This window comes from Cupressus sempervirens, chromosome 10 (assembly GCF_028749045.1).
Source record: "Cupressus sempervirens isolate cs-2001-9-10 chromosome 10, ASM2874904v1, whole genome shotgun sequence".
Taxonomy (NCBI): Eukaryota; Viridiplantae; Streptophyta; class Pinopsida; order Cupressales; family Cupressaceae; genus Cupressus; species Cupressus sempervirens.
This window is the reverse complement of record NC_143127.1, coordinates 181,677,625-181,821,803: the sequence shown is the minus strand read 5'-3', so window position 1 is coordinate 181,821,803 and position 144,179 is coordinate 181,677,625.

Sequence of the window (144,179 nt, the reverse complement as noted above, 5' to 3'; positions counted from 1 at the left end):
AAGGAAAGAATAATGGAAGTCAACACCTATCATTCAGCAAGTAGACTTCATTAATCAGCTCACCAATGCAAATGAGCAAATCATGAACTTGGGATCAGAGAATGAAAGATTGTAGAATGATCTAAACATTGAAAGGCAAACCAATGAAAGAATGATGAAATCACAAGTAGACATGAATTAGTTGAATGAGAAAAGTCACTTTAGAAAAAAGGAAAAGCAAAAATTGGATATATAGGAGAAGGTGAAACATCCAAGCAAGGAGCTCAAAATAATAAACCTACTTACAATCACAGTGGTAAGATAGGTCATACTTCAAACAAATGTTGGAGCAATGGGAAAGAAAAATTCAATGGAAAATGCTTCAATTGTAATCAACATGATCATAGAGAAAATGAGTGCAAAGAGAAACCAAAGTTTGAAGGAAAATGTCACAAATGTAAGAAGCATGGGCACAAATCATCAGAATGCAAAACCAAGATATTGAATCCAATAGAACAAATCCTGAAAGCTATATTTGGTTGGGACTATAACACTTGGTGCAGATGTCATTACTGTGGATAATTTGGACACATTAGAATGAATTGTGTAAAGCATCACATGAGGAAAATAGATACTAGCAAAAGATGTTTTATCTGTACAAAACTTGGTCATGTAGCCAAGAACTGTATGAATACTGGAAGAATAGAAGATAAAAAGAAGGAAAAATCTGATAACATTAGAAAACAAATGAGACAACAATGGGTTCCAAAGTGTACCAAGAATGCAAGTCTGAGTAATGATGATCAAGTCACTCAAGAATTGGGTGACTCCACCATTTCCACTCGATTTATCAAAGGTGAACTGGAGCCAGGCTACCAAAGAAGTCATCTAAATAATTTCCAGTTGATAGGACAAAATATCCATATCAGCATTCAAGATCCAAAGGGATCACCGAGTAAGAGGTACTACTTACTATCGAGTTACCTTCCTTATCGAGTGAGGTCATGTCATAGAATCTACTGAGGGAGGTCAGGAGTAACTAAGTTTTATATGGTTATTGAATGATGGAAGACTCTACTGAGTAGTCAATGCAAGCAAAGTGGATGATAGTTTGTCAAATTGATATAACATTCATACCAGGCATTTATGGAAAAACTTGATAAAAGGAATGAAATCGAACTCATTTTTTCATTGTGAATTTTTGAGCAAATTGTGTAGAGAAATCTTCAAGAGCATTCACGCATTTTAAGAGAATTATTACCAGAAGTTTTTGAATTCTCTTAAACCCTACTAAGTGATTTTCTAGTTAGTATAAGTGACAAGGATGATGATGATCAAGAAAAAGATGAAGAAAATGATGATGAAGAAGTAACTCATTTCGATAATATTGATGATGAAGAGGAACAAAAGAAAGAGGCTATTGAGGAAAGTACATAAGATAATAAGGAAGTCGACCTAGTCAAGATTGTTGCAGTAGTTATTGGATCACTTTCTCACTCTCCAAGAAAAACACTAACAATGCCAAACATGAAGATAGTCTCAGTAGGATTGATTGTGTCTAGCACTACAAGCATAAGAATTCAATCAATCTTTGCACCAATTTAACTTAGCACTTCATTGACTGAAGTACCAAACACTTCATCTACTGAGTTGAAAGTTCTACCCTCTACATTAATTTTTGCTACAATAGTTATTATTTCTATTAGTATTTCTACAACTAATGCAGTATCAATTTTTGTAGTGATTCCTACTATTTCTACTATTGTTTCCATTCGAAGTACACATGAAATAAGTGCAAGGACAGTTGAGACCAAGCCTCAACTAAGCACAAAATTTTTGGGTAAAGGTAAAGAAAAGGAGGAGAACATAAATCTTGATGAAGAGACTATCATTCTAAATTGGGACATCTCCAATCTTACTCCAGATTATATGCAAACCTTTGGTGAACTTCTACAAAAGAAAGCCAAGCAACAAAGATTAAGAGAAGAATGGAATAAGGAGTTCAAGATCATTGAAGATGCCAATAACATTCTAGCAAAGGATACAAGTATAGAGGTTGATACTTCTCAACCAATTTTGTATCAGTTGGAAGAGGTAGTCCAGAAATACAATGAAGATATGAATAGATAGGATAAATTATTATAGAGAGTAGAGAAAAAGTTTGAGAATAAGGTCTTAGAACTTATTGCTCAACAGATTGCCATTCACCAAGTAGAGTTATCTACTATTTTGAGTTCTCTAGAAACCTCTTGTTTTAATGTATCATTACTTTTTGGTAAATTATGTGTCACATCAATTTTCACAAAAGAAATAAAAGACAAATTGTCTAAAATTGATGAAGATCTGGATGCAAGTGCACAATAGTTGCAGCTTGACCTGAGTTCTAGCTCTACTCACTTCAATATAATCAAATTTCTAACAAACATGTAGGTAGAACTACTCAAAGAAGAGGCAAAAATCAGATCAACTTTGATAGATATCTAGAATATGATTCTCCCTAACATGGATGCACTGCAGAAGCATATTGCATATTCAAAAACCCTCATCCATGACAATAGTTTCTCTATTACAAACCATATGGTTGAACTATTAATAGAAGGGTAAGTTGCATTGCACACATGTAGGGTCTTGCAAGAGAACTGGGACAAGACCTTGGCACTCATACTGAAGGTACATTTAGACTTCTTGTCTCATTTTGACATTACTATGTAAATACATATAGTATAAATCTTTGGCATTGATGTCAAAAGGGGGGAGAAAATATAGAAGTTATAAGGAGACGCTTTAAAGAAAATGGGGGAGAAATATGTAAAAAAATAGGGGGAGAAGATTGTAAGAAGAATGTAAAGAAAATGTATATTGTATGTATAGTATACTCTATATTATCTGTGGAGGAGCATTACCATGTATAGAAATGTATCCTTTACAAAACCAATTTTGAAAAAATTGAAAAAAAGTATACTCTAACGAGTTGGAGATATAAGGTGATGGATAATTAAGTTTTGATTGATAAGTGTTTTTGTCACTAATGCCAAAGGGGGAGATTGTTGACATTCTAGTCATGTTTGTTATTAGTGACATACACTTATTTAGATTGTGAGTTCATACTAAGCATATTGTATAGTTAATAATGTTAACCAAGCATTTTAGTTGTTACTAAGTCCTATAGTTGCTACCAAGTCCTATGGATAGGTTTGAGTTTGAACTGAGCAGTTAATATAGAATTGATGAACAACACTGTAAATCGAGCATCTTAGTGTATGCCGAGTTTACTAGTGCAAACTGAGTTGCATAGTGTTTATCGAGTTCACAGTTGATGTTATGTGAGTCTAATGTTAACCACACTACTTAGTGTTAACCACGACACTTAGTTTATACCAAGCTCAAGGTGACATTTTTTACCAAGCTATGCTGTGTGAATCAAGTGATTCACTTTATATGTTGAGTTTCATAGTATTTGCTAAGTCACTAGTGTAGACCAAGTTCAAGACTACTTGGAAGTGATTAGTATGGATTGAGCTTCTATGTCTACCAAGTGCATGACAATGTTGAGCATTGATAGTGGATGCTGAGTATTAGAACCTCACCAAATTAGTCTATAGAGCCCAAGTTTCTACACTTTGGCTAACTTTGTAATATTTGTGTAAACTTGTATTGTGGCCAACTTTGTAATTTTGTAATTGGATTGATATTTATGTAATGTATTATATCACATACAAATGTAAGTAAGGAAGTAATGTAATCATAAAAGAAGAGTAGAAGAGTGAATTACAAAGGCTAAAGTAGTATAAGGAGCAACAAAGATTCACCTTTCATAGCAAGGTGATTTGTACACTCAGAGCAATCTCATTTAGCAAACCAAGTTGTAGATTAGAGATCAGCTACTGTTTCATCCAATAAGGTGGATCAATCAAATCCTTTAACAAGGTAGACCTAATAGTCTTATGTAAATCTCTTTACTGAGTGCATACTTCATTGTATGTTTGTAAATCACTTTGCAAGGTGGACCTAGTAGTCCTTATTGTTTCTAACATGGTAGATCATCAGAAGTGATCATTGTAAGCCTTAACATGCCAACTTTATATTGTAGTACTAAAGCATGTGGGTATGATCCCTGCCTTAGTTTTACTTTCTATTTGGAAGGTTTCTAGCTCACCAAATCTTGTGTTAAACTATTGTGTATGCTTTCATGTTTTCCATTTCTCATGCATGAAGTTAGATCAAAATTCATCTAATTGGGATAAAAGTTTTAGGAGCTACTAAGTCACCCTTCCCCTCTTCATAACTTAGCCTATCTTAATATTTCCAAAAAAAGGCTTACAAGATTGTTAGATCTTACCTTGTTAAAGGGTTTAGAACACCCTACTAAAAGTGTGCCTAGTAAGAGGACTTTAACTTACAATGAAGTAAGGACCTTGTTAAAGGATTTAAAAAATCCTCTTAGGACTACTCTATTAAGAGATTTGACTGATTCACCTATTAAAATGTATCATTAATGATCTTTTAGTTAGTACTATGTTACTTGATGTTATCTCACCTCTAAACTGGTGTGTGCTTGATCCTTTCTGACTAGTACCTTTGTTTCCTTTCCTATGTTCTCCTTCTAATTGATTATGGAATGTAACTCAATTCATAACACCTTGATCACCATGAATGTTTTGTTTGCACATGCAAATTCTCTTCAATTCAACTTAGCACTCCTTTCTCCCTCCTATAAAGTTTAGGGTTCATCTTCCTTAAGAAGTCCTTAGTGATTTAGGGTTAGGTATGAATCAATGGTAGTGATTCACCCATGTTGCCAGTTAAACTTTCCTTTTTTCTAATTGGATGCATGTCATTCATTGGGATTCATAAGTAAGATTTGTCCTTATCAAAAAAGATCATAAAATAATACTTAAGTCAACCCAAAAATAGTTTACATAGAAGTTTGTGCCAATACAAACAACTATGTCAAAACTGTATTGCTTGGTATGTCCTTGGTGCTCGGCTCTACCTATAACTTTAATACTATCACTCAGTGTCTAAGCGACTTAACATGCACTACTTGCTTGTCACTTGAATTACTCAGCACATAATATCTACTTAGCATTTGAGTGATTTGTCACTTCAGTGGCTCAACACTCACTATTTACTTAGCATTCATAACTTATATATTATACTCGACACATATTACTTATTTGGTATGCACTAAGTAGATGACTTAAGTGTATAGACACTCAATAGTCAAAACCAATTTGAGATCAACACTTACTCTTTCTCACATGCACACTCTTCTCCTTTCCTATCATCGCTACATCTCACACACATATACAAACATACATGATCTTAGGTCAAGATCTTCTCTATATAAAGAGTTTTCTAGATACTTTCATATTTTGCCTCTTCATCTGAATCATTGATCACAAGACATAGGGATTTTTGATACATGTCATAAATGCATAAAAATCTCTATAAAAACCTCTACATATATTAAATGTTCCTTCCATGTTAGCTTGATAATGGTTTACCTCAAAATCTATTCACTTACTAGCTTTTATGTATACTCTACATTGCTCGTCCTTTAATATTTTTTGATACTCAACTTTGTTGTTGCTCGATTTGTATAGTGCTCAACACATACTATGTAACTTAACACTTGTATGATTGAAACTACTTAGTCTCTATTGAGCTCGACTTGTATAGAAAATACTTTGTGACCATATACTTACTTGGCTCCTATAGAAGTCAATACATACTTGCTTATGTACATGACTTAGCCTAAATAGAGTTGCTCGATTAAAGTGATGACCATCTGACTCTTCCTTGTAAATGACTAATTGTTTAACACTAATAAACCACAATAGTTAGAGATACCAACAAGACTAACATAGATTTGCTAAATGACATACAGATTGTGAAATAGAGAGAAGAACCAAGGAGTGGACCTAGAGATGAAGTCAGAGTTGAGATAGTTACACCTAATAAGAATTTGATAAATAATAATCCTACTGACTAGATTATTGGCAGCCAAGACAAAAGGATTGATGACAAGGAATAAGGTATAAAGAGAAGAACTATGTTTTATTTCACAAGTAAAACCTAAAAGTGTTGATGAAGCTAGTAAAGATGACTTTTGGATTAAAGCTATGAGAGAATAATTAGATAAGATTTAAAAGAATGATACATGAGAATTGATTCTTAGACCTAAGGATAATAACTTTATTGGAACTATATTGGTTTTCTTAAATAAGATGAATGAAAAAGGTGAGGTTGTGAGAAACAAAGCAAGACTAGTATGTAAAGGTTATTTATAGAAAGAAGGTATAGATTATGAGGAAACATTTGCACCCATTATTAGCATAAAAGCAATTAGAATATTTTTGGGCTATATGGCTAACAAGAAATTTAAAGTGTATCAGATGTATGTCAAATCATAATTTCTAAATGAAGAACTTGAGGAACAAGTTTATATTGAGCAACCTAAAGTATTTCCTTTGATAGAAGAAGGATATATGGTTTTCAAGTTGAAGAAAGTATTTTATGAATTGAAACAAGAACCTAGAGCATGGTATGTAGTATTAGACAATTATTTAGTGAAAGTCATATTTGTTAAAGCTATTGAAGATGGTATTTTTTATTTGAAGGAGATTGAGAATGGTTTACTAATTGTTGAAGTGTTTGTGGATGATATAATATTTAGAGGTAATGATGAAGCAAGTGAAGCATTTTTTGGTGAAATGAAGGAGTTTGAGATGAGCATGATTGGTGGAATGAAGTATTTCTTGGGATTGTGTACAATAATGATGGAATTTTTTTATCACCGGCTAAGTACTTGAAAGACTTTTGAAAATATTTGGTTTGGAAAGTTGTAAACATGTTGGTACACCTATGGTAGCTAGTCACAAGTTATCTAGAAATGATGAGACACCTATTGTTGAATAGAAGAAGTATACATCTATGATTGGAGGTTTACAACATTTAACTCACGCAAGATCAAATATAGCTAATTTAGTTAGCATTGTGGAAAGATTTCAAGCTGACCCTAAAGAATCACATTATGTAGTTGTAATAAGATTTATATATATTTGAAGGGTACATCTAATTTTAGGTTATAGTATTATAGATCAAATGAATTAATCTTATGTGCATATATTGATGCAAATTGGGTAGGTAGTATGTATGAAATAAATAGTACAAGTGGTGGAGTAATTTTCTTAGGAGGAAGATTGGTTTCTTGGCTAAGAAATAAATATGATTGAATTTCATAGAGCACAATAGAAGTAGAGTATGTAGTAGCACCAAAAACTTGTAATCAAATCATGTGGATGAAGAAAATATTGAAGGGCATTGGAGTTGAGTTGATAGAGCCTATCATCATATATTGTGATAACACAAGTAAAAATAGAATGTCTAAGAATCATGTTTTACATTACAAAACAAAGAACATATCCATTAAGTATCATGTTTTGAGAGATAAAGTTGTAGAGAAATAGATCAAACTAGAGTATATCAATATAAAGGAGCAGATAGAAAACATATTTAAAAAGTATTTACTGAAGGATACATTTGAGTACATGAGAGGTATACTTGGGGTCATGCTCTTGCCTATGTCTAAGTAGTTGATGTAAAGATTTCTTCAGTGTAGCTTTACAAAACACTATTCTTTATCTAGACTAGATACTTGATGCTTCTTCTATGGGGGAGTATATGTGATAGAGTTGAGTCACGAAGGACTCTTGGTAAATTTTATTTAATAGTGTCTTTGGAAACTTGAGATTATTGAAGATCTTATGTAGTAGAAATGACATAATCATGACATTGTCATTGATGTCAATGGGGGAGAAGATGTATATGAAAAAAAATTATGGTTCAAAAGTGTAAATGAAGTGAGAAGATAATCAATGGGGGAATAACACATTGATGGAAAGGTATTCCTAAAATTCAATTTTTATTAATGAAGAGGATTTGAAAAGAAAATAGTTGAACAGTTGAATAAGATTATTTGGTATTCATGGAACTTAGATACTTTTCATCTATGTTGCCATTAATGCCAAGGGGGAGATTGTTAGCATGAATGTTGATGGTATTTCTATGGGGGAGTATCATAGAAATGCCAGAGCATCAGAAATATTTTAGCATGATTGTGTTTTGCATTTGTGATTGTGTTTATCATTGATGACTAATAGAGTAGTAGGCATAGATTGAGATTGTGTAGTTCAAGAATTGAAGATGAGGATATGCCCAATTGAGGATGTGTTCTATAGAGTTTCTTGATGATGTGGTTAAGTGCACATACATAAATATGAAGATAGATGATATTTATTCAAGATTTACTGAAGACAATGTTCTTATAGAGTTCCTGAGAAGCGGTTACTATTTTTTTGATTATATCTCCTAAAAAAGATAGAATCTAGTTAAGAACAATTGTAAAGAGGTAGAAGACATGACAAAGATGGTGTGGTTAATCACACTAAGTTAGATGTTGCATGAATGAAGGATTATGAAGACTATGAGATGACATTATTATGAAATTGTGAAATAATATAATTAATGTGTATTGTTGTATCTTAATGTGGTCCTATATTAATTATAAATTGAGAAAGCCTCAAGGCTGACTAAAGAATTACTTTAAGGAATTAGTATAAAGGACATATGTTTTCCTTTGGTGTAAGTGTGATCAAGTGTGGTTTAAGTGTATGTATGTGTAATTTGGGTATGTGAACTTAGATGTGAGATCCAATGAACCGAATATTGAATATCTTGAGATAAGAGAAGTGTTTGGTGTGGTTAAGGAAGAATAAGCTAACAGAGATACTATATTTGGCAAAGAGGTTTTTGTGGATAGTTTTTTATTTGTATTATTTTGTGAAGGATATTACTAAGCCTAGTTAGACAATGAGTTCAATGGTCTTTCCCCTGAAGCTATTGGGACATTGGGTACTTCTTCCTTCCATGACTCCTATCAAGGTTGGCACAACTCCTAACAAGGTTGGAATCTCCTCATAAGGATTCAAATTCTCTTGATAGGGACTCATATGTACTGAATATATTTCATTAAATCCTAGTAGGGTCCATCCTCTTGCAAGAAACTTATATATTAGTACATAATTTTGTGGGTACAATCCCCAGTGAGGTTTTCCCTCTAATTAAGGGTTACCCTAGTTAACAAATCTAGTGTTATTGTGCATGGTGATATTTCTATGGTAATTGCATTTATTGATTACATGTTTAAGATTTAATAAGGTTGATAAAAGTTGTTTTAATTAGATAACTGATTCACCCCTACCCACGTCTTAGTTATCTTGGTGGACTTTACTTTCTAATACGAACTTATTTTCCCCCAAGTGTAGAAATTTGATAAGCACTACAGCAAAATGCAATAGTGACTATATAAGGATCCAACAAAATAGGTTTGAACTTGCCCTTATGTTCTCTATATTTCCAATTCTATGGATTTTCACTAAGCAAAAGGTCACCAAATTGAAATTCTCTAGGATGAACTTTCTTGTTGTAGCTAGAAGACATTCATTTATGATATTATCTCATATAGTCAAAAGAATCCTTGTGGTGTTCATCTAGGAGTCCAAGTTCTTGTATCCTCATAGCTCTATAATCTTTATTAGTAATTAGCCCTTTCAAGGAGACTCACAATTAAGGAATCTCAATCTCTAATAGTAGAACAACCTTAGAACCATAGACTAGAGAAAAATATGTAGCTCTAGTAGACATGAATATGCTATTCCTAGAAGCGCATAATGTTGGATTAGTCTATAGATGCCAATCCTTGCCAAACTTATGTATAGTTCTATGCAATATTTTGAGAAGAGTCTTATGAGAAGCTTTAGGTTAACCATTCCCTTAGGGATAGTAATAGAGGAAAAATGTTCTTTACTATTAAATTTCTTACAAAGATTCTTAAGGTCCTTATTCTTTAATTGTCCTCCACTATTAGTGACTATAGAGGAGGGAATACCATAGTGACAAATGGTATGATTCGGTATGAAGAAAGAAACATGTTTCCTAGTGGCAACATAGAGAGGTACAACTTATACCCATTTAGTGAAATGCTTAGTAGTCATAATGATAAACTTGTGTCCATTGGAAGAACTAGGATGTATCTTTCCAACCAAATCAAAGACCCATTGCTAAAAATCCCAATGTGTGATAGAGGAAACCAACTCAAATCCAGGAGCATGAATTAGGTTTCCATAAAGTTGACACTTTTTTTAGTACTTTGTATAGTGCACAACATCAACTTGCATAGTTGGCCAATAGTAACTATCCCTATAGAGTTTCTGACCAAACACAAGGCCATTAGAGTGAAACCCATAAATGCCATTCTAAATTTTGGCTAATGCTCTTTTAGACTCATCCTTCTCTAAGAACCTAAGAAGCAATCTATATAGACCTTTCCTATATAAATAACCAAAGATGAGGTTATAGTGAAAGGCATTGCAAATGAGTTGGCCATTTTCATTGCAAGTTAGGTTATTATGAATGATTTGGTCATGGAGGTAAAAGTAGATAGTGGCATAGAGAGAACAATCATAACCAACATTAGTAAAAATGGCTTCGTTATGAGGGGAATCGTAAGTAGGGTAATGTATCTCTTCCACCAGGAATTCAAGTTGAGACTCATGTTATTATAAATATGAGATGGATGCCAAGGTAGCCATAACATTAACAACCTTATTTTCTATCTAATTAATTTATTGAAAGGTAAGAAAGGTGAAGTAATTCCTCAAGGCATCAACTAACTTTTTTTAGGGAATCAACTTGTCATCCTTAGTTTTATAGTCATTGTTAATTTGGTTTATGACAAGTTAGGGGTCTCCAAAGATGTGTAGCCTAGTGATTATCCATTCAATAGGAAATTTGATACCATTTGCGAGAGACACATATTTTACTATGTTATTTGTGCAAGGGAACAACAACTTGTAGGACTTAGGAATAGTGTAGCTATGAGTTATAGTGAACAAAATGTTAGCATGAATGATAATGATATTCCTATAGGGGAGTATCCTATCATTTCTAGAGAACTTGAGATATTTTTATAGTGGTGAAATCTTGCATTCATTAATGTGTTTGTCATTAATGTCAACATACTATTTATTCTGTAAAAATTGACAGTGCAGAAGAGAAAGATAGAGATTGTATGATTTGAGAATTGAAGATGAGATCAAGAGAAGTTGAGGGCATGTTCTACAGAGTATCCTAATGACATAGCTAAGTGCACATGCATAACATAAAATAATGGTAACAATTATTCAATATTTACTAAAGATAGTTTACAAAAAGAGTTCCTAAGAAGTGGTTTATGGTAATTAGGTTATATCTCCTAATAGGGATAGAATATGGTTGAGTGTAGTTAGACAAAGTTATAAGACATTTCAATGATGATGTTAGTGAGTGCACAAAGTGAAAGGTCACACATGTGAAATATTGTGAGCTGTGAATATTATATAATTATGAAAATCTATAATGTAGCGTGTATTGTTTTAACTTAACGAGGTCCTATTGTAAGTGTAAATTGTTAAAATCCTTAAGGCCAACTCAATGAATTATTTTGAGAACTTGGTATAAAGGAAAGTTATTTTCCTTGAGATGATAGAGAGATGTGTGTATGATATTCTTTTGGAATAGAAAGTGAACAATAATTATGAGTTACATGTGAGTAAGAGATCTAAGGGATTATTGTGATGTGAGTTTGTAGATCTAATATTGAGATCTAAGAAGTGTTTTGTGTAGTCAATGAATTGTGAATGAGCATAGTGATTATATTTGATAGAGAGTGCTAGTGTAAAGTTGATCAATTTATATTATTCTAAAAGGAATAATACATAGGCTAGTTGGACAATGAGTACAATGGTCTTTCCCTTGAAGTTGTTTGGACAGTGGGTCCTTGTTCCGTCTACAACTCCTAAGAGGGTTGACAAAAATCCTAAAAAGCTTGGAATCTCCTCACAAGGATCCAAAAGTGTCCTAATAGGGACTTATAGGTATTGAATGCATTTCATTGGCTCCCAATAGAGTTCATCCTCTTATAAGGAACTTATATATTAGTACATACCATCCCCAACAGGGTCTTCCCTCTGATCAAGGGTTTCCCTAGTTTACATATCTAGTTTTATTTTGTATGATTATCTTCTTATGGATTTTGTTTATATTGATCACATGTTTGAGATTTAATAAGGTTAGTTAAAGTTGTATTAATTAGATAATTGATTCACCTCCCCCCTCTTAGCTATCTAGGTGGACTTTACGTTCTAACAATTGGTATCAAAGCATCAAGTTCTTGAAGGAAAAGCTTAAAAAATTAGGGAGATCAATAGTGTATCATTTTAGAAAATAAAGTCCTAAGTTTGATGGAGTTAACTATGAAAGTTGGAAAGAGAAGATGAAGACACATCAACTATGCCTAGGTCTAGGATAATGACTAGTGACTAAGAATGGGAAGACCATAGTTGAAGAAAAAAATCTTGAAGAATGTATTGAAGCCAAAAGATATTTGTTCATGTGTAACATGCTTTCTAAAGAAGCAATTTCTTTATCCCTTCCTAGAAATGAGTACATTTAGGTAAAATATTTGAGGGATTTTAGTGAAATTTGGAAAGCTTTGGAATCTACTTTTGAAGGTGATAAACATGCATCTAAGACTAGACTAAAAATTTGGATATGTCTATTTCAAGAAGCTAAAATGATGGATGATGAATATGTAAGAAGTTATATTTGCATAATATCAAAAATTGTTGCAAGAATCAGGACTTGTGAAGGAAGTAAAGAAGAAGATGAGATCATATGGAAAATCTTGAAAACTTTGACAGCACCATTCAAGCAGATATTGTAGATAATTGAGTAAGTGATATCTTTTACAGAGAATTTTTGTACAAAGATTCTTCTTGGAAGATTAAAAGTAGAAAAATAAAGTTTAAAATAGTCTTGAAATTTTCCAAGATTGGAGTACGTCTTTGGTGCACTGAGTGTTCAACCTACTTTATCTAGGAGTGTAAGCACCGGTGGAGATTATGATAGTAGAAATAGATCAAGGACTAAGGAAGACATAAAGATTGAAGAAGGAATCTCCCTACTTGTGTGAAGAGAAACAGATGGTAAGAAAATCTTAAAATGTTGGACTTGTGATGAAATTTGTCATTATGCTTCTAAATGTCCTAAAAGAGTAAAGAAGTACAAAAAGAATTTCAAGTCTAGAAATCCTAAAGAATTTTTGTATACAAATGATGATGATGAACTATATGAAAGAGCTCTAAGAAAAAGTGATGATGTGCTAGTATTTGTTGCTATAAAAGATGAAATTCTTGAAAAATAAGTTAGAGAAGAAAGAGCACTAGTGTCACAATTAGAGAAGAAAGATGATTGGAACATAGAAAATGTTTATTCACATCATATGGCTAGTGATATGAATAAATTTGTTGATGCATATAGTTGTGAAGAAGGAATTGCTAGAGTTAGGAACAATGTGGCTTGTCATATTAAGGGAATATGATATATTACTCTTTATGATAAAATTAACTTAGATGATGTTTATTTTTTTGATGGACTAAAACACAATCTTCTAAGTGTTGAACAATTGGTTGACAAGGAATATCAATTACAATTCATAAAGTAGACATGTATCATCAAGGATAAGAATGGTAGGATGAATGGTACTAGAAAAAGATTAATAGGTAATATTTTCAAATAAATCCTATAGAGATGACATATTTTGGTGCTAAATTTGATAACAAGTGGTTGTGGCATATAAGGTTTTGTCATATAAATTTTGATAATATTGTGAAAGTGAGAAGCACACTTTCTGTTAGGGATTTGCCCAAAATTGTGAAGCCTACTAGCATTGTAGGCAAGGAATGTATTTATGGGTAAAAAAAAGAATCTCTTTTCCTAGCAAGAAGTTCACTACAAAAAAAAAGTTGGAGATTGTTCACAAAAATTTGAGTGGTTCTAAAAAACCAAGAGGATTTTACGGTGAAAGGTACTTTATGATTCTTGCTAATAATTTTACTAGGATGATATGGGTAGCATTTCTTAAAGAAAATTCTAAAGCACTTGAGAAGTTTAAGGTGTTTAAGAATAGAGTTGAAAATGAGTTAAGATTAAAGATTAAGTGTTTAAGATATGATAGAGGTGGAGATTTTACCTCAAATGAGTGTAATAGATTTTGTGAAGTGAATGGTATTAAGAGACATCTTTCAACCCCTAAAACACCTAAGTTAAATATATAGATGACAAAAAAAAAATAGGCCTGTAATAGAAGAAATAAGAAATATGATGTTTGAAAATGATTTATGAAAGACATTCTAGAGAGAAAGGGTTAATACAATAGTGTATAAAATGAAACTGGTACAGATCAGAATAGGTACAAATAAGACTCCTTATAAATTATGGTTACAACATGCACCATTAGCGAAGTGTTTTAGAATGTTTGGAAGAAAATGTTACATTAAGAGAGATGATGATATTGGTAGGTTTTATTCAAGAAACAATGAAGGTATATTCCTTGGTTATTCATTGAAATGAAAATCTTATGGATGTTTTAATCAAAGGACTAAGACTATTGTTGAAAGCACAAACGTGAAAGTGGATGAGAAGTTTGGAGTTTAAGAAAGGATACTTAATTATGATTCTTGTGAAGAAGCCAGTCCTAGGGCTAACAAATAAAATATTGAATTGTTTTATGAACTAATAATGATTTGTAGAATGATATCCAAGTTGTGGAATAGAGACAAGAACTAAGATTTGAACCTAGAGAAGAAGAAAGAGTTGAATTAGTAACACCAAAAATGAATTTGACAAAGAGTCCCCCTGTTGATCAAATTATTAGAAGCAAAGATAAAGGAGTTATGATAAGAAATATGGTACATGAAGAGTTATGTTTGATTTCTCAAGTAGATCCTAAAAGTATAGATGAAGCTAGAAAGTATGATTCAAGCTATGAGAGAGGAGTTAGATCAAATTGAGAAGAATGATACATGGGAGTTCCTAGACTTAAGGACAAGAACATTATAGGAAGTAAATAGTTTTTTATAAATAAAATTAATGAAGAAGGTGAGGTTGTGAGAAACAAAGCAAGACTATTATGCAAAGGATATTAATAGCAAGAAGGTATAGATTATAAGGAGAAATGACACATGTTGCCAGAATTGAAGTAGTAAGAATATTTTTGGTTTATGCGGCTAATAGGAAATTCAAAGTGTATTAAATGGATGTGAAGTTATCATTTCTCAATGGAGAACTTGAAGAATAAGTTTATATTGAGAAGCCTCAAGGATTTCCTTTGACAAAAGTAGGAGATATGGTCTGTAAGTTGAAGAAAAAATTGTATGGTTTGAAGCAAGCACCTAGAGCTTGGTATGCAAGGCTGGATAAATATTTAGAGAAATTGGGATTTGCTAAAGGTACAATAGATAGTAACATGTATATGAAATAAATTGAGAATGGTTTGCTGATTATTAAAGAATTTGTAGATGGTAAAATGTTAGGAGGAAATGCTGAAGCAAGTGAAACATTTTTCTAATAAAATGAAGAAGGAATTGAGATGAGCATTATAGACACCTAAATCTGATTACACTACTAAGTAATCTTATTTAGTCATCTCCTATGATATTATTGATTAAATATTTTATATTTAATTAATTGGTTGCCATCTCCTAGTTAATTAATTAATTAAATTAACTATAGTCCAATTTGATAAAATCAAATGATAACCCAAAGTTAATTTATCAATTAAATCCCCATTCCTCTATTAAATTAAATAAATGCAAAAATCTATTTAATTTAATCCCACATCCCCATTTATTAAATAAAGCTTTTAATAAATCCTTCCAAAACCCCTAAACCATCTCTAAACCCTATCATTACCCTAAGACAACCCATTCACCCATATTAACCCATCCCATCAGAGGTGAGCCACTTACCTCCTAACCCCCCTCGTAAGCTAAGCCTAATCCCCCTCCTAAAAATGTGCACAACTTTAACCAAGGGTTAAAATTTTCTAACCCAAGCCAAAGTCAATAGTCTCTCCTATCCCCTTCCATTCCTATCCAAGAGAATTAATGGCTCTTACATGCCCTAAATTCCCTTAAATGCCTCTTAAATTCCTCTTCCACACTCCTCCTCCCTCATAACTCCCTTTGACCCTCCACTTTGACTACCCAATCCCCTTGTGACACTTGTCACAAGGCTAGAGCTTTGAAGAAGAACAATCCATGTGCTCCCCCTTCCTTCTATCCTAGCCCTTCCTCACCCTTTCTCCATCTTCACATACCGATCCTCCATCTCATCACCCCTTAGCGTATAAATAAAATCCTCTCCCTTCACAATTCATATCAACTTTCATGAAAACTTATAATGCCTCATTAACCACCATAGCACAACCATTTTACATCATCACCATGCCAAAATCCATACAAAACTCCATTGTTGAATCCTTCATCGATCTCCTCACTTGATCACCTACCACTTGAAGTGTGAAGCACACTTGAGCATACATCCATCCACATTTGGACACATCAAAGTTACCAATGTTACACTCAAGGAGCTTACCATCCTTGATCTGCTTTCCTCCATAGTGTTCCCTTCATCTTATCATACATATTGTGAATTTACTTGGTTTTTAAATGTTAGTTTAATTATTAATATTCTTTGTACACTAGTTTAATAGCTCTACATTTTGGAACACTTGGTGGGACCCACATTCGGGTCATTTTTAAAAAATCAATTTTGCACATATTTTGTTAACTAACTGAAACTAACATATTGTGCTTGTTTTTGTATTTGTTTGATTTTTTAAAATTTTTTGTAGGTACCTAAATTTTAATCTAGGAAACATGCTCCCAACCATATCAACAGCCTTCAACCTGCTCACTCTAAGAAACTAAATCTTGGTGAACCCGGAGCTGTGAGTTTGCGAGTAACAAACCTGTGAGATTGTGAACCCATGAAGACGGGAACATGTTAATCATGAAGTATAAGTACCAAATGGTAGTTCAAATCTCCCCCATCATTTTTGTTGCTCTATCTTCCCATGGGAACATGAGTTTTGGTGAGCGAGTTTGCTGAAAAAACCTACGAGAATGCTTAGCCAAAATAACCAACCCTAGAAATCTAGTTTATAAATTTTACCCTCAAACCCGTAGATAGATTGGTTAGTGGGAATGCCTCCCTAAAGCAAAGGGATCACACTTCTGTGAGATTTATCTGTAAGTAAATTTCCCATAGCTCACTTTTTCTATGTATTTCACCAATTTTTGTACCATGATCCCATGTTATTTGACTGCATTCTCATGATGTGGGATCATAGGTTGACTCCCATGGGTTCACTAGTTTTACTAAACCAATTTTTTTTGCTACTTTTTTCTATAGGGGAATAGGTCACAAGTATCTTGATGAGATTCTGACTATTGATTGGTTTTGTAGGAATAATTAGTTTAGTTCTCTAAAATCAATCTTGAATGCATAAGGACAAAATTTACATGTTTTAATGAAATGGATGATTGAATAATTTACCATGCTTTTCATTGGAATTAATGCTAAAGTAATTAGAAAATGATATCTTGAATGTGAATTACTAAAAAGAATGATTGCGATAAAAATTCAGTTTTCAATGTAATGAACATTGTGGGTAAACACCTCAACTTTTGGGCTTAAAATGATCACTCAATATTGAATTCCTTAAAGTAAATTTTCTCTTATTCTCATCTTTCTCAACACTTTCACTCACTTGATTTCTTTTGTTGATGAAATTTCTTATGTTGACCATTATTGTAAGTTGGAAATGAACCTTTTATCTTAATCACATGTATTTTCAAAATAGTCATTAGGATACACTAAAGCTTCTAAGCTAAAACAAATTAAGTGCCTTTTGTGTCTTGAGATTGTGCATTTTAGCACATCTTTGACTTCTCTATTTTTTGAAAATTAGGACCATTAAATATGTGATGCAATTACCAAAATTTATTAGCAAGATCATTTGCAACAACCTAGGAGTGCTTCTAGTGAGTTCGTCGACCTCTAGAAAGCACATCCCCTTTGGTGAGAAGCTAAAACCAGTAAATAATCTGGCTAGTATATAAATGAGGGGATGGGAAAACCTTCTTGCTCCATCATGAAAGTTTGGGTAGTGTGCTTCTGTGGGTAGCCTGATGTGGGAAAAATTTCCCATGATTTAATCATGTCTGGAATAGATTCTTAAGTGGATCACATATGTAACAACCGAGCGGTTGACTCTATAAACCTAGTTACAAACCAACTTAGTAGCTACCCTTTTATCCTTGGTATGTTATTTTTGGTGTAGGGGAAAAAAAATCCCTCAAGATTACTCACCATTGTGCTCCCCTAGTAGAGGCATAAGGCTACTTGGGTTTCATCTCCAAGAGTCATTTTCCTTGCAAAAAGGGGCCTTCTATTTTCCATGCCTTGAAGATTATTTGATGTGTATCATTTGTCAATTGACTCTTGTATCGACTCACCTTTTTAATTAGAGGGACATAATGCATTAGAATTAGGAAACATCAAGTTGCGGGAAATGGAATAAAATATTGAAGCCAAATAGACCTTAGGGATAAAAAGTGTGTTTGAATTGTCTTATTTGCACAAAAGACCTATGAAAAAAATTTGTTGAACATACACATTCTTATGGTTACTATCAAAATGTTTTTTCTAAAGAGATCATTTGTTTGTCTCTCTCAAAGTTTCTTTGACCTTTGAAAGACTATTTTCTCACAATATGCCATATCTTATCCTTTTTGTTTCAAAGAAGTTGTTAGCAAGTATATTCACAACAAATTTATTCTAGTTGGTTCTACTTTCCCCTCTTCAAAAATGAGCAATCCTTGTTGTTTCAAAGCATTTGTTAGGAAGTCTATTCACAACACCTTTATTCTATTTGGTTCCACTTTACCCTTTTCAAAAATGAATGGTTCTTGTTGCTTCAAAATAGTTGTTAGCAAGTCCATTTGCAACAACTTTAGGATAGTCAGGTTTACTTAACCAATTTCAAAGCAAATGTCATTACACTATCATTTAATAAAAATCCATTTAAGTACACTAAAAAACATCCATCTTTAAACCAAGTTTACCATTAATATCTCAAAAGGATTGTTATAAATTCTATTCACAACAATATTAGGCCTAGTTTTTTGCACTTTACTCCTTATAGCTAAACTCAAACCACTTTGACCTCTTTATAAAATACTATTTTCTTAGACCTATTTCATATCTAGAAGAGCTATGTTGTCTAGCCTAAAGTAAAAGGTATACTTAGCATAGTCACTACCTCAACCCATGATTGTGATAAACTTAGTAGAGATATCTTATGTAAGATCCACCAAAGCCTAAGTTTAAAAAGGTTAAGCTTCCACAAATAGCAGTTTATAGAGAGATAGAAGAAGAACACAAAAAGTATACACCTGATCTAAGACTTTCCAAACTAGATCATATCAAGAGAGAAGATACTAAAGTTTCTCTACAAACTGAGTGGGCTTATAAAATTTGAAACCCTAAGACATGGAGTTAACACAAGCCTTATCGAGTACACTAGCTATGCCCACTTTGATTAGGTTCTTCTTCTTCTTCCAAACACACTTTGCACTTACCATCTCATAGAGTGAGGTCTTCATATAGATTCTCATCCTACCTAAGCATTTAAAATTTTCATGATCTTTAGGTCATATACTGTAGGAATCTGAATCCACCCAAACCAACATAGATAAAAACATCCTCCATCATCTCCATTCTACTTAGGCATTTGGTGTCACTTTGTTGAGAATTGTCTACCCTACATCCTACATCCATCACACTATCTCAATTATCCCTTAAACTAAGCATTGTTTAGGGTAATTTGTATTTGTCATTTGTGTCCCTCATCACCTTGAGAAAAAGGTTGGGCCCTGCACTTGAACATAACTTGTCTTCCAAAAGGTCACAAGTTTAGCTTAGGGTTGATATCACCACCATATCTTGAGCTTAGACATAGGATAACATCCTCTCTTTTACATTGACACCACATCACTAAGCTTTAGTTTTCCTAGATTTCTTATCACTCTTAAGTCACTTCTTCTCATCTATCATATGACATTTTTCATCTTAGAACATCCTTCAATCATAGTTGTTGTCCTTAAGAGCATTTAGAAACAACATCCATCAACATATACTTGCACTCATTTCCCCAAGCATCTTTCAATTCATCCTTAGGAACATTATTCTTTCATGACACCTATCACACATCTTGCTAAGAACCAAAGGAAGAAGAAAGACATGGATTCTAATATTAGTGGTAGTTTATCTAGTGCACAACCATACCATCCCATGTCTTTAGTCACACATGATCTAGCACCACAAAATATGGAAGAATAAAAACCTTCACTAGATATAGATGCATTTATGAACCAACCAGGGCATGCAACTATCATTAGTGCCATCATAGATTGGAATAGAGAAATCATTATGGAAAATTTCCTAAGGGATAATTTTGGTGTTTTTGATATTGGGAGACCACCATCTCTAGATATATCTAATCCCATTCATCCCTTATTTGGTAGATTGCAACCACCCATTCATCCATCTGATCTAAATGGTCATTTTCTCATCCCATAAGGGGCACATCAAACAACACAACTAGAACCTATGGACCCTAATATCCCATCAACCCAAATTGGTGCTCCTATCCGACTAAATAATCAATCCATCATCACTCAAATATTAGTCCACAAAACACCTCAACAACCTACCATCTCCAGTACTATTTCTGTCACTACTTCACCATTCACATCCATCACCTTCAATATCATATTATCTTCCACCTCCCAAAATTTTACTTCTAGTTAAAACATACCCACTAGTAGTGCATCTGACACACATCAACCAAACATCCAATGAGCATTGCAATCCACTATGGGAATGTTCTCTGTCAGACCTAGTAATCCACCTTTCATTTCTTCCAATCTATTTGCATCTATGCCAAATACCACCACTCTATTTCCACTTGGTCCTTGGGGTTTTGGACAAACACAAGGGGTTACCACAAACTTTCCATTTAGTACTTCTTTCATGCCAACTTTCCAAGCACATCAACCCATACCACCACCCATCGATCCATTACCACCCATCACTAACTACTTCTCCATGCCACCCTTAGGAAGTAGCCAAACAATCATAAAACAACAACAACTCCTAGCAATAGGGATGATTCCCTCCACTAATTATTTGGCACCCATTACCACTTAGTTTCCTTCCCAAGTTGGAGTGCAACCACCATATGTTGGGCCTAATGTACCATCTCACAATAAAGCCTCAATATTTCCACCACCACCTCTCTAGCAACAATCACCCCAAAAACCATATGTCTAAGAACCAACACATAATTATCTATCTAGGTAGCAATCCTATATCTACCCACTTTAGCAATAGTTCTCTTAGTAGATGCAACAATACCTCCAACCACTACCCATAAAAAAATTAACCCTATTCAAAATTCCATTCAATCCACACTTAATCCACCACAATACACCCATAAAAACTATCCATATTCACCTGCACAATTTGAGACATACCCTACACTAGGGGCACTAGGGTTGGGGGCACCAATATCAATGCCTATTAAATATGAATGGGAAGAGATGTAAAATGCTCTAAAGGCACTCAAGGATGGAATAGAGTCCAAAACTTTCAAATTTGAAATAGTTTTCCCATATCCATTTGATAGAGCAATAACAATGATGTCATTTCCTAAACACTTCGAGGTTCCTAAGTTTGATAAAATTACAGGGAAGGGAGATCCAATTACACATGTTAAGGAATTTTATATGCACTACCAAGAAGTGGCTTAAAATGATGTGTTTCTCATGTGCCTCTTTCCTAAGAGCTTAGGAGGGCCTGCTCTTGAGTGGTTATGTCAGATCCCTCATGGAACCATAAAAAATTTCACTAAACTATTAGAGGCCTTTCTAGCCCAATATGCTCATCTAGTTGAGATTAAATTATCCCTTGATGACTTAGTTCACACTAAAAAAAAGGGAGGAGAAATCCTTGTAGATTACTTGCAAAGATGGAAAACTCTCACAACATAGATTTCTTATACAATCCCATAGCATCATCTTGTTAAAATGTTCATCAATAATGCCCATCCTAATCTTCCACATCACATGGTCATGAATTATCTCCATAAATACAAAAAAATCAAGGAAAATGGTATGGGCCTTGAACAAGGACTTATTAAAGGTGGTCTCAATAAAATCTACAAGGAAAACACCCAAGATTGAGGTCAATATAATGACAAACCACAGTAGTGGAACAAGAATAAAAATAGAGTTATCAATGGAGCCATAGACACTTGATATGTTCATGTAGTTGGAGTAGCATTTGACACACCCAACACATTTTATCAATAAAAATCCTATCAACACCTGACTATAAAAAATAGTCAACACAATATCCAAGTTCCCAATCCTCAAAATTAGACCAATTCTATCACACTCTCAACTAGACCAAGACCACACATTCAATGGAAACCTCAAGTATACACCCCTTTGGGTGAACCTCTTGATGTTATTTTTGAGAAATTGGCTAAGGATAACCTTATTTGGCATCAAGGGCATCCTAGTAGAAAGAAAATGAGTTTTGCAAATTCCATCCCGTTAAGGGTCATACCACCCTCAAATGAAGGCAACTCAAAGATTATGATCAAGATCTTATTGACCAAAAGGAGATCATAGTAGGGGCACAAGCCTTACCAAATGAAATATTATTAATCTATAAAAATACTTTTAAACCACACAATAAAAATATAGGCAAAGTCCCTGCAAACAATCCTATCACCAAAAAATTGAACAATACAAAAAACAAATAGGGTGATAACAAAGACAAGTCTTAGAACTATATGTCAGCCTACTTGAACTATGGAAACTTGATTGGATGTATATCTTAGGTTGAACCTTATATAAATGTGATAAATATCTACCACTAGAAGAGCTCAACTAAACATAGCTAGACCATCTATATCTACCCCATCAAGACCACCTCCATTAGGACCACCCCCATCAGGACCATAGTATAACATCTTAGAGCACCTTGGAAATATGCCAGCTCAAATCTCCATTTTAGATCTCTTATGTACAAGCCCACTTTATCAAGAGATCTTTGATAGTGCTCTTTATAAGTCATGCATCCCTACTAACATCAATGCCACCAAATTTTGCAACCTAGTACACCATCTATCTACATCATGTACATTATATTTCAAAACTTCAGACATCCCAACTATTGAGCCTGATCATATACTTCAACTTTGCATAGTTGTCATAATTTTTGGCTTTTCTATCAAAATGGTCATGATAGATTATGGATTGGTCTTGAATCTATGTACTTTGAAATTCATCAAAAAAGTGGGATATACTAAGGCAGGTATTCTAAATGAGATCATCACTATCAAAGCATATGACAATTTTGAAAGGACCACTTTAGGAACCATCCTGGTACCTATTAGAGTTGGCCTATTCACTCAAGAAATAATTTGTCATGTAGTTGACATTAACCTTCCATAAAACATCCTCATTGGTCAATCATGGATTCATGCCATGAAGGCCATTTTATCCACATATCATTAGTGCATCAAATTTACACATAATGGCACTGAAATAACCATCCACATAGATCATGAACCATTTTCTTATTGCAATGTGGTAGAAGCTTCATACACCAACCATTACCCTAGACTCAAGATCGACAACACCATGGCTAGCTCCTTTGGCACTTGCCATGATCCAAACACCATTTTAGCCTCTGCTCTTTACATAGTCAAGATCAACTACCAAGGTTATGGGGAATACACTCTTTTAGATGCTTTTTCTATTAGTGCTTTATCACTTGATCTACATACTTGAGGGCACCAAATCTATTAGGGGCCAATGCTAGACACAAACCCTTAGGTCAAAAAACTTGGGAACACCACATTTTTTGCTAATGAGATCCTCAATGTAGAGGAAATAGTTACTGATATTAGCACATGGTTATACAAAGATCCATCTCCAAAAAAAGAAGAAATACTTGATTTTTTCAAACAGAAATATCAACAGTCACATCACCTTGCTACTGAGTAATGGGATTATGAAGGAGGTAGTCTAGGCCATGAAGAGTCAGGCATTAGACAACCTATAGAAGCTTACAAAGAAGAGACAAAGAAAGGCCTAGGTTATGGACTCCCCATAAATGGGGGCATCAGAGAAGATGGTCATGCTTTTATAAACATCCAAAATAATCCTGTTGAGGTTGAAGATATTCCTGAGGAAGTCAAAAAGAAATCCTATGAAGATATATTCCTTGATGAACTTATCTTAGGAGCCTCTATGCTCTACAAACTATCCATTAATCTCATTGACTTACCACTCATTCACCGCAAACTCATTGATTAGGACCAACCAACTGTTATCCATGTCGATGAATTCTCCACAAAGCATGTGCTCCTTAGATTCATGGGAGCTGAAATGCCACACAAGAAAAAACATCCACAATCAAGTTATGTCTACAAGTTGGATCCAAAAGGTTACTTTGGGGAGGAGGAAATCTCTAGTCACAAAAATGAACAAAGAAAAGAAAACAAAAAGAAAAAGAAAAAAAGAAAAGCAAATGTATTGTCTGGTGAAAACTCTTCTAGAGTAGCATTTAATCACTCAAAAAATGAAAAGAAAATAAAGGACATATCCAATGGTGAAAGAACTTATGAGGTACTTGAGGATGGAGATTTCATCCTTCAATATCATCAGTCCTAATAAAGGAAAATAGGCTAGTAAATATTAGTCTAACAGAGATACCCAAGATCACATACATTATTACATCTCTACCAATTGAACATGCAAAACTTCTCATCAAGGTCCTTCAAGAAAATATTGCTCAATTTTCATGGTCCTATCAAGACATTTTAGGGCTAGATCCTAAGTTGGTGATACACAATTTGGTTGTAGATCCAAAGGTCAAGCTCATCAAACAAAAACTCTGAAAGATGCACCCCAAAGTAGCTTTATTGGTCAAAGCAGAGTTAGAAAAACTATTAGATGTGGAGATCATTCACCCCATTGACTATTTGGACTAGATCTCTAACATGGTACCTATCACAAAGCCTTCTAGTGATATTAGGATTTGCATAGATTTTAAGGATCTTAATGAGGCTTGTCCAAAAGATGATTTCCCATTGCTAAATATAGACATTAATGTTGATCTCACTACAGGCCATGAGCTCTTATCAGTTAAAGATGATTTCTCTAAGTATAATCAGATTCAGATAGAAAAATTAGATCAACATAAGACAATATTTACCACCCCTTGGAGAACCTTTTACTACATGATGTAGTTTGGGTTGAAAATCATTAGGGCAACCTATTAGGGAGTCATGACAGTCACCTTCCATGACCTCATCCAAAAAAATCTTGAGGATTATTATTGGAAATATAAGAGGAGTAACTGAGACGGGAGGGGTGAATCAATTACTACTAAAATATATCCTAGATCCCTTAGATGTCAAATAAAATTTAGACTAATAAAATTGATTACTACTGATACTCAGTAAGCATACAAAAATTGTCGTAGCTCAATAAATGTAGTATGTGTTTAACTTAGTAGATCTTAAGATATTGTTAGTAATTTACTTACAAGCATGAAAGAAATAACATGAAAACTGTTGGAAATATAAATAGAGTAACTGAGAGGGGGGGGGGGGGGGGGGGGGGGGGTGGTGGGGGTGAATCAGTTACTACAAAAACAAATCCATAGATCTCTTAGATGTCTTAAATAACTTGTTACTACTATCACTCGGTAGCCACACAGAGAAATATTGCAACTCAGTAGATTTAACTTGTTGCTGATCTTTAAGCATTCACAATTATGAACATGCATGAAAAAGTAAATAACATGAACACAAGAGACACCAGATTTAACATGGAAACCCAATATGGGAAAAAACACCAAGTAACTAGCTTCCAATTTTCACTCTTCTAAAGTGAGCCCTATTAGGGGCCAACCCTATTAAAGGTTACAAAACACACTATTAGGTGTGACTTTGTTAGAGGATTTTATCACCTTACGAGGAGTGGCCTTACTAGAGGACTTTAGAACGATTCAGTAGAACTATCCACCTTGTTAGAGGATTTACAAAATGGTTGTTAGACCAAATCTATTAAGAGATTTAGGAATTACTATTACAATGGTGAGAAAGTAACAATAAGTGACCTAAATGAGATGCAACTAAATTTTTCTGATATAGATCTCTACTCTACTTCAATAGGTCCTCACTAATCAAATACAACTCTATTACTCCTCAAGGATATCTAATCCTTCTTCAAAATTCGCTTACACTTCTTCACACAATCAACTCATTTGCATGCTCATTCAATACAATTAGAATTCACAATTTGACCTTTTATTTATACATTTCAAATTGTCAATTTGGCTCATTTACAAGTTACATTTACCAATAAACCATACATCAGCCGGCTACAATCATTACATTATACAGATAAAATTTATTTCCCAAAACAATGAAATTCTTCATTAGCCGATCCTGCTCGGTAAACACTGCTCCAAAAATGATTTCCAGTGTTAACCAAGTGAAGCTTAGTAAACATTACAAACTCTATAAAATCCTTTGGAGACCGAGTGAACTTGGTAAGAACTAACTTCCTTTGCTGACCTTGCTAGCTCGGTAGAAACTGATCTCTGCCACAGAAACCTTTAGTGACCGAGTGAGATTAGTAGAAACTATCTTCTGTCTTCATAGTGTAACCTCCAGAATGCTCGGTAGACTCTATAATTCACTTTGCTAACCTTCTAAGCTTGGTAAAATCTATCTTTTCCCTTGCTGACCAACTGATCTCAGTAGACTCTGTTTGATGACTAATATGACATTTGTGTAATATCAAAGACAACACATAATTGAATAATTGTATCCAACAATCTCCCTCTTTGACATTGATGGCGACACAACATGTCATAGTAAAATGAAATTTGAAAACAAGTCTTTTTATGACATAATGCTTCTTCCTCTTGCATTTCATTCCCCAAACTCCTCAAATATAGTAATCTCCCTTTGTGAAGAAATTACATAGCTTCTATACAAACATCAAACTCTTCATAAATAGATTCAAATTTTAGAAAGATATGACAGTATACTCTCACTCTTTCACAACACCTACCAAAGAAAACACAAACCAAATGAATAGAAATGTACCTTATGTATTGATTCATATGCAATATTTTCATGATTATTCTGCATCAACTGAAAAGATCTTCAACTTGATACTTGTTGATGCATCACTGAAACTTCATTTTAGTGAGCTTCAGATAGGGGAATGACCCCTAATTTACCTCTTAGATACAAAAATTCATCCTTAGGTAAAGGCTTTGTAAATATGTCAGCAATTTGTTCCTTTGTATGGACATATTCCAATTTGATCTCCTTATCTTGCACCAATTCTCCGACAAAGTGATACTTTAAGCAATGTGTTTGGTTTTTGAATGCATCATTGGATTTTTGGATATGTTAATTGCACTTGTATTGTTACAAAACAAAACAATAGCTTGTTTGATTTCTTCCTTCATACCTTCCAATAAATGTTTCAACCAAACAATATTAGAATAGTTTACTGCTACTATAACATACTCTACTTTTGCTGTGGATTGGGATGTACAAATTTTCTTTTTACTTGTCCAAGAAACCAACCTCTTTCTAAGAAAGAAAGCTCCTCCACTTATACTCTTTCTGTCATCAACATTTGCTACCCAATTTGCATCAATAAACACTTTCAAATCTAGATTACCTCCAAATTTGTACCATAATCCATAATCTTTAGTGCCTTTCAAATATCTCATAATTTTTTTGATTGCCATCATGTGATTTTCTCTTGGTTTTGCTGAAAATCTTGCTACAATACCAACTACAAGGGTAATATCTGGCCTTCTATGCACTACATACTGAAACTTTCCAATCATAGATCTATATAATGTTTGATCTACCTCCTTTGATTCGCCATCCTTGGTAAGTTTCAATCCAGTACAGATACGAGTCCCAACTGGTTTGTAGTCTTCCATACCAAACTTTTTTGGTATCTCCTTGATGTATTTTGATTGAGTGATGTAGATGCCATTCTTACTCTGCTGAATTTGAAGACCAACAAAGAATTTGATCTCACCAAACATTGACATTTCAAATTCTTTATTCATTTGCTCTGAAAATTCTTTGCAAAGATCATCATTTCATGTGAACAAAGTATCATGCACAAATATTTCTGTCAAAACAATCTTATTATCTGGTCTTTCCTTGATATACAAACTATTGTTATCATTAGTGTATATGCTACTTTAGTATGTTAGAAACACTAAATTAAAACAATCAAAAGCATTTGCATACTAATTTAACATAACTTCATGAGAGACAAAGTGAAGTCCTCAAATGAGAATATGAGCTATGGATATGCTCTCTCAATGAGGATGATCACTTGATGTAGAGGTGTGTCTAATAGCTAAGATGGCTTGATTATGCATGTATGCTCAAATGCTCAAATGGGCTTCAATGGAGGATTTTTGATAGATTTTGGTGAATGGATTTGATGTAAAAATGGCTTCTCAAAATGGAATTATGGCTTTACTTTATAGATTGTGTTAAAATGGCTTGGAAGAGGATTCCTTAAATAGACAAAGGGCTTGAGGGATTGAGGGCTAAGGTGCAAGGATGGGGAAAAGCTTATAGAGGGCTCAGATTGCATGAGAGGAGAGCACATGGATTGTGCTTCCTTACAGCCAATCAGGGAGTGACACATGTCATAGGGTGAGAGGATGGAGGAAAGGGGAAGGATGAGTCAACAAAGGAGGCTCAAGGGATAAAATCTTCATAAAGACCCTCATAATGGCTTGTAAGAGCAATGAAAGGGATTGGAAGAGTCATTTTTGGCCTAGTGGACTTCATAAAGTTTTATGGTTGGGATATTTTGAGGGAGATGAGAGGAATTTTGACTTGGGCTTGATTAGGAAGATTTTAAGCTTGCTTGGGATTGTGCAAATAATTAGAGGATCAATTAGGATGGTTTAGGATTAGCTTAGGGATAGGCAAGTGGATGGCATTTAATGAGGGTGGGTGAAGGAGGAGATATTTGTTAACTTTGGCTTGAGTTAGTAATTCTTAACCCATGTTTAGGGAATGTGACAAGGTTAGGAGGGGATTAGGATTAGGTTTAAAGACATCTTCTAGAAGAGTCTAGACTTTGGATGAGGATAAAGATTGTCTAGAATAGTCTAGAACTTCCTAGGATGAGGATGAAGACTTTCTAGAAGAGTCTAGAACTTCTTAGGATGAGGATAAATTAGATTTTTAGAAAATAAATAAAGTTTTATTTATTTCAAGGGTTTGGGTTGAGGAGATATTTATTAAATTTTTTTTAATAAACATGAGGATTAATATTTAATCTTAATTAAATATTTTGAGCTGGGATTAGGGGTAAGAAATGATGGGATTAGCCTTTAATCAAAATAAAAGAAGGATTAGAAGATTTTGGAAGAGGTTAGTGGTCTTAAGGAAATTGGCCAAGTTTTGGGAAAAAAATAAATTTTTAATTTATTTTGGGTTTTTTGGTCAATTTATTGATTAAATAATTAATAAATAAGGAAATGATGTTTAAATAAGATTTAAACATTTTTGGGAGGGATTCCTTAATTAAATATTTTTAATTAAGATAAAGGGATTTAATGGCATAAAAATAAATAAATTAATTAAATAAATAAATAATTAATTAATGATGATGTCATCAGGAATTTTTTCAGAAAATAAAAATACTTTATTTTTTAAAGGATTTAGGTGTCTACAATTAGTTCTTTGAAAACCAATCTGAATAAGATAGTTATGTAGTCTTTCATACCATGCTCTAGGGGCTTGTTTTAGACCATACAATGCTTTATGTAATTTGCAGACCATGTCCTTCTTGTTTGGATCAACAAAACCTTTAGGCTGGTCAATGTAAACTTCTTCATCTAGTATACCATTGAGAAATGCTGACTTGACATCCATCTGATAAACCTTAAATCTTTTGTATGCAACATATGCAAGTAGGGTCTTAACACCTTCCAATCCTGCAACAAGAGAAAAAGTCTCTCCATAGTCTATTCCTTCTTCTTAAGAGTATCCTTTGCATACTAGTCTAGCTTTGTTCCTTGATACCTTACCATCTTCATTCAGCTTATTTCTAAATACCCACTTTGTTCCAATCACATTTTGTCTTTAGGCCTGGGTACAAGAGTTCATGTTTTATTTTTCTCTATTTCTTCATTCATCGCCTCAATCCAACTTTCATTTTCTCATGCATCTGTGACACTTCTAGGTTCAAAATCAGAAAGTAACCAAGTACCTTTCAACTTACTTCTTGTCATAATTCCTTCAGATTTATCTCCAATGATCTGATCAGGTGCATGATATCTCCTAACATACTTAGCTAATACAGGTTCCTTGCCCTTTGAACACTTTGCATTCTCATCCTCTTGCACTTCAACTTTAGGTTCAGGCTATTCTATTTGTTGCTTGGGTCCTTTAGACTTGATAGGCATTGGCTCAATAGCATCAGAATGTGACTCAAGTTCTTGTAACTCAGTTTGAACTTCCTACAACTTGATTACTGAGGACTCGAGAGTAGAAGATTCCTGATTGATAGGTGTATCTGGCACTATATTAGGTTCAATGAAAACAAATCTCCTGTAGTCTTCTAGGTCCCTTTTGCTTTCTTCTTTAGTTCTTTCTACAAACTCATCAACTTTCACATGTGCTTTTTCTATGACTTTGTGAGTAGACAAATTCAAACATCTATATGCTTTACTCTTGCAAGAATATCCCAAAAATATTCCTTCATCACCCTTCATATCAAATTTACCTTTTCTAGATTCTTTCAAAATGTAACATTTGCTTCCAAATACTTTTAGGTAACTTACATTGGGTGTATAGCCATACCATAACTCATAGGGGTTTTGAATGAATCCTTCTTCTGTTGTACTCAATTCAAGGTATGAACTGCAGTGCTGATAGATTCCTTCTAGTATTTAATAGCAATGCTCTTTTCAATCATTAGGGTTCTTGCACAGTCCATGATAGATCTATTCTTTCTTTCAGCTATTCCATTTTGCTCCAGAGTTCCAGGGGTTGATACTTGTCTTTTGATTCCCCTTTCAATGCAAAAGTTATTGAATTCATGGGAGATGAATTCACCACCTTTGTCTAATCTCAAATTTTTAGTCTTTTGCCTATTTTCTTCTCAACTCTAGCCAAATACCATTTGAACTTCTCAAATGCTTCTGATTTCTCTCTCAAGTACATGGTAGCCATCATTCTTGAATAATCATCAACAAAAACAATGAAGAACTTTTCACTAGTATAGCTTTCAATTCCAATAGGTCCACACAAATGAGTATACACAATTTCTAAAATTTCTTCAGATTGATAGTTCTTACTTTTAAAGCTAGTCTTTCCCATCTTGCCAATTTGACAATTCTTGCATAGACCAACCTTAGGATTCTTTATGTTAGGAATGCCTCTTACTTTCCTGAATTCATTTATTTTTACCAAGTTATCAAAGTTCACATGACACAACCTCCTATGCCATAACCAATTTTCTTCAACCTAAGCAATAAAGCATGAACATTCACCAAGTTCAAGATAAAACAAGTTACCTTTTGTTTGAGTGCTTGATCTAATCAGTTTTCTTTTGTCATCCAACAGTCTTGCTTTTTCATGCATGAATTCCACTTTGAATCCATATTTTAGTAGTTGTGCCACACTCAACAAATTGTGTTTTAGTCCTTCTACCCAATATGCATTATCACATACAAGCTCTTTGCTTAGTGAGATTCTTCATCTTCCTTTTATGCAACAAGGTTCATTATTACCAAACCTTACACTGCCACCATCATAGTCTTCAAAATGTTCAAACTTAGTTTAATCACTAGTCATATGATGAGAGCAACCACTATCTATGATCCATGTATCATTTTTGCTTACATGAGAAATAAGTGCCATTTCCTCATCATTATCAGACTCATCTTTTACAACAATGTAAATAATTTCATCTTCTTCTTCATCATCAGAGTCATTAGAATTCTTAGCCATAAAAAAAGGTTTTCTCACCTTTGTCCTTGAATGATTTGAAGTCTTTCTTGCCATTGCACTTGTGACCTTTCTTTTCATCCTTGTTTTGCTTATTTGGGCACCTAGCAGCAATATGTCCAATTTTTTCACAAGAAAAATAGATTAGAGGAACCTTACCTTTGTATTTCCCTTTGCCTCTTGAATATTTCCTTGCTAGTAGAGCTTCAACCACCTCAAGATCATTGTTAGAAATCTGTTCTGATTCTTCTTCACTTTCTGACTAAGAATCCTTTATCTTCTTGCCTTTCTCCTTGAGTGAAAGCTTGGCTTAAAATGCTGACTTAATGTTCTTGTTAGCTGGAACATAGTTATCATAATTATCTAGCTAAAATGTAGTCAATCTTCCAACTATGGCCTCTAGATTTATCTTATGATTTGCTTCACATTTTCTTTCTTGAATTGCAAAAACTCTAATTGCATAAATAGGAAGTAATGTTCTAAGAACTTTACTTATAATTGTTTCCTCTTTGATATCTTCTTCAGAAGCTTTGATTGCACTAACACTTGCTTTGACTCTTTCAACATATTTAGCAATGTTTTCATCCTCTCTCATCCTCATTTGATCAAATTGACCTCTTAAAATTTCTACTTTGGCTCTTCTCACATTATCATCACCTCCATAGATATCTTTTAGCTTGTTCCATATTTCAAAGGCAATTTTGCAGTCCTTGATATCATCAAATTATTCATAGCTTAGGGATGATGGAATGTATATCATCATGGTGTTATGAGTCTTCTTCTCAGCATTGTCATTTGCAGATAATGTGCTAGTAGGAGTTACATATGCTTCATCTAGATGTTTTAGTCATGTATCTCCAATGGAAGCTAGATGGAGTCTTGTGAGACCTTGCCATGTTGAAAAGTTATCACTATTGAGCCTTGGAATTTCTCTCTAGTAAGACATCCTGATTTTTAGCTTAGATCCTTGAAATCCTTCCTACAAGCACCAAATGCTTTGATACCAATTGTTGGAAATATAAATGGAGTAACTGAGAGGAGGGGGGGTGGGCGTGAATCAATTACTACAAAAAAATTCCACAGATCCCTCAAATGTCTTAAATAACTTCTTACTGCTATCACTCAGTAGCCACACAGAGAAATGTTGTAACTCGATAGATTTAACTTGTTACTAATCTTTAAGCATTCAAAATTATGAACATGCATCAAAAGTAAATAACATGAACACAAGAGACAACATATTTAACGTGCAAACCCAATATGGAAAAAACCACCAAGTAACTAGCTACCAATTTTTACTCTTCTGAAGTGAGCCCTATTAGGGGCCAACCCTGTTAAAGGTTACAAAACACACTATTAGGTGTGACCTTGTTAGAGGATTTAATCACCCTACTAGGAGTGACCTTGCTAAAGGATTTTAGAACAATTTAGTAGAACTATCCACCTTGTTAAAGGATTTACAAAATGGTTGTTAGACCAACTCTATTAAGAGATTTAGGAATTATTGTTACAATGGTGAGAAAGTAACAATAAGTGACCTGAATGAGATGCAACTAAATTTTGCTGATACAAATCTCTACTCTAATTCAATAGATCCTCACTGATCGAATACAACTCTGCTATTCCTCAAGGATATTTGATCCTTCTTCAAAATTTTTTTACACTTCTTCTTTACACAATCAACTCATTTACATGCTTGTTCAATACAATTAGAATTCACAACTTGACCTTTTATTTATACATTTCAAATTGTCAAGTCAGCTCATTTACAAGTTACATTTACCAATAAACCATACATCAGTCAGCTACAATCATTACATTATACAAATAAGCTTTATTTCCCAAAATAATGAAATCCTTCATTGGCTGACCCTGCTGGGTAAATACTAATCCAAAAATGATTTCTAGTGTTAACCAAGTGAAGCTCGGTAAACACTACAAACTTTGTAAAATCCTTTAAAGACTGAGTGAACTTAGTAAGAACTAACTTTTCTTTGCTAACCTTGCTAGCTCGGTACAAATTGATTTCTACCACAGAAGGCTTCAATAATCAAGTGAGCTCGGTAGAAACTGTCTTCACAGTGTAATCTCCAGAAATGCTCGGTAGACTCTGTAATTCACTTTGCTAACCTTCTGAGCTCAGTAGAATCTATCTTTTTCCTTGCTAACCAATTAAGCTTGGTAGACTCTATCTAATGACTGATATGACATTTGTGTAACATCAAAAACAACACTCAATTGAATAATTGTATCCAATAGAACACATATGACACCATGATTTAATGTAGAAACCCAATTTGGGAAAAACCACCAAATGTAACTAGTTACTATTTTTCACTCTTTTTAAGTGAGCCCTATTAGGAGTCAACCTTGTTAAAGGTTATAAAACACACTGTTAGGTGTGACCCTGTTAAAGGATTTGATCATCTTGTTAAGAGTGGCCTTGAAAAAATTTAATGTAATCGTCACCTTGTTAGAGGATTTACAAATGACTATTAAACCAACTCTATTAAGAGATTTTAGATCAGCTCTATAATGGTTAAAGAGTAACAATGAAATGACTTAATTGTGATGCAATTGAATTGCTGATTACATATCTCTATTTTGGGTTATACTTGATCCTTCCTAATCAAATAACACTTTTCTACTTCACAAGGATACATACTTATCCTTCAAGTTCGCTTCCTCTCTTAGTATCTCTTTCAATTCACTCAACTTGCATACTTTGAAATCATAAATTGACCTTTTACTTATACCATCCAAATTGTCAAGTCAACTCAAATACAAATTAGAATAACCAATATTCATTACCATAGTTGGCTAGAATCAATAGGTAAAATAATTAATCTTTACATGCCAAAATAAGAAAATTCTTTGGTAGCCAACCCAGCTCGGTAGAAGCTAATTCTAAAGTGATTTCCTATGTTAACCAAAAGGAACTTCATTAACACTGTGAACTAATAAAATGCCTTTGGTAATTGAGTGAACTCAGTTAATACTAGCTCTGTTTAATTTTCCCTTTGTTAACTGAGTGAGCTTGGTTAACAAACTTTTCTACATAAATTCCTTTGCCAACTGAGTGAGCTTAGTAGATACTACATTCTATACAGAGTAGACTCAAGAACACTTGGTAGAGAAGGAAAACTATCTTCATTGACCAAGTGAGCTTAGAATGCATTGACTATCAATTGATATGACATTTGTGTAACATCAAAGACAACACACAATTAATCAGTTGTATCCAACAACCTCCCTCTTTGCCATTGATGACAACATAATATATCATAGCAAAATGAAAATTTGAGAACAAGAAATGAAAATTTGAGAACAAGACTCCCTCTATTAGAAAGTTTCTCCCTCTTTGATTTTACATAGAAAGCTTCTCCTATAGTATTCTCCCTCCGTGAAGGAACTACTTAAATTCTCCTTCTTGGAACTACAAAATCTCTGAAAGATGATATGACATTGAACTTCTCCCTCTTTGACAACACATGCGAAAGATAATAACTCTGATTAGTGTCAATGTACCTTGAGTACAAATTCATCTATAATATGTCCTTGTCAATACTACATCAACTGATTGATCTTCAACTTAGTTCCTATTGATGCATCAATAAACTTTATTTAGTGAGCTTCAGATAGGGGAATGACCCCTAGCTTACCTCTTAGATACAAAAATGCATCCTTAGGTAATGGTTTGGTGAATATATCTACAATTTGTTCTTTCATATGCACATATTCCAATCTGATTTCCTTGTCCTATACTAATTCTCTTACAAAGTGATATCTTATAACAATGTTCTTTTTTTTGGAATGCATCACTAGATTCTTTGATATGTTGATTGCACTGGTGTTATTACAATACATGACTATTGGCTATTTGATTTCAACTTTCATTTCTTCCAACAATTGTTTGAACCAAACAATGTTAGAGAAATTTACTGCTATTGCCACATATTCTACTTCTACTGTGGATTGAGATGTGTAGTTTTTCTTATTGCTTGTCCAAGATATGAGCCTTTTAACAAGAAAGAATGCTCCACAAGTAGTGTTTTTTTTTTCATCAAGATTTCTTGCCCAATCAGCATTAGTAAATACTTTTAAGTCAAGATTTCCTCCAGGTTTGTACCGTAAGCCATAGTCTTTAGTACCTTTCATATATCTCAAGATTCTTTTTATTGCCATCATGTGGTTTTCTATGAGTTTTCCTAAGACTCTGGTCACTATCCAAACTGCTAAGGCAATATCAAGCCTTGTAGGTACTACATACCGTAATTTCCCAATCATTGATCTATATAAGGTATGATCTACTTCATTGGAGTCATCGTCTTTGGTAAGCTTAAGTCTAGTACACATTGGGGTTCCAACTAATTTTGAATCTTCCATTCTAAATTTTTTGAGTATCCCTTTGATATACTTAGATTGAGTGATATAGATACCATTTTTGTTTTGTTGTATCTGTAATCCAACAAAAAAAATTATTTCACAAAACATGGACATCTCAAATTATTTATTCATTTGTTTAGAGAATGCTTTGCAGAAGTCATCATTTCCTATAAATAGAGTATCATCCACAAATATTTCTACCAACACAATCTTATTATTTGGTCCTTCCTTGATATACATGCTTCTATTATCATTTGTTCTTTGAAAATCAATCTGTATCAAATAGTTATGTAATATTTCATACTAGGCTCTAGGGGCTTGTTTGAGACCATATAGTGCTTTGTGTAATTTTTAGACCATGTCTCTTTTGTCAAGATCAATAAAACCTTCTAGCTATCCAATGTAGACTTCCTCATCAAGAATTCCATTCAAGAATGTAAATTTAACATCCATCTAATATACTTTGAATCCTCCGTGAGCTGCATATGCTAGTAAAGCCCTAACACCTTCTAATCTTGCAACAAGGGCAAAAGTTTCACCATAATCAATACCTTCTTCTTGAGAATAGCCTTAATATACTAACCTTGCCTTATTTCTTGACACTTTTCCATTTTCATTCAACTTATTTCCTAATGCCCATTTTGTACCAATCACATTAGGAACAAGAGTCCAAGTTTTATTCTTTTCTATCTATTCTATTTTTTCATTCATAGCCTCAATCCAACTTTCATTTTCTAGTGCATCCTTAACACTTCTAGGTTCAAATTCAACAAGTAAACATGTACCTTTTAGTTTTCTTCTTGTCATTGTTCCATCTAATTTGTCTCCAATGATCTAATTAGGTGCATGATGCCTTTTGACATATTTAGCCAATATAGGTTCTTTGACTTTTGAATGAATTGTATTGTCTTTATTTTGAATCTCAACTTTAGGCTTGGGTCCTTCAGACTCAGTATGCACTAACTCAATAGCTTCTGAATGTGACTTAGGTCCTTGTGACTCGGTTTGCACTTCTTGCAACTCAATAACTATTAGTGACTTGGAGAGCTTAGGAGATGAAGTCTCCTTTTTGTCAAAAGTGTTTGGCAATGTATCAAGTTCATAGTAAAAAAATCTTATATAATATTCTAACTCCTTTTTGCTTTCTTCTTCACTCTTTTCTAAAAATTCATCAATTCTCACATATGCACTTTATATGATTTTGTGAGTGGACAAACTTAGACATTTGTATGCTTTACTTTTGCAGGAATATCCTAGAAATATACCTTCATCAACTTTTACATCAAATTTTCCTTATCTAGATTCTTTTAAGATATAACATTTGCTACCATATACTTTCAAGTAACTTACATTGGGTTTGTAGCCATACCATAGTTCATAGGGAGTTTTGTTTGAGTCCTTCAATTGAACTTGGTTCAAAGTATGAACTGCAGTGCTGATAGCTTCCTTCTATTATTTGATAGCAACATTCTTCTCAATCATTAGTGTCCTTGCACAATACATGATGTATCTATTTCTTTTTTCAGCTATTTCATTCTACTCAAGAGTTTATGTGTGAATATGCGGTCTCTGCTAACACACACACTTCAACATGGTCCTTATTTGTGAATTCATCCTGAAATAAACATTGGATTGTTCATCCAAAAATCAGCTGGCAAGGCGACCTGTTGCCTTCTATCTAAAGGGATTTTGCTTGTTAGATATCCTAAGATTTGAGGTGTTAAGCAACCGGACCCTCTAAGAACAAATGATTTAAGAAATGAAATTAATCTATATGATTGTGCAGATTAATCTAGAATGAGAAATGCATTCTAATCTAAGAGCAATTGAAGAAAAACTAGATTAACCTATGCATATTAAGCTAAATGAATTTAAACTAAGCATGCAAGGTGTATGCAAAAATGTGAACAAATGTGAGCAAATATGAGTAAATGTGAGTATGAATTTCAATAGCAATTCAATGCAAATTCTAATTCATCCTCTCTCAAAATGAAGAGATGAGGGTCTCTTAAATAGACTTTCCTGGAATCCATCAACGGTTCGATCGATTTCAATCAATGCTTAGGATTAAAGGTAAAGTTCAATCATAAAGGAAGATTCCCAAATTAAAGGGAGTTAACTGATTTAATTTGAGTAGAATAAGGAGTTAACTGATTTAATTCCTTTTTGATCAATAGTGAACTGGAAAGTTTCCTTTTTGAACTGAAGAGAGATTTTGGTGAGATATTTAATTTAATAAAATGAGATATACTCTCATAATTACCTTTTCTATTTAATTAAATAATTCTTTTTAATTAATTAGAGACACTTTTCTTATTTAATTAAATAACTTCATTTAATTAATTAAGAATGGCTTCCCATTTAATTAAATAACTTTGTTTAATTTATTAGAAGTAAGTACTCTATTTAATTAAATAATTTTGTTTAATTAATTAAAAATACCTTTTCCATTCAATTAAATAATTACATTTAATTAATCAAGAGAGGCGTATTTATTAAATTAAATAAATTTAATTTCATAGTACATTAGCCTTAGGAGATAATTTAATTTAATAAAGTATAAATACTTTAAATTAAATTATAATTAAAACAAGTAGGTTTAATGCGACTAATATGAGTACGTACTATAGGAATTAAATAAGAAATATGATGAATGCAAATTAGGGTCTTCTGCATCTGACAATTAAGTCAAGTAGCAAATAGTAGAATGAGAATTGCCTATTAGAATAGGACTTAGAATTGATCAAAAATAGACCAGAATCAGTATCATGGCAATGAGCCAATTTTGGGGTATTACATTTTTCCCCTCTTTGAATGAATGTGCGAACAACACATTCAATTCAAAGATAATAAAAAAGCATAATACAAAGACGAGATTGGTTTCGAAGGTGATGACACGAAGACTAATTGATAAGCTTTTAAGGACTATCTCTAGAACAGAGCTTAATCCCAAGGAATCCAAATAGAGCACTTAGATACCTAAGATTGGTAAGTATTTAAAAGACTATCTCTAGAATGAAGCGTAATCTTTAAGGATCCAGACAGAACATCTAGATACCTGAAATTGATAAGCATTTAGAAGATTATCTCCAGAACGGAGTTTAATCTTCAAGGATCTAGATAGAACACCTAGATACCTAAAATTGAAAGCATTTAGAAGATTATCTCCATAACGGAGTTTAATCTTCAAGGATCCAGATAGAACACCTAGATACCTTAAATTGATAAAAGATAACAAGGTCCAATCATGAGTCGTAGAATCATCCCCAGAACGAGGCCTAATCCTCAGGAGTCAGGGTTTAGAGTGTTCGAATACCTGTCCATCAAACTCTGAGAAGAGCTGTTATAAGCTTGATCAATTGATGAAAAGATAAGATAGATAGCAAAGATGCCAGATAGAAGGGAATAAGATGCCCGAGTGATGAGATGCCCCAAGTGATAAGGACATAAGATGGGAACCAGATGCCCCAAGCAATAGGTATTTAATGATATTAATCATCCTACCGCCTCGAGAGTGAAACTGAAAGATGACACACCATAAATATGATTTGAAGCAGTATATCATGAGATATAGAAGAAATCTGAGATTCAACAGAATATAGAAGAGATCAAAACGATCGAAAGAAGATTTAGGGTTGATTTGAAATGATTGCAAAGTCGCAAAGACCAAGTTTGACCAAAAGTTGACTAGATTTAACCACACTTGACTTGAGTTGACTATTTCAAAAATAATTTTTGAAAATATGGAGAATGTAGAATTGAAAGGATTCTAAGAATCACAAAGTATCAAAAAGATGTGGGCTGCACAAGTGTTCGATTGCGTCAGTCCCCAAAATTTTAAAATGCATTTTAAAGGCTCTTAAGTGTGTCAATTTTTGAATTTGATCCCAAAAATGGATCCAAAATGGTCCAATTAGCTAGTGGTGTAATTTTTTAGCAAATTCGAGCTCTTTGAAAAATTTGGATCAACAACTATATAAGGGCTTGAGAGGTCATTTTCAATTCATTTGTGCATTTGTCTTCTATTGATTTGAGCTTTGAGAGAGACATGGCAGTCAGCGTGAGACATCATCGATTCGAGCACTCTAAACGTCATAGCCGCCCAACAGACTATTGACCACCGGTGAGTCATCGAGTCCCTTCCTTCATACTTTTGTTTTCACACATTTCGAGGTCATTTATTGCATGTTTTAGCATGTTTTAGGATTGTCAATTTGATCTTTGTGCGAGGCCTATCTCTTCTCGCACGAAGATCTTCTTTCTTTGCGCAAAGAAATAGGGTGCGCTATTTCTTTGTGCACGGTCAAAAGATCTTCGCACGGGATGCATTAGGTTTCTTGCGAAGATTGAAATTCTTCACACGATGCATTTTGTTTCTCGTGCGAGAATTTCTTTTATCGCATAGACAGATCTTTCTTCACATGAGCAGATCTTTTTTCGTGTGATGACGAGATTCTTCACGCATAGAAATAATGATTTCACATGAAACTGGAGAGCTTCGCGCAAGATTTCAAAAATCTCGTGTGAAATCCCGTGATAGTTTTGTTTAAAAAATTGATTTTCACACTCAAAAATTATAAATTAATTGATTTTGGTGCATCGTTTTGACTTGATACTAATCGTTTCATTTGTTGGTTGTTTGTTGTGTACAGGAGTCATTTGGTGACATTTCATTCAGGTCTCATTATCCAACATATGGGGAGTTATTGCAGAGTCTTGATGATGTAGATCAGGTTCACATTGGCCGATTGGATTTGTCCTCTCTATGCTAGATTTGAGCCGTGATGGTGAATCACAGCTTACTCATAGCTTTGGTGGAGCATTTCCATTCGGAGACGAACACCTTCCACTTGCCGATGGGTGAGATGACCATCACTCCGAAGGACATCTGGAGGATTTTGAGGATTCCTTTCCATGGCGCCCGGGTTGTTTATGATATAGTGCCCCGATTAGGGGCAGAGGCACTATCCATTGTATTCGAGAGAGAGCTACCAAGAGGCAGGGCCATCCGTTGGGATGAGCTTATGCATACCTATGGATCGACACATAGGCTGGCATCCATGTTGGGTATATTTCTAAGTTGATTCTTATGTCCTGACAAAGGACAACATGGGTTAGAGTGTGGATAGAGTGTCATGCTTGGTAGGATGCTGGAGGCACCAGAGATCTTCAGGTGGGGTCAGTGCATGTTGGCCCACCTTTTCCATGAGATGCCCGAGGTTATCTTCCATGAGAAGAAGACCATGGTAGCAGGGGTATATGTATTAAATATCTGGGCCTGGGAGCATCTTCCCGTATGTCAGCCAATTTTTGAGGATGCCAAAGAGCCCATGGAGCCATACATATGCAGATATCGAGGGCATATTACCCAGGCCCACCTGGGTAAGACTGAGCACTGGTGGACGCATCTTGATGACCTGGTGTCCATTGTATGGCAGCCCTGGAGAGAGACAGAGGACTAGGATGATGCCCCCAGAGAGCTGCCATGGATGTTTAGTTCTTGACCTTTGGCGGGGAGGACGACATTAGTTATTGAAAGATTTGTTATTTCACGGGTGTGGCAGCACTATGGCCATCCCTAGGACATTTCTCATGAGTACTGTGCCTATGCCAGGGTGCAGAAGGATGTTGAGTAGGGATGGCCACCACGGATGGATCCAAGGCGATCCATGACAGATATCTGTAGTCTAGCTGTAGTTCAATGGGACTACCTGCCAGAGGTAGTAGATGCAGGGATGATGCCTTCATATCAGGCATTTTTGATTGACCATCCATTCCCATGCTTCACAGATCCACTAGGGATGGTAGGGAAGGTACAGAGATAGGTGCCCCAACAACAACAGGCACAACCACAGCCACTAGGTTAGCCACAAATTTTTCCATAGGTCCACAACTAGGTACATCAGATGTCTATCCCCCCATGTCAGATGGGATCAGACCCAGGTACCGAGGGCAGTGGGATAAGACATAGTTGGTGGAGGAGGCATAGGATAGAGGAGCAGGCCCCTGAGCAGGAGATACCATAGCAACAGGCACCACCACAGCCAGAGGAACCACCACAGTGACAAGCACCAAAGATGCTCGATGAAAATATGCTAGATCAGCCAATGGATGGGGTGTAGGACATGGTGCGACAGTATTGAGAGTGGGTTCATCAAGCCTACCGACAGTTGGGAGAGTTACAGATTGTAGTGGTGGTCTAGGATGCGCAGTTGGTAGAGCAACAGGAAGACACTAATCTTCAAAGAGAGCGTACCGAGACTGCAAAGTGAAGGTTAGAGCTGGTGCAAGATGAGATCTACTTCCAGTCAGCTCGGGCAACGTATTACTATGCTACATATACTAGCACCATGCCAGATGAGACACTCTAGGTGCAGTGCTATTCTTAGTATGCATGAGAGTCTGGAGGTGCACGACCTCCTGTTAGGCTAGATATGCCACTGCCGCCTCTTCCACCTGCTGCCCCTACTCCTCCTACTCCTCTTGGAGGTGAGGGTTTAGGATAGATTTAGATGCTCTATGCCTGATCTTTGATTTTGATCCTTGGCTATGTATCAATTAGTGTGCCAGGACCACATGTATCATTTTTTGATCGATTGCACTCGAGTAGCGCCCATTTTTCTACTGACCCATTCTTTGATATATATACAAGATTTTGAGTCGAATATTCCTGTGTATGTTTCATTATTTGTTTTGTTTTACTTTGATGTACATGAGATGTATGTTGTACATAGATAGAATGCATATGTATGAATTGACATCTCACATAGTGTTGCGTATTTTTGCTTGACAGTCACAGGTATTCCATTGAGGAGCGTGAATCAATGAACCAAATGATTGTGCAACCGTAGAGGAATCTAATGCATGTGGAGTATGAACAGAATGACCATTGAATTGCATGCTTATGCAAATGAAGTATGTAATACAAGACTATGTTAAATGCAACCTTAGGTCTGGTTACCAAGCCTCGATATTTAATCATCACTAGATATAAAATAAAGCTTGTATGTTATACAATTCTCACTGACATTGCAATCATGGAAATATGAATATAACATACATTATTGGTTTGTCAGGATTAAATGTAAGCATTTGAGGCACAAGAAGCTAGAATGACTAGAACATTTGTCCCTTCTAATGTAGCAAGTTAACATAAGCATCAAAGCATAAATGCGAGGATGACCTGAATGTTGCTTGCATGACAGGCACACCAAACACACGGGAGATCCCTTTTATGCTAAGTACTCAGTATTTATTCTATCTGCAATGAACCTTACGTTTGTAACCTAAGACAGAAGTGTGCTAGATATACTCACAGTGACCCGTACATTCACTTAATAGGATGAGTATCAATATGTACTATAGCATGAAGAGTTCACTCCAATAAATAAGGAGAAGAACAAATGTCATTGACGTATCTGTATAAACAGAGTCGAGGTACACACGGCCATCCAATATGAGATGGAGGCTGTTATAGTGGAAACCCCTTTTATAGGAATGTATCAACTTGTTGAAACTAAACCACAGACAAAAAGAAAAGAAAAGATCATGCCCCCAGTCATCACTTCTCTAGTAAAAAATGACATCATCGAGTTTTTCGAGGAGATATGATAAAACAAAACAAAACAAACAAAGAAAATGCTCAGCATATCCAAACAATTATATCATTTTTGAGTTCAATGTTTTGGGATTGATGTCAAGTGTCAATGTCCAGAATATATTTGAAAGAAATTTCTTCAGTAGGGTGACAACAGTAGGTAGATGCAGTCAGAATGACTGGTGACTAAGGTTAAAGAGGAATCTTCATGATGAAGAACCTAAGAAGGACTGAGCAATAGTAGGTAGACACAGCCAGGACGACTGGTGACTGATGCAAGAGAGATCTTCCATAAAGGAATCTGGAGACATAACCCAAGCAATGGTAGGTAGGCACAACTGAAACAATTAGTGACCATTGCGAAAGAGATTCTATGAGGAGAATCTCGAAAAGAGAGTGTCATTGGCACTTTTTCATGATGCCTATTTCCAGGTTTTCATCAATGGCACATTTTTTTGTTTTTCAAATTTTTTTGTATTTTTCTCTTTTTGATTTTTCAAATTTTCAATTTTTTTCAGGACATTTAGATATGTACAGAGAGCTTGCTGATTAAATCAATTGTAAAACCACTTTAGGGGGAAAGTGTTGACAGACTCTTTAATCACTTTTCCTTCGGTTGTGGAAAGTTGATAGGCACCAGATCCATATACTGTAGTAATGATGTAAGGACCTAGCCAGTTTGGTTCAAACTTTCCCTTTTGCATTTGTTGTTGTTGATTCTTAGGATTCTCTCTTAGAACAAGGTCACCCAGTTGGAAGTCATGTGGCCTAATCCTCTGATTGTAGCTTCGTGCCATTCTTTGTTGATATGCTCATAGATGATCACATGCCACTTGTCATCATTCATCCAATAACACGAGCTCTTGAAGCTGAGCTATCCTGTAATCATCATCAGTGATAAGGCCTTTCAGAGAGATTCTCAAGGTAGGAATATCAACCTCTATTGGAAGCACAACATCTGCCCCATACACCAACGCAAAATGAGTCATGCTTGTTGGAGTTCTAATGCTTGTCCTATATGCCCATAGGGCTGGGTTGATCTGGAGATGCCAGTCTCTCCCTGACTTACTGACTGTGCAATGAAGAATTTTGAAGATTGCCTTATTGGATGCCTTATCTTGGCCATTACCTTTGGGGTAATAAATGGAAGACCAATGTTACGTGATCTTGAACTTCTTACACAATTCCTTGAAGTCTTTATTCTTGAACTGTCCTCCATTGTCAGTAATGATTGAGGATGGTACACCATACCTATAGATGATGTAGTTTGTGATGAAAAGTGCTACAGTTTTACCATCAGCAACTATGAGAGGGACTACCTCTACCCATTTCATGAAATAATCTGTAGCCGTGATAATGAACTTATGTCCATTGGAAGAGGTTGGGTGAATCTGCCCCACCAAGTTGAAGGCCCATTGTTGAAATGGCCATGTTGTAGTAGAGGGAATCAACTCTCTAGCTGGAACGTGAATGAGATTCCCATGTAGTTGACACTGCTTACAAGACCTAGCATACTTAACAACTTCTTGCTCCATTTTAGGCTAGTAGTAACTAGTACGAAGGAGTTTGCGAGCCAGTGTCTGGCCATTAGAATGAGATCCGCAAATGCCTTCATGAAAGTCAATTAATGTATGTTTGGAATCATTGAGTTCTGAATGCCTAAGGAGTGTTCCATCGAGACTTCTCCCATACAGATCGTCAGCAATAATGACATAATGTGAAGCATTACGGATGAGGTAATGTTTCTCATTCTGGGTCAAACCTTTCAGAATGGTTTGATTACGAAGGTAGGAATAGATGTGATGGTAGTGGGATGATTCTTGTCCTGTAATAGAATAGATCATCTTGGAATCAAGTGTGTCATAGGCTGGGTAGTGTAACGCTTCCACCAAGAACTCATTTCGAAGATCATTTTCTGGCATTTGTAGCAACGAGGCCAAAGTGGCCATAGCATCAGCCACTTTATTATCTGTGTGTGAAACTTGTTGGAAGGTGATGTGTGCAAAATAGTTTGTCAAGTCATCAACCATGTGTTTGTAAGGAATTAGTTTCTCATCCTTTGTTTGATACACATCATTTACTTGGTTGATAACAAGTTGAGAGTCACCGAAGATGTCTAACTGATCTATTCTCCATTTAGCTGCAATTTTTATACCATTGATCAAAGCTTCATATTTAGCAATGTTATTTGTACAAGGAAACAAAATCTTGTATGCTTTGGGTAATGAGTATCCTTGTGGTGTAATGAAGAGTAATCAAGCACCTGATCATTGTTGTATGAAGGACCCATCAAAGAACATAACCTGTGTATGGTGTGTGAGTGTCATAATTGACTTATCTGGGAAATCAATATTTATTGGTAGAAGACTTTGTATGGGTGCCTCAGCTAGCTGGTCTGCAATTGCCTATCCCTCTATAGCTTTGCATTCAACATATTGGATGTCAAACTCACTTAGTATCATGACCCATTTAGCCAATCTTCCTGTGAGAGCTTCCTTACTGAGAAAGTACTTTAATGGATCTATTTTAGCCACAAGCCATGTAGTGTGGGAAAGCATGCAGTGTCTCAACTTCTGGGAAGCAAAGACAACTGCCAAGCAAGCTTTCTCAATAATGTTGTAGTTTTTCACATAAGAGACCAATGTTCGACTCAAGTAATAAATAACTCTTTCATTGTTGTCTTTATCTTCTTGAGCCAACAGGATTCCCAAAGATGTTTTAGTGGCTAAAATGTATAAAAGCAAAGGCTTTCCATGAATAGGAGGCATAAGGATTGGAGGATTGATAAGATATTTTTTGATCTGTGTTGATCTTTTCTCACAATCCTGGCTCCAATTGAATTTCACACCCTTATGTAAGGTCTTTGTGAAGGGTTGTGATCTATCCGCCAATTGTGAAATAAACCTATGAATAGATTGAAGCCTTCCCTGTAGTCCTCTCATTTGATTGATGTTTCGAGGTGGTGGCATATCCATTATTGCTTGTATTTTTTCTAGATGTACTTCAATTCCTTTTGCAAAAACAATATATCCTAACAATTTTTTTGATGTGACACTAAATGTGCATTTCTTAGGATTGAGTCGAAGACTAAATTTTTCCATACGATCTAGGATGGGACCCAAATTTTGTAGATGAGTATTGTATTTAACACTTTTGACCAAGGTATCATCAACGTAGTCCTCCATGGTTCTATGCATCATGTCATGAATTTTTTTAGTAACAACTCATTGATATGTAGCACCAGCATTATTTTAACCAAATGGCATTACATTCCAACATAAGGTTCCCCATGCACATGTGAAAGCCATTTTCTCTTGATCTTCTAGCACAATTTTTATCTGATTGTATCCAAAAAAACCATCCATAAGTGAGTACATCTTATAGCTAGCCATTATGTCCACGATCATATCAATATTAGGGAGTGAAAAGTCATCTTTAGGACATGCCAAGTTAAGATCACAGAAGTCTATACAAACTCTGATAGATTATCATGCTTGGAAATAAGAACAATATTGGATATCCATTCAACATAATCAATTGCACAGATGAAACTAGCCTTTAGAAGTTTCTCCAATTCGGCTTTGACAAGCAATGCAACATGAGGGTGCATTTTTTGAAGCTTTTGTTTAACTAGTTTGATGTCTAGTGCTATGGACAAGTGATGCATGATAAGATCAGGATCCAATCCTGGCATGTCAGAATATGTCCAGGAAAAATTTATTTTCTTTTCCTTGAAAAAGGCAATGAATTGTTCCTTCTCTTCAGGTGATAGTGACTGCGCCAGATGTATCACATGAGGATGTTCTTCTGTGCCTAGGTTAATTGGCTACGTCGGCTCTATTAACATTGACAATCTCTCCTAAAAGTAATTGGGAAGGACATCAAATATCTCATTTGCGGGCACCTCAAAGAGGTTTTCACCCTTGAATACATCTTTTGTTTTTACTTTTTTGGGGTCCGACACTGCCACAATGTGGTTTTCACCATCAAAACTCTTGCATTTTTTCTTTTTAATTGTGTGACTGAGATATTTGATGTCAGCCTTAGTCATGTTGATGCTCTACTCATTGGTGGAAGACGTTACAAGTTTTATAGCATTTAGGTAACAGGCAAGAGCACAATCATTTTGGAACATAGGGACTTCATTAGATGCATTGGGGTTCCAATCTATAAGCTCAGAGTGTGCGACTGAGAGAGTAGCGGTTGGTTCAATTATGTTCATAGTATAGTCATTAAGTGCATGGACCAGAAATTCAAGACCTACGATGAACTCATCCAAAGGTGTGTTCGAATGTCTTGGAATACTAACATCAGGAATTGATGACTCTAGGACACTAGTTGGATCAGACCCCTGTGACCTAACCCTAGATGTTTCACCCACTTCAATTCAATTTTCATAGACATGCACTTGGTCAATGTCTTTATTAGTAGTAGCTTCTAAAAGATTGTCAAACTCATATTCATGAGAATCAGTGCTACATGGTGAGACTATAGAACTCCCCGACAGTGATAGGGACATACTCTCCTTCAGCCTCTGGATTCTTACACAAATACTCAATATGAAATGACTGACTAGATTCTCCCTTTTCTGAATGATATTTCAATTGCTCAATATTGTCCTCAGAAGAATCACTAGTATCATCCACAGTGCTAACACTTGGCACAAAGTCATCTTTCTCAGCAAAGAATTTAGCGAGATCATAAGGAATAAGATGAGGGTAGGAATCCTCATCATTAGATTCTTCCTCTGGAGTACCTGACTCAGATTGTGACTCATTTTCAAATGAACTCTCAGGTACAAGTATGAATTTATTGGATCCCAAATGGAAAGGGACCTTCTTAAACCCTAGGCCAGTTGTGTCACTGTTGCTTCGAGTGGTTGCTTTGATGGGATCTATTAGGCCATTGTTATTGCACACAATAGGGCCAGTTCCCTTGTAACCAAAATGCTTCATAAGCCTAAGACCAGGTCCATATTTCTTAGGAGTGATTTCTCGAACTTGTTCTATTAGGTCCACTAGAGCCTCTTCTTTGTAAAGCCATGCAACAATGGCTTTGTTTTCACTTTCATCTTCTAAGGGAACTGTAGCCTTGACAAAAGAGCCATTAAACTTTGTTTGAGGTGTCAGCACGAATGGCTTCTTTGCTTCTAAGGGCCTCCCATAATGTTGAGGGGACTCTGGAAGAGATGTTAATGACATCACTGGTTCCATGTGGTACTCTCCCATACTAGTTTCTTTCAGTTTAAATGACTGATTGTCGTGACAATCAGTAGACTCACGGTTAGTAGGGATGAAAGTTTCAGTAGCTTTGAGCATATTGCAGGTGTAGCTAGTAGTGGTAGGAATAGTAACTTCAGAACCATGAAATGGGAATTTAATGCATTGGTGGTATGTGGATGGCATGGTGTGCGTCTCATGTATCCATGGCCATCCCAATAGAATGTTGTAGGCTAAGGGAATGTCAAGCACCTGACAGGAGAAATCCCTTTCGATAGGACCGATGCGAATTGGTAAAATCACAAGACCTAGTGACTTTCATTCCACTTCATGATATGCTTTAATAGTGATCTTTCGTCGAGGATAACCAGAGTCCTCAAAAAAATCCAATTGTCTAAGTAGAGCAGCAGAGGCAATATTTAGGCCAACGCCATTATCAATGAGTACCCGATGAACACGTGTCTAGTAGATCATAACCTCAATGTGTAGAGGCTGATTATGTGGGTGATTCAACGAGTTTTCATCCTCCTCAAAAAAGGTCATAAGATATGGTGAGGTTAGGTGACCTACCATGGATTGAAATCACTCAAGATCAAGATCTTGAGGAATGTTTGCCTCAGTGAGGGCTTTGTCCAGAATTTTCCTGTGAGCAGGCAAGATTTTAAGTAGCTCAAAGATGGAAATCTAAGCATTAGTTCATTTCAACTGATTGACAACATTATAACTGGTTGCAGTCAAGTTCGTTGTGTGTTTTGCACCTTTACCGGATGGACCAGTGAAGGCTTTGTCTTTGTGTTGTTCAAGATTTGAAGTAGGAGGTGTAGGGCCTTTGAGCACAAACTTTGCATGAGAGCGAGTAACAACGTTAGCATAGTGTTGCAAAGATGCATTATCCATCTTATTGGAAGTAGGGCCTCTCAAGACAAATGGTGTCTTGGGTTTGTCATTATCTTGCTTGCCCTTTATGGTAATAATGTCGCAGTATTCAAAATCTATAGGTTCAACCATGTGAATGACATTGTCATTATTGGAATATGTATAGTTGACCTTATTGTAGGGTTCTGGTTTCAAAGTCTCTCATTTTTCATAAGCTGGGAAAGGCTCTTTGAATGCCTTGTGGTCCGATTTTTTGTTATGTCCATCTACCACAAGATCACTAGCGTCAATCATGTCCTAGACTTTATTACACAAGTTTATACAGTTGCTGATTTTGTGTCCCTTGTTTTGGTGATACTCACAAAATGAGGTCTAATTCCACCATGGTGGACGTGGTTGTGGATCATAGGGACAAGGGTTATCCATTGGTGAGATAAGCTTGTGTTGTAGCAATCTTTTGTAAACCATATCCAAAGGTTCTCCTAAAGGTGTATACTCTTGCTTGGGCCATGTTGTCCATGAGTTTCTTAGTTTGTTCTCAGACGTCTTATTGTCAGGGGGAGGCTTCTCAACATTTTTGGTTGCTTTGAGGCAGTCTGTTAGATTAAATGTCATTTTAGCAGGTTTGGGTGTGACATTGTCAACAATCCATCATGTACAATTTCTCGGTTCTTATTGACATGTTTGGTTTTATCCCTGTTGGAAGTGGAACCTTGTTTTGTCTCTCTCTGAAGAGCGAGCTCACCTTTCTTGACCATAAATTCTTTAATACGGATAGCCTATGTAATCATGTCTTCAAAGGTACGTGGACCTTGTAGTTGGACTCTATACCTTAAATCAGGTAAGAGGTTATCAGTAAAAATATCAAGCTTCTCCTTTTCTGGGATTTTATGAGAATACTTAGTGTATAGTTGTCTCCACCATTGGAGGAAAGTGAGAAAAGGCTCACCAACCTTCTATTTAAGGTTGCATAGATCTCAAATATTGACAAGGTATTGAATGTTATGAGAATATTGCTGAACAAATGAATTGCAATTTCATTTAACATCTTGATACCAAGACATAAATGTGAGAACCACTCCAAAGCTTGACCACCTAGGCTTCTAGGGAATAAATGCATGAGGTACATTTGATTGTGTATAAAATCCATAGACAGAGCACCAAATTCTCGCAAGTGATCTTGGGGATCAGTGGTACCAAAGTACTTGTCATATTTGGGTAGTTTTATGCCTCATGGGAAAGGTGACATGTTTATACTTTTGTCAAATGGAAATGAACAAAGAGTGTCCAATGTGTATGTCTTTATGGGTTTCTCTTTCTCATGCATCATCTGACCCAATTGGTCTTGCATAATTTTCAATTGTTTTTAGAGTTTGGAAGTCTCAGTTTCTTCTTCAGTTTTGACAATAGTTTCTATATTGCAATGAGAAGGTAACTTTGCTCCCTCTTGGGCAAGTTTGAGAAAGTATTTTTCTTTCTCTTCATTGATTAGGATTCCCATGACCTTTTGGAAATTTTTTTCTCTTCGACATTTTGCTATGTGTTCAGGGAGTATTTCCACCTCTTCCTGTTCCTCATCAGTATCATAGTCTTTTTCTTTCTCTTTGTCATTCCTAGGTGGTTCTTGATATTGACTATGAGTACCCTATTCAAGTTCACAATTAGTCATTATAGGAATGTGTTCAGTTTAAGTGTTCTATGTTTCAAAAGGGTCTCTGGAGAAAGGATCATACATCGTGTTTGGGAATGCAGGACCTCTACTTGTCTCAGTATCCTCTTGGTAAAAAGGATTCCTAATTTGTTGCAAATTAGAAAATGGTTGTTGAACTCGAGATGACCTAGCAGGTGAGGGAGATCGTGAAGATGCCTGACTAGCCAAACTGGGTACATATTGTGTAACAAAAGGTAAGAGACCTCTACCATGATTACAACTCCTAGCACAACCACGTCTAAGGTTATTGGGATAAAACATGTTGTCGCTTCTGGTTGTGATAGTCATAGACAAGGACAAGAAGCTAGAACTTGGACAAGGACTACACTAAGATTGAATCTCAAAAAGGACTAGATAATAATAAGAATGTTGTTCACTAAGGCACAAATGGTCTAATTTAAAGGCTAGAATAGCCAGAGATTATGACCAATGCGATACAAAGTATGACAAGCATTAAGACAAGGACCAACAATTACTTATGAGATAAGACTAGTCAAAGTAGAAGACACAAGTCTTCAGCTAAGTGAAGTGTCACTATTTCAGGACTGTTTGCAAATAGAGAGCGATAAACAAATGCAAAAAAGGACAGTGTGCAGGCCGCAGATAGCTAAAACATACCCAAATTGGTAATGCTGATAAAAAGTCTCACACGAGAAAGTTTTTAGGTTGTGCAAAGATGTTTTATAGGCCGTGCAAAGAAATTTTTTGGTTCACGTGAAGGTCAATCAAAATGGTTTAATTTTGCGGGAAGAAGTCGCACGAAGATGCACAATTGCAGTTTAATTTTGTGCGAGGACAAAATGACTTCGCGTGAGTATCAGATGATTCTGCACGAGACCCAAATGATTTCACGTGAAAAGGTAGAATAGTTTCACAACAGTGACTGATTTTGACAAAGTTTTTGGACTTTAAATTTGATCATTTTAGTAAGCAAGAAGATAAACAGGCACATAGAATAGCAAGTAGGTGATTTCAAGCACGTCTAAAATCAATGAGCAAGAGAAAAAGCAACCTTGCACATGAACAATCAAGTGACTTAGTTTGTGCTAATCCCTAGGAGAGCTATTTGTGTATATTTTCAAAGAGTTTTGCAATCATTGCACACATTCCTAGAAAAGGAAAGTTGGCTTCTCTAAGGTTTTTAGTAATGGTTTGACTCTGCAACTTTTATGACTCATAGGGGTGACCTCCAATCCTAACGCACTGAGGTTTTAACACAGTCTGAGAACTTAATCTTCAAGAGCTACTAGGGAGATCTGACGACCCACAATGAACCACACCTATGGAGATTTCTTCCACAAGGACATTTATATAGCGGTTGTCACTACCACGTCAAAAATGGCCATTATCGCTCAAGGTTCCATCAATGCAGTTTTCCCTATAGAGGGATTGTCTACTATAGTTAACTCTCTCTAAAGGTGACCGACTCACAATAGTGTACCACAAAGGGACTTAGCTTCCAGATTCAAGGTCTTGACACCTTTTCACTTTTATCCCAATCAAAGTAGATAGATTAATTCAACACACTAAACTAAGTGTATCTCTTAAAGATCTATGATATCAACTCCCAATGATCTATCAACCTCTTCGAAGAAAGGATGCCTCAATCAACAAGTTGAAGATTCATCTATCTGCGAGATGCTCAAGGTATCCTCCTCACATACAAGTAATCCATCTTAGAGAGGAGTTTCACTAGGAACTCACTCCCTCAAGATCCACGAATAGCGTTCATGGGGGCCTAGTTACTATGTGTGTACAGATGTTAATTCCTGAAAGCAAATCTATCCAAAAGCAATAAAAAAGCATAAGGTGATACACTTAAAGCTTTAACTATTGTGAGGTGAGTCCAAAGATGTGGAACATTTAACCCCTCACACAAGCCAAAACGAGTCCACAACTCAGAAACTAGTGAGTTCTAGAAAGCACAAAAGGGTTGCCTTGTGGAACATTTAACACTTCTGTCCTATAGACCCCTCCCCTTTAACGTGGTGCTGATCTTATAACCATAGGGTGGAATGAGGGGCGAGCAGATTAGAAAGTCTAATAACCCAAGATAGCTAATTAGATCTATCACTAATAACTAAGCCTGCTAGATGAAACTAATAGAGATCACAACCTGGTATCAAATTATGCATGTTTTGTAAAATGAGAACATGGAAGGCAATACACACAAGCTTGACATAAGAGATGTTCGTTCTAGCTCCAAATGAAGGGTTATCAGTCAAAGAGAATTACTTGGTAATCCTCGCAATGCGCTTAGTAGATATTTTACCTATTTTTAGCAACTTTATCACACTTTTCCAATTGTCCCGCAAACCGCTATTATGCTGTTCCAAAAAAATAAAAAAAAAATAAAAAAACTAGAAATAGTGACCAGTTAGCAGAAAAACTAGAAAACACAAAAACCAATGCAAAAAAGCCTCTGTCAGCAGAGTCTCACGTGAAATTCCTAACAGTCCACATGAAGAAATTTTATGACCCACGTGAAACTCTATTACGGCCTGTGCAAAGAAATAGGTGTCACGTGAAGTTCCGCATTCCCAGTAACTTTCTCATGTGATACGGAAAGAATCTTCACGTGAAGATTCTAGATCCTCACGTGAAAATGAACAGTTTCGTGCAAAGATTCCTGAATCTGTATGGAACAGTACGGACAGAGAACAAAAAAATGATTAAAAAAATGTAGAAAGAGGAAAAAAAATTGATTTTCTCTGCCCCATGGTGGGCGCCAAAAATGTATGCGTGAATATGCGGCCTCTACTAACACACACACTTCAACATGGTCCTTATTTGCAGATTCATCCCGGAATGAACATTGGATTGTTCATCTGAAAATCAGCCAGCAAGGTGACCTATTGCCTTCTATCTAAAGGAATTTTACTTGTTAGTTATTCTCAGATTTGAGGTGTTAAGCAACTAGACCCTCTAAGAATGAAGGATTTAAGAAATGAAATTAATCTATATGATTGTGCATATTAATATAGAATGAGAAATGCATTCTAATCTAAGAACAATTGAAGCAAAACTAGATTAACCTATGCATATTAAGCTAAATGAATTTAAACTAAGAATGAAAGATGTATGCAAAAATGTGAGAAAATGTGAGCAAATATGAGTAAATGTGAGTATGAATTTCAACAACAATTCAATGCAAATTCTAATTCATCCTCTCTCAAAATGAAGAGATGAGTGTCTCTTAAATAGACTTTTCTGGAATCCATCAACGGTTGAGATCGATTTCAATCAATGGTCAGGATTAAAGGTAAAGTTCAGTCATAATGGAAGATTCCCAAATTAAAGGGAATTAACTGATATAATTTGAGTAGAATAAGGAGTTAACTGATTTAATTCCTTTTTGATCAATAGTGAACTGGAAATTTCCCTTTTTGAACTAAAGAGAGATTTTGGTGAGATATTTAATTTAATAAAATGAGATATACTCTCATAATTACCTTTTCTATTTAATTAAATAATTCTATTTAATTAATTAGAGACACTTTTCTTATTTAATTAAATAACTTCATTTAATTAATTAGGAATGGCTTCCCATTTAATTAAATAACTTTGTTTAATTTATTAGAAGTAAGTACTCCATTTAATTAAATAATTTTGCTTAATTAATTAGAAATACCTTTCCCATTTAATTAAATAATTACATTTAATTAATCAAGCTAGGCATATTTATTAAATTAAATAAATTTAATTCCATAGTACATTAGCCTTAGGAGATAATTTAATTTAATAAAGTATAAATACTTTAAATTAAATTATAATTAAATCAAGTAGGTTTAATGTGACTAATATGAGTACGTACTATAGGAATTAAATAAGAAATATGATGAATGCAGATTAGGGTCTTCTGCATCTAACAATTAAGTCAAGTAGCGAATAGCAAAATGAGAATTGCCTATTAGAATAGGACTTAGAATTGATAAAAAATAGACCAGAATTGGTATCATGGCAATGAGCCAATTTTGGGGTATTACAAGGAGTACTGGGGGCTAATACTTGTCATTTGATCCCTCTTTCAACGCAAAAATTGTTGAATTCATTTGAGATGAATTCACCACCTCTATATGATCTTAGGCATTTCAATATCTTTCTAGTTTCTTTTTCTACTCTTGCCAAATACCATTTGAATTTCTCAAAACCTTCTAATTTTTCCTTCAGATACATAATGGTCATCATTCTAGAATAGTCATCAACAAAAAGAATGAATTTTTTTTCTCCAATATAACTTTCTATTCCAATGGGTCCACATAAATCAGTATGCACAATTTCCAAGATATCTTCTAACTAATAATTTTTTCTCTTAAAACTGGTCTTTCCCATTTTACCAATTTGGTAATTTTTGCATAATCCAACATCAGGTTTCTTCAAACTAGGGATACCTCTTACTCTTTTAAGTTTTCTTATCTTGACCATATTATCAAAGTTTACATGACATAGTCTTCTGTGCCATAACCAACTTTCGTCTACTTGAGCAATAAAACATGAACAATCACCAAGATCAAGATAAAATAGGTTACCTTTTGTTTGCCTGCCTGATCCAATCAGATTTCCTTTATTATCCAACAGTCTTACCTTGCATTCATAAACTCTACCTTGAATCCAATGTTGTTGAGCTATGCCACACTTAGTAAATTATGTTTTAGTTCTTCAACCCAATAGGCATTGTCACATACAAGTTCATTGGTTAATGAGATACACCTTTTTCCTTTTATGCAACAAGATTCATTATCTCCAAACCTTACACTACCTCCATCATAGTGTTCAAAATGTTCAAACTTAGTTTTATCTCTAGTCATATGGTGAGAACATTCATTGTCTATGATCCACGTATCATTTTTACTAACATGAGAGACAAGTGCCATCTTATCTCCTTCATCATCATATTCATCTTTTACAATAATATACACTATTTCATCTTCACTATTATCAGAACCTTTAGCCATAAAACAAGTTTTCTTACCTTTGTCTTTGTAGGATTTGTGATCTTTGAATTCCTTCTTGCCTTTGTACTTGTGGTTTTTTTTTCTTCCTTGTTTTCTTTGTTTAGACACCTAGCAGTAATATGACCAATTTCTTCACAAGTAAAATAGATATGAGGAATTTTACCTTTGTACTTTCCTCCACTCCTAGAATATTTATTTGCATGTAGGGCTTCAACAATTTCAAGATCACTATCAAAAATTTCTTTAGTTTCTTCCTCACTTCCTGATTGATTATCTTTTATTTTTTTGCCCTTTTCTTTGAGAGTTTAGCTTCAAATACAAAATCAATATTCTTGGAAGCAAGAAGATAGTTGTCAAAGATGTGTAGTTCAAAAGCTGTCAATCTTCCTACTAGGGCATCCAAGCTTATCTTGTTATTTGGATCCCATCTCTTTTCTTGAATAGTAGACACTTTGATTGCATAGATGGGAAGCGAAGTTCTGAGTATTTTTCTTACAATAGTTTCTTCTTTGATTTCTCCTTTAGATGCTTTAATGTCACTAACACTGGCCTTAATTCTTTCCACATATTTTGTAACATTTTCATCTTCTCTCATTTTGAATTGATCAAATTATCCTCTAAGGCTTTCTACTTTGGCTCTTCTTACATTGTCATCTCCTCCATAGATTTCTTTCAATTTTTTCCACATATCAAAAGCAGTTTTACAGTCTTTGACCTCATCAAATTTAGCATAATTGAGAGAAAATGCAATATCAATCATCATGATGTTATGGTTCTTTTTCTTAGCAATATCTTCAATAGATAATGTTCTAGTGGGAGCATTGTATTCTTCATCAAGATATTTGCAGCCTAAATCACTAATGGTAGCCAGATGAAGCTTCATAAGTCCTTGCCTTTCTACAAAGTTATCTCTGTTCAACTTTGGAATCTCTCTTTTATAAGACATCCTAATCTTTAACTTAGGTCCTTGAAACCTTCTCTATAAGCACCAAAGCTCTGATACCAATTGTTGGAAATATAAGAGGAGTAACTGAGAGTGGAAGGGTGAATCATTTACTACTAAAATAAATCCTAAATCCCTTAAATGTCAATTAAAATTTAGACTGATAAAATTGATTACTGCTGATACTTGGTAAGCATACATAAATCGTTGTAACTCAGTAAATGAAAAATTTGTTTAACTTAGCAGATCTAAAGATATTGTTAGTAATTTACTTGCAAGCATGAAATAAATAACATGAACACATATGACACCAGGATTTAATGTGGAAACCTAATTTTGGAAAAACCACCAAATGTAATTAGTTACTATTTTTCACTCTTCTTAAGTGAGCCCTATTAAGAGCCAACCCTGTTAAAGGTCACAAAACACACTGTTAGGCGTGACCCTGTTAAAGGATTTGATCACCCTATTAGGAGTGGCCTTGCAAGAGGTCTTGAAATAATTCAATGGAATAGCCACCTTGTTAGAGGATTTACAAATGGTTGTTAAACCAACTCTTTTAAGAGATTTTAGATCACTACTACAATGGTTAGAGAGTAACAATGAAATGACTTGATTGTGATGCAACTGAATTGCTAATTACAGATCTCTATTTTGGTTTATACTTGATCCTTCATGATCAAATAACACTTTTGCACTCCACAAGTATACCTACTTATCCTTCAAGTTTTCTTCCTCTCTTCTTATCTCTTCTAATTCATTCAACTTGCATACTTTGAAATGACAAATTGACATTTTACTTATACCATCCAAATTGTCAAGTCATCTCAAATACAAATTAGAATAACCAATATTCATTACCATAGTCAACTAGAATCAATAGGCAAAATAATTATGCTTTACATGCCAAAATAAGAAAATCCTTTGGTAGCTAACCCAGCTCAGTAGAAACTAATTCTAAAGTGATTTCCTGTGTTAACCAACAAGAGATCGATTAACATTGCAAACTTACAAAATCCCTTTGGTAACTGAGTGAACTTGGTTAATACTAGATCTATTCAAATTTCCCTTTGTTAACCAAGTGAGCTCAATTAACACCACAAACTTACAAAATCCCTTTGGTAATCGGGTAAACTTGGTTAACACTAATTCTGAAGTGATTTCCTACGTTAACCAACAGGAGCTCGATTAACACTGCAAGCTTACAAAATCTCTTTGGTAAGCGAGTGAACTTGGTTAACACTATTTTTTGCATAAATTCCTTTGATTCCTGAGTGAGCTTGGTAGATACTGCCTTCTATATAGAGCATACTCAGGAACACTTGGTAGACAAGGAAAACTATCTTCACTGACCAAGTGAGCTCAACATGCACTGATTGTCAACTGATATGACATTTGTGTAACATCAGAGACAACACACAATTAATTAATTATATCTAAAAAATTATGTGGATGATATTCTAGTCAAGTCTCTTAATGCCCTTGATCACTTATCTCATCTCGAGGAAGTGTTTGATTGACTGGTTAAATACCACCTCATGTTTAACCCCAAGAAATGTGTCTTTGTTGTCACATTGGAAAGCTCCTAGGGTTCATTGTATCTAGGTGTGGTATTCATATTGACCCTAAAAAGGTCAAAGAGAAAATGGATATGGCTCCTCCCAAGACACTCAAATAGCTTTTCTCTCTCCAGGGGAAGCTGCAATCAGTCAAAAGATTCATCTCATGGCTAGCAAATAAGTGTCAACCATTTACACACTTGCTCAAAAAGGATCAAAATTTCATGTGGGATCCTATTTGCCAATGTAACTTTGAACTAATCAAGCAATACTTGGCTAAACCACCTATCCTAGTACAAGAAGTTGTAGGAATATTATACATCACAGCTACCTTGACAACACTAGGTGCTCTTCTAGCACAACTTGACAATAAAGGAATAAAGAGGGCTATTTACTACATCAACTACACTCTAGTTAGGTATGAGCTTAATTACACACCCATAGATAAAGCTTTCTTAGTTGTGGTTTTCACCACTTAGAAGCTTCATTATTACATGTTGATTCATATTATACAACTAATATCCAAGATTGATTCGTTGAAATATACGTTATCACACATTGTACTCACAAGGCACTTTACCAAATGGGTCATGCTCCTCCACAAATTTGACATCCAATATGTCAACAAAAAATCCATCAAAGGTCAAGCTATAGAAAATCACTTGGCCGATGTACCCATGGTTGCCGATCAAACTCTCATTAAGGAGTTCCCAGATGAACATCTCTACCTGATAGAGGAAAAACCATCATAGAAATTATACTTTGATGGATACTACACATCCCATGGTTTTGAAGCTGACATACTCTTGGTCACCCCTTAAGGTGACTACATTCCTAAGTCTTTTAAACTCTAGCTCCAGTACACTAATGATATCTTAGAGTATGAAGCTCTTATTGTAGGGCTCAAAATAGTAGTTCAGTGGAACATCACAAAGCTATAGGTCTTTAGAGACTCATAATTTATTATCAAGTAAGTCCTTGACAAATATCAAACCAAGGAAGATAAGATTCAGCCTTACAAAGAACTAGTATATTAATTGAGGTGACACTTTACGTAGATCCAATTCACACAAGTACCGAGATTCAAAAACAAGGTTGCAGATGACATGGCTACTATTGGTTCAATTTTAGAGATCCCTTGAAGGCTAAATAGTATGAATTCTTAGTCGAGAAGCTACATGAGCTCACATATGAGAGTGATGAATCAACATGGGTAAGAATCTTGGTTGGTCCCCAATCCACATGATACCATAGAATTCATGCTTACCCACTAAATGGTATTTTATCTCCCCATCTCATGAGAATCCAATAATAGAACCTTAGTTATAGAGCATCTCGCTACACTATCATAGCTAACACCCTATATCATTGTGGTTATCTTGGAACTCTCTCTTAGTGTTTTGACAAAAAAAAGGCTAAAATGGCTCTCAAAGAGGTATAGGCTTGACTTTATGGTGCTCACATGAGTGGCATAGTCCTAGGTGAGAAAATACTCAGAGCTAGATATTATTGGCCTACTCTAGAGCATGATGCCTGCGACTTTGTTAAAATATGTCTACCCTATCAGCAACATCCAAATCTGATTTGAGTCCCAACTCAAAATCTTTAGCCTATTACACTGCTATGGCCACTTTCATGTTGTGGGTTTGACCTTGGTGGTGTTATAACACCTCTCTCTTGCTAAGGACATAAGTGGATAATTACTGGACTGATTATTTCACTAAGTTGGTAGAAGTAGTGTCACTTATCACTGCCATGGGACTTCAAGTTCTCAAATTTATCCTCTATCATATTATATGTCACTTTGGCATCCTGACTACCATTTTCACCGACCATGGTGGTAACTTTGAAAACCTCATTATGGAAGAGTTCTGCACCTCCCTTCACATCCATCACCATTTTTCTAGCCTCTAATTCCCACAATGTAATGGTTAGGCTAAGGCAACTAACAAAACCTTGCTCAAAATCCTAAAGAAAGTTGTTAATGACTCTATTCATGATTGGAATTTTCTAATCAACCTTGCCCTATGGGCTTGTCACACTTTATTCCATACATCCACAAGCACAACTCCATATTCCCTGGTCTATGGTGTTGAAGAAGTACTACCTATTGAGGTTGAATTCTCATCCTTATGCATTTCTTTGTGAGGAAAGATATCAGATAAGGATTATAGAGTATCCAGGCTTACCCATCTAGAGTTACTTGATGAAAAAAGGCAACAGGCCTATGACCATCTCATGGTCTATCAAAATTGCATAAAGCACAACTTCAAAAGTAAGGTTCATCCATGGAAATTTCAAGTAGGTGACATGGTCCTCAAGGAAAATATGAAGGTCCAAGAAGACTAAGAAAAGAAAGGAAAGTTTTAGCCCACATGGCTTGGTCCATATGTTGTCACAACATCTTTTGGGTTAGGGGCATATCAGCTGTCAACACTTGAGGGAGAAATTGCTGAATGATCCCACTAAAATCATTCACCTCAAGAAATTGTATGCCTAAACTCCTCAGTGTATCCTGCTAATCCTATAGAAACAAACAAAAAAAAAGAGGTCCTAAAAAAAGAAAAAGGAGAAAATAGTAAAATAAAAATAAGTATCCAATGGTGAAAACTTGGAATTCAATCACCTTGGATAGGTACCTTGGTGAAAACCTAGAAAATATGTTCCATGTGTACTTGGCCTATTCATTATCTATCAGTGATCTACACCTCCCACACCATCCTTCACATCTCAACACCCATTTTCCAAATTTCCCAAGGTGTTCCAAAACTTCCATCACTACACTATCACAAATCGTAACATACTATCCCTATCCTTAAGCTTGGAAATCCAACAAGAATAGTGTATTATAGCATATTTGGCACATCTATCACACCCTGTACCTTACCACATGTATCATATCAGTTGTATTTTATCTCTTATACCATGTCTAAGTATCATACCCTTGTAACAACAATGTACTATATCTGATCACATCACGCTACCTCTTCTTGTTGAGCTTTTCCATCATATAAAAAACCACTCGCATATCATACCAAATGTCCAAAACTTATTGAAAATTTCTATAGTAGTACTTTTACATTCTTGGTCCCTCTCTATCTATTCTCTTTGAAGATACCTCATGTTCTCCATTTTAGGTCATACTTTTTACAAGCTAGAGTTGTCATTGCTCCAAAAGATCAACCTGTCAATGCCCGATACAACCACTAGACATATAGAAAACATGAGGTGGTTAGGAAATGTTACAAATCTCAAAGGGAAACATTGGTGGTTATTCCAACAATCCCCCCCCCCCTCCCAAATGTTACCTAAGGAGATTCAAACTTATTGAAAAGTTTTGATACCAGTTGTTACAAGCTTGCATTTATATCGCACCAAAATATCGACTTGTCAATGCCTAATACAACCACTAGACATATAGAACATAGGAGGTGCTTAAATCATGTCACAAATCCTAGAGGCAAACATTGGTGGTTAGTCCAATAATACTTCATGTTTCTCCTCAAAATGAGTCATTGTTCAAAACCTATAGCGAGATCCTATGTCACCAAAGAGTTGTTTTGAGAAAGTTATAGTTGTCAATTTTCTCATAGTCCCAAATACTACTCATAGGTTCTTGCACGATGCATCCATTCTCCTATCTAAACCTTGGTCTATTAGTATCTAGTCCTACCAATCTCTTTGGAAAAAGGTTACATTTTCATGAATTTCTTCTTTCTCTTAATATTGGTTTTCACTTTTTGGTTCTTAAAAGTATCTTTTCCAAGCAATTTGGTTGTTCCCTCCTCAAGGCCACCACACTATTTTATATCATGGTGTACTATGAATGGGGCAATTAGAGAGAAAGGTTTTGATCAGGTCATTTTCTACTTTTGAATTAATTAGATATGACCCTTTCATGTTCCAAACATGTGTTCATTCATGATCATATGATGCAATTGGCGAATATGGTTTGCTTATGGATTACCCAGTATCATTTCCACTTTGATTCCTATGGGATTCATGTGTGATATTGGGGAAATCCTTGTGTGCTTGTTCAAGTTAGTCCTATGTAATATTGGGGTATAGCCTTGTTGTTCTTGGTAACGTTGGTATATCTCTAATATTCCTATATCAAATTAAGTGCTCAAACTACATGGTGGTACTTCTTTACGAAGTACCCCACCTTTAGGCATACTTCCATCATCCCATCACCTTGCTCCATAAAAAGAAAATCTCCTACATCCCCCTTCTATTGCATCCATATTATCACATCTTATACATTCTTATGATACACATTTATCCTACATACCTCCACACTTTCTATTCCAAAGAAGCATCTCTCGATCTCCTATCCTACCCCGCACCTCAAATCTAATCTACCCACCCATTCCCCTTTCCCTTCTAATTCATTAATACCATCACCTCCCCCTAAACTTACTATTCCACAAGCATTATGCTAAAGTTGTGCACATTGTCCCCCTCCCAACTAAAGATTATGGTCAATTAGTGATATGTTATAGATCCCATCCCCACATACGTTTACCTCTCATTCTACTTGCATTTCATATCATTTGCATCATCATAAATCTTTGATTTTTACATTATCAACCACTTCTTGGCATCTGTTTTCATCATTGAAGCTAAATCTACATTAAAAGTGACTTATCATTTCCATCATCATAACTTTTTATGGTTCCTTTTGACTCATCATTTTCATTATCATAGTTTTAGATCCAAATTCATTATCATAGTTGGAAATCTAGTTTCATTATCTTAGTTGTAAGTCTAGTTTCACTATCATAGTTTTAGGTCCAGTTTCATTATCATATGTTTAGATCCATTTTCATTATCATAGTTTTAGATCCATTTTTATTATCATAATTTTAACTCCATTTTATCATAGTTTTAAATCCACTTTCATTGTCATAGTTTTAGATCCATTTTTCATCATAGATTTAGACCCATTTTTATCATCCTAGTTCTAGCTCCATTTTTCTTATTATATGTTTTCCTCCATTTTTACACTATTATAGTTTCGGTTGTCCACTTTCATTATCATAATCTTAGCTTTATTCCCACTATCATAACCTTATTTTTATTTTCATCATCATAGTTTTAAAGGTTAATTTTAGTTTTCCATTTGCACCATCCTAAAACTTTTAAGGCTAATTTTAGTTCTCATTTTTACATCATGCAACTTAGAAAAAATGTCACATGTTAGAGTGTTACTATCATAGTCCATTTGGTTAGTATCATCATCCATCTCATAAAAACATCACATCCTACATCAAACACATCATTATTACCATACATCTCATATAAAAAAATCACATCCTCCATCACAAATGCATTGGTAACATCATGCACATCATATAATCAAACATCACATCTTCATAACAGGTGTCAGTCCATCTCATACATCTATCCACATGCATCTTGTATAACATATCATCAAAAACTGCATGGCACAAATAATCAGTACACACATATCCCACCATAAAGAATGCTCATATATGTCACATCCTTAAAAAAAAAAAAGAATGCATCACCCATCCTTGCAAAAATACAAAAGTCCCTCATAGTCTAAACTAGTGTGTATATAGTAAAAGTATCCATACAAGTACATCTAATTCAACGCCCAAAAAAATACATCTAAAAATAAGGTACATCATAAAAAAATGTACCATATCACAGCTACTCATCCTTTCCCTCAGACACATAAGGATCCCTCTACACATCTTGTACCACTGGTCATGGTGGTGGTGGTGGTCTCATTTGCCCTCCTCACATGCCCAAGATCTCTGGATCATCCCTCCTCCCACCTATCTCCCTATCTCATCTTTGGTTGTGCCCTGACCTATGGCTTTGCCTTGTGCACTAAGACATACATATATGCATACTAGATATAACTGACTATGTCGATCATCTATAATACTCAATCTAGTTCTCTAGTGATACCTGCCTCTATAGAAACCATCCCTCTCTTGTAGATCCTCCACCTACCCCCTTAGCCATCTCAGCTCCTCCAAATGAGCCCCACCAACATCTTTTCTCTCAAGCTTGCCACCTCCACCCTCAACCGTCCTTACTCCTCTACTCCTCCTCCCACCACCATCAACACCCTCATAGTCACCACCACCACTAGTAGTTGGTCTCTCTTCTCCTATACCATGTCCAACCATCTCTAGAGTCTCTCCCTCTCCACCTCCATCACCTCTAGTCTCCCCTCTAACCACCCCACCTTTGTCTGCAAAGTACCTTGCTCAACCTCTGCGTAGTCTACCTGACCTTATGCCACATCCTATTCATGTCAAAACTAGTCTTGCTCTACCCTAAGCTAATCTCTCTCCTATTGTGTGTCTTGCAATAGATGACTCATCATGTCATGAGCTTGCTGAGATGATTCATATCTAGCTGCCAAACTTCCATCCTCCCACCCCCTATGGACACTCCACCTCCCCCTCCTACAATTGACCCCTGTGGCCCCTATTCATCATCCTACTATGCCTCCCTCTCTCCTTCTGGCCTCACTTATGGTTGTGGCCTCTATCCTCATGTACCCCCTCCATCTTTATGGCACCTCCCCTTCTATCATGGCATTGACCTATTGTCTCAATGCCCTCACCTCATATCTCCCCCACCTCACTGCTCATGTGAGCTCCCTTGCCAATATTGCTATTCTAGTTACTTGGGCCTGGTCTACTAGCCTTAGATGCTAAAATCCATCCCTGTACTCCTATGTCAAACCAAAATTTGCTACCCCACCAAACCAATCCCAATCCTATGGTGCTAAGTCTCACCATGCCTACAAAAACCCCTCCCTCTACAAGGCTAGCCCAAAAATAGTCATTGACTCCCTTGTCACTTGTTGATACCAGTTTAGCTCCCCTAGGGAAATTTGTGGCCATCCAAACTCCTGTAGGACCCTATCTAGCCAATACTACTCTGAAATATGCTCCTCTTGCCCAAAAATGAAACATGGCAAAATAGTATCAAGAAGTTGTTACCTCTCCTTCATGCATGATCCAAGACCCATATATGGCCTCCATATGACGATCTAAATCTCATCTAACTAGACTCTCAAGTAGTCAAGATCTTCTATATGGTGATAAATGAGAGGATCACCCCAGCTATATACCACAAGCTCCTCTACCTACCTATCTCTTTGACCAATCAGCTTAAATGCCACAATGCGCTCCTAGGCTTGAACATGTAGTTATGTAAGGAAGCCCACACTCCCCCCTAGTGCCCTGCACCTTAGTATACTATCTGATGAAGATCTTAGTACAACTTAGCCAACATAAATGTGCCTCATGCAACAAAGACTCCATCATTCATGATCTGAATGATCATTGGTATCAATGCTAGTGTCACTCTTATACCACTAGTATCTAGGGCAATATGCCCCAACACTAGCCCATAGACATAAAAATATATCTTTTGATCTAGTGCCACCCAATCCAAATGCTCATCTAGTGCAAATTGACCCCTCTAGATATGAAACTAGACTGTCAACCCCATGTGACCTCCTTGTTAGCCATCACTAGTGTACCCAACAGACAGTTGTAAGATCTTGTATGCATCATCTAATGTGACCATCATCTCTCCTATTGGTAGATGGAATGTGTTGGTCTCACTATGCCAACGATCACATAATGCTATCACCATAGCTATATAGGTGTGATTATGTGGTACTCTTACCAGATATCCAAGTATAATAGCATTGATCTTCACCTAGTCTACTGGCAAGAACTACTCCCCAACACAAAGTATGACAACACGTCACTCTCGCAACACCAACACATCCAATGACCACTACATCCACCAAGTAACACAATTTTAGTTGTACTTTCCCTTAAACCTTTCTCTCTCAATTTCTCCCCTCACATTCCTAGCAACTTAGTACCCTACCCTTTTCCTAGATTCCTGCAAGAGGGTTTGTGTTCTCATGAAACTATGTTTTCTCTTGTGATCCCACTATTCTATTTTTCCATGGGCCCATGCCATCCCCTAATGCCCTAACCCTAACTTGTCACCACATTCATATCAAAATGCTCTTTCCTTGTTCTTGTTGCCAATCTCAAACCCTGTGTTCCCACCACTCCCTATCACCATGGGAACACATCCTATCCTTCCCCCTCCCAATCAATATTATCTGATTTCCACATTGACTTTCCTTGAAACCACCATATGAGACCATGTTTCGATGTACAAATCTAATTTCCCACAAAATATGTAAAGAACATTTGTGTTCTCATGATACCTACTAGCCAAATTTTCTTACCCATAAAAATGGCCTCCTACCCCCATTTTTACCCTTCTCTATAGACCTTTTTGTGGAATCACGAATCTCCAAATCCCCTGAGCAATCTCGTTAGACCCATGCCTACAGGAATGCTCTTCCTAAACTTTGAGATCGCTAGAAAATCAAATGTAAAATTCATAAAGATTTTTTCCTGCCTACCAATCAATTTGGTGTCTATCATTCTTGTACTTGTCATACCACATCTACCTATTGCTCTGCTCATCTCTACATAACCATCATGTCATCCAAATTAGAGCTCACAAAAGCAATAAAACAACATCAACATGAGAGAAAATAACCCTTCTTTTCCCTCCTAGGGCCACTTATAGGACCCCTGTCATGTCCTATTTTTCTCTATGACCCCTCTAGTGTCCCCTTCCCCCCACCTTGTTATTTTTACAATTAACTACAACTTTAGAATACTCTTTTAGTCCTTCTACATCCTTCTACTCACATTGGCTTATTTTAAAATTTAAAGAAGTTGTCAAGCCTTGTCTTCTCTCCCTGCTGCCTTCTTGAGGGGGTGTCACACAATCCATTCTCTCCTCTTCTACTCAAGATTGGGGCAACCTTACTACCAAAAAAAGCTTCTTCATGCCATTTATATTCGAACTTCTTTGAAATAATGTTGTCCCAACGCTATGTCAAAGAGGGGCAAAATATAGACAACCAAATTGGTTTACACCACTAAGTAATCTTATTTAGTCATCTTCTATGACATTATTGATTAAATATTAAATATTTAATTAATTAATCATCATCCCCTAGATAATTTATTTAATTAACTGTAGTCAAATTTGTTAAAATCAAATAATAACCCAAAATCAATTTATCAATTAAATCCCCATTCATATATTAAATTAAACAAATGCAAAATCTATTTAATTTAATCCCACATCCCCATTTATTAAATAAATCATTTAACAAATCCTTCTAAAACCCCTAAACCATCTCTAAACCCTATCATTACCCTAAGCCTACCCTAATCCAACCCATTCACCCATACTAACCTCACTTAGCCAACTAACTAACCCATCCCATCAAAGTTAAGCCACTTACCTCCTAACCTACCTCCTAAACATGTGCAAAACTTTAAATAAGGGTTAAGACTTTCTAACCCAAGTCGAAGTCAATATCTCCCTTATCCTCTTCCATTCCTATCCAAAGGCATTAACAAATCTTACATGTCATAAATGCCCTTAAATTCCTCTTACATTCATCTTCCACAGTCCTCCTCCCTCATAACTCCCATTGACCCTCCACTTTGACTACCTAATCCCCTTGTGACACTTGTCACAAAGCTAGAAATTTGAAGAAATAAAATCTTTGAGCTCCCCCTTTCTTAAATACTAGCCCTTCCTCACAATTTCTCCATCCTCACATCCCAACCCTACATCTCATCACCCCTTAGCCTATAAACAAAACCCTCTCCCTTCATAGTTCATATCAAATTTCATGCAAATTTATAATTCCCTATTAACCACCACAACATAGCCATTTTATATCATCACCATGTGAAAATCCATACACAAATCCATTGTTGAATCCTTCATCCATCTCCACACTTGATCAACTACCACTTGAAGTTTGAAGCATGCTTGAGCATACATCCATCCACATTTGGACACATCAAATTCACCAAGGTTACACTCAATGAGCTTACCATCCTTGGTCTACTTTCAGGTCCATAGTGTTCCCTTTGTCTTATCATACATATTGTAAATTTACTTAGTTTGTGAATGTTAGTTTTATTATTAATGTTCTTTACACACTATTTTACTAGCTGTACAAGCATGATTGGTGAGATGAAGTACTTCTTGGGTTTGCAGATTATGTAGAATAACTTAAAGACATTTTCATTCTCAAACTAAATATTTGAAAGACTTATTGAAGAGGATCATTAGATATTTGAATTTACACTTGATATTGGGTATCAGTATGATAAATCAAATGACTTTACTTTGTGTGCATATACTAATGTGGATTTGGCAAGTAGTGTGGATGACATAAAGAGTACAAGTGGTGGAGCATTTTTCTTAGAAGGAAGATTGGTTTCTTGGAAAAGTTAGAAAGAAGATTGTATCTTATAGAGCATAAAAGAAGTAGAATATGTAGTAAGGGAAAACAATTGCAATGAGATCATGTAAATGAAATAGATGTTGAAGGATATTTGAGTTGAGTTTAATAAAACTATTGTCATACATTGTTATAACACAAGTATAGTAAGTATGCATAGGAATCCTGTATTAGATTCTAAGGCAAAGCACATATCTATTATCATGTTTTGAGAGAGAAGTTTGCAAATAAAGAGATATATTTACAAAGCCTTTGTCTAAGGATACATTTGAGTATTTACAAGGTATGCTTGGGGTTATGCCCCTACCTAGCTCAAAGTAGATGATGTAGAGATTGCATCGATCCAGTGGTACAAAGCATTATTATTTATCTAGACTGAATGCTAATGCTTCTTCTAGGGGAGAGTATCTATGATTGAGTTGAGTCATGAAGGAATCTGTGTAATTGGTATTTCAATAGTGTCTTTGGAAACTTAAGCTAATTGAATATATTAAGCATAAGATTGACATAATGATTACTTTTTCATTGATATCAATAGAGAAGAGAATACATGAGAAACATTTCCTGAGAATGCAGAAGAGAAGTATCTCCTAAGAGTGGAGGAGAGTTATTCATGAGATGGAGAAAATATTAATGTCAATGAGAAGTATATCAATGGGGTTGTACAAGAACTAATGAAGAGTTTTTCCCAAAAGATTTAGATTTGATTGGTGAAGAGGATTTGAAAAGATGAGAGCAGTAGCACTACCAGACTTGTATTTGGTATTCATGGAACTTAGATGTTTTTATTTATGTTTTCATTAATGCCAGCGGCGTTGGAATGAATTCTTATGATATTCCTATGGGGGAGTATCCTAGCATTGCTAGAGAACTTGAGAGATTGTTACAATGGTTATATTTTGCATTCATGATTATATTTTTCATTGATGTCAACATATTGTTTATTTTGTGAAGACTAACAAAGAAACAAATAGAGAGGGAGACTATATGATTCAAGAATTGGAGATAGGATCAAGAAAAATTGAGTACATGTTCTACAAAGTGTCTTGATGATATGGCTAAGTGTACATGCATAAATTCATAGAACGGTAATAGTTATTCAATATTTATAGAAGATAATTACAGATAGAGTTCTAGAGAAGTGGTTTCTAATAATCAGGTTATATCTCCTAACAAGGATAAAAAATAGGTTGAGTCTAGTTAGATAGAGGTAGATGAAATCATGATTATGATGTCAATGAGTGCATGAAGCCTGAGGTTGTATGTGTGAAATATTTGTATATATTGTGATATGACAATATTATATAATTATGAAAAGATATAATGTAACATGAATTTTATTTATCTTAATGAGGTCCTATTGTAATTGTAAATAGGGAAAAGCCTTAAGGCCAAACCAATGATTTTTTTTGGGGAATTGGGATAAAGGAATGGCATTTTTCTTGAGATGATAGAGAGATCTGTGTATGATATTCTTTTGAAAGTGAGAGAAAACTATAAGTGTGAGTTACATGCAAGTAATTGATCTAAGGGATTATTGTGATGTGAGTTTGTGGATATAGTATTTAGATCTTAGAAGTATTTGGTTTAGTAGAGGCACAATGAATGAGTGCAATGATTATATTTTGAAGAGATTTCTAGTGGAAAGTTGATTAATTATAATTGCTCTAAAAGGAATAATACAGAGGCTAGTTGGATAATGAGTTTGGTGGTCTTTCCCATGAATTTATTTTAATAGTGGGTCCTTCTTCCTTCCACAACTCCTAACAACATTGATAGAACTCCTAATAGGGTTGGAATATCCTCAAAAGGATTCAAAAGTCTCCTAATAGGGACTTATATGTAGTCAATGAATTTCATTGGCTCCTAACAAAGTCCATCCTCTTACAAGGAACTTATATATTAGTACATCATTTTGTAGGTACCATCCCCACCAAGGTTTTCCCTTTGATCAAGGGTTTCCCTAGTTAGCATATCTAGTGTTATTGTGTATAATTATCTTCTTATGACTACTCTTTATATTGATCACATGTTTGAGATTTAATAAGGTAAATAAAAGTTGTGTTGATGAGATAACTGATCAAACTCCCCCCCCCAAGTTATCTTGGTGGAATTTACTTTTGAACATAAAATGCTAGCACCAACACCATTCTGAGTATGAGATCCATCAAAGAATATTTTCCAAGTCCTTCTATGACATACATGATGAAGAAATCATGAAAATATATTTGCATAGGAGCATTATTATGAAGTGGAAAATCAACAAGTTGATCTACAATAGATTGTCCTTTTATGGTTTTACACTCAACATACTGAATGTTAAATTTTAAAAGAATCATCATCCATTTAGCAATTCAAGTGATGAGTGCAACCTTACTTAGGAGGTACTTAAGAAGATCAATTTTAGAATTCAAGAGTATGGCATGAGCTAGCATATATTGTCAAAGCTTTTGGGGAGAAAATACCATAGTAAGGAAAGATTTTTGTATATTATTGTAATTGATTGCATAAGCAACTAGGGTTTTGCTAATACAATAGATGGCTCACTTCTTCCATTTTCATCATGCTTTGCTAGTAATTCCCCTAGGGAAGTAGCTATAGCTAAGATATACAAAATTAAATGCTTCCCCAAAATAGGAGGCATACGAATAGGAGGTTTGGCTAAATTTTTATTGATTTGATTAAAGATCTTGTCACATTCTTTGTTCCACACACATGTAGACCCCTTATTCAAGTTCTTATTGCTTATATTACAAGGTGGCATTTACATGATTTCTTGTACCTTTTCAAGATCAACTTCAATGCCCTTGGAAGATATGATGTAGCCTAGTAATTTACCATAAGTGACACCAACGACACATTTCTTATGATTGAGCCTAAGTCAAAATTATTCCATATTGTCCAATATCAAAATCAAGTCATCCAAGTGAATGTTTCTTTTCTTAGACTTAGTCAATGTGTTATCTATGTAGTATTCTATGTTTTTATGCATCATGTCATGGAAAATGGTTTTCATAGCTCTTTGATAGGTAGAGCATGTATTTTTAAGCCCAAATCACATAGGTGAAAGTAGTCTTTTCTAATCTTTAGGGTCTATTTTATTTGATTATATCACAATAAGTCATTCACCAAGGAGTATAGTTCATAGCCTACATCATGTCTACTATCATATTAATATTAGGGAGTAGAAAATCAACCTTAAGGAAAGCTTTATTTAAGTCTTGGAAATTAGTGCACACTCGAATGGACTTTTCATGCTTTCAAAAATTTTTTTTTTTTGAAATTTATTCTATGTAAATGTTGACATAAAAGTCTGCATCCTTTCTCGATGTGTTATCCCTGGGCAACGCTATGTAGCATGTAAATATTCTCAAAAGTATGGGACTTTGCAATCAGAGATTGAATCTTTGAAGAAGACTAGCTTCCTCATAATCTAGGTACACCTAACTAAGACTTAGAAAGAAAGAGGAGAAGGAAACATAAATTAAAATATTGAAGGGAAAAATGCATTGATGCACCAAATAGATGTTGATCTAATTATTCTAATAATTTCACTAGAACCTAATAGATTTCACCAGACATATCATTATTCGTATCCTGTCAACCTTAAGAACTTAGAAAAGTCAAGAAATGACATAACTATTCAATGAACACAATGGATTCACTTAACATATCAATTAATTGAAATGAACATAATCATAAGGTGCTATAATTGTCAAAATACATCCAGAAAAATGAGGCATAAGAGATTGCAAAAATTTAATCTGCTGAGAATTGATGTAACAATAGTAATTTCCATGGAATAAGAGGCAAAATCATTTTTAGAGAATAAATATTCAAAATATCAGAGAAAAGAGATCCTAAGGACAAAAACAAAAATTGCCTTTATGGGGTGTAGGCATAACTCATATAAAATCTTGAGTTCAAACTCCAAAAACAACAGAGTTGATGTTATAGAGTACATAATAAATGAAGAATTAGAAAGAAATCTGATTTTCATTATCACTTGATTCCTAGAAGTGATTGGAAGGGCCAAAGAAGGCATTTGACGGCTAAAAGGACCATCATTCCTTGCAAAATTCATTAAATAAGCATGGAGGAGCACCAACATTGGCATTAAAAAGCTCAAGGAGTTGTTTTGTATTAAATGAATAGTCCTTACAACATGGTAAGGCTGCAACAAATGAATTCATGTCATTGTCAAAAAATGTGGGGTGAGATAACACACAATGTTAACTTGTCATGAAAATGCAGAGTTGACCCGCCTGAAAGGAATCAGATTTGCCTTGAAAATGATAACCATTAATGTAGATCTCTTCATTTGAATTAAATGGTTCAGATGCTATAAGAAAATTCCCAATGCATGATTAAAACATGACCATCGATTTTTTTTTTTTTTTATCAAATGGATGGCTAGGATGAAGCAAGGAATCCCCACAAGATGCATCTAAATCCAATGGCCTTTGCATCTTTGCAAAAGGCCCAAGTAATGAAGCAAAAATATGAGCACATTTGGATCAAAAGAAACCTAGCAAGAAAAAGATCCACCATGTGGCACAAATCTATTGGTTAGCGCATTCCCCAATGCATGGTGGAGGAGGTAGCATGCAATTTTGAAGAAGCAAAAAGGTGAGCCTTCCAAAATAGTGAATTTTTCTATTTTAGAAAGAGCATCAAATTCATTATCTAAAATGGAAAAAATGATTAACATGAAATGTTAACCCCTGTAGATGAACATGTTAACCTACAACTTGGGAAAAGAGGAAACCAAGCCAAAATTGAGTCACTTAGTCAATGAGTAAATCAAGATAACTCACTTAATGAAGAACTCAAGCTAACTTGTTAAAAGAAGGAACCAGATAACATTAAATGTTAGCCACCAACTTTTAGCATGTTACCCCACTGAAAAAAAATAACCCATTGAAGATCTCTCCAATCAATTATCAATTATGGCTTGAATGGGGGCAAAAATGGCCAACATTCTTCACGACTCAATGGGATGCTTTCCTGCTAAGCATAGATCAATGGCCTTAGCATCCATTGGGCACATAATCACTAGTAAGAAATGACATGCTATCCCACCTGTAACTTCACAAAATCTACAACTAGTGAAAAACAAAATATTTGGGGAGCTCTAAAAAGCTTGGGATAGGTCTAGAAATGAGAAAACTATGCATGTGCACTTCTTGGAAAGAAAGAAAACTACTCTAATATGTACATAAATCTCTTAACCTCATCTAGAAGAAAGGTTTAAGGTGAGTTCCATTGACTAGAATTGGAATAAATTCACCATTTGGCCTGGATAGCTGAAAAGCATTGGCTTCTTTGTTGGTGGTGATAATATATGGGCCACTCTACATAGCATCAAATTTGGACTACCTACCAGACTTCGCTCTATCAACATCCCACTTGAGGAGCAGTTATCCTTACTCAAAGATTCTAATAGTAGCCCTCTTATCAAATCTTCTTTTGACCTATTGTTGAATTGCCTCAAGTGTATGCATAGCTTGCTATCTTTTTTCTTCTAGTTCCATTACTTTAGCTAGCCTGATTATCATAGCATCATTCTCAACTAGCTCCAATTGATGAGCTAGTTCAATAGAGGGAAACTCAAATGAAATAGGAAACATTTCTTCCCTTCCATATACTAGCATGAAGGGTGAGTTTCTAATTGCTCTCTTGGGTGTAATTCTATCAGTCCAAATGGTAGTACTCAACTTAGCATGCCAACACCTCTAATTATCTTTGATTGGCCTCTTTATTATTCTGATGAGGTTCTTGTTGGAGGGTTCATCCAAGCTATTTCCTTGGGGATAATAATTTGAGGAAGTTCTCAAATCTATTCCATGTTCAACAGCCCTAGAGCATATATGATTTCCAAAAAATGACTTAGAATTATCTAATACGATAGTTGAAGGAACACCAAATTTGGTCACTATCCCATCAAGGAACTCAACCATTGAGGTCTCTATTACATCTCTCAAAACTACTACCTCTATCAATCTTGTAAAGTAGTCTATGGCTATCAAGATCCATTTTTGACCAAAACTAGAGGGTGGATTTATGGAACCAATGGAATCCAAACCCCATTGAGAAAAAAGTTGATCAGATTGAATAGGATGAATAGGAAGGGTAGCCAATATTTTCTTCTATGAGGAGAAGGCACATTTCTTGGACTTCCTCACCCACTTGTGAGAATAATTGAATAAGGTTGGCCAATAATAACTAGGCCTCATTATCTTCATTGTTGTAATCCTAGCTAAGAAATGATCATGAACAGGGGCATCATGGAATTCTTTTAATAGCCTGGTGATCTGATCTATATTGATACACCTCAATAGGACTCCATTAGAATCCTTCCTAAATAATATTCCATCCACCAAGGCATAAGAAATAGACTACAATCTAAACTATCTTTTCTCAGCTCTATTTACGCCTTGTGGATATCTTCCTTCTACCAAGAAAGTAGTCACGTCATGCAACCAATCATTCTAATTTGCATTCTCTTTTGATTGCTCATCCTATATTAAGAGGGAGACCTCCTCAAGTGTCTCAAAATATGAGACTATTTGCTCACACAATCCTTTTCCTCTCACAAGCTTGGTGATTTTAATTTCAATTTCATATTCCATGACCTTGGTGATCCATCCAACTCTCTTTTCATTGATATCCTTGTTCAAAAGTAATTCTTTTACACTTGCATGTGGAACCAAGAGCTAGACACTGTTATGGGATAGAAGATGTCTAAAGTTTTTGAGAGCCCTTACAACAACAAGAACTTTCTTCTCTGCATAGCTATATCTTCTCTCATAGTCTTTAATCCCTTCACTAAAGAAAGAAATGGGTTGCTCCAAATTCTCTTCATTTAACTGTGTTAAAATAGATAATATACTTGTTTCTCCCCCAAGAGAATAGAGGATGAAATCCATATCAAATTTGGGATTGACAAGAGTGGGAGCTGATGCAATTGATTTCTTGATCATTTCAAAGCTGACCTTTCCTTCCTTGGTCCAAGTAAACATCATACTTTTCTTCAACATGGTCATAGGAGGCTTCACCATAGAAGCAAGATTAGGGATGAACCTTCTTACAAAGTTGATTCTTCCAAGAAAATTCTATGTGGGTGGGAAGAAGAGAGAGGGAATTTCTTCCACCCTTTCTAGATTTATTGTTAGTCCATCTCTTGACACAATGTGTCCAAAGAGCTTTCCTTGATTAGTAACAAACACACACATTTTTGGATTTAGCGACACACCATACCCTCTGAATTTGATGAGCACTTGCCTCAAATAATAAAAATGATCTACAACATGCTTTGAACAAAAAATTATATCATCAAGATATATTAGTATAAAGTTTTCCAACACACCCTTAAAAGCCATCTTTATTGCTTTTTGAAATGCAACACCTATACTGGCTAGTCCAAATGAAATTTTATAATAGGCATAAATACCCCATTTAATGGTGAAGGATGTCTTGTATCTGTTTGACTCTTAGACTAAAACTTGGTTATAGCCTGACAAAAATAAAAGAAGGAAAACCTCTCTAAAACACTAACCTTGGACAAAAAAATTTTTGTGGAAGGAAGGGGGTGGTGATCTTTAAGAGAATCCTTATTAAGGTCCCTAAAATCTACATACACATAAACTAATTTCTTCATTATTTTTTCTAACGAGAACAAGATTGGTTACCAATGAATAGTGCCTTAATAGGAAAAATAATGTTGGGTTCTATAAAGTTTAGACAACTCTTTCCTCATCAAGGGTTCAATCTTGGGGTTGCTATCCTTTTTCCTTTGTCTAACAGGCTTTGCATCATGGTTTACATCTATAATATACTGAAACAAGCTCAGGTCAAAACCCTTTAAATCTTAATATGTCCAAGAAATAACATCACTAAATTCTTGACATAAATTAATGAAAACTTCTTGTTTAGTCTCAGTGCATACCTTTCCCAAGTTAAGAGTCTTCACATCAACAATGGTGATAGTTATGTAATCATACCTTGCATTCAGGTTCGATCCTTTGCATCTCTTGATCATTAGAGTTAAATACACCCTCTAAAGTGACTAGACCTTTAGGCAACTTATTGTAATTAAGATTCACATTCTAAATTCAAGAAACAATAGAGCGATTTCAATTTGGGGGTCAGGCCCTCGGGATACTAGATTTCTATCTTAGACTAATTTTTAAGAGAGAACTCTACTTAATTTTGTTGAAAATTAACAATTTTTAAATTAGAATCAAAGACTTTCCAATTCATGCAATTTTATAGGATAGCACACCTTACAACAAGTTAGATATGTTGTTCCTTTGCATCAGTAACATTTTTTGGTATATCATAGTGAGCACCAATTGCTGCAAGTCTATCAACATGTTTGTTTTTATTTCTAGGAACACTCTAAATATTGAATGCATGGAAGCTCTGAAGTAGATCCCAAACTTTGTATTTATATGACTTGAGAAGGTTGTTCTTTGTAACATTCTAATTTCTAATTTTATTCACAACTAACTTCTTGTCCCCAAATACTTTCAAGAGCTTTGTACCTCTTCTTTGTGCAAGTTGGAGACCTTGAATCATGGCTTCATACTCAACCACATTGTTAGTGCAGCTGAATTGGAGTCTATATGAAAAGTAATATTTCTCCAAACTAGTGGAAACAAGCATTACACCAACACCTAAACCATTCTTATTCCTTAAGCCATCAAAGAACATATTCCATAATTCATTTGTATCTTATTTTTCTTTCATGAGGTTGGGAATAAGAGCACCCTCCTCAAATATATAATAAGTTCCAAGGTGTGTCTCTTCAGCTTCTTGTATTGGGTCAATTTGGAAAGTGTTAGTCCACTCATCTAAAAGATAATTGGGAACCTCTTTTAAGAGAGTAGCATGTTCATGAGTTATACATTCCTCATTCTCTTTGTGGATTGTGCAATTCATATTTATGGGACTAGGAGTATAAGTCTCTATGTGATTAAGGGAAAATGGTTCTTCATTTATGGAAGCCTTTGTTTCATATCTAGTCTAAGGAACATATAGGACCAATCATATGCAATATTGCCACCAATTTGTGTAGTAAAGTCTCTAGATAAGTAAATAGAAAAGTATGGAAGAAGCTCAAAAATTGATATGTTTTGTATAATAGTACAACTAGGAAATGCATGTAATTTCATCTTTACTCCTCTTAATGCTCCTACTATTAGAATAGAACTACCATCTAATTAAACAACTCCCTTAGGAATTGGTTCATATTTAATACCAAGAAGATCAACTACACACCTTGGCAACACCGAGTTACTAGATCTAGAGTCTATCATGCAATTGTGAACCAATTTATCTCCTATAATCAAAGAGAGATAAAAGGGGCAAGGCTTACTCTTCTTACTTGTTTCTTCTTCCCATGCAAGTTGCACAAAGCTTGTTTCTTCATCCATGGTAGCTAGTCCATTCTGCACTTTGACAGTCTTTAATTCTTGTTGTAATAATTCCAATTGAGACAGTACTACAAGAATATGCCACATAGGAACACTAATATTGGTCCTCTTCATTTGATTTATGATGTCAAGAGGAGTGTATGTTGACTTGGATGGAACCTTAGTGACCACAAGGTTTGGTATATGAATGGAAGCAACATGTGGCTCTTTAGTCTTGTTGTTGTTTTGATTTTGCAATTGAGCAATGACAGAGTGTTGTAGATTTGCACTTGTGGTATGTGAAATATTGCCTTCAAAGTTGCAGCCTTATTTGATGAAGATGATGGAGCATCCTTTATATCTCTCCTTTTTCTCCTTGTGTTATGGGTTATGCCATCATGATTTACAATGTAGTAATCTTTAGGCTCATAATTCATGAAAGTGAAATCCTCTTGCTATTGAGATCAGAAACCAATGATGAGATGATTAGCATCATACTATTTCCCTATTTTTTTTATCTTGTGTATCCAAATCTTGAGAGAATTCAACTCTATTGCATATACATTTTTCATATGAAAAGTTACAAGCTGAACAATATTCTTGTTCTTAAGAAAAATTATTTTGAGAAACTAATGTCCTTACTGTATATGCACTTATATTTAAAGGATTACATTACCCATGAGTCTATTTTGGTTGTATGGAGCTTGACCAGGATTTGGCTATGTATCAAATGAATTATTATGATAATTGGGCTGAAAAGGCCTGCTACCTTGAGCTTGTTGTCTCTCCGAAGTCACCAATTTGTTGCTCATTTTTTGCATCACTACATTTTGATACCAAAATATTTTATCCATATAATAATTATGATCCCTAATTTTATCCATATTTTTCATCATTGCCTACATCATCACCCTAATTTCATCTATCCCATCCAAAGATGAGGAAGCTGGAGGAGAAGCAATAAGAGGCTGACTTGTAGTCATAGTTACGATGAGACCTATTGTAGGTTGGTGTGTAGGCATATTAGAAAAGAGTGGTATTGGAGGCCTTAGAGCTATCTCCACACTATAGATCAAAGTATTTTCTACCCTTATGAAAAATTCATATGCAGCTCATAGAGTATCTCCTCCAAGGGTCTACAATGTGGTAGCAATTTTTCCATTCAAAGCTCTAAGATAATGCAAGAAGGCATTACTAGGAAGAGGATTCACTATAACATGGATCCTATCCCATGTTTTTTGAAATCTATAGTTAAAATTAGTCATGCACTCATGGGGTGTTCTTTTAATTGTAGTTAGATGCTCCAAAAGTGATAGATGGTCACTCTTATCTTCAAAAATGTTTGCAAAGCCTTTCACCCAATTCATCCTAGTTATTAATGGAGTTATGTGGCAATCCTCTATACCATTGTAAGTAATTTACCTTTAGTGATGAAGCTATCAGTCTAAAAAAACTCCATCCTCTATAATACCATGTATATTGCAAATATTTGAAACTTCTTTAATATGTTCTATTGGGGAAATTGAAGTTTCACCAATAAAATCTAGTAGACTCTTAAGAGTAGATACTGGGATATCATGTCTTTGGGCTAAAATAAGAGGGTTTCCACCATTAAACATAAAAAACACGTAATTTCTAAGGGGTCCATGTGAAATAATGATATATTCAAATGAAAAGATGGTGCACTAGGCTGTGATCTATAAGACATATGTGCTACTTCTGAACTCCTAACTGGTTATAGAGAGAGTATATCTCTTTTTCTTCTAGAATTTGAAAATGAAAGCTTGGTAAACTCAAATTTACCTCTAGAAGATGTCCTTGTTTGAATCTTGGGCATGAATTACAACAAATTTGGTTTGAAAACCAAGATGTGGAGATGGAGTCACCAAGTGCTTGAATGTAAGCCTCTTGAAGCCTGAAATGCTAAGAGTAGCAATATTTTATCAACATAGAAATTGAAGTACTTATTTTGACACCATTTAACTAGTAGACTTCTAGTAAGCTCTAATGTAGTCCCACTAGGTGTGACAAAAATTGTTGACACAAATGTTTGCACCCTTTCCTGACATGTTATTCTCAAGTGACCCTGTATAACACTTAAACAATCTCAAAAGTGTGGGACTTTGCAATCAGAGATTGAATCTCTAGAGAGGGACAACTTCCTCAAAATCTAAGTGAACCTAACTAAGTCTTAGAAGGAAAAGGGAGAAGGAAACATAAATTAAAATGTTGAAGGGAAAATGTGGTGATGCACCAAATAGATATTTATCTACTTCTTTTAATAATTGCACTAGAACCCAATAGATTTCACCAGACATACCATCATTTGTATTCTTTCAACCTTAAAACCCTAGAAAATCTAAAAAATAGAATAACCATGCAAGGAACACAACAAGGGCCTACCCTTTTAATATAGGGGGTAGGAGACCATAAAATTCTAGGGTAGGGGCTCCTTCTAGATTATTGGGTGGGGCCCCGATAGCCTATTATTGGAGTTTTGATTCTCAACTGCTTCCTAGCTACTATCAAAGCATCCATATGGACCAAACTAGGTTACTCTTCCACCCACACCAATGATGATGGATGGGTATCTGATGGCCACCCCCAACTAGCAGGCTTCACTTAAAAGATTAGTTAATTGAAATGAACATAATCACAAGGTGACATAATTGTCAAAAAGCATCCAGGAAAATGAGGCATAAGAGATTGTAAAAATTTAATTGGCTTCAAGAACAGATGTAACAACAATAAATTTTATCAAATAAGAGGCAAAACATCAAAGAGAAGAGATCTTGAGAGCAACAATACAACTTGCCTTTATCGGGTGTAGGCATAACCCAAATACAACCTTGAGTTCAAAATCCAACAAAAATGGAAATTAGGTTATGAATAAATACATAATAAATGAACAATCAAAAAGAAATTTCATTTTGATTATCACTTGATTCATGGAACTGACAAGAAGGGCCAAAGAAAGCATTTGATAGCTAAAAAGGACCATCATTCCTTACAAAATGCATTGAATAAGCATTGAGGGGCACCAAAATTAGCATTACAAAGCCTTAGGAACCATTCTACATTAAATGAATAGTTCTTGCAATGTGGCAAGGCCGCAACAAATGAATTTGCATCATTATAAAAAAATGTGAGGGAGGATAACACACAATATTTACCCGCCACGAAAAATGCAGAGTTGACCTGCACAAAAAGAATCATATGTACCCTAAAAATGATGACCATTGATGTAGATCTCTTTGTTTGAATTAGATGGCTCAAATTTTGCTAGAAAATCCCCAATGTATTATTAAAACACAACCATCAATCAAGATTTTCATCATATCAAATGGATGTTAGGATGAAGCAAGTAATCTCGACAAGATGCATCTAAATCTGATGGCCATCACATCTTCGCAAAAGGCCTAAGCAATAATGCAAAAACATGAGCACTTCTGTATCAAAAGCAACCTAGCAAGAAAAAGATCCACCATGGGGCACAAATATGTTGGCTGACATATTCTACAATTCATGGTGGAGGAGGCAACATGTAGTTTTGTAGAATAAAAAAGGCAATCCTTCCAAAATAGATATTTTTTCTATTTCATAAAGAGAATCAATGTTATTCTCCAAAATGGTGAAAATGGTTAACATGAACTATTAACCCCTATAGAAAAGTGTGTTAACATACAACTTGGCAAAAGAGGACACCAAGCCAAAATTGAGTAACTTAGGCAAAGAATAAACTAGGATAACTTAGTTAATGAAGAACCGAAGCTAACTCGATAAAAGAAGGAACTAGATAAAAAAAAATGTTAGCTGCCAAATTTCAGTGTGTTAACCTGTTGGAAAAATATCATCCCATTGAAGATCTCTTTGATTGGTTAAGATGGGTTGAATGGGGACAAAAATGGACAAGAGTAATCTATAGCTCTTGTGAATTGGGTGCTTAGGAGCTTTTCTCATTCATATTTCACCAAAAAGGGCAACATACAGATGCACTTTTCACATTGTTTTATTAATAGGCTTGACACAAGGAGCTATAGAAAGATGATGTATGATGAGGTTAGTTTCAAGATCAAGCATGTTTGCATATGCCCAAGCAAATGTTGATTTTCTTCTCACAAATTTTTTTGATGAATTGATCATTTTCCTTTGCTGACAAAGATTGAGTGAAATGTATGATTTTAAAAGAGTCTTTTGTAAGAAGATTGATAGGTTGTGTGGGCTCAATCAACACTGATGATCTATCTTGAAATAGCTAGGTAGAATACTAAGTAACTCATCCTTAGGTTCCTCAAAGAGGTTATCACCCTTGGATACATCTTTATTTTTACTATTTTTAGGCTCTAACACTATCACAAAGTGGTTTTAATCATCAGAGCACCTCTTTTTCATTTTTATTTTTATTTTGTTACTAAGGTACTTGATGTCTATTTTAGTCATGTTAATAGCTAGTTTGTTGGTGGATGAGACTACAATATCAATAGAATTGAGGTAGAAAGTGATCTCATAATCATTTTGGAAGGAAAATAGCTTGGGTGATTGTCATTGTATGGACCAATCAATAAGATTAGGATGCATGAGCGATAACAAACTGTAGGATTCTAGGTTGTTGATGCAATCATCTATAGTGACAAGAGAGTTAGAATCTATAGGGAATTATTCAAAGGTACCTAAATTGGGGTAAGGAATAGGAGAATTAGTGTAGTCCACTAAAGAAAGTTGAGAGTATGACTTGTCAAGTCCTATGAAAGACTCATTAACTATGTCAGTTGATTAGCATTGGCATGTATGATATCTATCTCCAACTCATGAGATGCAACTAAAAGATAATCCCACTCATATTCATTTGAATAAGTTCTTTGATCCCATGTTATAAGAAGAGAAATATTCCTTCTGATTCTATCTCTATTTCACTAGTAAAATTTAACTTATTTTTTGACCAAAATTGGTTGAATTTTTTACTCATATTGGTCAAATATCAACCAATAGTTTCATCTCAATTTGGACCAAGTTTCATGATCATCAAAATTTCAACCAAACTCGGTCAAAAATGTTACATTAAAATTTATTAGAAATTTTAAATAGTTTTATTTTAAATATATATATATATATATATACTTGGTTGACATTTTGACCAATTTTGTTTAAATTTTTGACCAATTGTCATCCTTGATTGACCAAGATGCCAAACCCATGATGACATTCTTGTCGATGATTTGGTTGAAAATTTGACCAAGCCATACCAACATTGGTCAAAAATTTGACCAACCTACTTTTTTTGAAAAAAAAAATGAAAATTGGATTGAAGATGATTCCAAAAAAAGTGAGATTTATCCTTGATATGGAGCCCCCTATGGATGTCACTAGACTTGACTTTTTCTTGGACACATTGGGTAATTCTAGAAGTTCATTAAGAACTTTGCATAAAAATCCTATTGTTGGATAAGTTGACTCAAAATGGCAAGCCATACACATGGAAGATTACACAATGAGAGGGCTTTAAGGAGCTCAAACAAGGCTAGTGTATATGCCCATTTTGGCATATCTAAATTGGGACAAGCATTTCTATCTTAGAGGCATCCACATGAACATAGAAATGCTTGTCCTGGTTTAGATATGCCAAAATGGGTGTACACACTAGCCTTGTTTTAGCTCCTTGAAGGCCTCTCCTTGTGTAATCTCCCATGCATATGGCTTACCATTTTGACTCAATTTATCCAACCAATAGGAATTTTTATGCAAAGTTCCTAATGAACCTCTGGAGGTACCTATGTGTCCAAGAAAGAGTTAAGTCTAGTTACATCTGTAGGGGGCTCCATATCAAGGCTAAATCTCACTTTTTTTGGAATCATCTTCAATCCAATAATCTTACACAAAATGATTTTCTCACTTGGGAAATTATTATGCCAACTTCAATTTCAGATGGTTAAGCCAAATTCACAATATTGTAGGAGTTATTTAGGTTTTAATGGTTATATATTTATTTTCTTTTCATGTATTTTGTATTTTTTCTGTACATACTTGCATGATATCTAGTCGAGTATATCTGCTTTAGATTTGCAATAGAAAGATTGATTTATGGGTGAATATGGAAGAATTATAGGCTTATACCTAACCATACAAATCCATCACATGCTAGATGGCCTTTCTACTAGGACATAGAGTTTAAGAAGCAAGTAGTTCATACTTCAACTATTTGAATGAAGTTGCATCATATTAACTAATGGAATTGAATAAAGTATTGTATGTTTGCACTGGTTCAATTCAATGTTGATCATTTTGATAGGAATTCATGGAGTTTGGTAATTGCATTAGATACATCATTCTAAACCAAAAGTTGACCTTTTTCCTATCATTTCACTATGTAAGGAATTTTATTACATTATAACATTATTATAGTCATAAGGAGTTTAAATGTCAAAATTTATCTCTCTCATATTTAGTTTCATGACAATTATATATATTAATGTCTAGCTGCATATTTACATAGTGTGGATGATCTATATGCATTAAAAAGTAAAAAAAAATTGCATTTGCATTATGGTTCTTTACATATACATCTTAGTAAAAATTTGAGAGCATTTAAAACACATTTGACATCATTTCAAGAAATCATTAACAAAATGAAACATTGAAACAACATGTACAAAGATTTTTTGAAATGTATATAATGAAGTTCCTTGAGTCTCTAATTTTGAGGCTAAATTTGGCAAGGGATCTTTCAATGGTATAAGTGTGTGATCTTGCCAGCTTGTAGGCTAAAAAGAACCTACAATATTTCCCCATCACATGGGGATTCATTGTCTCTAAATCAATATGCAGATCACTTCAAGACTTTCCCTGTTAAGAGAAAGTAAAATGATATTTCAATCAGGATAGAATAATATTGATCAATATTTCAATTCAAACATCAAAAGAAAAAAATCTTTAAGCTTTACAACAAGATACAACCACATGATAATAATCATCAAACTACATCCATTTTTAGAAGATTATATTTTCTCAATACTCTCAGAACAATATTAAGGATTCATAATATTTAAGCACATGTTTATGAACTCCAAAGTAGGAGCAAAAATACCATGCAAATTAAAAAACCAAGTTAAAACTTACCATGAAGGAAAGAAGTGCTATTAGAATGTTGCACCCATGTGCACATAGTAAACAATAATAAGGTAATCATATTGGCACAAAAATGAATTATACTTGATTCCCCAAATTAGACATGTACACAATTCATGTGAGCATAATCATTTAATAATATTGAATAAAAATTATTATATACCTTGAGACAAACCACATGGGATTCTGTGTTTTTGGATGAACCAAAAAATACACAAGTAAAGACAATAATAAAATTTCCAAATAAATTAGTAACATTCCATAAAGCTTAAGAATAAGAAAAGTTTGTAACAAATTAGATCATGCATAAAACTATTATAAAAACTTACAATCACTCATAGACATGCATATCCTCTTTTGAGTTGCAAAGCGCCCACTTGGTGTAATCATGCTGTAAGGGAGATGAATAGAAACATTGTAATTAATGCATTAATTTATTGCGAATTATTGTGAATTCAAAAAACTTGAAAAAAGGAATCAAGTATTATTAAATTACATTCATCAACAACTAAATTTCATGTACAAGGATGTCAAATTTCATAGGAGAAGATAAGAAAGATACCTGATGCCTAGAGGCTTATATGGGTACTCAAGTGGAAATTTAAGTTTTCCATAAAATACTCCTCCCAATCAAATTTAAAGTGAACCATGTATGTCATAAGGAATATGATAAATATTAAATATCTTCTCTAAATAATGTTCAATATCTAGGGCAATAAATGTCTATAATTAGGCCAAGCAATAGGAGAGTATATGCCATCTAAAACAAGCCCATGAAAAAGGTGCATGAAAAATCTACAAGTGCATGTGCTCAAGCAAACACTAACTGTGATACATAAATAGAGAAATTTGAGCAGAAAAAAACCCATGTGCCAATCACACATTGTATTACTAAAACCACATTAGAAATATAATTGAAGATGTTATAGAGAAATATTTGGAGATAATTGTGGTAAAACTATGGACTTACCTACAAATTGTGTGCCTTCACTTCCTTCTAATACATAATCTACACATTTTACACACAACCAACAATTGAAAAAAAGGACCCCACCATGCAAAACAAGATAAGAGGAATGATATTGGGTGGTTGGGCTCCTCAAAAGGAGATTCTATGTCATCCATCAACAAGGGAATTTGTTATTCATTGTGGGTGGAGCTCTTTAATGGAGGGACTAGGTGTTGGATTTCCACTTGTTGCTTTTCCCATGAAGTTGGACCAAGGATTGAATGTTGATATCATTGTGAATGAATTTTAGGTGGGTGTGGAAGTGGAGGGAGTAAGTGATGGATCTGCTAATAGAGGAGATGTATACAAAGTGGTCAAGATGGTTATGGATGAAGAGGAGAGAAGACATGTAAGGTCTAAAGCTATAGAAATGGGGGATTTGTTCAAGGAAAATCCATTGGAGAATGAGAAAGGAAAATTATCTTAGAACAAATAGGTAGATGATTTGGTGAAACTACTTTATAGCTTAAAATTTGAAGCCCATTATTGACCCTCTTTTCATATTTAGTTGTAGTTGTACACTTATGTATCCATCTAGGAGTTCAAATAGCTATTATTCTTCTAATGTGATGTGAGTTTTTGTTAGTAATGTTGTAAAACAAATAAATTTCTCTCTATCCTAGTTATAGCCATTCACCCCTCTCCTCTCTCCTCTTCATTATGAATATTAATATTCTCTTTTCATTAATAAGTAACAAGGGTCCAAATAGAACACACCTAGACTAGACTTGATACTATTCTAGGATTGAAATATCTTCATCGTTTGGGCATGACATAAGGATTTGTGAAATCCTCTAATGCTCTGCTAGACAAACATGAGGCTTGTTAATCCTTCCATAGCTGCCACTAGATCTACATCTCTTCACTTAAAATTTGAAACATACATCTTAAAGAATATCATGACATATTATACAATTTAAAATATTACCAAAAAAAACACATTATATAATCCAATCAAATGTATAATATACTAAATCATACTATCACATTCTAACATCTATGCCATCTCCTCACAATATACCAGATCATGCAATATAATATAGTAGAACAATTTCAGCTTTTTTATTAGCCAAGGTACAAAAAATAAGTACTCACAACTTTAAACTAGGACATAGATGTAGACCAGCCATCCATATTTATACCTTTTGTATTGTTCAAAAAGCATGAAATATCTACTGGCAGCTAAACAATTTTTGGCATTCCAAGTAGTGTGTTTATGATTCATTCAGTCTCTCTACCATCTCAATCATATTAGGACATTCTTGAGAGGGCTCCCTCATACAAAATAGTGCAATTTGTACACATTGAGTAAGGGACTTCATTACTATTGATCTATTAGATTCATGAGTATCAATAAGTAAAGAACTATCTACTATATCTGGAATTCTATCTAGAAAATTCATTTCTACCCATTTTAGTAGATTAAGTCTTTCACTAAACATATCATCTATTGGTCTCTTCCTTGTCAACAACTCTAAAACTAAAATTTCAAAATTGTATACATCCCCTTTTGTAGTAAAACTTCCACCTATTCCATATAACAAATAAACAAGAATCACTAACTCCTAAACCATTTGAAGCATTCAATGATTTATAAGAGAAACAAAGAAAGCCAATGAAATGCAAAGTGAAATAATTTTTTTTTATACCTGGTGCAATGAATCTAACAGACCCTTTAAGTGCATTTGTAGAAGTCAAGGAATCTATGGAATTATCATTTTAAATAAGTTTGGAAATGCCAAAATCTTCTATATATGAAGTCATGTAATCTCCTAATAAGACATTGATGGGCTTGAGGTCATAATGAATCACTTGAACAAAGCAATAATTGTGAAGATATGTCAATCATTGTTCTATCTTCATTAGTATGCTTATTCAATCACTCAAATTTTAATCTGCATGCACCAACTTTAGAAGGATACAACCATCTCTGCCAACTTCCATTTGACATGAATGGAAGAATTAAGGCTTTAAAATCAAGGTTGGAGCATGTTGAAATGATTCTAATTAGATTCTTGTGTTGAACTCTCTTTAATGAACTACATTCTCTGTTGAAACTATGATGACCATGTTCATCTTGTAACTTGAGAACTTTGACAACAATATTTGTACCATCATTTGCATCCAATGGGTTGGATTTTAACATATGCAACTGCCCACCAATTATTGAGACAATTGTTTCTAAACCATAAAACAAAAACCAACTTCTTTCAAAAGTGGTTTTCTCATTTTAAAGTATAAAACAACCCAAAAGAAACATAGAGCATAGCACATCCTTGTATTTTTTGTGCATTTAATTCTTCTTGTTGAAACTCTACTATTCTTAACTACAAGCCCTTAGAAATAAACTAATTGTTGATTTATTAGTGATCTAGAGGTTCCATCTAGAGGTTCCACACATTTTTTTTTACCTCACATGAAGATCTAGTAAAGAATACACTAATTGGCATCACAACATGTGCATGGGTCAAAAATACACTGCATGATTGGATACTATCTTTATATAGAAAATGTGTAAGATAAAGGCTTGAAAAAATTAGGATTGAATGTGTATATCAGATTAGATTTAAAATAAAGCAATGTACTACGCCCACTCAGTAAACCATAAAACTAGATGGAAATGGAATCTATAGCTAGATGTGTATTTTAATTTGTGTTATTTGCATGAGAGAAATTATATTTTTTTGCCATCACCTACAATCACATTAAGAAATGGTTGTATGAATTAAAAATAGTACAATAATTTTGTATAGTGGTCTACCTACTTGAAGTCTTAAATCCAGTGATATTTTAATATTTAATTACATAAGTAATGTATCTACTATTTAATATTTCAATTGGTTAGCATGGTAAAATGACATAATATCATATACCATAGTAAAGATAGAGAAGGGATACTATAAACATCAAAAGGATGAATGTATCATTAAGAAGAGTGAACAATACGTTTCCAGGATTTTGTCTGCCACCAGTTGACCAAGGTTATTGCTGGAATTTCAGTGAACCATGAGATGTTGGGCTAGAAATCCCCATCTTTTCATTACCCCCTATTCCAAATAAGGTTGGCATTAATCTCCTAATCAACCATCTCTTTTGGCCATGGAGAATTGTAATTGCACTAGTATTATCAATCGATCATTTATCTTAAGTATGAAATAAAGAATTAATGAAAACAAGGTCTTCATTTGATTTAGAGATGAATTTAAATCTTCTCTAATTTTAAAATAGAGAAATAGTTGCTAGGTCCTTGGACAAGGAAGAAAACTCATAAAGATATTTGTAAACTACTTGAATGAGGCTTCAATACTCAAAATATGGACCTTCATTTAAAAACAACAATTTTATGTTTTCTTAAAAGGTGAAAGTAGATGCAATTCAACCACAAAGAAACCCATTATCAATTTTCCAACAACTCTTGAAGAATCTAGATCCAAAAAATTCCTTTCTTTCAAAAAGATCAAACTATTACATAGTTATTGGTGCAGGAGCCCCTTACCATCTCCCATGTAAAATTGTCAAAAGGTTGTTGTCAACAATTTTTTTCAAAAATGACAAAATTGTGGAAGATGGACAATCATCCATCTTGGATGACCTCTTAGATCTTAGAGGAGGTGAAAGGTCATGTTAGTATAAAAACAATACATTGTCATGTAGAAGATAGAGAGGAGGACATGTGGAGAAGAGAAATGAAGGTTGTTATGTATATATATATTTTGAAATAGAAATCTGTGTTTTGTGAAATATTGTTGATATACTGGTGTTTGGATCATAGTCATTGTATCTTCTCTCATATCTTGTGATTATAGTGGTTCTTAAGTTTCTTACATGGTGAAATGAATCTTAGAACTAATGGAGATGTGCATGATATCATTAAGTTGTTACTAAGAGCTTATTACTCTGTATATTGATACTAAATACTACACAATTTCACATTACAGTAAGCATATTGTTTGTATGTTTCATTATGTGAAATCAAGGAGTTTTTAAAAGTGTCTTTTGTTTTAGATTACCATTTTAATGGTCCACAACATACCTTGTTCTATACCATAAAGTTGACCACAAATCAACATGTTAACTATTGTTGCAAGAAAAACAGTAAATATTGAAGATTCTCTTGGAAGGATGGAATATATTAGACAATTGGGGAGAATTGGAAAAGGACTAGACTTTATACAAAATTGAGCCATACTTTGGGGGTTACTAGAGAGATTTTGGTAAGTTAGATTTTAGTTAATGTTTAAAAGGGATTCCACCTGTTGTCATATCTCAATTGACCAAGGGTCTATATATGCGGTAATAACGATTCAACATTATATAGAAGAAAGTATCACATGAGTTCATGCAAATAACACAATTGAGGATGATTGGAGGATAGTGGTTGCAATCAGGTCATGGATGGCTAAAATGTGTTGTTTATTACTAGGAGTCTGAAGTATGGATTCAAATACAATTAGACTTAGTGGTGTTCTTATAATCTTCCTTCCATTCCCAATAATCCTCATTAGCACATATTTTGGAATATTAAGATTCCTTTTGAAATGTGATAACATTGATGATTACTTTTAGTTTCTTATTTCCCTTTTCAAGGTAATAACCCAACTTAAACTATGCATTTTTTTTAAGGGGTAAATCTCTAACATATAGGTTATCTTAGTGCCATAAGTGTTAGATATAAGATTGATGAGTTATGAAGGCACACGTGATATTTTAGAACTCCAAAGTAGGAATATTGAACATAAAGTGCTAGCAGCTACTGGGTAAGTAATGATAATAGTTATGACTTATGAGAGAGGTGTGATCAAACAATAAAATTTCTAACTAAGGATGTTCCTGAGTTCTTAGTGGTTGTAACTTGTATCGATGCCAATGAATCTTTCTCTTCATGTACTTCCTCTTTTCCTTAAGCTTCATCCTCATTTTGTCTTTTTTTTTAATCCTCTTCATTGATATATTTAACACCTCTCTTATGATGAAGGTGCCTCAACAACTATCAATTCTTTCCTCTTTTTCTTCTTGAAAGTAAATATAATAAGGAGCTATGCATTCATAATCTATGTTAAAAAAGAAGGTGTAGTTTTATATCATTTTCTTAGGTCCTAAATTGATCACTACTAAAACTACTTAAAATACATTCAAGATTTGAGGAGAGTATCAAAAACTAAAGAGAAGTTTGCACTTGTAGATGGAGAAACTAAATATGAAGTTTTTGAAAAATGCACCATGTAATTTGTTGGAGGTGGAAAATCAAACTTGCATCTATTGGAAAAATCGTATCTGAATTTTTCTCTCTAAGCTCTAGAAAGACAGAAAACAAAAGCAACGACATAATTAAAAATAGATGAATATTTCATTAAATAAAAGAGAGATTTCATGAGTAGGTGTGGGTGCCAAATAAATTCAAATCTAGGATAGTAGATATTTTTCACAAGTTCTTAGACAAACATTGTCATCCAAGATTTTGAAAATGTCAACTATGCAAAAACACGTCCTGTTCAAAATTCATATATATGAAACCCCAACCATATAGCTATGAATCTTATGAAAATTTCTACTCAATTTATAAATAATCAATTACTGTATATTAATTTTGAATGAAATCAATCAATAAATTTCATGTAGTATAATTGATTATTGTTTAAATATTATATTTGGAATCCACTCAGAGTTGCAGGCTTGCCTTTAGAAGTGGCTAATAAGTGGTACTGGTGAATATACATGGGAAATACTTATAATTTGACCTTTTAATTCCAATTACAAGTAGGGGGAAAATTTTCTCTTTTTTAGCAAGACAAGCTCACAAATAGGGTTTTTAATTTCGTTTATAAGGGAAAAACATATTGCTTGAATTTTCTCTCTATGGGAAGAACTTGTATTTCTTTGAAAACAATACTCTCAAACAAAATTCCACATATCTGAAAGTGATTTGAATTTAGGAAAATATCTCCAACTTGTAGCTATATAGATAATTAAGCTTGACTAAATCCTCACAAAAATAAATGCACCTTTTGGTCCTCCCTAAATCCTTGACAAATTGCTAGGAATGAGAGAAGTAATGCTTGAGAATAGCATTTCAATGATTGATTCAAACTCACAAAGCATATTTTTTGGTTGAGGATGCAAGAAAAGTTGCCATGAATGTAAATAATGACACCTATAGAAGAAGAATACTATTTTTAGTAATGAAAACAAGCTGAAAATCATTGATGTTTTCCTTTAGATGGGTTTCTCAATTATTGTTGCAAGTTAACATGTCATTCTCTTTTAGAAATACATCTATATTTTTCCTAGATGGGCTTTATAAATGCAGCTAAAAGATTAAATGAATCCTTTCTCATAAAAAAAAACCCTAAATACCCTAGATGGGCTTTAACATCTAGGCTACAAGCTACAAAATGTTCACAAAAATATCTAATAGCAATGAGAAGGTTTGTAAATGATTTAGTAGACCTATTCAAAATTAGAAGTACCTTCAGGAGAACTAATGCAGTAGGCAAAAGAAAAATACTCACCAGTACCACTTTTTCCTAGGGAAAGATCAACAATTAATATACTCCACTATAATTACTACTCTTCCAAGCTTTTACAACTATAGAGTATGAAGATGCATGTGAATGACTTCTTTCAAAACCATCAGAACTCTTGTGAAGTCACCGTGAAGGGAGGGGGAATGTGTAAGTAAGTAGCCCTAATCAACAAAGGAGGAGAAAGAGGTGGTTGAAAACCATATTTTAAACCAATGCTATTAAACAAGAAAATAGTTTCCCCACTTGGCCTTCTTCCTGGGAACTGAAAATCACAAAACTAGCTTCATCCACGTAGGTAGACCAAACAAGAAACTCTCACTACTCAAATAAAAAATGATTTCTCTATTTTCTTTTTTTTCATTATGAACTTGATTTGATCAAAACTTTGACCAACTCAAGCATAAAAACCCTAATTTGGTCAAAATTTTGATCAACTTGGGCATAAAAACCAAAAAAGAAAAGAATTCATAGGCCAATATGGCCTTTGGTCAAAAAATAAGGGGAAATGTACTAGTGTTTGGATCTTCTACATCAAACTCATCAAACTCAAGCTGAGTAGACATGGAAGCCTCATCACTATAATCATTATTTGGTTCATCTTCACCCCAAAGAATGGAAGTAGAAGGCACAAAATTATCATCATAAGAGTGGTTGTAGCCAAAGGTTAAATTTTAGGTTATGAATTACTAGCAATGGGAGATTCTTCATCATAGATAGCAAGATTGTCATAAACATCATAGCCCAAACTAGCCATGTCTTTTCTTTTATGTCCCTTTGTCTGACTCATGGATTCACTAAGACCATATATACTATCAATAAAAGGTCCATAGCATGAATATTCCATCTTTCTAAGGAAATCATAACCTTTTTACATATCTCTTAGGATAGATTAGATTTGTGAGTGTGACATCATCATATGTCTCTTCCTCCCTATAAATCCAATCATCCTTTTCATCTTCTAGGGGAACTAAGGATTGAATAAATGTGCCATAAATAGTCATAGATGAAGATTAAGGCTTCATATTATTAGATGGGTTCCTATAGGAATGAGGGGAAATTGAGAGCACAATAATGGAGTCAAGAGTATATTCTACTATACCAATGTTCATCATTTTGAGCATTTTCTCACAATTAGCAAGTGTGGTTTTACCTTCATTAGCAACTCAGTTATTTGGAACTAAAGACTCAAAATTTGAAGCATGTTTATCGACATAGAATTATCCTTGAGAATAGAGACTTTGGTACAATTGAAGGAAAACTTGATACATTAATGACAGTTAGATGTGATAACTTGCATGTCATGTATCTAAGGTCTTCCTAACAAGATATTATATGCAAGTGGGATGTCAAGAACTTGGAAGACCACATCTTTCTCTACAAGATCCACTCAAATATGTAGCACAATTAGACCTTTGGAAGATTTCTCAAATTCATCATAAGATTTTATTGTGATCTTTCTTCTAGGTACAACATTGAAGGAAATTATATTTAACCCTACACCATTTTCCATTAACACACACATGACTTGGGTGTGATAGATTTAAACTTCAATATAGAGTGCAAGGTTTTTTGAGTAGCTAAGTGCTTTTTCATCTTCTTTGGAAAAAGTTCAGTAAGGAGGAGTAGAGATGTGGCTGATAATATCTTGGAACCTATCTACATCAATGTTAGTAGGGACAATAGTCATTTGTAATTCTTTTTCTAAGAACTCCTTTTGCAATAGGGACAACTCTAGTAGCTCAAATATAGAAATCTATGTGAGGGTTAATTGTAATTGGTTCATAAGGTTGTAAGTGGATTTAGCAATGGTAGTTGTTTGTTTAGATGAGAAAAATCATGCTTGTTGAGCACGAGTTTTCTTGGAAGTGTTTGAAACTTTAAGGACAATCTTAGGTTGACTCCTAGTAATGACATTTAGTCTTTCACCATAAGAAGAAGATGTGGGACCAAAAAATTTTAGGATAAGCTTAGGTCTTTCATCATATGTTTCATAGTTAGGCTCCTCATCATACATAGGCCCCATCATGCAAATGCTATCATCAAAAAGTTCAAGCATGTGTATAACATTGTCAGCATTGGTGTATGTATATGATTTTTCATTTTTTTTCATTTGACGCTTTCCCTTTCTCATACTTAGGGAGAGGTTCCTTGAAAGGCTTACTATTAAAGTTTTTAACTAGCCTATCAGTAGAAACTCTTCTTACAATATTGAGATCTTCTATAACATCCTTAAGCTTAAGAAAATGATTGGTGTTGTGACCTTTGTTCCTATGATAGTTGCAAAAGTGATCTTCTCTCCACCAAGGAGGCTTAACAATGGGATCATGAGCTCTTAAATTGTATGGCAGTGTAATGTGTTTGTTAGAAAGAAATATTTTTAAGATTACCTCATAAGAATCAACCAAAGGAGTGGTAGTAGGTTTAGGATTAGATGGTCGTGTAAACTTAGGCTTGTTGGAATTGTTGGTCCTTGTAGCCTCTTGTTGTCTTTTGGCTAGAATAGCATTAGCTAGATTGAAGATGAGATAATTTAGTTTAGGAACATCCACCACCCCATCATTGACAATATACTTATTTTTATTCCAAGGTTTACCTTTGTCTTTACCATATCCATTATAATTGGTTTTATCCTTGTTTAAGATCATTTCCCTCTTCTTAATACTAATATCCTCTATGTGATAAGAACTCATAATCATGTCATTAAAAGCAAGGAAAACTTATTTTCTAAGATAATAATGTAGCTCAGGTACAAGAGTGCTAAAAAATATGTGAATTTTATCATTTTTAGGTATTTGGCAAGGGTATCTAGCATGAAATTTTCTCCAACTTTGTGAATATGTGACAAAATGTTCCCATTGTTTTTGTTTAATGTTGCATTGATGTAGGAGCATCCTAGGTTGCACTACTATCCTGTATGTTTTTAATTTTCTTAGTTTCTACCAAGTTGCAATGTCCTACATTATCGAGTTCTCAGTGGGTGTTGAACATTTAGTGGATGTCAAGCTTCCTAGTTGATGCTAAGTTCACATTTGTTGTCAAGTGTCTTTGGTTTCCAAGTGTTCTCTGGTTTCTGAGTCATCTTTTGGATGTTGAGTTCATGTGGTTGCCAAGTTCAAGTCGTTTTCAAGTTTGTTTGGATGTCAAGCCTTGTATTTCATGGAGCCTTCATTTGTTGAGTTGTCTATAACCCTTGAATTTAAATTAGTGTTAGATATCTATTGTAAGACAACTTGTGGCTTAGCCTAGCATTTAATATGAGAGTTTATTTAGTTGTATTGGTATAGGCCAACTTGTGGTTGTGCATGTATTTAAGAGACTTTAGTTAGAGTCTTAAGGGGTAATTTAGAAAGAGAGAAGGAACATAATGTGAAGTTGGATCATTGAAGACTATAATTGAAATTGATATGTAGCCATAACCAAAAAGGCCTTACAACTAGGCATGTAATAAATCTTTGTATGCACATTTGAATGAAGGCATTTTCTTTTTCTATCTCTTGAGTTATTTCTATTTGTTGTTATTTTGGTTGTGCTAACTCTATGTAGGTGGTTTGAATAGCTGGTTGTGCCTTTGGCCCTAGTTCTTTGTAACCTCCTTGTGTCAGGTGGTATCAAAGTAAAGGTTTGTCCTTGTGGAGATTGGATTGTGTAGAACCCTAAGTGAATTTGGTTGTGGGATAGCAGATCTAAGAATTTTATCTACAAGTTGTAGAGGATTACAATATTGTATGAACCTAATTTGTAAAAGATGGTTTGAGGTAGAGGAAATGTTGATAATATAATATTGGATACATTGAGACAAATTGCAACTAGATGCTATAGAGACAACCGAGAGGAGAGGATCACATCTTGATGATGTAAGTGATGATGAAGTAGTAGCACCAAACCCAAATCTAGAACCTAAAGAAGACCAAGATGAAAAAAGCTTGTTGAGAGTATTGTTTAGGGAAAATTCAAAGCCTATCATAGAAGTTGTTCCATATGATGGAAAATTGGACACCAATGTTGTGTTGGATTAGATTTCTGAAATGGAGAAGTTCTTTGAGTATGAAAACACTCCTAATAATAGGATGGTGAAGATTGTAGTTACTAGATTGAAAGGACATGTCTCATTGTGGTGGGAGCATTTGCAAATTAATAGACAAAGGAGAGGAAAGGAAAAGATAAAAAATTGGGTGAAAATGGTGAACAAGGTAAAGAAAAAATTCCTTCCTATTGATTACCAAGTTAGCTTGTCAAGAAAGATGCAAAATTTGAGATAGAGAGACATGACTGTGAAGGAGTATACTGAGGAATTCTATGACTGGACATAAAATCTAGACATGTGGATGATGATGTTGTGAAAATTGCAAGGAACATAAATGGATTGAGATTTGGAATTCAAGATGAAATAAGTTTTGTGAAATTGGAAAGTGTGGAAGAAGCATACCAATATGCCTTGAAAGCTGAAGAGATCTTGACAAAGAAAAATGAACAAAGACAAAGAGGTAGAGGTGGTAGATTCTAGAGAGGTAGAGGTAGATCTTATGGAGAAGGTGGTAGATCTAATAGCTCCATCCAAGATGAAGGGAAATTTGAATGAAAGAATGATGATAAAGGTAAGACTGAGTGGGAAAGTGGTTATTCCTACTAAGGAGGTACTAGTCCTTACCGAGGAAGAGGTGATTCTTATTATTGAGGTAGTTTTCATGGTAATTGTTTCATAAATGGTAAAGAAAGGCATAGATCCTTTGAACGTAGATCCTATGGAAGTAGGCATGGTAACAAAAATGTTGTGATTCAAGGAGACACTGAGGGTTCACCAAGTGAATGTGAGGCTAGAGAAAATCTAATGGTGAGAAGAACCTTATGTAATAAGGGGAGTGATAAAGAAGTTTTCCTTAGGAGTGTTAGAATTTGATAAGATTAATAACCCAGAAAACTAGTGCAAAGAATAAATATCCAAACTATGAATGCAAATGATACAAAATCAAAATAGCATCATAGAGTTAGTCTCCAAGAGAGTAATACAAATGCTAGAAGAAAAATAGCATTAAGAGGATGCAAAAACAAGAGATGCAAATACAAGCTAGGTAGCATGCTTATATAGGCTAGGAAGAGGGAGGAGGTGGCAACACCAACCAATGAGGAGCAACCATCTATCGAACTAAAGATAGCAAAGTATCTTCCTGAGATAGCTAATGGATGCTCACATGTAGGAAGGTGACACCTCACAACCATTCACCTAATAAGACATGCTTTATTAACCTAAGTGAGATTATAAAAAGTGTAGGAAAAACCTACCAAAATAGGAAAAATAAAAAACTACACTAACACCCCCCCATAAGCGAAGCTTAGGTGGATGTAGGAATGGGTCCCGACAAGTCAAGCCTAATGAGATACCCATGTACATAAAATTCCCCCAAAAGAGAGAGAAAAGAGACTCCCCAAAGAAAATCAGGACTCCAAGTGAGAGGAAGAGGCCCCCCCAAAAGATGAAGCATCCCACACCCCCAACAAAGCTTGCAAATTTTGTTCGATAAATCCACTTACATCGAACAAGTTTTCTTCCCTTAGGAAAAGGGACAAGATCCCAAGTGTGGTTCCTCATCAAGGAACTATACTCTTCCTGCATAGTTGTATCCCACTCAGAAATACTAGAAGCCTCATGAAAGGACTGTGGATTTGAGGCAGTAGCAATGAAGATATGTAGAGCATCCTAACATTGTGAACGAGTTTGCTTGGTGTCTGATGGATCCCCAACCCAATCACCTGCAAACTGCAAGGTCTGTCTAGCCCAAAGTGGACAAGAAGATGGAGAATCTAGAGGGGAATCATTAACCTCTGAATCATGAATATGAGAGGAAGGAGGTGAGTCCTCTGAATCACTCTCTGCATCAAAAGTGGAGGTAGAAGACTGCTCAAGTGAATCTGACCCATTAGAAGATCTATCATGTATTCCAAGTGACTCTGATGTCAAAGTAGAAGGCATCCTTGTGACCATGCTTTGCTGGTTAAGCTGATGCAAGTAGTGGAAGTTAAGATGGCCAAACCACTCATGCCATAATCTGCTCACATCATTAGAGTGAGTGAGAAAAACAATCAAAGGAGGATCAGAAACAAAGTGAGAAAACATATAGAGTCGTGACTAATGATCTGCTCTCTAAACTGCAACTGTAGAATCATTGTGCAACTCACATATCTCCACTGAACTAGGAGTGAACTCAACCTACTTTCCTAAACTTGTGTGAGTGATTTGGTATACCAATAGGAGATTAGTTGACAATGAGGGTACACAAGGAACATCATGGAATGTGCCATCCCCCACATCAACAGACTCTCTCCCATACACCTCAACAGGATTGTTATCACCCATCAACATAGAAGGCATAGTACATGGCTCCAAGGATGCAATTTCTTCCTTAGATGAACCCATGTGGTGTGAAGTACCTGAATCAAGAACCCAAGTGGATGGTGAGGAAGCAACTACAAAAAGAGCCTTGCCCTTTCCTTTCCCCTTGCTATTTTCTTTTTCTTTGTTAGACCCTTCATTAGAACTTTATTTGATAGACTCAGGAACACTAATATTATTCTGCTCAAGAATGTGTGTCAAGTGATCAAGTTGTTTCTGCAAACATTTATGTTCATCATGACCAGGTCTTTCACAATAGGCAAATTTGACCTTTTCTTTCTTAGGCTTATCGCCCTTGGAAGATGGTGTGTCAATAGTTGCTTTTGAAGATATCGATATCTGATCCTTCTTCTCCTTGCTATTCTTTTGTTTCTTGTCCTTACTATTGTTGTTACTACATTGTCCTTGTTGTTCTTTTGTGCCTTGGTTGGTAGCCAAGGCATGTGACTTAGAGGACTTAAGAGTGCCCATTTGGATTAGCTTGTCCTATTCTCGAGTGAGATTGATAGCAAAATCATCTAAAGATGGCATGGTGAATTGAGTACCAAGTGTACCCTTAGTAGCATAGAAGGTAGAGACAAACACAGAATATTCTGAACTTAGCTTAGAGAGAATACTAAGAATCAGTTGTTCATCTTTCTTTTCAATTCCACATTTTTTTAATTGCAGCCTTACTTATTTCAATTTGGTAAAGAAATCTTGAATTGTGTTGAAATTGCCTGGACTCAAACTAATTAATTCATTTTCCAACATATGACCCCTCATTGAATCTTGTGTGCCAAATAGTGTTTCTAGCTTTGTCCATACTTCATTTGGTGTATCCAAAGACTCAATGTGAAATAGCAAGTTAGGAGAAACAGACAAACACAATGTTCCATATGCCTCATCACATTTGTTAAACCACTTAGGCTTGTCTTCATCTTTAGCAGGTTTAGTTTCAAGTCCCATAGTTATCCTATTTAATCTAGCTTTTCTTAAGTGAATTGTCATGTGTGATTTCCACTCAAAGTAATTGTATGGAGTTAGGATGGGCATATTTGTTTGATCCCAATCAAAGAAGCCCCCCCCCCCCCAAAGAAATATGATTTGACACTTTATTTTAGTGCATTTACAACTACCACTAGAAAGAAATACTTAGTGGTCTTGATTTCAATGCATTAAAAACTCTCATGAAGAGCATATGCTAAAAGTGAAACTTGGGCATAATAATCAAGGAAACAAATAGCACCACTGCGATCTACTCAAAAAATATGCACTTTCAAAAAAAGAATCACCTCGATACGAGGTTGTATGAGAAAGTTATGATCCTCCGAAGTTTTTAAAACAAGAATTATGCACAGTCACGACTAAGAATATGAAATTTATGAAGAATTCATGCATGAAAATCAAAAAACAACTCCACTAGTGGATAGAGCACAAAAAAATAGCCAAGTTCATAACAAGAATCATCAAAATCGGAGTCTGTATGAGCAAGAATGAGACATTTGAAAACTGCATTCAAATTTGCGACTGCCAATGGAGAGGGGTATGGCTGTAGGCTTTCATGCTCGATTCTACAAAATATATAGCTTGCATGCAAAATCTAAAAGATACCTAGATGGTTTTTCAAGGCTGCAAACAAAACCCAGAAAGCATTTTTCTTGCTGATGTACAGAAAATGTTGGTGTAGTGTAAATCAGACGCCTTTAACAATAAAAAATGGCTCCAAAAATAAAAAAATGACCCCAACAACTAGAATATGACATGCAAATGTTGGATCAGCTTCCTAAGTCCATCAATGACATGCTGGAACCTGCAAAACTGATTGAAAACTTCAAATATGCAAGTTGGTTGTTAGATTTGAGATTGAAACCCTAGAGAAAAATCATTTTTGTCAAAACTTTTCTGATTCTCAAGATCATCCAAAGATGCAAGAGAAGAGCATACTTCGTTTTTCAAAAAATTACAATAAAGTTTATTAGCCCCCCCCCCCCCCCCCCCGAATATCTCAAATAAGGAAACTAAAATCTACTCTTGCACATAGAAAAGCTCTGATACCATGTTAGAATCTGATAAGATTAATAACCCAGAAAACTAGTGCGAAGAATAAATATCTAAACTATGAATGCAAATGATACAAAATCAAAATAGCATCATAGAGTTAGTCTCCAAGAGAGTAATGGAAATGCTAGAAGCAAAATAGCATTAAGAGGATGCAAAAAGAAGAGATGCAAATACAAGCTAGGTAGCATGCTTATATAGGCTAGGAAGAGGGAGGAGGTGGCAACACCAACCAATGAGGAGCAACCATCTATCAGACTAAAGATAGTAAAGTATCTTCCCAAGATAGCTAATGGGTGCTCACATGTAGGAAGGTGACACCTCACAACCATTCACCTAATAAGACATGCTTTATTAACCTAAGTGAGATTATTAAAAGTGTAGGAAAAACCTACCAAAATAGGAAAAATAAAAAACTACACTAACAAGGAGAAGTCTTTTCAAAACTAGATATAAGATGGCTAGAAAATGTTGCAAGGTAATCATTGATAGTGGAAGTTCTACAAATTTGGCATCATAAGAGCTGGTTACAAAGTTGTAGTTGTAGAGATGCAAGCATCATAAACCCTATCATGTTTCATGGATCAAAGATGAGCATAATATATTGGTAAGTGAGCAATGCCTTGTGAACTTCAAGATTGGACATTACTTTGATGAAGCTTTGTGTGATATTATGCCTATGGGTTGTTGTCATATTTTTTTGGGTAGACCTTGGAAATATAATAAATATGTTGTACATGATGAAAGATTGAATCAATATACTATTTTGGTAAATGGGAAGAGGCAGATATTACTACCTTTGATTGAAAGTCTAGATGAGGTTAATTGTACTACTATGAGAATTTGCATGATTAATGGAAAAAAAATTGAAAATGAGATGAAGAAGAATCGAGTTTGTTTTGCTTTAATTATGAGGAGACTAAGCTATACCAATAGCAACCAAGTGTCAGTTAGTGGTGGCCGAGTGACAACTAGTAGTATTGATTGAGTGCTAGAATAAATTAGAAGTTTGTTAAATGAGTATAAATATATTGTTGAAGAGGATATACCTGATATCTTACCAGCTATAAGGAGCATAAGTCATTGTATGGATCTGATTCCTAGAGCTAGTTTTCCCAATAAATAACCTTATCAATTGACACCTATAGAGAATGAAGAACTTAATAGACAAGTGCATGAGTTTTTGTAGAAAGTTTTGATCAGAGAAAGTTTGAATCCATGTGTTGTACCTACCATATTAGCACTTAAAAGAAATGGAGAATAGAGAATGTGTAGTGATTCAAGAGTTATTAACAAGATGATGGTAAAATATAGGTTTCTTATGTTGAGGATGGATGGCACAATGGATTATTTGAGTGGAAAAAATTATTTTACCAAGATTGATTTAAAGAGTGGCTATTATTTTATCAGAATCAAAGAAGATGATGAATGGAAGACTACTTTTAAGACAAAAGATGGTTTGTATAAATGGGTGGTTATGCCTTTTGGTTTGACTAATGCACCTATTAATTTCATGAGGTTGATGAATGAAGTTCTAAAATTATTCTTGGGTAAGTTTGTGATTGTTTATTTGGATGGTATTCTGATATTCGGCAATACTAAGGAAGAACATCTTGAGCATGTTAGACAAGTATTGCAAAGATTGAAAGTGGAGAAGTTGTTGATTAATATGAAAAAGTGTTCTTTTATGCAAGAAGAGATTGTGTATTTGGGATTTGTGATTTTAGCTAATGGTTTGAAGATGGATCTTGAGAAGGTAAAAGCAATTTTGGAATGGCCTACACCTAAGAATGTGGGTGAGGTAAGATCATTTCATGGTTTGGCTAGTTTTTATAGAAAATTTATAAGAAATTTCAGTTCTATTTGTAATGCTATGATTGAGACAATGAGAGGAGATAAAAAAGAATTAAAGTGGACACATGGAGCTGAAAATATTTTTGAGACTTTAAAACAAAAGGTTTTTGAGTTGCCTATATTGGCTTTGCCTAATTTCAATAAGTTATTACGAGTGGATTGTGATGCAAGTGGTAGTGTAATAGGAGCTGTGCTAAGGAAAGAAGGTAAATTTGTTGCTTTCTTTAGTGAGAAGTTGAATGATCCTAAAAGGAAATATTTTTTATATGATCAACAATTGTATGCTATTGTTCAAGCCTTGAAGAAGTGGAGACATTATTTGATTCTTAAGGAGTTTGTGTTGTATACTGATCATAAAGCTTTATAGTACTTGGGAAGTCAACATAAATTGAATCAAAGACATATGAAGTGGGTTGAGTATTTGCAAAGTTTTATATTTGTGATTAAGCATAAAATTGGAGTTACTAATAGAGTTTTCGATGCATTGAGCAAAAGACATTCTTTATTGACTGAGATGAAGGTTGAAGTTCTTAGTTTTGATGACATGAAAGAGTTGTATGATACTAACCCTAATTTTTTTGAGGTATGGAGAGAGTGCAAAACACCAAATCTAATAGATCATATAAGTAAGTGTGATGAATATTTTATTCAAGAATGTATGTTGTTCAAAGGTATTCAATTTTGTATCCCTAGAAGTTCCATGAGAGTTAATTTGATTAAGGAAAGGCACAGTGGTGGATTGGCTGGACATTTGGAATCAATAAGACATATAGTTTGGTGAACAATAAGTATTATTGGCAAAAAATGTATAAGGATGTTCATAAATTTGTAAGGAGTTGCGGAGTTTGTCAAGTTGCAAAAGGAGTAAGTTAGAATACTGGTTTGTATACACTAATTTCTATTCCTAAGAAACCTTGGAGTGGCATCAATATAGATTTTGTTTTTGGATTTCCTAATATAGTGAAAGGGTATATTCTATATTTGTTGTTGTGGACATATTTTCTAAGATGACTCATTTCATACCTTGTAAGAAGACATCAAATGCTGAGCATGTTGCTAAACTTTTCTTCAAAGAGATTGTGAGATTGCATGGGTTACCAAAAAGCATTATTTCTGATAGAGATAGTAAGTTTGTTGGTTATTTTTGGAAGACTTTGTGGAATAAGATGGGTACTAAGTTGAAGTTTAGTTTTACATTCCATCCATAGACAGATGGATAGACAGAGGTTTTGAATAGAAGCTTAGGTAACTTATTAAGATGTTTAGTTGGAGATAAGCCAAGTAATTGGGACATGGTATTAGCTCAAGTTGAGTTTGTATATAATAATTCTATGAATACGAGTTTAGGGAAAACACCTTTTGAGATTGTTACAAGAATGTATCCTAGAGAAGTATAAGATTTAATAGATGTTGCTAGTGAAGAAAAGAGAAGTGTTGCAAGGGAAGAATTTGTTGATTTTATGCATAAGGAAGTGAAGTTGATATTGGAACAAACTAATCATAAGTATAACAATAATGTTTATAAATCTAGAAGATATCATGTTTTTGAAGTTGGTGACAAGGTGATGGTTCATTTGAAGAAAGGAAGATTTCATATTGGAACATATAGTAAGCTGAAGACCAAAAAGTTTGGACATTGTAAGATTTTGAAGAAGTTTGACAATTGTAATGCTTATGAAGTTGAGTTACCTAATGACATGGATATATCTCCTATATTCAATTTTGTTGATTTATACAAATATCATCAGGTAGAAGATGAAGTGGAGGTATTAGATGATTGTCCTCAGAAGAATATTGAAGAAGTTGAACATATACTGGAGTAGAGAGTTGGTAAGAAGAGGGAAAGACTGCTCTAAGTATTTCATAAAATGGAAAAAGAAACCCAATGAAGATGCTACATGGATTTCTCAATTTGAGTTGGGTTCAACTTGGGTTGTGGCACTTGCATAATTCAAGAGAATCACTTCTTTCTACCTTGGTTGTCTGATGTAGGAGTATCCTGCATGTTTTCAATTTTATTAGTTTCTATAGAGTTGCAATGTCCTCCATTGTCAAGTTATTAGTAGGTGTCAAGTATTTAGTGGATGTTGAGCTTCCTAGTTGATGTCAAGTTCACAATAATTACCAAGTGTCTTTGGTTGCTGAGTGTTCTTTGGTTGCCAAGTGTAAGAATTTTCCTTAGGGAAAAATGATGCCAAGATCAAGAAGCTCAAGAACGAGCACAATATTGACCAAATGATGTATGATCATAATAAAATTATGAGAATTAATAATGTAATAGTACAATAGAAGTACCTATATATAGAGGCCTCTAGAATGACTAGGAGTTAGCAATATGATAAGCCTCACAACTAAGCACATGTCCACCAAGAGTGGATTGTCCTCCATTGAGCACACAAGTTAGTGTGATGATGAGAGGATAAGCCTACATAGGTGTGTCACATAAAATTATGTTGTAGATGCAATGTGCTTAATTAAAGTGCAAACAACTATGTTGTCTACATAACAACTCAGTTAATTATGCAAACTCCAATGTTGTAGACACCATGCGCTAAAATAGAGTTACTAACTCTTGTGTTGTCAACATGACAAATCATATGAGTATGCATACTCCTAAGTGCCTAACTTAATAAATAATAAAATAATGCATTTATCCTAAGTAAACTTAAGTAAAGTGTAAATAATAATTATTTACACTAACATCCCCCCTTAAGTGCAACTTAAGGGAATGCACTTAAGCTCACAAAAGCTATAATGAAATGCATAATGGGTCCTGGCTAATCGATCATGTTAGGTACCTAAGTATAAATGTAATGATGTACCTACAATGTAATGTCATGAAATGAAATCTCTCTGAAAATGGAGAAAGAGGGAAAACCTCATGGAAAAAACCCTCCCCCCAAAAGAGAGATATGTACATTATAGAAGAGAAGAGTCGTGTGACCTCCCTAGTGAAAAATCCCTTACCCCCAAGAGATCTCACAAATGAAGATACTTGACCTCCATGAAGGGCTTGGTGAAGATGCCAACTATCTATTGCTCTATAGGACAATACTTCAATGCAATGACCTACTCATGAATCAACTCTCTGATGTAGTGCATATGAACCTTAATGTGTGTGGTGCACTAATGTTGTGCTAGATGTTTTGAGATTTTAGTGGCACTTTGATTATCACAACAGATGACTATGGGTCTAGGTAGATCAAAACCAAACTCCTTTAGAATCTATTGTAACCAAATAGCTTCCATCACTACAGTCAGAGCTCCTCAATACTTAGCCTCAGTCAATGAAAGAGCAATAGTATTCTATTTTTTACTCTACCAACAAATGGGGCTGGAACCAAGATGAAACATATATCCTAAAATAGACTTGTGAGAATCAAGATCCCTTGTATAGTTTTAGTCTATATATCCCACTAACTTTAGTCTAGTACCAATTACATAGAATATCCCATATGTATGTGTACTCCAAATATAGTGCAAGATTCATTTGGCTACTTTCTAGTGAAGTTCATGTGGCTCTTGCATAAAGCAAGAAACCATGCCAACTACAAATGAGATGTCAAGGTGTGTATGTGTCAAGTAGATGAGGCTTCCAACCAACTATTTAGACAAAGTCACATCAACAAGTGGCGTGGAGCACTTTGTATCTCACTTAACACCTAAAAGAAAGAGAGTAGGTAGAGCCTTGTAGTCACTCATGTGAAATTGAGCAAGTAGATCAAGAGCATACTTGGGTTGTGATAATGTCATCCCTGATGAAGACTGATGTATCTTGATACCAAAGAAATAATGAAGTAGACCCAAGTCTGTCATCAAAAAACTATCTACAAAGTAGCCTTGACACTATCAATGATGGATATTGTACTTCCTGTAATGATTAAGTCATTAACATAAAGCACAAGAAGCAAATGAGAATCATCCCTCTGAAGAATGTAGATATTTGGATTGAAATGACATCTGGTGAACCCTGCTTAGAGAAGAAAAGAATCGATCTTGGAATACCAAGCTCTTGGAGCTTGTTTAAGTCCATAGATAGATTTCTTCAACTTGCAAACCAAGGAAGAATCCTAAATGAATCCCTATGGCTACTCCATATAAATCTCCTCATGAAGATCACCTTTCAAGAATGCACTTTTCACATCCATCTAATGAACAACCCATCTCTGAGTTGCCACTATAGCTAGTGTCAAATGAATGGAATTCATTTTTGCAACTAGTGCAAGGGTCTTAGTGTGGTCAATGATAGGTACCTGAGAGAAACCTTTTGCAACAAGTCAAGCCTTATGTTTATCAACACTTCCATCCACTGTGAACTTGGTCTAATAGATCTACTTGCACCAAACCAATTTTCTTCTCTTAGGAAGAGAGACTAAGTTCCATGTATCATTTCTTATAAGAGGATTATATTCTTCCTCCATTGCTCTATCTCATTATAGAATACCTGACACTTCTTTGAATGATTGTGGATTGGAAGAAATTGCAATATAAGCATGAGGGAGTGGGTTGTGCTATGATCTTTTCCTCCTATTATTTGAAGGATCCCTACCAATGGTCCTGCAACATCTAGAGTCAATTGAGTCCATTTAGGTCTAATAGAAGAAGATATAGTAGGAATATCCTCAACCTATATGGGTTGATGCCTCTATTTGGGTCATGGATGAACATCTTCCAAGTCACTGTCATCACTGTCACTCTCTTCAATGAAGGAGGAAGGAGGAGTTGAAGAAGTAAAGCTTGGACAAGTTTCTTCAAAATATCAAGGTAGCTCCTAAGGAGAAGAAAAGGAAAAGACTGATTGAAGACCTAGAAGAAAAACTGGGTGCCCTAGGCAAGGGAAAGCAACCATTATAGTTAGTTCATAAGGTCTTGGAGAGGATGAAGAAAAGGATAGTGGTGATGAGGAAGAGGAAGAAGAAGGCAACAAGGGTAAATCCCTAGTTTTTGTCACTCCACCAAGCAAGAAAGCTCAAGGAACTAAGAAGAAACCTATAGTGACAACCCTCTCTCCTTCACGACCAACTAAGCCAAGAACCAGGGTAGCCACTACTGCTAAGAAGACTACAAGATAGAAGGTAGTAGAAACTACAAAGCCCAATAGCCCTAAAAATAAGAGAAGGAGATTGGTCAGAGGACCAACCAAAGGGAAATAAAAGTTAATTGAGGAGGTATGTGCAGATCTAAGAATATCTTCGAGATTATCTAGCTTTAAATTTGTAAAATATGATACATTGGATAATACTAAAAAAAATAAAATTGAGAAGGCTATGGTAGATATGATTTCAAATCATAAGCTAGCTCCTAGTAAAATTGAGAAGAAGATACCCAAAGAGTTGTATGGAAGAGTGGAAAGAAGATAGCAGCAGATAGAGAAAGAAGAAAAAAAGATAAGGACTAACACCTTAGTTAGAGTTATGCTTGATCTGTCCCAAGATCAACAGGAAACATTTTTCGTAAAGTATAGTCCAACATAACTATTCTTAGATGGAAAAACATGCATTTGACATGGTGAAAGAAAAAAAATAGTTCAAGTATACATTCTAGACTCACACTCAATAATATATGTGCCAGAGATAGCAATTAAGCGTCTATTAACTCAACAAGAAACTGCAATAAAAAAAAGGGCAGTATGGGTAGCTAAGATTAAAAAGTGTGACCTCACCATCAATCCTACCAATTTTTCTAGAGGGTGAGGATTATGCAAGTTAATAGTAGAGAATAAAGAACACATACAAGAGCATAATCATATTGTTCCCCTAGCCCTACTAGTTAGCTTAACAGATCCCTAGTTCTCAAATATAGTGTACTACCTAACTTACGGTGAGTGTAGCACTTGAATCATAAGGAAAAACATAATATTAGGTTAAAAGTAGCCAAATATGTGATTTCACAAGGGGTATTGTATAAAAAAGGAGTTGATAGAACCTTAGATGTATTGAAACTGAGAAACAAGAAAAACTATTAAAACTTTATCATGTCGATGCTTGTGATGGACATTTTTCATCCATAGAAACAACTTTTAAAATTCTCAAGAACTATTTCTATTTTTCAAGGATGGTCAAAGATGCCTACCTATATGTCAAAAATATTGAGAAATATAAGTTATTCATTGGTTATCCTCAACTTGTAGCCTTGCCCCTAAAACCAATGGTAATAAATGAACCATTCAAATAGTGGAGTATAGATTTCATTGGACATTTGAACCCACCATCTAGTATTGGTCATGTTTATATTTTGATGAAAATTGACTATTTTACCAAATTATTGGAGGTGATCCCCACAAAAAAGGTGAATTCACAAGTAGTATGTGAGTTTTTGATGAGCTTCATCTTCTTCAAGTTCAGGATACCTCTGAAAGTAGTTGTAGATAATGCTAGATACTTTTACTTTGAAGAGATCTCAATTTTTTGTTATGAACATGGAATATCCCTGGCCCACTCTTTAGACTAGTTTCCTTAATGAAACAGATAGGTGGAGTCTAGTAATAATGAAGAAACTGGTGAATGACAATGTCCATAATTGGCACAAGAAATTGTGTGAAGCTTTATGGGCCAATAGGATTACAATAAAAATAGTTATGGGAATGACACCTTTTGATTTGGTCTATGGAGTAGGAGCACAAGTGTCTTTAACCTTGGAATTGTCAACTGCAAAACTACAAACGGTGATTGAAGATCCATTTTTCCAAAACTCTTTGGAGAAAAAAGTAATGTACCTCACCAAACTCAAAGAAGAGAGAGAAATTGGCAGATCATATCACTGAACATCAGATGAAGGTCAAATAGATTATTGACATGAGAGATCAAACTCATAAATTCTTGAAAAAAGATGAGGTCTTATTGTGGGACAAAAGAAGAGAACCAAAGGGGGTGCATGGGAAATTTAAATATTTTTGGAAGGTCCTTTCATTATTTCTAAAATGATTGGATCAAATGCTTTCTATTTGACCTATCCAGTTGCTACTCCTCTTTTACCTATAATGGGAAGGACCTAAAATTATTCTAGCTATAATGCTTCTCTCAAGTTCATCTCTTGTATATAGTAGTTAGTCTTCCCCTTGCTTTTCTATTTTTGGTTCTTTTGTTTTGTTTTTTTCCCTTGTTTCTAGTTTAAGTTTCTAATTATCTGAGTTCTCTGCACACCTCATGCACATAGGCTTCAGTCAGAGCCCATGTTAGTCTAAATTTTAAGTCTTCATTATATACATCTTCTCTTTCATTTCTCTCTTTAGAGTCAGAGTTTTCAAACCCTTATAGTCTTATCTCTTTTCATCTCACCCCATTGAGTGTGCTCTTCATGAGTTATATTGATCCCTTAAGAGGTCTCTATATCATTCTAGGTATATGGGACTGAAATTTTTGTAAAATACCTATGATCAAATCTTTTGAATGAGTTCGAACAACTTTATACAAAATTTCAAAAGAGTTAAAACCAGTTCCATTGAAGATTTTTGGACTAACACTTGTTTTGTAGGTGGGACCTACCAAATGAGTTGCAAGTTGTATCTAAACCACTTTGAACCACTTTATACCAAGCTTTGAAGAGGTTCAAATGAGTTCCAATGTTGAAAAATACCACCTAGAAGTAAAAATAATGATTGATGGGATAGCTACCTTTAAAATGTGAAAAGTGACATCCTAATAATGATGGAAAGGTGGTCTCAAAATTAGTACTACTGAGTATGGATGATGAGTTGGAAACACAAGTTAAAAATCCAAATATTCAAATCAAAGCTAAATTAAAAATTTTAGAGAGATATTAATGATGGTTTGGACAATTTTCTCAAGAGATCATATAATGAAAGGATATCATAATTTATTGAAGTGTGTATTCTACATCGGGATTGTCTTATCATTAAAGCTCAAATATTTAGTGGTACTGTCTAGGTATGTAAATCATTTTAAAAACTTAGTCCGAGCTTATTCTTATTCTAGTCTATAAAATTGAAGGTAAAGTGGTTAACAAATTAAAGGAAGTGTTTCAAGTTTTCAATTGTTTGAAGATGAGGGTTGAAAGCTTTTCTTTATCTTCTTTTTATGTCATTTTTCTACAGGAAGAAAGAACTTGGGGAATCTTTATCCTTGTTGTAAGTATGAATTATTTTATGCATTTCTTTAGGATTACTTCTAGTCTAGAAATTTTTCAACCTATAATTTCTAATATAAATCTAATGGGGTTCAAAGTGGAGAAACTACAAGAGAATTTTTTGGTACAAGAAGAGGATAAAGTATATCCTGAAGTCTTGATGAGTGGGCTCCTTGAAGCTTCAGCCTTTCCTCACACCTTACCAAACCTAAAGTTGCTCCAATACTATCTCAGCTATTATGATGTCAAGTCCAAGAGCATAATAAAGAACAATGGTGATACCTTTTTTTCAATTTCCAAAGAGACTATCATATCAGTCTTCAAATTACTTGAGTCATCCTTTGTTATTTTTAGTCCTACTCAATCCTCAATTCAATTCTAATAGAACCCTCAAAAAATTCATAATTAGATACCTAGAAAGTGGAGTGAAACCTTTTATAGAGGCTCAAGGATCCTAAAGGTGTTAACTAAAGATCATATAAAATCTGACATACATGACCTAGTAGTTTTGTTGCATAGAGTTAAAGGTTTAGCTAATATCCTTGTTTTTTAACATTGGATGATCCACTATATAGATTTTTTTTTACTGGTATGAAATTCCTTGATTGGGTTGAATTGATAGCTAGCTCATTAAGGAATCAACTCAAACATTCCCAAGCTACTAGGTGAGAATTCTACATGTCCTCTTATTTAACCTATTGTCTTGCATGTGTGTGCAATCTCATTGCAATTCCTCATGAACCATGGAGTGAAGACATCATAGTGTACCAATATTGCTCTATACTAAGAAAAGATAGAGTATTGGAGGATTTCCAAAAAGTACATGGTGTCTTTTTAGAAAAGTTGCACCTTAATCTCACTAGAACCCCAATGCAAAGGATGTCCCCTGAAGCCCAAAATTTAGTCCAAAAATATGGAATATTTTACTTACAATTCCCCAAGTTAACTTACATAAGGGTAGGGGGTTTGAGTAGAAACCACTCAGGTTACTGAGGTCTGTAGTAGATTGTTTTGTTCTTGCCAAAGTCTGTAGACAAATGTTTTCTATGATCAAGGGAAATCTCCCTAAAGAAAAATGGGAATCCATGTTCCCCATTAAACTAAGTTCCCTAGCCTGTAACACTATGATTAATGTCTCAACAATTTTGAGTGATTTGTTGAATTTCAACTTAGGGTTCTATCATGAAAGGGGAAATGTTGATAATAAGAACTTTGCAAAACTAGTGCTTGGTCTAGGACATCGAATACAACTGGTAACTCACATTGAAGACCTATAGGAAGATTGCAATAATGAACAAGAGATCATGAAAAGGGACCACTCAAGGCTAATGATTCCCCAAATTAAGGCACTATATTTTAAACTCAATTTAGAGTGACTCACTGAAGATGGTTCATATGTTATTGAACCAAGATATAAAGAACCAAGTGAAAAAACCCTCCCTAAAATTGACTAGAGTTGAGATGAAGAAGATGATATAAATGTTAGGTTTGGGTTCATACTAAAATACACTAACAATTGGTTGCAAGGGAAAAGGCACAAACCAGTCAGTTCAATGTAGATGGAAAGATCTAAAAAGGGTGTTTCTTTATCATGATCCTCATCTTCTAACGTTTCCCTTTTGTTAGATGATATGGGTAGCATTTCCTCAGCCAAGAAGAAAAAGGAGGTGGCCTTTCTTGAACCAACCACAAAGGCACAACCATTCCATCCCACGGCTCCTAGAACAAGATCCAAAATTAAGTCTATGGCATAGGTTTAGATAGCGGTTCCAGAGCCTAACTTCATGGATTTGGAACTAGATAAAGAAGACAACCCTGCATTACTTGAAAACCAAGGGATGGATACAAAAGTGTTTGATGGTATGAATGTGATTCAGCAATGTTTCATAACACCTACTAAATAGGATGAAGGGACAATAGCCACAAGTGATATTCCCCCTTGGCTATCTAGCTTAGTAAAAAAAATGTGTAGCCAAAGACCTATCTCCCTGCCAGTCAAAGACATAGTTACTAAATGTGCTAGTCGTACTCCTAAAACCAAAAAGGTAAAGAATAATGTTCACTTGATGATAGACCCTACTACAGGGAAGGTAACTATAGAGATAGGCACTTATAAGTAGAAAGAAGGTCTACATGAGGCAGAGGTTGAAGATTTTGAGGTTACAAACAATAGAAGTGGGAGTTCTTAGTCGATTATATGTTGAACCAGTCAGAGAAGGCTAGTCAAGAAAAGACATAATTGAAATGATTAGTTATCACTATGGATGAGTACATCAATTCCCTAACAAATTTTGGGGCACTTCCCTTGATCTAGGCTTCCCAATCAATCGATCCTAAGTCCTCTAACAGTAAGCAAATATTAAAGAAAATGAAAAGGAGCAGACTCTTCTTGGAAGCAATAAACACCTAGATAGGAGCTATTATAGAAGAAGGAAATAAGTTCATTTGAGAGTTCACTACTACCTATGTGGAAGGAGAGGTACTACTTAGAGAGATCTAGACCCTCATATCAACATGGGAAGATGATGAAGCTAAATGTAGGCTGATAGTGTGTCAAGTGCAAGAAGTTAAAAAATACCAAGTGATTAAGTTCCTTACTGAAAATCCTATGAAAACCATAGACCCTTGCATGCTCTAAATTATGAAATGCAATATGAATTGGAAGAATTCCTTGTTTAAAGCTTCAATAGAATAGATACAATCAATTGAGAAGAAAATAAAGGAAATTCATAAAGAATTTTTGAAAGACATGTAAATAATTAACCCCATCAATATGTTGTAGTTTGAGGAGGTAAACACAAATTTAGAGGGATTGGTGAAAATTTTGTTAGAATTCTTTAGAATAACTGAGAGGGGGGGGTGAATCTGTTATCCAAGGTCCAAATGCCCTAATAATACTTTTTCACTACTTATAATGAATCCATACACTTTTCATCCATCCAAACTTAAATCAACCATCTTAACAAATTATAGCAAATCAATATGCAGGAATAAAACATGTAAGATCAACACATGACACAGTGATTTACGTGGAAACCCAATTTGGGAAAAACCACCAGTAACATGCTACTTGATTTTCACTCTTCTAAAGTGATGCCATGTTAAAGGCTTACAACACACCATTAAATGTGACCTTGTTAGAGGATTTCACCATACTGTTAGGAATGTGCCTGATCAAAGGACTTTAGAACAGTCACTCGGAATGTCACCAACATATTTTGCAGATTTTAGATCACTCTTCAGTTTAGTCCTTTTTCTTGGCTTTTAATCACTTCAGTTCTTACAGCTTGTCATCTCAAGCTTTGCCTCCTTGAGTCTTTTTACTCATCATACCAATGCATCCATATCTGTGGTCATTTGTTGAAGCAGAGTAAATGTGTTTTCTTTCTCTTTAGCACCTCCTTCAGCAATTACGCTTTCATGCTTGACCTCCTCTCTCTATTTGCTTTGTGACCTTATGACTCCTTAAATAGAAATTTGGTTTGCCTTTTCTGCTCAATTCTCCCTTTCCAACTTTAGGGTTTCAAATGGATTAGGTAGGATACAATGTATCTATCCCATATCTTTCTCTTATCTAGAAACTTCATCTAGAATCTAGTTGTAATCTCCAAAAAAAAATGTTCTACATGGTGTTCTGTGCCACCAAATCATCATTCTTATCATCTATTTGATTCACATAATTCAGGATAACAACATTCTCGGCTTAGATCTGGCGAATCTTTGATTTTTGAAATAATTCAGCAACTCAGCATTATTGGTTTATTGTTGCTCGACACCTCTGTGTTACTCAGCACTTGTATTTTCTTGGCACCTGATTCTACTTGGCATCTAATTTTACTTGGCACTTGATTTTACTCAGCATTTGATTTTACTCGGCACTTGATTTTACTAGGCATCTAAAGTTCACTCGGCACTTGAAGTTGAACTTTTCTCGGCTTCAACTAGGAATCTTCTCGGCACTTGATAGCTTGCTCAGCTTCCTTTTCACTTAGTTAGGCTTTACAAATGACTTAGTTAAAACCTTACATCTTTGATATGTTTCAGTGTGTCCATTCTCAGTGTCTTAGAGTATGTCATCAATACACTATTTCATCAATGGCTTAGCTGATCCTTGCACTTCATTACAACATCATAACTTCAACCTTTCTCTAGGTGTTCTAGTTACATCTTTATTGATTGCCTCCTCCTTGTCAATCAACCGATTGATAGTATTTGGATCACTAAAGCAAATTTCATTCTTGCAAGTAGCAAGCTTGACATCAATGACAAAACGATGATTGATTTACCAGTTCCATATGATCATTTCCAACAATCTCCCTCATAATCTTTTCAATCATTTCCAACAAATTTTCCAAGATGCCATGGCTGAGATTAAAGACAACAATAATCCTACACCCTAAGGTTTCACTAAGATGGATAATGTGGATTCCATGTTGTACTTGAACTAGGAGCACTTACCCAGACAAAATAGGAGGATCAAAGAACTCAAATGGCAAACGGATGCATGTTGAGTAAAATTTCTAGGTTTCACAAACCCACATTCTCATGCATCTTAGGAGTTCAAAATTATTTTTAGGAGTTGGAAGCTAGTTAAGCAGGCTACATTAGGAGAGGATAAGCCTAATAAAGCCAATTAGTTGCATGGCATGATAGTTTTTGAATCGGTTGTCTTTCTAAATGCTTTCGTTGTAAAGATTATTTTTAGTTAGTTATTACCATAACTATTTTGTAACCAAGAGAGTTAAGTTTTCATGGAGGCCTCTCATAATTTATACTATATATGCTAGAGCATAAAATTGATTAAGGGTGGGATTTTTGATAGGGAAAATAGCTTAAACATTAGTTTAAACTAAGATACTTTTTTGGGGTTCCTGAAGAAAAGTTTGGTAATTTGAATGTTTATTTTGAGAATTTGGGTTGGAAGACATATATATATGCATCTATCAATACATGGCATAGTTTAAAACTCTATGTTTGAAATTTGATATAATGATTACTTTGTTGATTATTATATCAATTACTATGTGATATTGGTTGTTGTTTATCTAAGGTTATCATCCTTTTTAGTGTTTCTTTTTTTAATGTCTCTAAATTTTCTCTTCTTTTCAAGCTTGGGTGATTTGAGGAAAATTTGTGTTTCTTAATTTAATTGAACTCTTTTGTAGATTTTGAAAATTTCCCTCCATACCTAAGAGTATTGAGAGTTCTTTAAGTACTTTTTGGAAAAAGTACACATGTATGCACTTTTAAAATAGAAATTTATTGGATATCTATTAAGAGGGAGATGTACCTCTCAAAATTCAGAGGGAAATGATTAGCATATATTTTTCCAACTATTGTTAACTTTTATTATTTCCCAAATAGGGGTATAGAGTTAGTTATTTCATATCATAAAAGGGAGACAAATATGTTTGCCAACACCAGGGAAACCCTAGCTAGGGGAAATCCCCGGTGAAGATGGTACCTACAAAATGATCCACTAATCAAAAGTATCTTGTGAAAGATATTGACCCTATTGGGAGTCTATTACATATGTATAATGTCTCAGTCTTTGTTAGAGGACTAGGCCTTGGTAGAAGCCTCAACCCTATTAAGAGTTATTATTGCAAACATAAATTATGCAAGATCATGGCCAAACATTCAATATACAATAATATTCTTTAATATAAGAGATAAATACAAAAAGCTCTTACTATAATTGATATCTTCAATATCTGATTTTCCTTTGTTGCTCTTCACAAAATTGATCATATATTTGCATTTCTTTAATCAAACATCAGAATTTTGCATCTCTAAAAAATAGCTCATCAATATCGTAGAGATCTACTAGTTTTTCATTTCAAGTTATGTCCTTTACACCAAGTTATTTCAAATTACCCTATATTATCGGCCTTCATACCTTTACATGCTTCTCAAAATACAAAACTAATTCTTTTTGACTTAGGGTTAACATCTAGGATGTCTTAATCAAGTAGTTATTTTGATAAACAAAACAATTCCTTATTATAAAATATTTAATTCCATGTCTTTAATTTGTTTAGTCAACTTGAAACTATCTCTATAAAATAATAATATATTTTTTTCTACTAGATATAATACTTTGTTCTCATAGTTGTAGATGCTTCATACTCAATTCTATCTATACCTCAGTGTGCACGTACCATAAATGCCCTATGAACCGTGCTGATCAAAATAGTCTCTTTGATGACAAATAAACTCTATGATACTTACATAATTTTATAAGTCTTCAACCCAAAGCTTTATCCTTATGATCTTCTCACTCAATCTTGATGATGTGTTGGTATAAATGACAATTACATACTATGTAACCTAGTCAAATTGCCGACAACATCCCCCTTTTGTATTGATGGCAACATAGATAAAGAGAAGAAGAGTGTTACAAAGGATATCACTCAATTCATCCAAGAGCCAGTAAAGTTTTTCATTAACTTTCCATTCAAATTTTAAACCTCCTACTTTATCTTAAAATCTTGTTATCATATTAAAGTCACCTAAGACTATCCATGGGATATTTGGTAACTCAACAATCCATTTCACAACCCAATTCTCTCAATATAGTCATTTGGTGCATAAATAGAGCATACCCCAAGCTCCAAATTACCATTCTTCAATGTAAGTCCCAAAACTAAAAATTTCAAAACTTCAAAAATCGTAACATCTGTTACATAGCCATTACAAAATTTACAAAAAAAACTTGTGGATCATTATATTATTTATACCATCTTTAGATAAGGATACTCCCCCTTTTACTATACTCTTGCTTATAACTCCCTTATACATTTTTCTTCACTATACTCCCCTTACATATTACATTATCTATATACAATTTTCCTCATTCACTCCCCCTTTGACATCAATGACAAAGGTGGTGTCAAAACTTATAACCAAAACAAAAAATTTGAACTACTACCTTTAAGATTGCTAGGTGGATATCTTTGTGAAACAATCTACAAAGTTCCTTTCAAATTTGTCCTTTACTATATCAGATATTGTAATGTCCCTGCTTGCAAGAGCTTATAATATTGTCCTATTTTTTCCAAGGAATCAATTTAAAAGATTGTCATTGCATTATTTAATAAAAGATAATTCTCCGTATATGTTCATATCCTATCTACTACATTGTATGTATAGGCTAGGTCATTCAAGGATTGGACAAGGAGACCACATTAAAGGCTTGACAGGAACTTGGTCCTCACCTTTCAATGAGTGCTTTCCATCCCTCACCATGCCTAGATGCTATACCATACCTTAGTCCTCAAACATTGTGGTGGGGTCCCATAGCTCAATAAACCTAAGCCCAAGAGTTGGTATATTCCCCTCTTTCCTTAGGACTCGACCTTACCCTCTTATCCACCTAGTTTTTACTGATTACCATAATCTTGAGATCTTTCTTGAATCATTATCTCTGCTTAATTAATTACATCAATTAGATGTTTATTTCTTTTATTTAATTATGTCAAATGAAAGAAAATGTTCATTCTTATTACCTTGGTATTTCTATATTATTATTTTACCTCCTTGTTATCATAATTAATATTAAACAACATTTAAAATAACAATGTTTACCTTATTACCTTTGTTCTTTTCCAAGAGTCACAACCTTTCATAATACAAATCATTTGAAAAGTCATGACACTTCATAGTTATAATCCTTTTGAAAAGTCATAACACTTCATAAATAAAATCCTTTGGAAAAATCCTAATACTTTATAATCACATTATTTTTGAAGAGTCACAACTATTCATAATTATGACCATTTACAAGGTTCACATCATTTCAATATCATTCATACCTTTTCAAAAAGTCACTTCCTTATTTTCTTCATGATATTACTTTCCTCTTCCATTTTTCCTTTTTTAACTCCTCTATTCTCCTCTTCCTTTTTTCCCCTCTCTAAAATAAACTCTTCCCCCTTTCATATATTAATTTTAAGAAGTCATGTCTATTTGTTAAATCTCTCTTGACTTTTCATTATATTTATTTATTTTATATTATTCTATGGTATATTATTTATTTACTTACTTATTTGTGTTTATTATTATTAATTATGAAATTCTATTTAGAAAGTTAACATACTTTCTACAATATTGTCTCTTGTATTTAATTTTATTTCTTTATTTACTTTTTGAAAAATTATTATTTTTTATTTATTTAAAATATCATACTAATTATTATTTCCTTTATAATATAGATTGAATAATTATTATTTCCTACTTTTATAAATATAACTTTATTATCATTATTTATTTATTAACATTTTATTATCTAATTATTATTAAAATTTTATCTTAAAATGGGGATATCATAGTCTGTCCTTCCTCAAATTACTTGTCCACAAGCAATTGTATAACCTCTTATGTTGAGTTGAAATTTATATTTTTTTTAGTCCAAATTCTTAGGTTGCTATCATGGATATGTTTGGTGTTAGAAATGCTTTAGAATAATTGAGAGGGGGGATGAACCAATTATTCAAGGTCCAAATGTCCTAATAAAACTTTTTCACTAAGTATAGTGAGCCCATTTAAACTAACCATGCATCCAAGCTAAACATTCTTCTTAGCAAGTTACTGATAAATCAACATGCAGGAATAAGAAATGAAAAATCAACACATGACACAATGACTTACATGGAAATCCAATTTGGGAAAAACCACCAGTGACATGCTACTCCTTTCTCACTCTTTTGAAGTGATGCCCTATGAAAGGTCTGCCCTATTAAAGGCTACAAAACACACTGTTAAATGTGACCTAGTTAAGGGATTTCAACCACCTTGTTAGAAGTGAGCCTGGTTAAAGGAATTTAGAAAATTCACTTGGAATGTCACCCTGTTAAAGCATTTATAAAATGGTTGTTAAACCAACCTAAGTCCATAGGATTTTTCCCTAACTAATACAATTGCTAGAGAGTAACAATAAGAGCTTTTGATCTAATACAACTCACAACATAACTTGAAGATTTCATATCTCAATCCAGTTCACAAATTTTTCCTAGCTTTCAGTCTCTGTAGCTCTAACAACTTGTCCTCCTTTCAAACTTGGTCTCCTTGAGTCTCCATGCTTGTTGTGCCAATGCAATCACATCTATGGTCACCTATCAAAGCAAAGTCTATGTACTTTGTTTCTCCCTCTTGATGCCTTCTCCTTGACAAACACACTCTCTCCAATCTCTCTTGCCTCTTGACCTATAACTCCTTAAGTAGAAGTTTGGAATACCTTTTTTTCTCTAATCTTCCCTCTCTTATTTTGGGTACAAATGGATTAGGTAAGATACAATGTATCTTCCCCTTATCTTGTTTCTTCTAGAAACATCATGTGGAATCCACTTGTATTCACCTAAAAATGGTTAACCTAGAACTAGTTCAACATCCTTATATTCCATCTAGTTCACAAAATTCAAGGTTACAAACTTATCAGCTCATATCTAGAAAATCTATGACTTTTCAAATAATGCAACAACTCGGCACAATTGACTTTCTTATGCTCAGCACATGTTGTGTTACTCGACACCTACTATGGATTCACTCAACATCAAATATGTTTTATTGATGCTTGACACCTATTACATCTTATCTAGCTCGGCACCTATTGTTTCATTCAACACACACTAGATTTTGTATTTGCTTGACAGTTACTAATAATCTACTTAGCATGAACTAACTTGCTTGGCACCCACTAATGAATTTAGTCAAGCTTGGTAGATAGTTTTGTTATAACTTATTCTTCTAGAGTTTCTAGGTGTCGCCAACCTCTATCTTCAAGTGTATTACCAATACATCATTTTACCAGTGTCTTAACTGATCCTTGTACTACATTACAAAACCATAGCTCAGCCTTTCCCTTAGGTGCTTTTGTTACATCTTATTGATTAAATCCTCTTTGTCAATCAACTAAGTGATAGTACTTGGATCTTATAAGCAATTTTCTTTCCAGAAAATAGTAGGTTTGACATCACTGACAAAACAATGATTAAAAACATTCTTTATCAATAATCTCCCTTCTTCAATAATGATCCTTTCAATCAGATTTTAACAATCTCCCTCTTTGGCATTGATGGCAAACCAAATTGATCAACCAAGTTATCAAAATGCTAATTGGGTTTAAATAGTAAGTCAAATTCCAAAAAGAAAATTTTGTATCCAAAATTATTCATTCTATTAGCAACTTTGAATTTCTTATGACTCACTTTGAATTATGTAAGTAACTCCCTCTTTCAAAGTATTAAGGATATCTCTTTTGCTAATACATTGTCTTCTCCTTTTTGTTCTACTCCCTCTTTGATCTTGTCATCTTGAATTCTGTTTGTGCTATTTTCTCCCTCTTAGTTGCTATTTCTCCCTTTACACATTTGATCCTATAGATTTGATCAGTTTCTACTATTTCTCCCTTTACACATTTGATCCTGTAGATTTGATCAGTTTTTGTTATTTCTCCCTCTTTGACAACAATACCAAAGACATATTATTTCAACATCTTATCATGCAAGTGTAGCATTTTTAGGAACTCCAATTTCTCCCTTTGTCACCTTGCCTATGATTTATTTGGAATTTTAATATTTTAATTACTTCAAGCAAATCCTGAAGTAAGTATCCTCTGCATCAATTTATATCATTTCAGCAATCAATTCATTTGATGCAAGGTAGTCTTGTTGTTACTTAAACAGCCTTGGATAGAGGTATCACCCCTAACTTACCTCTAAGATACTCAAATTCATCTTTAGGTAATGGTTTTGTGAAGATGTCAGAAATGTGTTCCTTTGAGTTGACATATTCCATCTTCACTTGTTTGTCTTCCACCAATTCTCTTACATAGTGATACTTAATTGCAATTTTCTTTGTTTTGGCATGCATCAAAAGATTCTTTGATATGTTGATGGAACTTGTGTTATCACAATAGAGTATCATAGGTTTAGTTATCTCTTCCTTCATACCTTTCAATAGGTGCTTAATTCATACAATATTGGTGCAGTTGATGGCAATAGCAACATATTCGGCTTCAACTATGGACTGTAAGGTACAACTTTTCTTTTTGCTAGTTCAAGTGACTAATCTTTTTCCTAAGAAGAGTGCTCCTCCACTAGTACTTTTTCTATCATCTATATTACCTCCCCAATCTACATCAGTGTAAGCATTCAACTCAAACTTTTTAGTCCTCTTATACTATAAGCCAAAGTCATCTATTCCTTTTAGGTACTTCATTATTCTTTTTACTACTGTAAGATAATTTTCTCTTGGGTTTGCAAAAAATCTCACCACTATTCCAACAGATAATGCAATGTTTGGTCTACTATGTACAACATATTGTAACTTTCCAATCATTGATCTATAAATTGTTTGATTTACTTCAGCTAATTCATCATCCTTGTATAACTTATGTCCTATTACCATTGGTGTACTAACCGGTTTTGAATCCTCTAAGCCAAATTTTTTGAGTATCTACTTGATATATTTTGATTGGGTCACAAATATGCCATGTTTTAGTTGATGTACTTGCAATCCAAAAAAGAATTTGATTTTCACAAACATTGACATCTCAAACTCATGTTTCATCTGATCAACAAAATATTTGCATAATGCATATTTTCTTCCAAATATTATATCATCAACAAAGATTTTAGATGTCAGAATGTCTTTACCTTTTTCTATCTTGATATATAGGTTACTATTGTCATTTTTTCTCTCAAATCATATCTTCACAAGATATTTGTGAAATCTCTCATACCAAGATCTAGGTGCTTGTTTCTGACCATAGAGTGCTTTATGCAGTTTGCAAACCATATCCTTGTTGTTGTCATCAAAAAATTCCTTTAGTTGTTCTATGTAGACTTCCTCTTCTAGTATACCATATAGAAAAGTAGACTTTACATTCATTTGGTAGACTTTAAAACCTTTGTAAGTAGCATATGCAAGTAGAGTTCTTACTCCTTCCATCCTTGCAACAGGGGCAAATGTTTCCCCATAGTCTAGTCCTTCTTCTTGAGCATATCCTTTAAAGACTAGTCTGGCCTTATTTCTTGTGATCTCACCATTCTCATCTAGCTTATTCCTAAATAGCCACTTGGTACCAATCACATTCTTATCAGCTAGTCTTGGAACTAAAGTCCAAGTTTTGTTCTTCTCTATTTTCTCAATCTCCTCTTCCGTAGCTTTACACCATCTTGTAGTGCATCTTTCACTATTTTGGGTTCAATCTTGCTTAGCAGACATGATTCATTTCTTATTCTATTCCTTGTCACTAATGATTTGTTCAACAAGGTGATATCTTCCCACATACTTAGATAGCCTTAGCTCTATCCTTGTTTCCATGTTTGGTCTTTTACCTTTAGAGTTACTATGCACATATCTTTCACGTAGCTCGGCATCTCTTTCATGTGTACTGGTTTTAAAGTCAAAATGTGCATTTTCTTCATTTTGCAACTCGCCTTCTAAATGCAACTCAGCATTCACTAGTTGTGACTCAGAAAATACTAAAATTTGTTGTGATTCCCAACTTGATTGGTAGCTTCTTCTTCAGCAAGCATTCCTTCATAGAAGTATACAAAAGATCTTTACTCTTCTAGTTTCTTAATAGATTCATCAACTTGAACTTTTGTATGCTCATCAAAGTTTATATTTGCACTCTCCACAATTTTGTTAGTGTTAGTATTTAAACACTTATATGCTTTACTTCTAGTGGAGTATCCAAGGAATATACCTTCATCACTCTTTGCATCAAACTTTCCATTTCTAGAATCTTTAAGAATATAGCACTTACAACCAAACACTTTGCAATGTTTTACATTGGGTGAGTGACCATACCATAATTCAAAAGGTGTTGCATTTGTACCTTTCTTGATTTGTGCTCAATTTAGGGTGTAGACAACTATTCTTACAACTTAAACAACTATACTTACAACTTATCTCCAATACTTTAGAGCAGCATTCTTCTCCATCATTAATGTTTTGACATAGTCCATCACTAATCTATTCCTCCTCTCTACAATTCCATTCTATGGGGGAGTTCTAGGTGCTAATGTTTGTCTCTTAATTATTTTATCATTGCAAACTATCTCAAATTCTTTTGATGTGAACTCTCCTCCTCTATCTAATCTTAGGCACTTCAGACTTTTTCCCTATTTCTTTCACAACCCTGGCCAAATACCACTTACACATTTGACATGCATCATATTTTTTCTTTAAGAACATAATAATCATCATCCTAGAGTAGTCATATACAAACAACATTATATATATGTCTCCTTTGTAGCTTTGCACTTCTATTGGGCCACATAAATCAGTATGGACTAACTCTAGTACTTCTTTGGAAGTGTAGGTTTTGCTTTTGAAACTTGACTTAGTCATCTTTCCTAGCTGACACTGTTTGCACATTGTATTGTCAGGCTTCTTCAGTTTGGAAAAATCTCTGACTTTCTTCATTTTTCTAATGCTAATCATATTATCAAAGTTGACATGACATAGCCTTTTATGCCATAGCCACACATCATCAAATCTTACAATAAGATAGGCAACATCCTCCATATCTAGGTAAAATAGATTACTCCTAGTTTGGTCTCCTTTTCCTATCAAATTTCCATTAGTGTCATAGATTTTGGTAGTTTTGTTTCCAAATTCTACTTTGCATCCTACATTGCCTAACTGTGACACACTTAGTAGATTATAGTTCAATCCTTCAACATAATATGCATTATCATATGAAATTTTCTCTATAAGCTTAATGCAACCTTTTCCTTTGATTAGACATGGAGTATCATTTCCAAATCCAACACTATTTATATCATATACTAAGTTAAGGTAACAAACTTGCTTTTGTCTCCTATCATGTGATGTGAGCACCCACTATCTATGATCCACGTGTCATTCTTGTTTATACAAGTTACCAGTGTTTTTGCCTCATCCTTCATAGCTACATAGACTACCTCCTCATCATTTTTATTAGAATTCTCTTCTTCAACAATGTAGCACTTTTTGCCATTGTCTTTGTAATCTCTACTATCATCTTCTCTTTTGTTATTGTACTTGTTGCCTTCTATGTAGTTTTTCTTCTATGTGCACCTTGCAGTAATATGTCCTACTTCATTGCAATTAAAATAAATGATAGGTAGCTTACCTTTGAATTTACCTTTGCCTCTATGAAATCTTCTAGCCAGTAATGCTTCCAACTATTCCACATCTTCTTCATCTATGCTAATGTCACTAGATGCATATTTTATCTTTATTTTCTTCTTCTTTGGTTTCACCTCTTCAATGTCTTTCAATAACAGCTTGGTCTTGAAAGAAGATTCAAGATTCTCAAGTCTATAGTTATCAAAGTTGGATAACTCAAACCAGTAAATCTTCTTACTAAACTTTCAAGAGTTAGTTTGTTTCCTGGTATGCATCTCAATTATTGGATGGCTAGTACTCTAATAGCATAGATGGGGAGCAAGGTTCTTAAAACTTTGATGATAACAGTTTCATCATCTAAATGACCAACTGAACTTCTTATTGCACTCACTACTTCCTTTATTCTAGAGGCATATTGAGCAATGTTCTCACCTTCCTCCATTCTCATGTCATCAAACTTTCCTCTAAAGCTTTCTCTTTTTTCTCTTTGAACCTTCTAATCTCCTCCATAAATATTTGATAAGGCTTCCCACATCTTGAATGCAGAGGTACATCCCTTGATGTCATCAAATTCAGCATAGCTGAGAGCAGAGGCAATCTCCAGCATTACCTGATTGTACTACTTCTTTTTCTTCATATCTTCTATAGTAGGGATACCAGCTGGATCAGCATGTTCCACTTTGATTAAATTTTTTGCATGATCACCTATTGACCTAAGGTGCAACTTCATTAAACTTTTCCATGCAACGAAGTTATCTCTATTGATCTTGGGAAATTCTCTCTTTGACATCTTGATCTTTTTGCTTCTAGTACCTTTAAACCAAATCAGTAGATGGCTCTGATACCAATTCTTAGAAATTCTTTAGAATAACTGAGGGGGGGGTGAATTAGTTATTCAAGATCCAAATGTCCTAATAAAAAATTTTCACTGAGTATAGTGAGCCCATTTAAACTAACCATGCATCCAAGCTAAACATTCTTCTTAGCAAGTTATTGATAAATCAACATGTAGGAATAAGACATGAAAAATCAACACATAACACATTGATTTATGTGGAAACCCAATCTGGGAAAAACCGCTAGTAACCTGCTACTCATTTCTCACTCTTTTGAAGTGATTCCCTATGAAAGGCTTGCCCTATTAAAGGCTACAAAACACACTATTAAATGTGACCTGATTAAGGGATTCCAACCACCCTATTAGAAGTGGGCCTGGTTAAAGGACTTTAGAACATTCACTTGGAATGTCACCCTATTAAAGGATTTGCAAAATGGTTTTTAAACCAACCCAAGTCCATAGGATTTTTCCCTAACTAATACAATTGCCAGAGAGTAACAATAAGGGCTTTTGATCTGATACAACTGACAACATAACTTGCAGATTTCAAATCTCAATTTAGTTCACAAATTTTTCTTGGCTTTCAGTCTTCGCAGCTCTGATAGCTTGTCCTCCTTTCAAACTTTGTCTCCTTGAGTCTCCATGCTCATTGTGCCAATGCAGTCACCTATGTGGTCACCTATCAAATCAGAGTATTTGTACTCTATTTCTCCCTCTTGATGCCTTCTCCTTGACACCACACACTCTCTCCAATCTCTCTTGCTTCTTGACCTATGACTCCTTAAGTAGGAGTTTGGAATATCTTTCTCGTTCTAATCTTCCCACTCTTATTTTGGGTAGGAATGGATTAGGTAAGATATGATGTATCTTCTCCTTATCTTGTTTCTTCTAGAAACATCATGTGAAATCCACCTATATTTTCCTAAAAATGGTTAAACACCTAGAATTTTGTGCCACAAGCTCAACATCCTTATCTTCCATTTGGTTCACAAAATTCAAGGTAAGAAACTTATCAGCTTAGATCTGGCAAATATTTGACTTTTCAAATAATGCAGCAACTCGACGCTATTGAATTACTCGACACTTATATGGATTCACTTGGCATCAACTATTTTTTACTGATGCTCAACACCTATTACATCTTATCTAGCTTAGCACCTGAACTTGCTTGGCACATACTATTTCACTTGGCAAACATTAGATTTTTCATTGGCTTGGCACTTACTGATAATTTTCTTGGCATGAACTAACTTGCTCGACACCCACTAATAAATTTAGTCAAGCTTTGCAGATATTTTTGTTATAATTTATTCTTCTAGAGTTTCTAAGTGTGGCCAACCTTTGTATCTTCAAGTGTATTACCAATACATCATTTTACCATTGTCTTAATTGATCCTTGTACTACATTACAAAACCATAACTCAACCCTTCCCTTAGGTTCTTTTGTTACATCTTATTGATTAAATCCTCTTCATCAATCAACTAAGTGATAGTACTTGGATCTGTTAAGCAATTGTCATTCAACAAATAGCAGGTTTGACATCAGTGACAAAACAATGATTGAAAACATTCTTTATCAACAATCTCTCTTCTTCAATAATGATCTTTTCAATCAAATTTCAACATTTGGATCATTTCTAATAGTCATTAAATCTCTACATTAGTCTTTCAAATAAATTATTTTTCTAAATCCCTTTTAACCCTACAGGATGGCAAGATCATGCTCTAATACCACTGTAATGTCCCTACTTGCAAGGGCTTATAATATTGTCCTATTTTGTCCAAAGAATTGATTTAAAAGATTATCATTGCATTATTTAATCAAAGATAATTCTTCATATATGTTCATATCCTATCTACTACGTTATATGTATAGACTGGGTCATTTAGGGATTGGATAAGGAGATCGCATTAAAGGCTTGACAAGACCTTGGTCCTCGCCTTTCAAATGAGTTCTATCCATCTCTCACCATGCCTAGATATCATACCATACCTTAGTCCTCAAACATTGTGGTGGGGTCCCATAGCTCGATAAACCTAAGCTCAAGAGTCAATATATTTCCCTCTTGCCTTAGGACTCATCCCTACCCTCTTATCCACCTTGTTCTTACTAATTATCATAATTTTGAGATCTTTCTTGAATCATAATATCTTCTTGATTAATTACACCTATTAGATGTTTATTTCTTTTATTTAATTATGTCAAATGAAAGAAAATGTTCATTCTTATTAACTTGGTATTTCTATATAATTATGTTACCTCCTTATTATCATAATTAATATTAAGCAAAATTTAAAATAATAAATGTTTACCTTATTACCTTTGTTCTTTTCCAAGAGTCACAACCTTTCATAATATTAATTCTTTGAAAAGTCACAACACTTCATAGTTATAATCCTTTTGAAAAGTGACAACACTTCATAACTAAAATCCTTTGAAAAAATCTCAATACTTTATAATCACAATATTTTTGAAGAGTCATAACTATTCACAATTATGACCCTTTCGAAGGTACATATCCTTTCAATATCATTCGTACCTTTTCAAAAAGTCACTTCCTTATTTTCGTCATGATATTACTTTCCTCTTCTATTTTTCCTTTTTGAACTCTCTCTTCTCCTCTTCTTTTTTTCCCCTCTCTAAAACAAACTCTCCTCTCTTTTATATCTTAATTTTAAGGAGTCATGTCTATTTGTTAAATCTCTCCTAACTTTTCTTTAGATTTAGTTAATTTATATTATTCTATGTTATATTATTTATTTACTTACTTAATTGTGTTTATTATTATTTATTATGAAATTTCATTTAGAAAGTTAACATGCTTTCTACAATATTGTTTCTTGTATTTAATTTTGTTTCTTTATTTACTTTTTGAAAAAGTATTATATTTTATTTATTTAAAATATCATACTAAATATTATTTCATTAATAATATAGATTAAATAATAATTATTTCCTATTTTTATAAATATAACTTTATTATCATTTTATTATCTTATTATTATTAAAATTCTATCTTAAAATGGGAATATCATAGATATGTTGATTAATATACATAATAGGTATGATGCAATCTCTACTACTTTCAAATATTGTTGGAAATATCAGAGGAGTAACTGAGAGGGGAGGGGTGAATCAGTTATCACAAAAATAAATCTTAGATTCCATAAATGTCACTACAAAACATAAACTCTAATGAAATTGTTGTTACTCGGTTAACACATAGGCACTTGGTTGACACTAACAATATGTTGTAACTTAGTAACCACTAAAATAACAACTGTTACTCAAGGAAAATACTGAACATGCAAGACTTAAGATATTATCTATGATTAACCTTAATTAACTTAGTTGCATACACATGAAAGAAATAGCATGAACACAAGTGACACCAAGATTTAATGTGGAAACTCAATTTGGAAAAAACCACCAATTGTGACTAGTTATTGATTTTCACTCTTCTATAGTGAGCCCTGTTAGGAGCCAACCCTTTTAAAGGTTACAAAACACACTATTAAGTGTGACCCTATTAAAGGATTTAATCACCCTATTAGGAGTGGCCTTGTTGAGGTCTTTAGGCACTTAAGTCTAGAAATATCACCTTGTTAGAAGATTTACAAATAGCTATTAGACCAACTCTATTAAGATATTTAATTCACTACTACAATGGTTAAAGAGTAACAATGATATGACCTGATTCCATATGCAACTATATTAATGATTTCATATCTCAATTCTAGCTTGAATACTCGACCATTCATGATCGAATGTATCTTTGCAAGTCCTCAAGGATATTCTACTTATCCTTCTAATTCACTTCCTCTAAGCATCTCTTATTCTTCCATCCACTTACACACATTCAATCCTCAACTTGACCTTATACTTATATCATAAACATTCTCAAGCTAGCTTGAATACATCTTAGAATAATTAATATTCATCTCCTTAGTCAACTAGAACCAACAAACAAATCCATTAAACCCAATATGAAAAAACAAGAAAATCCTTCATAACCAAGTGAACTCGGAGCACACTACAGCTTCACAAACTTCCTTTGGTATCTGAGTGAGCTTGGTTAGCAATTGTTCCATCAAACTTTCCTTTGTTAACTGAGTGAGCTTAGTTAACACTTAACTTCTGCTAACTTCTCTTCAACGCTCAAGTGAACTCAGCATACACTATCTTCTAAACTTGACAAGCACTAGAATGCTTGGCAGACATAGCAAACTGTCTTCATCACCTGAGGGAGCTTGACATACACTAACTAGCAAAGATATGACATTTTGTGTAACATCAAACACAATATACATTTGATCAACAAATCTCTGTATGCAAAATTTTCATATGATAGCTTGGTTGAAAGACATTCATCCAATTGTCTTTGCAAATAGTTAATCTGCAAAGTAAGGTGCTCTCTTAATAGAAATAATCTTTCCATTTTTAGCTCTAATAATCCAATGTCATCATGATTTCTGCTAACTATTCTTTCTAATTCCATGATTTTTACATTAGGACTATGTACCTCAGTAACAAGGGTCTTTAGTTCTATCAATTTGACTTTAAGCTCATCTAAAATATCTTTGACAAAATCATATGACTAAATAAATTTGTGATAAAAATTATTTTGATACAGTTAAGTGTCTCCTTAATGTTGGAAGTATGAATATTGATGATATTCCTATGGGGGAGTATTGTAGAAAAATGGTTAGATCATTATCATGATCATATGTTACATTCATGACTATGTTTGTCATTGATGTCAACATAGCAGTTTTTCGTGGTATTTGACAAAAGAACAGTGGAAAGATCAAGTTGGTATGGATAGGTCATTGAATACTTTCACTAAGTGAGGTTAAATGGAGATACTACTACGTGTCTAGTATATAAAGCTAACCTTAGAAGCATAAAATATTAAGTTTGGAAGAAGTTATACAAGTTTCGGTAAAGACTATTCTAAGATAGAGTTTATAGAGGCATGTTCTAGTAAACTTGTTATATCTCTTAACAAATTTGTTATTCTAAGAAGCTAAAGTTAAAAATTTGTAAAAAACATGTTGGAGATGATGTGGCTAAGCTCACTCATCATAATGTTACATATATAGAAAGTTATTTAAGTTACAAGGTGAAAGATTAATGTTATTGCTAAGTGTAAAGTGTTCTTAATGTGGTCTAATAATATTTAATTGAGTAGGTGTAACAATCAACTCAGGGAATTATTTTATGGATTTTGTATAAAGGAAGGACATTTTCCTTTATCATGTATGGATGCAAGTGAAGAATTTTAAACAGCATGAAGAGTGAAATTTGAAGATAAGAAGAGTAGAGCAAAGGTGAAGCAAACTTCATTGTCGAGGTTTTATTGTGTGATTCAAAGTTTGATACTTAGATCTAAGGTTTGTGACCTAGTCTACAAGGTCTGATAATGATTGATCTAGCTAATAGGATAGATGAAAGAAGATAAAGTACAATAGAGATGATTATACTACAAGGAATAGTTGAGAGATCAATTAGATAATGAGTTCAGTGGGTCCTTCTATCTCTTACAACTCCTAACAGGGTTGGAATATTCTAACAAGGATTCAAAGCCTCCTAATAGGGACTCATATGTACCAAATGTTGTAATAGACTCCTAATAGGGTCCATCCTCTAACAAGGAATATTTATATTAGTGCATCATCTTGTGGGCATCATTCCTACTAGTGTTTTCCCTTTGATCAAGGGTTTCCCTAGTTAATATATCTGGTATAATTGTTTATGTGCATCTTGTTATGGTGTTGTTTACTCTTATTGAATGGTTAAGATTATTTAAGGTGGATAAATGCTTTAATTATTAGATAACTAATTCACCCCCACCCCTCTCAATTATCTTGGTGGACTATTGTTTCTAACAATTGCTATCAAAGAATTAGGTCCTTGAAGATAAAGTTTAACAACTTTGGGAGATCCATGGCGAACATATTCAAAAAGGATAGTCCTGAGTCAAATAGAGGAAATTTTGACACCTAGATGATGTAAATTCTTGGTGAGTTATCAGATCTATGTAAAGAACAAAGCATTGAGTGTCCTAATCCAGAGTCTTTCTGTTGTATACAAAACAATAGAAGCACAAGAAAAGATAAGTCCAAATTCAAAGAAGACATAAAGATAAAGGAAGTTATTGATCTACTTACAAAAAGAGAACCAGAAGATATGAAAATTTATGTTTGTTGGACATGTAAAGAATTTGATCATTTTTCAACTAGATGTCCTAAGAGAATAAGAAAAACTAGAAAGAGTTTACTTTCTGATAAAGTTGAAGAATTTAAAGCAAATATGGAAATATTCTTGAATGACTATGATAATGAGCCTAGTTTGGTTAATGAAGAGGAAGTAATTGAAGAGACAGCTTTGGTGACTATTGTTGAAAGTGAAAATGTAAGAGTTGATGAAAAATTCATGATAGAAGAAAGATAGTTGACTACAATTTAGATGATGAGAATGTTGTTACTAAACCAAGGAATGATGAAATATTCTTTGAGACTAAAAATGATTTACAGAATGAAGGAGAGCTAAGGTAGGAACAAAGCTTGGAACCTTCAATAGAGCTAAGAGTTGAGATAACAACTCCTACTTCAAGTAAGAATATGACAAAGAACCCTCCACCCAAGTAGATCATTGGAAGCAAAGACAAAGGTGTGATGACAAGAAGAAGAATCAATGATGAACTATGTTTGATATCTCAAGTTGAACCAAAGAATGAGGATGAAACATGTAAAGATGACTATTGGAAGCAAGCTATGAAAGAGGCATTGGATTAGATAGAAAAGAATGAGACATGGGAATTGGTTACCAAACCAAAAGACAAGAATGTGATAGGAAGAAAATGGGTATATAAGAACAAGATGAATGAACAAGGTGAAGTTGTAAGGAACAAAGCAAGATTGGTATGTAAAGGCTACTCACAGCAAGAATGAATAGACTATGATGAAACCAATGCTATTGTGGCAAGAATAGAAGTAATAAGGTTATTCTTAGCATATGCAACATATAAGAAATTCAAAGTGTATCAAATGGATGTCAAGTAAGCATTTCTGAATGGAGAACTTGAAGAAGATGTATACATAGAACAACCTAAAGGTTTTCTTTAGCAAGCACCCAGAACCTGGTATACAAGGTTGGACAAGCACTTGACAAAGCTTGAATATAGCAAAGGTATGGAAGATAGTAATCTATATTGGAAAGAAATTGATGATGGATTGATGATTTTGGTAATATTTGTTGATGATATCATATTTGGAGGAAATGATGATGAAAGTAACAAGTTTTTAGAAGAAATGAAGAAAGAATTTGAAATGAGCATGATAGGAGAAATGAAATATTTTTTAGGATTATAGATTGTTCAAGACAAAGAAGGAATCTTTATTTCATAGACTAAGTATTTGATAGGTCTATTGAAAAGGTTTAGTTTGGAGACATGTAAACTCATTGGAACACCTATGGTAACTAGACACAAGTTATCTACAAAGCATGAGACATCCATTGTTGAGTAGAAGAAGTACAAATCTATGATCAGAGGATTGTAATATTTGACTCACACAAAGTCAAATATAGCAAATGTAGTTGGAATTGTTGCAAGATTTAAAGTGACCCCAAAGAAGCACATTATGTAGTAGTCAAAAGGATATTTAGATACTTAAAAGGAACACCAGAGTTCAGGTTGTGGTATGATAGATCTAATGGTTTCACTTCATATGCTTATACTGATGCTGATTAGGCAAGTAGTATGGATGATATAAAGAGCACTAGTGGTGGAGCCTTCTTTCTTGGAGGGAGATTGGTTTCTTGGCTAAGAAAAATGAAGGATTGTACCTCACAAAGTATAGTAGAAGTAGAATATGTTGTAGCAGCAAACAATTATAATCAAGTTGCTTGGATGAAGTAGATGCTAAAGGATATAAGGATAGAATTTAGTGAACTTGTTGTAATACATTATAACAACACAAGCACAGTAAATATTTCTAAGAATCTAGTGTTGCATTCTAAGACTAAACACATTTCTATCGAGTATCACATGTTGAGAGAGAAAGTTACAAAAAAAAATAGATTGGAGTATCTAAGCACCAAAGAGAAAATCGCATATATTTTCACTAAGCCTCTTCCCAAAGAAACTTTTGAGTATTTTTGAGGTATGATAGTGGTTATGCCCCTTCCTACATCAGAGTAGATGATGTAAGAGTGCATCAATCTAGTTTAATAGAGCACTATTGTTTTTTCTGGACTAAATGATGACGCTTCCTGCATGGGGGAGTATCTGTGATGGATAAAGTCATCTAGGACTCTTATTGTATGTTGCTTTTGAATAATGTATTTGGACACTTGAGAAAGTCAAAGATAGTTTTTACAGAGACTGATGGTTTCGAAAACTTTTGACATTGATGTCAATGGGGTAGAAGTACAACATGAAAAATAGTTCAGGAGAAGTAATAGTTTGGAAGAAGTATATAAGTAATAGTTTGGGAGAAGTAATAGTTTGCAAGAAGCACAAAATGGAAAAATAGTTTGATATAAGAGCACATTGAGTATATCAATGGGGAAGAATGATTGATGAAGAGGATTTGAAAAGAAAGGTTAACAGTCTTTTACAATTGGCATTTTTGGAACTAGATATTTTTCATCTATGTTGCCATCAATGCCAAAGGGGGAGATTGTTGGAGGCATAAATGTTGATGATATTCCTATGGGGCAGTATTGTAGAAATATGATTAGATCACTATAATGATGATATGTTACAGTCATGACTGTGTTTGTTATTAATGTCAACATAGCAATTTTTTATGGTACCTAACAGAAGAACGACGAAAAGATCAAGTTGGTATAGACATATCGTTGAATACTTTCACTAAGAGAGGTTAAAGGGATATACTAATAAGTGTCTAGTATATGCAGCTAACCTTGGAAGCATAAGATATTAATTCTGGAAGTAGTTATACAAGTTTTAGTAAAGACTATTCTAAGATAGATTTTATAGAGGCATGTTCTAGTAAACTTGTTATATCCCTTAGCAGATTTGTTATTCTGAGAAGCCAAACTTAAAGATGTGTAGAAGACATGTTGTAGATGATGTGGCTAAGCTCACTCATCATAATGTTACATATACATAAATTTATTTAAGTTACAAGGAGAAATATTAATGTTATTGCTAAGTCTAATGTGTTTTTGATGTTTTCCTATAATAATTAACTGAGAAGGTGTAACAATTGACTCAAGGAATTGTTTTATGAATTTGGTATAAAGGAAGGATATTTTCCTTTATCATGTATGGATACAAGTGAAGAATTGTAAGCAACATAAAGAGAAAAATGTGAAGATAAGCAGAGTAGAGTGAAGGTGAAGGAAACTTTGATGCCAAGTTTTATTGTGTGATCCAAAGTTTGATACTTGGATCCAAGGTTCGTGACCTAGTCTACAAGGTTTGACAGTGATTGGTCCAATTGATAAGATAGATGAAAGAAGTTAAAGTATAGTATAGATAATTATTCTACAAAGAATAGTTGAGAGATTAGTTGGATAGTGAGTTTAGTGGTCTTGCCCCAGAAGATGTTTAGACAATGGGTCCTTCTATCTTCTACAACTCTTAACAAGGTTGGCACAACTCTTAGTAGGGTTGGAATCTTCTAACAAGGATTCAAAATCTCCTAATAGGGACTCATATGTACTAAATGTTGTAATAGACTCCTAATAGGGCCCATCCTCTAACAAGGAATATTTATATTAGTACACCATCTTGTGGGCATCATTCCCACTGAGGTTTTCCCTCTGATCAAGGGTTTCCCTAGTTAACATATCTAGTGCAATTGTTTATCTGAATCTTATTATGTTTTCTATTTACTTTGGTTGAATGCTTAAGATTATTTAAGGGGGATAAATATTTTAATTATTGGATAACTAATTGACCCCCCCCCCCCCCGCCCGCCCCACTCTTAGTTATCTTGGTGGACTATTGTTTTTAACACTTAATTCCTTGATGCATACATCAAGGCCTTTTAAATTCTTCTCTAGTGTTCTCAAAAATGTTTTTGAACATGTCAACATCTTGAATGGTCTTGGCCTGTATGGTTGTAGTTTCTGATAACCTTCACTTCCTTTAAGAAAGGAGTTATCAATTTATGTTGTACTTTAGGCCAAGCTTGGTCAAAAGCCTCTTTGAATATTTTAAAATCTATCTCATTAGCTATTGTTGGAAATATAAGAGGAGTAACTAAGAGGGGATGGGTGAGTCAGTTACTACAAAAATAAATCCTAGATCCCTTAGATGTCAATACAAATCAAAACTCTAATTAAATTGTATTTTGCTATAACTTGTCAAACATACATGCACTCGATTTACACTAGCAAATATTGTAACTTGGCAATAACTGAATATACTGATCTTAATATAATTAACCTTAAGATTAACTTACTTACATACACATAAAATAAATAGCATGAACACAAGTGACACCAAGATTTAATGTGGAAACCCAATTTGGGAAAAACCACCAACTGCAACTAGTTATTGATTTTCACTCTTTTGAATTGAGCCCTGTTAGGAGCCAACCCTATCAAAGGTTACAAAACACACTATTAGGTGTGCATTTATTAAAGGATTTAATCATGCTATTAGGAGTGGCCTTGTTAGAGGTATTTAGACACTTCAATCTAGAAATGGCACCTTGTTAGAGGATTTACAAATAGTTGTTAAGCTAACTCGGTTAAGAGATTTAGATCATTGCTAAAATGATTAGAAAGTAACAATGAGATGGCCTTATTTCTAATGCAACTAAATTTCTCATTACAAATCTCAATTCTAGCTTGTATACTTGATCCTTCCTAATCAAATGTATCTTTGCAACTCAACAAAGATATTCTACTTATCCTTTTAATTCACTTCCTTTAAGCATCATCAAATTTTTTGATATGTTCCACACATTCAATCCTCAACTTAACCTTATATTTTTATCTTAAATATTGTCAAGTTGGCTTGAATACAACTTAGAATACTTAATATTCATCTCCTCATTTGGCTAGAACCAACAATTAAATCAATTGAACTCAATATGCCAAAACAAAAAAATCTTTCATTAGCCAGCCATACTTGATAGACACTGACTCAAAAACAATTTTCCTATGTTAACCAAGTGAGCTTGGTTAACACTGCATAGTTAAAAAGTTCCTTCACTAACCAAGTGAGCTTAGTTAACAATGATTCTGTCTAACATTTCCTTAGTTAATCAAGTGATCTTGGTTAAGGCTCAACTTCTGCAAACTTTCCTTTGACGGCAAAGTGAACTCGATAAACATTGTCTTCTGAACTTGGCAAACTCTAGAATGTTTAGTAGACACAAAAGACTATCTTCATCACCCAAGTGACCTCGACATACACTAATTGGAAATGATATGAGATTTTGTATAACATCAAAGACAACACACAATTAATCAATTGTTTTCAATAATCTCCCTCTTTGGCATTGATGGAAAAAAAACATGTGATAATACAATGAAATGTTTAGAGCAAGAATAAAGTAAGGAATATATCCTTAGTTTCATTTTGATTCTCGTCCATGAGAACTCCCTCTATCAGTTTGAACTCCTTTTTCCTTTAGTTTCTCTCTCTATTAGCAAAACTCTACCTTCAACATCTTCTTCTGATAGAAAAATTTCCTTCTTTGATATCAGACCAAGTTCTCATTCTTTGACATCTTTGAAGTAATAAAATTTCTATGAGATATGACAACAACTTCTCCCTCTTTGACATCTCATGACAAAGACAATATTTAATTAATATCAATGTACCTCATGTACCGATTCATTTACAATATGCCTTGTCAATACTACATCAATTGTTTGATCTTCAATATACTCTAGTTGATGCATCACTAAACTACATTTAGTGAGCTTTAGATAGGGCCCCTAACTTACCTCTTAGATATGAAAATGCATTCTTAGATAATGGCTTAGTGAATATATCTACAATTTTCTCTTTAATATTCATGTATTCCAATCTTACCTCTTTATCTTGTACCAATTCTCTCAAAAAATGATATTTTATAGCAATGTGATTTGTTTAGTATGCATCATAGGATTATTAGATATATTAATTGCACTAGTGTTATCATAGAAGATAAACACTAGATCCTTGATCTCTAGCTTCATACCTACAAACAATTGTTTGAACCAACCAACATTGGAATAATTAACTGTTGTTGCCACATAGTATGCCTCTACTCTGGACTAAGAAATATAATTATGCTTCTTTCTTGTCCAAGGCACTAGTCTTTTACCAAGAAAAAATGCTTCACTGCTTGTGCTCTTTCTGTCATCAATACTTCCTGCCCAATCAACATCTATGAATGCTTTCAAATCTAAATTGTCTCCTTTTTTGTACCATAATCCATAGTCTTAAATACCTTTCATATATCTCATGATTCTCTTGATTGTCATCATGTGATTTTCTTTGGGATTTTTTGAGAATCTTGCCACCATACCAACTGTTAATACAATATCAGGCCTTGTGTGCACTACATACTGCAATTTTCCAATTATTGATCTATATGTGGTTTGATCTACCTCTTCGAAATCATCATTTTTAGAAATTTTATGTACACTAAACATAGGTGTTCCAATAGGTTTTGAATCTTCCATTCCAAATTTCTTTAGTATCTCATTGATATATTTGGATTGAGTGATGTAGATACCATTTTTCTCTTGTTGGATCTTGTAATGAAATAACTTGCACAATAGAAGAAATAATATGAAATATTATATAAAGACTTGATAATAGATGAGAGTTATAGGTCACTTTGAGGGAGCAACCTCCAAATATCTCCAATGAGAACACACTTCACAATCTGATGATGAAATAAGACTGACAACCTCCTATATATACCTATTTATGCTTAGGTTGAATAGAAAAAACCATAACACCTAGGCCAACCTACCTACCTAAATTATAATATAATAATGATAACATGAATTAATTAAGGATTAAGATAGCCACAAGTTAACTATTCATAACCCTATATACAATAATATTAAGGGCATAGCATGCCCCCTCTCTTGAAACAAGCATTGTCCTCAATGCTAACCAAGTTTGGATTCTTTTGAATGAACTCCTCATCCTCCCATGTGGCCTCTTCAGCTAGTAAATTCTTCCATTGGATGAGATACTAAGTCAAGGTTTTGTTCCTTAGCTTCTTTGTGCATGTTTGAAGAATGCACTCTGGTTCCAAAATTATTCTTCCTTCTTCATCAAGTTCTAGTAGTACTATTTGAGTAGGAATATTCTACCCAATTACTTTCTTCAAACAAGAAACATGAAAAACTTGATGTATCTTTGTTGTTGGTGGAAACTCAAGCTTGTAGGAAACACTACCAATCTTTTGAATGATTTGGTATGGTCCATAATATCTTGGAGACAAATTATTATTCTTTTTTTGTTGCTTCATTGAGATTTGTTTATAAGGTTGCAATCTCAAGAAGACTCAGTCCCCAACTTCAAAATGTCCTTCACTACGATGTTGGTCCACTTGTTGTTTCATTCAATTTTGTGCCATAGATAAATTCTCCTTGAGTCTTGAAAGTACATATTGTTGATGAAGCAAGTGATTCTCTACTGCTTGAACTCTTGGTGACACCTTTATTGATGATGAGATGGAAGGAGGATGATATCCATAAAGTGCCAAAAATGGAGATATTTTTGATGAGCTATGAAAAGAAGTATTGTACCACCATTCTGCAAGAGGTAGCCAATCTACCCATTGAGATTGTTTTAAATATCCTTCCAAACATTTATTAACCACCTTAGTTTGCCCATCTGATTATGGATGGTATGAAGAACTATGAGCCAATTGAGTACCCAAACATGAGAATAAATCTTTCCAAAAGTGACTAATAAAGATAGGATCACGATCACTAACAATAACCTTAGTTGTACCATGTAATTTCTAGATATTCTCCAAGAAAAAATTTTCCACTATACTTGTTGTAAAAGGATGTGATAATGCAATAAAATGTGCATATTTAGTGAGGTGATCAACTACTACCATGAAACATTATGGCCTTTAGATTTGGGGAGCCCTGTGATGAAGTCCATAGATACCTCTTCCCAACGTTGGCTAGGAATAGATAAAGGCTGCAAGAGACCTAGTGTCTTAATTGATTCCCCCTTGTTTCTTTGAAAAACCAAACATTCAGCCACAAACTTTTGAACATCACCTTTTAGCCCTTCCCAAAAAAAATCTTGCTTGACCCCATATGTCTTCAAAAATCCTGAATGACCACCAACTAGGGACTCATGTAGTTCTTTGAGAATCTTGTGTTTAAGAGTGGAATTATTGCATAGATACAAGCACTCTTTATACCAAAGAACATATCCCTTTAAACAAAATTTATCTGAACTACTAGGGTCAATTTTTATTTTTTGGATTAGATTACTTGTTACAACATCATATTTTCACTCTTCTTTGGCTTCTACCACCCAATTTTCTTGTAATATTGAAAGGGCACACAATAAGGCTTCATCTTTTTCATCCTTACTGGAAATTGCATAGGCCACAATATTTTCCTTCCCTTTCTTGTATACAATTTCAAAGCCATATCCCAACATCTTAGTGACCCATTTTTGTTGCTCTTCTAATGATAGTCTTTGTTCCAAAAAATATTTTAGGCTATCATGATCTATCTTAACCTTGAAGTGTCGACCCATTAAATAAGGCCTTCATTTTTTAACTACATGAAGGATTGCTAACATTTCCTTCTTATAAATAGGCTTGAGTTAATTTTTACCTTTTAATTGATGACTCTTAAAAGCAATTAGGCAACCTTCTTGCATGAGAAATACTCCTATCCCATTTCTAGAAGTATCAAATTCCATAATGATTTCCTTGGTGAAGTTTGGAGTGGCAAGCACTGGAGTTGTACACATAGCCTTCTTCAATTGCTCAAATGATACATTAGTAGATTCTTTCCATTGAAAATGATCCTTCTTCAATAGAGTTGTAATGCATGCTACTATACAACCATAATTCTTCACAAATCTTTTATAGTATCCATGATAGTCTTAATTTTGTTAGGGTCCACCTTTACTCCTTCTTGTAAAACTATGTGTCACAAATACTCCACCTCCTTAAGAACAAAAGCACACTTGGATGGCTTAGCATAGAGTTGATGATCTTCAAGTAATTAATTGTAATGCTTGATCTACATGTTGCAAATGTTCCTCCCAAGTCTTGCTATAAATTAATATATCATCAAAGAACACTAACACAAAATTTCTCAAGAACTTCTTAAAAATGGAATTTATCAAACTTTGGAATGTAGATGGTGCATTGGTAAGATCGAATGGCATTACTAAAAATTCATAATGACCTTCGTGAGTTTGAAATGTTGTCTTGCAAATGTCTTACTCCTTAATTCAAATTTGGCGATAAGTTGATCTAAGATCTAACTTGGTAAAATACATAGCTCCATTTAATTCGTCTAGAAGATCATCAATGACTGAAATAGGAAACTTATCTTTAATGGTATACTGGTTGAGCACTCTATAATCTAGACACATGCACCAAGTTTCATCTTTCTTACGCACCAACACAACAGGTGAGGAGTAAGCACTTTGGCTATGCCTAATAATTCCTGCCTCTAGCATTTCCTTAACAATTTTTTCTCACTTTTTTGTATGTGTGGGTACCTATAAGGCCTAATGTTTGGTGGATGACTCCCTAGAACTAGTTGTATGGCCTGGTCATGATCCCTCTTAAGAGGAAGTCCTTTAGGTATATCTCCAAAAATCACTGAGTGACATTCAATTATTGCTTGTAAATCTAGATGAGTAAGAGCATTAGATTGAGAAATTTCTAATGAACATAGCTAGGCCACAAATCCATCTGCACCTTTCTTAAGAAGTTTTTGCATTTGATGAGAGCTTACCATCTATGGGGATTTTGCCTTCAATCCCCTTAGCTCCACTACCTTTCCTTGTGATTGAAATTGCATGAATAGTTCTTGGAAGTTCATCTCAATTGTTCCCAATGTAGTAAGCCATTATAGTCCTAAAACAATATCTATTGCACCCATGGATATCGTATACATTGGAGTATCAAGTTGATAATCTCCCATGGATAATTTGATGCTATGACACTTTACTAAACAACTAATTGTACCCCCATCTACAATAAAAACCTAAAAATTGGGGGCTGGATATGTAAAACAATTTAGAAGAGTTGTCAACTTTTTTTTGATGAAATTATGAGTACTACTTGAGTCAATCAACACTGTTACTCTCTACTTCTTTAAGAAACCCACTACTTTGAGAGTTCGTGGTGCACTGAAACCTGAAAGTGCATGACAAGAAATAATTGGTTGAGAATCATGTGATTCCTCACTTGACTTCCTATCCTCTTCTAATATAGGCTCATCCTCTTCTTCCTCACTTGTACCTTCAATATAGAACAATTTCTTTTCACTAGATTTATGTCCTCGACTATATTTGCTATTGCAATTGAAACACAACCCTTTTTCTCTTTTCTCCTCATTTTGTTGTGCAGTCAACCTAGTAGGTTGAGGAAGATAAGGTGTTGAATATCCTTTGTCTCTTGTCACATTAGCCCCTTTCTTTCTAGAAATCAAGAACTTCTCCTCTACCCTACATGCCAATATAAAAGACTCATTTACTGAACTAGGACAAAACATGCATACCTCATGTTGAGTGTGATCCTTGAGACCACCCAAGAATAAATCATTCAAGTTCTCCTTTGTAACTGTATCCACCCTTAAGCATAGATTTTGGAATTGTTGAATATAATCCTTAACTGATCCAATTTGTTAAAGATTAGCAAGTTCGCTAAAGAAGTTTTTTGTCACACTATTGCTATAGTGTGCTTGGAGTTCTTCTGTAAAAATTGACCACGATATAGTGAGACCCTTTTTCCTCCTATGAATACAAAGCCAATGATACCAAATGAATTGATCTGGTTCTAGATATAAGGAAGCCATTGTAACCTTTTGTCCATATGGGATTTGATGTATTTCAAAAAAAATCTCCATTTGATTTATCCATGTTAGA